General features: G+C 43.7%; 4 protein-coding genes across 11 annotated transcripts; all 4 read left to right on the top strand.

Annotated features, from left to right (window-relative positions):
* The first annotated feature begins 2634 nt into the window (after nt 1–2634).
* C10H2orf78 (chromosome 10 C2orf78 homolog) lies at nt 2635–9944 on the top strand. The gene is made up of 3 exons (XM_021699037.1): nt 2635–2734; nt 6399–7160; nt 8035–9944. Exons 1-3 carry the CDS (start codon nt 2635–2637, stop codon nt 9942–9944), a joined length of 2772 nt encoding a protein of 923 aa, XP_021554712.1.
* A 12567-nt stretch (nt 9945–22511) lies between these two features.
* LOC110588791 (STAM binding protein) lies at nt 22512–48189 on the top strand. Of its 4 annotated transcripts, none has more exons than XM_021699178.2 (10): nt 22512–22541; nt 24433–24650; nt 34537–34612; nt 34900–34995; nt 36309–36675; nt 38869–38993; nt 39869–40006; nt 45125–45237; nt 46078–46177; nt 47531–48189. In XM_021699178.2, exons 2-10 carry the CDS (start codon nt 24448–24450, stop codon nt 47585–47587), a joined length of 1275 nt encoding a protein of 424 aa, XP_021554853.1. In that variant the 5' UTR covers nt 22512–22541; nt 24433–24447; the 3' UTR covers nt 47588–48189. The 4 variants fall into 4 exon arrangements, with proteins under 4 accessions (XP_021554853.1, XP_021554854.1, XP_044774671.1 ...); XM_021699179.2 differs by lacking the exon at nt 22512–22541 and adding an exon at nt 22584–22615; XM_044918736.1 differs by lacking the exon at nt 22512–22541 and adding an exon at nt 22751–22785.
* Nucleotides 48190–75373: 27184 nt separating this feature from the next.
* On the top strand, nt 75374–99720 carry ACTG2 (actin gamma 2, smooth muscle). Of its 2 annotated transcripts, none has more exons than XM_021699106.1 (9): nt 75374–75470; nt 84669–84830; nt 85870–85998; nt 91598–91708; nt 91958–92042; nt 93503–93664; nt 94432–94623; nt 96742–96923; nt 99501–99720. In XM_021699106.1, exons 2-9 carry the CDS (start codon nt 84705–84707, stop codon nt 99642–99644), a joined length of 1131 nt encoding a protein of 376 aa, XP_021554781.1. In that variant the 5' UTR covers nt 75374–75470; nt 84669–84704; the 3' UTR covers nt 99645–99720. The 2 variants fall into 2 exon arrangements, with proteins under 2 accessions (XP_021554781.1, XP_021554783.1); XM_021699108.1 differs by lacking the exon at nt 75374–75470 and adding an exon at nt 77710–77822.
* A 5096-nt stretch (nt 99721–104816) lies between these two features.
* DGUOK (deoxyguanosine kinase) lies at nt 104817–134742 on the top strand. 4 transcript variants are annotated; one of them, XM_021699166.1, is made up of 7 exons: nt 104817–105040; nt 116158–116270; nt 125277–125464; nt 128677–128824; nt 133278–133393; nt 133977–134076; nt 134508–134742. In XM_021699166.1, exons 1-7 carry the CDS (start codon nt 104857–104859, stop codon nt 134532–134534), a joined length of 876 nt encoding a protein of 291 aa, XP_021554841.1. In that variant the 5' UTR covers nt 104817–104856; the 3' UTR covers nt 134535–134742. The 4 variants fall into 4 exon arrangements, with proteins under 4 accessions (XP_021554841.1, XP_044774665.1, XP_044774664.1 ...); XM_044918730.1 differs by lacking the exons at nt 128677–128824; nt 133278–133393 and having other exon boundaries at nt 125277–125446; XM_044918729.1 differs by lacking the exons at nt 128677–128824; nt 133278–133393.
* The last annotated feature ends 7797 nt before the right edge of the window (nt 134743–142539 follow it).

Here is a 142539-nt window from a genome sequence, read left to right as displayed (position 1 = left end):
TTTATATACACAGTTCGTCTTCACAACCACTTGAGATCTGGACAAACTGAGGGTCAGGAAGATCAGAGTTATTGAGTAAATGATGAAATGAATGGGTAAAAAGATCACTAGCTTTAACATTTCTGGGACAGTCATATTCTAGCCAAGTTTAAGTCCATAAGCATTTACAATTCTGAAAACTTACACATAATGTAAAACAGGTAAGTATTATCAAATTGCTATTTGGAAAAAGAAAAGATTTAAGATAGCACAGCACGTTTGCAAACTTACAATTAGGTACATTCAAATTTGGTGCTCAATCATAAAATATTCTTTTGGAATTTATGAAAAAAATATTCAATAGGCATAGAGTGGCCAAAAAGTATGAATGGTACATATATCTACAGATATGATAATATATAAAAGGTGACTTAAATCTATCAGAAACTACAAAAGGTATATTGGTCTTGCACTTCCAATGTGCTAAAAACCACAACAAACTCAGTTATAATTGATACAAGAAAATCCAGACCTAGGCAGGGAGCCGGCTTCTCCCTCTCTGCGGCTCCCCCTGCTTGTGCTCTCTCTCTCTCTCTCTGACAAATAAATAAGACCTTTTAAAAAAAACCCTAGGGCGCCTGGGTGGCTCAGTTGGTTGGGCGACTGCCTTTGGCTCAGGTCATGATCCTGGAGTCCCTGGATCGAGTCCCGCATCGGGCTCCCTGCTCGGCAGGGAGTCTGCTTCTCCCTCTGACCCTCCCCCCTCTCATGTGCTCTCTCTCATTCTCTCTCTCTCAAATAAATAAAAAAATAAAATAAAATAAAATAAAAAATAAAATAAAAAAAATAAAAAAAACCCCTATGTTCTACAAACATACCAATCAATGATACAAATGAGGTAATATGACAAAAAAGTGAAAAAATATATTTAAGATCATCCTCTTTAGTGTAGAGAGTTCATGGCAGTTGCTGCACTATCTAGTTGCATAAATAATTTAATGACTATAAGATATTAAATACTAAAATATGTTATTATATAAGTTACATTATAATCAATATGTTGTATATGAATTAATATTATAATTGTTATGTCAGTGTTATACTAATATGTATATATAAATTTACATTTATATGTATATGAACATGTATATAATTGCATGTTCTGTTAATACAAAATGAGGCCAAAATGTGTCAACTTACTTTTTTTTTAAGAGTTTATTTACTTGTCAGAGAGAGAAAGCGAGCGCACAAGCAGGGGGAGTGGCAGGCAGAGGGAGAGCAGGCTCCCAGGGAGCCTGATGCGGGGCTTGATCCCAGGACCCCGGGATCGTGACCTGAGCCAAAGGCAGATGCTTAACGACTGAGCCACCCAGGCGTCCCAGTGTCAATTTATTTCTCACAGAAAGCAAAAATCCACATGAATCTCTTTTTTCCTGTACTCTTCCCACGCATGTTCCCTATCCTCAAAGAATGTCCTCTTCTTTCTCTAACTATTCTCCTCCTCATTTTGCCTGATCTTGCACCCAAGCATGGCAGGCAGAGAATCCTAGAGGCCCAAGATTCTACAGTGGCTGTTTGCAAGGGGGGGCGGAGGCTACAGTAACTGCCACACTGGATACACTTAACTGAGAAGGAAAAAGGGAAAGTATCCCAAATGCCACCAATGCCTTTTACCTATAAAAGAACGGGATGGCAGGATGCCCATGTGGCCCAAAGAGCCAGAGGTAGCGAATTGTGGGCAAAAGAATTGCAACCAAATGCTGGAAAAGGAAAGGTCTGCCATCAGCTGTGTCCTCCAGCTCTCTGGTATTTGCTTCTAATGGGCAGAATTCATTTTGGGAAGCATCAGGCACTGAAAAGAAGACTCCTGCTGCTGGAAGTTGACCAGAAGTAACATCCAGGAGTGTAAGAATGCAAGATCAAGGCTTGTCCCAGAAACAATGCCCATGAGGAAAGAGAGAAGAGAGATCTAAGTCCAACCTGGCCCAGCCCAGCGCAGTCCAAGAAAGTTAGGATTCAAGGAGAAGAATGAAAGAGAAGAGCCTGCACCACATCGTTCCCCACAAGGTGCATTCAACGAACTTCACCCTATTCTTTAACCAAATTACCAGAAGAGCTCTTTAATCCCTTCCTTTGCTCCTTAAAAGCTGCAGTAAGTTCACTAATCAGATTGACTATTATTTCAGAACACCCGTAATTGTTCAACCTAGATGTGCCTTTCCTTTGCTTCTAAGGATGTTAATGAACTGTATATATAATTATAAATGTAGAATACACAAGATAAAATATGATATATAGAATATAAATAACTATCAGGTAATTATATTAATGAACATCTCTAAGAAACGTTGAGATGATTCCCCTAACATAAGATCCTGGGGAAAGTGAGACTATCACAACTGTCTTGTAAGATTAGGTACCACTGAGGTGTTGTCTTAGCTCTCCTACCACTCCTTCCACCCAATCCCGTCTTCTTGTTGGGAATCTGACCTCCCCATTGGCTCCCTCATACCTTTAAACTGCCTGCTTTGTGACATCATTCTCCCACCAAACCTACCACCACCTGGTAGAATCTTGGGGTTTCCATGGAGTTGTCTGTAAATAAATTTGGATCATCGCAAGTGACCAGTGACCGGTGACCTTCGTACTGGACACATGTATTCCTTGGCTTCAGCCGCTCTGACACCCTCTAGTATCGGCTCCTCATCCCTTTTTTCTGCAGTGGATGTTTCCTCTTCTTCTCTAAGCATGTCTGGTAAGGAAAGAGACTTTTAAAAGTTTTTCATTGGATTTTTTTTTTACCCTAAATTTAGTTGTACATTCAAAATAGAACAGACTAATGGGGGAAAGTACTGAACTAAAAATCTGAGACCTCATTTCAGTTTTGACGTTGGCATTTACTAGCTGTGTGACTTTGGATGAGTCATTGACTCACAAAATCTGTTTTTTCCTTGTCTGTTATGTTAGGATGTTAGATTGGTTGTTCTCTCTGGTCCCTTTATTTTCTAATATTGAGCCTTAAAGGGCAGCCATGGAGAAAATGAAATCAGAGATTTCTTGAGAGTGTTTCAACAGAAAGAGAGAAAACCTCAGTTATGTAGAAAACTAGCAATATTTACCAAGATGTTTCATCTGAAATGGTCCCTCCACTAATATTTCAACTGTAGTATTTTAAATTTAGTGCTGTTCAGAAAGTCAGAGTCACATGATTTGAAGTTTTCTACCCGGTGTGGGTGAAAAAGGAAATCAGGGAAAGAGGATGGAGAAGAGTGGGCTCTGGGGAGGCAAGTCTTAAAAGGTAAGGAAGTTCAGGATTGCTTCCCTCAACACAGGCCAACAAGAACCAAGGGGGAGGAGAAAATAATAAGAATGAAGGGGAGGCGGGGCGCCTGGATGGCTCAGTCAGTTGAGGGGCTAAATATCTGCCTTCGGCTCAGGTCATGATCTCCTGAGATGGAGCCCTGCATCAGGCTCCCTACGTGTTCAGCGGAAAGTCTGCTTCTCTCTCTCCCTCTCTCTTTCCAAAATAAATAAATAAATCTTAAAAAAAAAAAAGAAGGAATGAAGGGGAAGAGTAGAGGAGCTCTCGAGAAAAAAAAGAGGTGGTTTAGGATGGAATGTTGAAGGGAACCAAAGATTTTAAATTAAAACAGAAAGAGCATAAAGTGAAACCTGCTTAGAGCAGGGCAAAACAAAGTTGATTTTAGCAAACACTTCCATTAATAGACAAGGCAGGAAAGGAAGGGCAGAATAGGGCCTCACCAGGAAAAGCAGCTTACAGAAAAGTCATACTCAGCTGTTTGGGTTTTGTTATTGCCCCCCTGAACGCAGATGGCACTTAAAAGTTTAAAATGTAAACATTTTAGAAATACAATTTAGAAAAGATGCTTCCTATCAACAAGCAACTAATAAAAGTAGCTATCTAAGGGGGGGATGGAAGAAACAGAATTTTCAGTTTTATTTCTTTTTTTTTTAAAGATTTTATTTATTTATATGACAGAGAGAGACACAACAAGAGAGGGAACACAAGCAGGGGGAGTGGGAGAGGGAGAAGCAGGCTTCCCGCCGAGCAGGGACCCCGACGTGGGGCTCGATCCCAGGACCCTGAGATCATGACCTGAGCAGAAGGCAGATGTTTAATGACTGAGCCACCCAGGTGCCCCTCGGTTTTATTTCATTTTGATTTTTAAGCTATGTAGATGTTTTGCCTATTAAAAATCAGACTAAGTTTGTTTAAAAATTGGCATCTCCTAGATTGAATCATAAGGCTGCTTCTCATCTCTACAGTTATTTTCTTCCCAACACAGAGGGCACACATCTGTTTTTAGATCTTAGTTAGCAACCTAACAAGAAAAGAAAAAAATCAAGCCCCACATCTCTAATTCCACATTTATCTAAAACAGTTTTGTGGAGTCCTTTGGGTTTTCCTACATTAAAAATTTTTTAATTTGATTTTAGTGATCATGGCTTTTTTAGGCTTTGAGGGTGACATTTTCCTGGATGTTGAAGATGATTAAAATAAATTTTTGGTTGAATATAAAAACCTTCATGATGTTTTTTAAGTGTTCGCTTTTGTTATATGATTATATTGAAATATATGTCTTTCTTATTGTTTTCTTCTGATTTTATTTATTTTTTAACTTAAACTCAGTTAATTAACATATAGTATATTATTAGTTTCAGAGGTAAAGTTCAGTTGAAACATATATTTCTACTAGACCTAGTACATGTTACTTGCTGGGTAATATTCAGAAAAAATGTGAATGAACCCATAACGGAATTCCTTTAAACTTACTATTTCCCTCTCTGCTTTGTACCAGATTTTATTGAATTATTTGTCTACAAAAATTGTGGCTACCTCTACATTCACATTTATGGCATTTGCTGCTTGTTTGGCAATTTTTACTGATATATCTTCTCTGTCTGTATGCACTGGCTAGGAACTCATTCTATTGTGGGCTGTGTTTTGGTTAGTAGTATTCAGCAAAATAGGGTAGGCAATACTCCCATCATATTGCATATATGATACAGAATTTCATTTATTAGTGAACTTATTATGCCCTGATGCTTGCTACATATCCCAGTTTTCGCTAATATCTATATATTTCTTCTTAGTTCTGTAATATATGTTTTTCATGATTTTTCAGTCTTTCCAGAACATAATATATCTTCCTTCATATAAATATAAAAAGTGTAATGTACCACTTTCATTCATGTAAGAATTATTTCCATTATTAGCATTGTTATTATTATTATAACCACTTTATAGATGAGTAACCTGAAGCTCAGAGAGTTTAAATAACTTTTTTCTTTCAAAAAGCACTTCTTGAGAAACTTACTCTCAGGTAGTCATTATGAGGTAGGATCAGAAACGAGATTTAAAAGAATAAGAATGACCCTGGGCGCCTGGGTGGCTCAGTTGGTTAAGCGACTGCCTTCGGCTCAGGTCATGATCCTGGAGTCCCGGGATCGAGTCTCGCATTGGGCTCCCTGCTCTGCAGGGAGTCTGCTTCTCCCTCTGACCCTCCCCCTCTCATGTGCTCTCTCTCTCATTCTCTCTGTTTCAAATAAATAAATAAAATCTTTAAAAAAAAAGAAGAAGAAGAAGAATGACCCTTTTTTCTTTTAAAAAAGATTTTATTTTCAAGTAGTCTCTATACCCACCGTGGGGTTTGAACTCACAACCCTGAGATCAAGAGTCACACACCCCTCTGACTGAGCCAGCCGGGCGCCCCAAGAGGGACCCTTTACATTTACCAGGGACTGAGCTGTATGTGAACTCTAGGAAATAACATGTGAACTGCACAAGCAAAATGAGACACTGAAGTTACAATATGGTCATAGCTGTACTGTCCTCTAATGGGGGGAGGAAAGGTCTGTATTAGTTGCATTTCTCCTGGCTTCTGACAGTGTCATGCTCAGAGCAGGGTCCTGGCAAGAAGTCATGATACTTAGGCTCTGTAACATGGTAATGAGACCTAACATCAGGGGAGAACTTGAACAAGTCCATGTGACCTCCCTGAGCCTCAGTTTTGTCCCTTGGAGGACGTGAGAACAGATGCTCTCTGAGGCCCTCCGAGTGCTGAAATGCTTCATTCTAGAACGAAGTGTTATGCGAGTGGCTGCTGGGGCAGACTCCAGGCAAAGCGAGGGCAGGGAGAAGGCTGCTTCTCGCCTACAGAACGATGCATGAAGCACACCACCTGGGTCTTATGCACAGCCGGGCCCAAGCTGGAGCTCGGGCGGTGACTATAGAAGAGTACCGACCACCATCCTACACGGTTTGGGTTTTGGTATCTCAGCAAGCGTTGGTATCAGAGGCTTCCTGGTAGCAACAACTTTAAGATAATGCTGTTCCTCAAACATAGTGAGAATTGATCCATCCCCCTGATTTTTCATCACCCTCTTGTTCCCTACAGAAAATTTCCAAAATCCATCTTTACTTGGAACTCCAAACTCTCTGCCGCTCTCTCTCCCCGTGGTGAGCAATGCGGCTTCCCTGACAGGAAGCATCTGCAACTTCTCCCGAGTCTCCGCTCCAGCGGTCAGTTCGGCATGGCTACTGCCATCAGCTTCTGGCACCTCCTTCCAGCCACTCATGGGGAGTGCCTACCTTTACCAACATTCCAGTACAACCATGTTGTCTGGAGTTACTGGCCAGAGCCAGATCTCCACATCAGCTGCTTCCTATCCCGGGATTTTTGAGTGGGATGTCACAGGAAGTACTGAAAAGAAGTCCTCTTCGCTCGGAGACTTCACTGTGACTGTCATTGACCAGGACACAGCTGTGTCTTCCATGTCTATGGCAGCCCCGTATGATAAAACTTCAGAGGCCAAAAACATGGTCCCTCTGTATCCATTGCTTTCCGCCAGCCTTGTTCAGGGAACACCATCTCAGATGCCAAATCAAGGACATAGCCTAGCACTTCCCTACCAGGAAGGAAGCCAGGTATATTACTATAATCAAGGCACGCTGGGGCCTCTACTGTCTGGAGAACTTGGCCCCTGCCTGCAACCCTACGGCTCAGTGTCATACACCGAAAGTAGGGCCTCCGCCCCTCAGCCAGAAATGGTGATGGTACTGAAGGAGGTTCAGCCCGCAAACGTCCTGCCACCAGCCTCCACCTCTGGAATCTACTACTCTGTGTCTGCCCAACCCCTCACAGAAACAAGTTTTCAAGGTGAGTAGAGATAGCAAGAGGGAGAGAAATAAGGTCAGCCTTCAAAAATAGGGTCAAATCTGCAGCTGAGAGGTAGTGAGTCCCCAGATGGGCAGAACGTAAGTCCTGAGAGGTTAATAATCACGATCCTTGCTCGGTGCTCTCCACTTTCAGACTCTGTTCAAGAACACTACACAGAGGTGGGAAGGTGGCACCCTGTAATGGCCAGCTATGCTACAAGTGCAGGATCCCCAAGAGCATAGCAAGGGCTCCCACACTTTTCACTGCCCTAGCCGATCACCCTCCCTGTACTACCACACGGTAATGAACTCCCTTCCCCGAGCTATTGCTTCAGTCTCTTTGGAAAGCGTTTCGGACCTCTTGTTGTGATGGAGCCTGTTTAACTGCCTCACTTCCTTAATTTACCCCAGGAGTTAAGACCTCACATTCCGAGATCCTGTCCAAAGCAAGCAGGCTAAGAATTTACCCTTGCTTACATATTTTATCAGGAAGAGCTCCATTCCCTCTCCCAGTCCACGGTGTGAAGTATTCTTATTCTTTAAGGAAAGGGGAGAGACTTGAAGTGACTCTATATGAGAATGCTAGGCTTTGTTAAACATTTCATAATATAAAAACCACTTTTACTTCTTATTTGATTTAAAACAACGCTATAAAATACAAAGAAACCCAAGAACCAATGACATCAAATGATCACCTGTAAGAACTAGAAGTCACCTCCTGTATCTCCTAGCGCTGCACGGTGCTGTCCTTGATCCTTAAGAAAAGCTGGTAGAGCTGCCCTGCCCATTGCTGGGAGGTGCATGATTTCTGTGTTAGTGTCTAGTGGGAGCATCTCACTTACCAGGGAATGACTTTTTCCTTGATTCCTTTGTAGTGATGGAGACTTCCCTGGGGATGGAGACTTCCCTGGGATTGCAACCTCCAAGTCAGACATTTTGTCTGCCACAAACTCCTGAATTCCCCAAGTCCTGCAGTAGCAGAAATATCCAGATGCTTGAAAGTAACCCACCACCTGAGCTTGGAGACATCTCAATGATAGCTCCAGTCCAGAGTTCTAGTAATGTCCTGTCACTGCCTCCAGCTCCAAGCCAGGAACAAACAGAGAACAAGAATTTGGATGATATTAAAACCGAGTTTTCAAAGCCTCTGGATGCCTACCAGATCCCAATAGAAAACCAAGATCCTCCACTACTTCCTTTAGAAATTCCTGATATTCACCAGCTCCTGGCCTGCATTGATCCCCTGGGCCAGGAGGAGCAGCCTGGTTCTGAAAACACCAATCTGGGAAAAAATACCCTGAGTCTTGAAGACCAAGTGAGCCTTGAAAATGGGATTGAATCTAGTGGTGGTTTTGCAGACATCGCCACACTGGTGGAGGACATTCATCTTCCCCAGCTCTCGAGTTCCTTGAAAGACCTTGATCAAGCCAAAGGTCCCAAGGTGATCAAAGCCAAAGATACCAGAGTCATCAAGTTGAATCAGGTGCAAGAAAAGTCAAGTGTCATAAAGGCTCCTTCTAATCAGGTCAGGAAGAACAAGCATAAAGCCACTGAGCCTATCAACGGCACTCCCAAGACCAAAATCCAGGTGAAGAACTCAGAGTGCCTCTTAGGGGGAGAAGTGGTTATTTGCGATGCTGTAGACAGTAACAGGGCTCCTGTGAACACGGCCAAGCATTCCAACAGCAAATCTCAGAAAGCTGCATCCCGCAGGTCCAGCAAAACTAAGAGCCATGGGCAGGAAAAGACCAAAAGGACCAGAGAAAACAACCCCAAAAAAGCTGAAGAGAGTAAGCAGTCAGGGAATAAAGTCAAGGCAGAGGAGAAGCCAACCATTCCCAAGATGAAGCGGAAGAAAAGTCAACCCGAGCTTAGCCAAGAGACCTTTAAGAAGCCTCGAAGCTGCCTAGGCATGCACATGTTGGAGTCCGTGCAGGTTTTTCATGCACTGGGGAAGAAGAGTGATAAGAAAACTGGACTGTCTTCCTCCCGGGCCCTGGTAAGCTCCAGCAACCCGAAAGATGCCCAGCCATCCTCAGCCATCAAACCATGGCTTGATACCCCACGTGAGGGTAAAGGTCCTGAGAAAAATCAAGTCAAAGCCCAGAAAGCAGACAGAGGTGCTGACAAAGAGTGTCCCTCTCCATCCCAGTATGAGCTGCCGCCTCCCGGGAAGGTCAAGTTGGTGCCTTTGCCTTTTCCAACCTTGGAGAAGCCTCAGGCTCGACCTGTTCCTAGGAGGCCACAGTCTCTGGCCTCACATCGGTCTTACCCTGCCCGGCCTGGTTCTGCTAGCTCAGCTAAACCTGTTGCAGTCAATTCATCCTGGCTGACTCCTGCCTCCTTGACAGGTCCTGCCAGACCAGCTCGGCCAATTTCAACCAATCCGACGCGACCAGGTTTGACCAACCCTACCCGGCCTAGTGTCCCACAGTCTGCTGCCTCTAGGCCCGCACCCTACAAAACATCATCTTGCACTTCTCTCCAGTGGGAGCCTGCTCGCACTGCTGTGACCAAGCTCCAGTCCCCACCCAAACCTCAAAGTCAATTTCTACTCCAAGACTTCGGCTTTCAACCAATTCCATGGAGGAAACCCAACGTCCCTGGGCCAGTAATGTCAAAGCCCATCACAAAAGAGCAGAGGCCAGAGCGGGAGGCCATGAAGAGGCAGGCTCAGCAAGAGCGCGAGAATGCTGCCAAATACACCTCTTTGGGGAAAGTGCAGTTTTTCACTGAGAGGGAAAAAGATATGGAAATTGCTCGATATTATGGCTATGCAATATAAGAAGTGCTAGGATTGTTGGTACCAATTCATATATAGATAGATAGATATAAATTTCTCTATTTGCATATATTTTAAGACTTAATAAAACGTAATAAATATAATTAGTCGATTAGAAATAAAGAAGCCTTTTTGAGTTCTGAGGTGCTGTTAACTGTGGTTTTTCTTTGGTGCGGGTGGGGATCAAAGGCTGCATGAGAGAGAAAGAACTGGAAGTTGGATGGGAGCATGAGAGAAAAAGATAAGAAAAGAGAAAGGAACTTGGTCCAGGCCTAGAAAGGCCAAAAGAGGAGAGAGATTTTATGGGTTTATAAAAAGCAGGAGTGGGGGAAATGGCAGAATCAGGGTCTGAGGTTAGGCTTAAAAGAATACATTTTTTAAAAAATTTTATTTATTTATTTGACAGAGACAGAGACAGCGAGAGCAGGAACACAAGCAGGGGGAGTGGGAGAGGGAGAAGCAGGCTTCCCGCTGAGCCGGGAGCCCGATGTGGGACTCGATCCCAGGACCCTGGGATCATGACCTGAGCCGAAGGCAGTCGCTTAACCAACTGAGCCACCCAGGCGCCCAAAAGAATACATTTTGTATAGACTTGAAGATGACAGAAGATGAGTCTTGGTTGACTAGGAAAAATGTAAAGCCTTTCATGGAGACTGGCCCTATGTCCCATGTCCACCAGGTAGGGATTTTTGAAAACAAGAGACTCAGGACACACCTCCAGAAGGTTTGGGTTGCCTTATCCATGTCTGACTATGGTTGGGTAAGGGAAGTATAAATCATAGGGGAATCTCCCAGAAGGATTGCAAGGACTCACATTTATCCTGGGGGCAGCTGATAACAGGAGCCTAGCCAAGGGAACTGCCGCAGCAGGGGGGCCACGCAGAACCGGGCCTGGGATATAAATCACCGCTTCCTAAACACCTATGCCCCAGGCCCGCGAATGCACTGCTCCAGTGAACGTGCCCAATAACATGCAAGGCTAGTCCCGCTCTGCCACTTGACTAGCAAGATTCGGCAATGGGCTTAGGTCACGCTGCAGGCGGAGCGCAAGGCTTCCATTTGAGGCCTCTATGGCTCCAAAGCCTTCAGTATTTGCAAGCGCAGCTAGGCGGCCAACCTGGCTTTCAGAGCACAGCGTCCGGAGGTTACCGGTGGTCGAGATCAAACTTCTGGAGGGACCTAAATGTTAACTTGAGGGGCCTGTCAGGTCTTCCTCCATCGACCCTGGCGCATGCCGGCTTCTCTAAACGTGACCAACCCAAGCGCACGAGAAAAATCCGCCGGTCCCTCCCCGCAGGGTAAGAGCAGCGGGCGCCGGGCGCCGGAGCGCACCGGGTAGCGCGCGCACAGCGGCAGCACGCGGGCGCCACGGGTCTAACTGTGCTCCTCGGGACCTCGTGAGGCGGTTGGAGGGAGGGAGGGAGGCAGGGTGGGGGGAGGGGAGGGGAGGGGCCTGAAAGGGAATGGAGTGGGGGAGGGGAGAGATGGGGACAGCGAAAGTCACCACGGGAAAACTGGTAATTTGCATTTTAAAAATTATTTTGTTTGAGATATAATTATCATTCCATAAAAGTCAGCTTTTGAGATGGTAAATTCAGTGTCATTTAGTACATTCACAAGCTTGTGCAACCATCACGATTATCTAACCCCTAACATTTTCATCACCCCAAAAAGAGACTCTTAACCATTAGCAGTCACTTCTCATTCCCTCCTCCCTCCAGCCCCTGGCAACCGAGGATCTGCTTTCTATCTGTCTGGATTTGCCTTCTCTGGACATTTCATATGTATGAAATAATACAATACATGACCTTTGTGTCTGACCTCTTAGCATAATGTTTTCAAAGTTTATCCATGTTGTAGTGTGTCTACATCATTGCTTTTTAGGACTGTGATATTCTATTGCATGGCTCTACCACATTTGTTTAATCATTCATCACTTGGTGGACATTTGGGTTGTTTCCAGTAGTATTTTACATTTTTCAAGAGTTTATTCACTCCATTTCACAGATAATGAGATAGGCTCGGAGACTGTCAAGAATTTGCCCAAGATTAAGAGCTAGCAGTTGGGGGAGCTGGGGTTTGAACTCAGGCAGTCAGACTTCAGAGGTAATAAATTCACATGATGGGACAAGGTACAAAAGGTATTCAACAGAAATACCCAGCTGCCCACTTCCCTGCCCCCTAAGAGATATCTACTCTTGCCACACTGTGACTCCTTCCAGAGAAATTATTTATGTCTCAACATGTATATATCACAGTGTTTTGACTAATTTGTCCCACTGATTGGTAATGTCACTTTTATAGCATCCTAAATTCTTGTATGTATTTGTATTACTCTTTTCAGAGTTGTCCTGGCTTTTTTGCCAATCTTTTCTGTTTGCCATTTCTCTAGAATTCTTTTTATCTTCTTTTTGATTTTTAAAAATTTCCTACTTTTCTTGTTTGTTTCTCTTAAGGCCTATCCATTATGTTCATTAACTCTTATGTTATTTTTAAGTCTTCATTTCCGAAATTTTTAATTTTAGTTTTAATTCTGTCCGGAGCTCTTTCCTCTCGCCACATTCTGATTTATGTTGTTCTTTCAAGGTATTTTGTTTTGTTTTGTTATGGTGAAATATACATAACACGAAATTGACCTTTTAACCATCTTTTTTTTTTTTAAGATTTTATTTATTTATTTGACAGGGACAGCAAGAGAGGGAACACAAGCAGGGGGAGTGGGAGAGGGAGAAGCAGGCTTCCCGCTGAGCAGGGAGCCCGATGCGGGGCTCGATCCCAGGACCCTGGGACCATGACCTGAGCAGACGCTTAACGACTGAGCCACCCAGGCACCCAACCGTTTCACCATTTTAAGTCTAGAATTCAGCGGCATTAAGTACATCCCTGATGTGGTGCAACCATCAGCACCGTCCACATTTAAAATAATTATGTCCAAAAACTGAGCAGGACTCCAGAAAGACGGAGCCAGCAGTCTAGTTTTTGAATCTCCCCAACCTTCTCACGGAAATAGATCAACAAAACCCAAAATGCCATTTCCCATTTCCAGAGCTTTTTCATCACCCCAAAGAGAAACTGTGGAGCCGTTAGATATTAACCTCCCCTTCCCTCCCTCACCCCCTCTTCTTTCATCTCTTGCACGGCGTCTTCAAATGTCTTTTAGCTTGTTTTGAAATAGCGTGTTCCGATTTTTTTTTTTAAAGATTTTATTTATTTATTTGAGAGAGAGAGAATGAGAGAGAGCACATGAGAGGGGGGAGGGTCAGAGGGAGAAGCAGACTCCCTGCCGAGCAGAGAGCCCGATGCGGGACTCGATCCCGGCACTCCAGGATCATGACCTGAGCCCAAGGCAGTCGCTTAACCAACTGAGCCACCCAGGCGCCCGCGTGTTCCGATTTTGATCTGCTTTGTGGGCCTGTCTTTTCGGACTTGCTTTCCTTGCCTGAGGGGATGCCATTCTGCTCCTTATTCGCCTTTCCTGATGCTACCTGTCGAGGCTGCTTTAGGCCGACAGGCTGGAGCGGGAGAAGGCGGAAAGGGCCACAGCGACGACGTGGCTGGATACAGCCGTGCCCGGCGGGCGCCCACCTCAAAATATCCATAGGCCCTTACTAGCCAACGGGCTACTTACAACCCAGGCACGGTTAGCATAAAAGGGAAAATTCCGTGCGTCCCCTCCCCCCTCCCCTTCCCGTTAAGTACAGCGCCACCCACTGTCTCCTCCCGACAGCTTCCGTCTTCTGTCCTGCTCCACGCTCCCTTGCGGTGGATTCAATAAACTTCTCTCTCCTTTGTTCGGCCTCCCGCGCCACCAGCTTCCACCGGATCCTCGCCCCACATTTGGGGGCCCACCATCCGATCCCATGGAGACAGACCCCACACTACCTTTGTGTGGGACTAGATCTCAATCCTTTGTTGTCCATGTTTTAAGTGAAATCAGCGTTCGTGCATTTTGAAAAGGAGTTGCGGTTGAGGACCACGTTTCTAACTGCACAGAATTTGTTTTTTTGTTCGTCGTTGTTGTTCGTCAAATGTAGTATTCAAAAACGCGGCAGCTTGCTCTCTGAGGTTTCCTGGCTCTGTTGCCTTCCCCAGACTTTTATCAAGACATTTCCCTTTGTGTCTGACGTTCTGTGAGAAGCTTCTCCTCTGGGCCGTATCCTGGAACAGCGCTCTGGCTGCTCAGTGTCAGGACAGAGGGGGCAAGAGCACCCCAGTCCTTTAGACACTCTCCGGGGCACCTTGTGTGTAGCCACTAGGTGAGTGGACAACACCCCTCCGGGTCTCAGTTGCTGTTCTCACCTTGACCCACCTGCTGAGTGAATACCTGGGGGCAGTTTGAAGTCCTCCTGCCCTCCAGGCCATCAGATGGGTCCTCCTGACTACCCCGGCCTCTCGGCCTCTCAGTGCAGACACCCGAACCAGGCAGGTCTGGGCCTGTGGCTGGTGCTCTGCCCCACTGTTTTGTGCAGGGCTCAGCCCATCAATAACCAATGTGGTTGGAGCAGCCCTCGGGTTCTTACTATAATTTCAAGTCCTTTAGCAACAACCATCAGGGAAGTTTGAAAAAATAGAGGTTTATTACTTACAAGACTTGGAAATTACACGGCATACCTGGGGCCCCACAGCGAGGTCACAGGTAGAGAGAGCGCTGGGACCAGGGGTTCTGCTTTTATTGTGGTCAAGGGTGGGGCCTAAGGTTTCAAGGACTTACTCCTTAGTGGTGAATTTAAAACATAGGAGTGGGGCGCCTGGGTGGCTCAGTTGGTTAAGCGGCTGCCTTCGGCTCAGGTATGACCCTGGAGTCCCAGGATCGAGTCCCGCATCGGGCTCCCTGCTCGGCAAGGAGTCTGCTTCTCCCTCTGACCCTCCCCCATCTCATGCTCTCTCTCTCTATCTCATTCTCTCTCTCAAATAAATAAATAAAATCTTTAAAAACAAAACAAAAACAAAAACATAGGAGTGGGAATTTAAGGGAAAAGAAAAGACAAGTGGCCCAAAAGGTCAGTTATTGAAATTGACCAAGATTTCTAAATCAAAGGAGCCTCAGTTGGGGGAAGCCTCCTCAGTTGGCTATTTCTCCCTGGTGTGGCTAGCACTGTGTTTATTGGAGATAGCTGTCTTTGAAGGGGATGCTGAAATGGATAATTCAGCAATCAAAGCTTATGTCAGGCACTTGCATTACAAAAATACAAAACAAAACAAAACAACTGTTAGGGCTTACATTACACCCACCCCTTTGTTTGGCGGTGGGGGGCGGTGCGGGGGCGGTAAATGCTACCCGTGGGCATTTGGTTTTGGTTGCTCTATTTCTGTGAGAGGATTTGGGGAGATTCAAAAACGATGCTGCTGCCTCCATCCGTCTGAAATTCCACTCCAGGGACGCCTGGGTGGCTCACTTGTTAAGTGTCTGCCTTCAGCTCAGGTCATGATCCCAGCGTCCTGGGATTGAGTCCTGCATGGGGCTCCTTCCTCAGCGGGGAGCCTGCTTTTCCCTCTGCCTGCTGCTCCCCCTGCTTGTGCTTTCTCTCTCTCTCTGACAAATAAATAAAATATTAAAATTTTTTTCATTAAAAAAATGAAATTCCACTCCACCATTTGACATAATTATTTTAAATTTGGGGGTTCTGTAATTTTCAGTTCCTGAAAGCAGGGCCCCATTTGCCCTATCCTCTTTGGGACTCTGGCTCAGATGAAGTTTTCTGAGTCTCCCCTGTCTGTATTCGCTCAGTCCATGTTTGGAATAAGAAGTCAAAACATAATAACTTCTAAGAGGCTCCTGGGTGGAGGGACATTTGACCACCATGAGAGGTGGAGGGTCCGGAGGCAGGCCCTGGTCAGGAATGTGCATCTTTTCCTTCCCTTTTTTTCTTCTCTTTGTATCTACTTCTCTAAACATGGCAACATGAAACCGCCAGTCTGCCCTCCTCTTAGCAAAATATCTGGTCCATGCAGCGCTTTCTTCATCTCAGGTCATAGTAACACTTTTTCCAGAAAAAGTGTAAGGAGGCTTTGCAGTCTTTTGACTCTTCTCTTTCCCAACCAGCCACATATCTCAACCACACATCTGGAACATCAGCAAATTCCATCTGCCTTACCTTCAAATTGTACCTAGAACTTGTCACTTCTGACCACTTTTCTCCCTTTCTACTCAAGTCCGAGCTCCTATCATCTCCTGCCTGGGTATTGGCAGAGCCTCCTAACTCAGTGGTTCCCAAACTTTCTCTTGGTGTCTCACCTATAGGCTCAAAGAAATGCCTCACAATCCCCATTTATTAAGTAGTTAGGTGCCAAAAATGTAGTAAGTATTTATGCCTGTAGTAGGCTGGATAATGGCCATCCAAAGAGATCAGGTCCTAATCCCTGAAACCTGTATATCTTACTACCTTATTTAGAAAAAAAGATCCTTGGGTATGTGATTAACTAAGGATCTTGATATGGAGAAGTTACCCCAGCTTAGCAATCACATATGTCCTTTTACTTATTTATTAAGTACTCTCTATGCCCAGCGTGGGGCTCAAACAACCCCCAGATCAAGAGTCCCATGGTCCACCGACTGAGCCAGCCAGGGGCCCTTCACATGTAAGACTGAGGCAGAAGGAGATTTGATACAGACAGCAGAGGAGGAAGCAAGGCGACCATGGAAGGAAAGATCAGAGTGTGGCAGGCAGAAGCCACCAGATCTGTAAGAGGAAAGGAACGAAATCTTCCCCCAGAGCCTCTGGAGGGACTATAGCCCTCCTTACACCTTAATTTTGTCCCAGTGACACTGATTTCAGACTCTGGCCTCCAGAACCGTGAAAAAAGGAATTTCTGCTTTTTTTTTTAAGCCACCAGATTGTGGCATTTCATTAGAGAAGCTGCAGGAGAAAAATCCTCCAGTCACAGAATACATTGTACAATAATACAATGCTCCAACAACTAAGTAGACATTTGAAAAAGAATACCTATAAATGAAAAGAAAGAATATTTTTATTTCACTCTTAAATAACCACAATTACTTGCTAAGGGAGAGTGCGTGAGTTGGGCACTGCACAACATCTCAAGCCTCGGAGTGAAATTGGACACTGCCAGCCTCATTTCCTGCCCCACAGTGATTTTCAAAGAGTACTGGCTTTTAGTACAGAAGCTGCCAAGAACCCAGCTTCACAAAGATATGGCAGCACTGAAAGGAGAGTAGCATGACCTAATGTTGAAACTGTGAACCACCTACTAGCTGGAAGCTCACACGGTATCTGACAGATGTCAGTATTGCTGTGGATCCTTCAAAACTTTAAAATATCCTGCTATACCCTGATGAATTTGCCATGGTAAGCTGGGGGCACCCCGGTGTAACACAATCCAAAGTGACTTCTCAGCTCCCACCCTTGCCTCTCTCAAATTTGTCAACATGATCACTATAATGATCCTTTCAAAACACAAGTCAGATCCTATCTTCCTTCTGTTAAAACCCTCTCATGGCTCCTCATTTTTCTCCAAGTCAAACCCAATGTCCCTACAATGGCTTCTCTGGTCCTACCTACATCAAGGGTTAGGAACATTTTCTGCAAAGAGCCAGACAGTAAATATGTTTGTCTTTGTGAGCCAGATGGTCTCTGTCTCAACTACTCAACTCTGCAGTTGTGGCATGAAAGCAGCCACAGAAATTACGTGAGCAAATGGGCATGTCTGTGTCTCAATAAAACTTTATTACAAAGACAGGTCACACTGTAGTTTGCTGACCCCTACCCTACATGACCTACTGCTATAGTCCCTTTTGCTCATCTCTATTCCAGTCACGCTGAGTCCTCATTGTTCCTTAAGTACACGAGCAAGCTCCTGGCTCAGGGCCTTTGCACTTGCTGTTTCTTGCGTGGAATGCTCTTCTTACCACCAAGTCTGCACTCAAATTTTTTCAATGAGGGTTTACCTGATCACACTATTTGAAATTGCAACTGCCTCCTATACTTCTCCTCTCCTTCAATCTGTTCCCTTTTCTCCCATAGCGCTTAGAATCTTCTAATACGCTAGGTAACTTACTTGTTTAATGTGATAATTGTTTATAATCCATCACTCCTTCACCCATCACTAACATGTAAGATCTTTGAGGGCACGGTTTTTTGGTTTTTGTCTGCTTTGTTCACTGATACATGCCCAAGGCCTTGAGCAATGTTTGGCACATGGTAAGTACACAATAAATATTAGCTGATTGACTGAATGAATATTTTTCAAAGAGTATAATTATAGTGGCATGCAATTTTTTTAATCTCCCATTCAAAGGTATAGTGCCTAGTCATACGGCAGTGTTTTCGCAAAGAAATATGGAAAGCAAATGTAAAATTATAAAATCCCTCAACCTAAAGTGTCCAATTCAAATAACCCTAAAGTTTCTTATCTCATTTAACCCTTGTTGAAATTTACAATCTTCAGAATGTCAATCTTACCTAAAACAAAAGGCTTTAACTCACAGCTAACTAGCAAGTAACAAAGGAATAAAATATGTCTAAAATTAAATTGACCCCTTGTGTATACATTTAAGCATTAATTGTAACAATACACACATTAAAAACCTTTCCAAGCATGCATAAGAATTTTCCCAACTAGAAATTTTTCTTGGCATTGGAGTTACCAGTCTTCAAACAAACTGTAGGTGGAGCTCCAAACCTCAGATTCATCTTGATGTTACCAATTTTACTGTAGCTGTCTTCTCAAGGAACAACTTCATCAGGTAATTCCAACTTCAACTGAAAAGGAACATAATTTGCATGCATGTGCAATGTTGCATATGTTGCAATATGTCATCATTAAAGATCCCAGTACACTTGCTGCATCCCCCCCTCCGTTTTTTTGAACAGCTCATTCCACATCTTTTTAAAAGTATTTATTTTCAAAATTCTATTTGTCATTTTATATTCCCAATGGGTTCACAGCAAGAATTTTAACAATGTGAACAATTTGTCTTTAGTACACATTCCATTTCTGCTTTCAGAGCATTCCCATTCCATAGCAATGTTCAAAATAGGCTGTTTCAGTGTTTCGGGGCATGGAGCTCACCTAGCATCTACTTGAGAAACTTAATCATCTTTTAAAGACCTTTTCCCCTTCTGATGGTCCCAAGCTCTCATCCGTGAGGGCCTTATAACAACAGAAACTAAGTTTTCCTTTGTTATTATTGTAGACCCATTGCCTGACATAGAGTCCTGAACATGATACATACTCAATAAATATTTGCTCAATTAATGAAGGTGTCTAGCCTTGGAGGTTTCCTGCTCCTAACTCTAACTGCCTTGTAGAGAGGACTTGGTCCCAAAAGTATAATGAACACTGTTTTTCATTGTTCATTTCAGTTATCACCATAATTGGCTAGCTATCCTTATAATTAATTTTGGGGACTGTGAGACAACATTTATTTTAACAACATTTGAACATTCAACAATATTGAGTGTTTTCTGGGGTCCCAAGCTATCCCAGGTACTGTAGATACACCTGTAAGCAAGTCAAACAAAGTTCCTATCTTCCTAACTTAAGGGGAAATGAAAGACAATAATCAATCCAGACCATAAAAGACCAAAGCAGACAGTGGTAAAGACTATGAAAAGAATTCAAATAAGGTCGAGTGATAGAGGGTGACTGGGTGGCTACTTAGAGTGTGTGGTCAGAGGAGGTGACATGTAAACTGATATGTGAATGACAACAGGGAGCCAGCCAAGTGAAGACCAGGGTAAGAGCATCTCAGGAAGAAACATCTGTGCAAAGGTCTAGAATGAAATAGTAGATGTTCAGACAGCGTGGTGGAGACTAGTAAGCAAGAGGGAGAGTAGGAGATGAAGTCAGAGAGACAGCTGGGACCAAGTCACTCTATAAGCCACGGTGAGGAATTTGGATTTTTTAATTCCAAGTGCCATGGGAAGTAATTGGAGGGTTTTAAACCCAGGAGCAATAGGACCTGATTTTTGTTTTAAAAAGAATATTAGGGGCGCCTGGGTGGCTCAGTTGGTTAAGCGTCTGCCTTCGGCTCAGGTCACGATCCCAGGGTCCTGGGTTCGAGCCCTGTGTCAGGCTCCCTGCTCATCGGGGAATCTGCTTCTTCCTTTTCTTCTGCCCTTCCTCCTCATTTGTGCACTTGCTCTCTCAAATAAATAAATACAATCTTAAAAAAAAATAAAAAGAATATTAGCTGCTGTTGTAAGATCGCACTGAAGTAGGTAAGAATGGATGTCATCCCTGTACTAATGAGATTGCCTTGTCCCTGTAGGTATGTCTCTCACCACAGGAGTAACAAGCAGGCAAGTGATATGTGCCTGGAGTCTTCCTTGTTTTTAGCTTCTCCACAAAGCCCATTTGGGCATTTTTCTCTCTACCCTGATGCTATATATTGAGGTAAGAATTTTGCCTTTTAGGAGTCCTTTGCTGTTGCCCAGGAATGAGCAGGTAGAAATAAGCCTACAGGAGTGCAGGAGTCTGTGACACTGAACTTTGCAAGAGGTCATTTGGAGACTGTTATATTCAGGGAAAATGTACTGACTAGGTGTGGGCACCAGAAAGAAAGAGCACCTCAATTCCTAGCTTAGCTTTGACCCACCAGGTGAGCTGCTGAAGCCTATCTGCTGACAGAATACCTTGATGCTTAGCTTCCAACCTTGGAGGTGGGGGTAAGTAGAATACTCTCTTCAGTTATGCTAAGAGCCAACAGAATTCTTAATTTCCTGGTTGCACGTAAAGAAGTGTCCAGTTTTCAACTTTCCCAATTAATTAGGAAATGAAGAATGTCAGATGTTCACCTTGGCCAGTGTTTTTTTGCTTGTTGTTTCTGGTCCCCGTAAAGCCAAGAGTGCTGATCACTTGCCCCAGAGGCCGAAAACTCTTCAATATTTACAAATTCCCTCCCTGACTGAACCAGAGCCTGCTTACTATATCCTCTTAGCCATTATCTTAAGAACTGCCATCACCTGGGCATACCTCCTTTCTAATATCCAGGACAGCTTGTGTGTGATGGTTGCTGTGTTTGTGATTATTCACACCCCTCTTTTATGTGTTTCCCACTCATAGCTTCTTAAAGGCTTCTCATCATAGTCTTAACTTCTAGCATGTTTGTAAATTCTGTTAACTTGTTATATTAAACATTACAAAGAAGAGCTACTTTTTGGAAACTGTGCTTAATGGGAGCAGGTGTCTCTGTTCCCCCCACCAGCTCTGTTTCTGTCTGTACTTGCAGAGTAACAATATCTACCTGCTGGATTTGTTCACGGCTCTATCCCTAACACCTAGAACAGAAACTGGCACATAGTAGATGCTCAACAAGTATTTACTGAGAGGTTGGATGGGTTGGATTTTGTTCTGTGTTGACTTCTGCCAGGACTTTGACTGCATTGTATGCCTTCCCTATGACCAGCACCCCCAGTGCCTCAATTCTTCAGGCGCTACCCACTATTTTTACATTCTGAAGGGAAAGAGTCAGTAGAGAAATATTGTGAAGACCCAGTAGGGTGCCCTTCCCTACACAGTGCCCCCAAACACTGGCCCTTTACAACTGTCTTGCCAGGGTTCTCTGCATGGGGTCCAGGAGAATTGATAGTGGATCCTTGCACTGACATGCATATTTATGCTTGTAGGGGAGAAAGAATCTGGTAAGTGCTTTCAGCGTAAGTCTGAAAAGCCAATGACCACATAGGATCACTTTGGGAAAATCCCAAAGACAGATACACAACAGAGAGTCAGAGAAATTAGAGATCTGGACCCTGATCTAGTGGAAGGGGTAACACCAGTGCAGGGGCTTTAAGCAAGACCTTGAAGGATAGGTCATGTCATCACGTTAAGGAACTTACAGGGAGGGTCGCCAAGTTTGGTGGGTAAAGTATCCCGGAGAGCAGAAAGTTTCAGAGTGGTGATACACAAAATCTTCTGAGATAGAATTAATAGCAGGCTTGAAGAACCTTTTTGGAAAGGGTCTGTGCATATATTCATACACACACCCATACACAGAATATGCCACTGTTTGTACTTGGTATAAATAACCGCCTGTCCTGGCTGCAGGGACAGGAACTGCATCATACAGATTTTTGTGTCTCCATTGCTTTGCACAGTGACCCTTAGAAATTAAACACTCATTTTTAAAAGTTAGTCTTAAGTTCTTTTCTAGGCAATAGAAGCGATTACCGAATACCTCAGGCTATCAATTTTGGGTAGGAATAAACAAGCTGAAATTTTCAGGTTTTTTTTTCACCGATTTAGAAACCCTGGTTAGTTCAGTCAGGTACTTGCATCACCAATCGCTTCTTGAATGTTGATTTGTGGATTTGTGTGAGTGTGGTATAGGGGCTATGTGGCAGGAAACTCGACCCCAAATCAAATTAATTCTAAAAATGTAAGTTAGCTTGACCATCGGTTCCTTTAACTACTTGCTTCCCCTTCTTCCTTGTTGCTTTTCCTTTACCAAGATGGCCGCCGTGGAGCTCTCTCCTCATTGGTCGGTTTTTTCGCAGGTCGAGGTTCTAACCCCGCCCACCAGCTTGCCACCCCGGGTCCTGTGTTCTTGAGAGAGAAAGGGGTAGACCAGCTGGAGTGGGCGGGGCGCGCGCCGGATGTGACATTTCCGGAAGCTCCGAGGGTCGTCCGCGGGGACAGGTGGGGAAGGGTCCCGGGAATGTGGTGGGCCTGGGGCCCTGAGCGTGGTCGGACTCTGAAGGGGAGCGGCCGCCGTGAGTGTGGGGCCTGCGGCCTTGTCCTCCCCCGCGGCCTTGTCCTCCCCCGCGCCCTTGCCCGGCCCGCCGCGGGCGAGGCCATTGACGGCTCCGGTCCCAGCCAGGCCCAGCGCGTCCCCGCCTGCTGCTCTCTAAAGACCCGAAAACCTTGGATAATTTTGCCCTGGGTTGGCAACTTGGGCTTGAGGGCCTTTAAGAAGGGGGCCTGAAGCAGGTGTCAGGAGGTCCCTCGCCACTGAATACATCCCCTCCGCTCATTCTGCAACTTCCTTTGACCTCCTCCTCATCGTTCCTCCTCAGTCTTTTATGCCACCTTCTCCCTTTTTTGCGGATGCCACATCTCCTCGGGAGTCTTGCTCAGCCCTCTAGTACCAGGCACCGCTCGCTGGCCTTGGGAGGGGGTTCCATTCTCGACCCTACAGATCCTCTCCCCAGAGGTATAGAGGCGCAACAAGCTTCTGTTAGCTTTAATGGGCTCTAGATCGAGTTTACTAATTAGGCAACCTGGGGAAGTTTTAGATTTGCTGAGCGGCTTTCTGAGCCTCTAAAACGGCTTCGGGGGAGATGGAATGCTTCTGCATCCCTCGTAGTCCGCACAGCTTTTGTACTATTCCTGAGGGTGTTTAGAGAGGAAGCTTGGGAGAAGTGTGACCTAGAGATAGAATTGACCAAGAGAAGCCTCTCTGAGGGAGGGCTTGGAGTGGAAAACAGAAAAACAGTGGATAGACAAATGAAACACATGTGAGGATTTCTGGGCAGATCAGAATCCTGACTGAAGCAAAAGATCTCTGTTGGGAAGGAGTAAGGTTTAAGACTGAAAAGACAAAATGGGACCGGTTGACATGGGGCTTGAATTCCAAAATGGATTCTACTCTAGTTTGTATATTTTAGAGCATGCTGGCTAGGGTGTGCTGTAATTCGATGTGTAACAGATACCCAGATTCTTTTTAAAAATGATGTAGAGTGATATCTGATTGGGAGTTGGAATCTGATTCTAACAGCAACAGTACCTAGAAAGATTGTAGAATTACTGCAGTTTGAAACACAGGGAGGGAAAACTCTCAGGTTTTTTGTTGGTCTGTTTTTTTGCGTTTCAATTTACCTTTGTGCCCTTTTGTTATTTGAAGAGTGCTTAGTCTTTGAAGATAGATTTGAGTAAGTTTTTTTTTAGATCTAAATTCCTTACCCTGACATGATGAATGATGTGGATTGACTGGAAGAGTGGTTTAGTGAGCAGAACTGGGACTGTGAACATTCATTCCCAGACCAGTTCCCCTCACATTGTGATCAGAGATGAAAAAGTACACCACAGAAAAATGTCATTTACTCTCATTATTAAATAAAAATGACCAAACTTGAAACCAGCTTACAATCATCAAGAAAGTTCATTGCGTATACTATGCCAAGTACTGGGATAGATGGAAGTGGGTAGCTGGTAGGAGAAATAATGCAAAAAATATAAGATACCTTCCATCCTTTTATGGTGCTGAGGGCAGGGCCACCTAATGATAGGGAATGATTAATATGAAGGGTAGAACTGAACCCCCATTATAGTTTTACTCCCTGTACCACCTAATTATGGCACAGGTATTGTGGGCTTTTGAGTCAGCCAGTGTTTTTATCTTTGTGATATGGGCTTCCTCGAGGGTCTCAGCCTTCTTGTGAGAAAGAGACCTCACTTGATACAAGCCACAGCCTATGGTCTCTTAATTTCCTTGTAAGGTAGAAGTTCGGGGATGAACCATACTGTGTGCTAGGCTGTGCTAGGGTGATGGGGACCATGGTGCTCATGCCACCTGTTTTTTCTGTCTCAGAACTTCTTGGTCCTGATGTCTGACCATGGAGATGTGAGCCTTCCACCCGAAGACCGGGTGAGGGCCCTCTCCCAGATGGGTAGCGCAGTGGAGATAAATGAAGACATTCCACCTCGACGGTACTTCCGCTCTGGAGTCGAGATTATACGAATGGCATCCATTTACTCTGAGGAAGGCAACATTGAACATGCCTTCATCCTCTATAACAAGTATATCACGTAAGACACCTCCAGTTTCCTTTTTCTTTTCCGATGACTGATGGCTCACTCATTCTGCACTTGTGCTCATTTATGCTGCTCAGAATTGCTAAAACTAGAGAACTTTACGACATCATTAGCATTAATCATTTTTGCAGGCAGCTCCTACATACTGACTGTCCTTGACATTCAAAGTCATGAGTACTGAAAGTGTTATTTTCATGACTCAGTGATTTCATGAGTAAGAGACCTAGCTTTTTGGCCTGTGCCCACGTGGCCCAGCTGTTAGGCAAGAGAGGGGATGGTTAAACTACACATGTTTTGTATTGATGAATGTTTTTCCTGTCATCTCTTTATTAAGGAAGCTAATCATAGGATTATTGTTGAGGTTTAGCAGAGCCAAAATTCCTCACCTCTACTTCTTTTGTCACAAATTGAGTGATTCAGGAAAAAGGTTTTCTTCTTAACCTTTATCATAATCATACAAATCATCAAATAAGTATTGACCACCTACAGTTTGTGTGGCTCACCATAAGACCTTTTTTCCCTTGAGTTACTTAGCATCTTAGGGTAGGCAGCATAAATAGAAGATGGCCATGCATCTAACAGGGAACAACTTCTAAAGCCCCAATGATAATGAAATGATGTGTAATTTAGGAAGGGAATAATGTTAAAGGGTCTCATTTATAATCTCTAGCCTTGTTCTTTCATAATACCAGGACCGTTAGAAAAATAATGACTATAATGTGTTTGTATGACTTAATAGTTCAGAGTATTTCACCTGCATTGTTTCATTTGATCTTCATGTACATGAAGTAGGGCATATTGTCTTTCCATTCTACATGTGAGGAAGCAGGCTTTGGGTTTAGTGATATGCTTTGTTCCACACTTTAGAGTGAGAAAACTTAGATCTAACTTTTTTTTTTTTTTTAAGTAGGCTCCACACAGGGCTTGAACTCAGGACCCTGAGCTGAGATCAAGAGTCGGATGCTCAACCAACTGAGCCACCCAGGCACCCCTAGATTTTCTGACTCTTAATTCAGGATTAATCTACAACATAGGTCTTGTTTTTTGTTTGTTTTCTTTTTGGTAATGTTCTGTGAGTTGAAGCTAGAGTTGAGACCATAGTTTTGAGCCACACTGACTATTTTTTGGTTATTTTTTATTATTTTTTGAATAAGTAACATGTACATATGGTAGAGAATTCAGAAGGTACGAAAAGGTATATATATTTAAAACCTAAGTCTCCTTCTCCCTCCCTTTTCCCCACACTCTCAGTGCACTTCCCCAGAGGCAGTCCCTCTTATTAGTTTCCTACGTGTTCTCCCAGAAATGATAAATGCATTTCACTTGTATCACATTCAGTTTTTTTTTTTTTTAAGATTTTTTTTTTTATTTCTTTATTTGAGAGAGAGAGAATGAGAGACAGAGAGCATGAGAGGGAAGAAGGCAGAGGGAGAAGCAGACCCCCTGCTGAGCAGGGAGCCCGATGCGGGACTCGATCCCGGGACTCCAGGATCATGACCTGAGCCGAAGGCAGTCGCTTAACCAACTGAGCCACCCAGGCGCCCCAATCACATTCAGTTTTTGATCACATGCTCTGCAGCAGGGTTTGTCAACCTTGGTATTGTTGACATTTGGGGCAGAATAGTTCTTTGTTGTGGGTGCTGTCCTGTGCATTGTAGAGTGTTTAGTAGCATCCCTGGTCTCTATCCACTAGATGCTAGTAGCACCCTTTACCCCCTCCCTGAGTTGTGACAACCAGAAATGTCTCCAGACATTACCTGATGGCCTCTAAGTGGCAGAATTGCCCGAGTTGAAAACCAGTGTTCTAAAGAAAAGTAGCCTAGAAGTGGACTTCCTGGGATTCGTACTGTGATTTTAGAGTCCCTTTGGTAGAAAAGGGACTGCTGTTGTCTCTTTATTTTTTAAGTTTAAAAGTAGTGCCTGTTTCCTCAGATCGTGCAGTTCATCCATGCCATCATGCCTTGTTATGTGACCTCAGTGTTGATAAAGTTACATAGAATTATAGTTACATTTTTGCTTCTCTTAGCTATTATGAGTTTTTCATTCCTTGGCACAGTGGGCACAAAACTTACTTTCCTGAGAGGTTTCTTTGACTACTGTCCCTTTCTTCTGCTGCTGGTAGAAATAATATTCTTGTATATTTCCAGTAATCTTGTAGAGAGTTCTCCCAGAATGAGCCCCTAGGGCACAATTCTTCAAAGAATCATGGTTGAGAAAGTTAAATAGAATCATGGAATCACTCTATCAAGTATTTTCTGGAGGACCTTCTGGGTTCTGTTGCCCCTCATAGAAAGTGCTTTGAGGGCAAGGACCATATTCATTCAACAAATATATATTGCGTACATCTGCTCTCTATTTGGCACTGCTCTAGGTCCTGGATGTATAGGAAGTAAAATGGCCCCTGCCCTTCTTAGTGTACCTTTCTAGTTATGGGAGAAGACAATAAACAGGTAAGGAAATAAATGTCACAGAGTAAGGCAAATGCTAGGAAAGCAACAAAGAGAGTGCTGTGACAGAGAATAACCAAGGGTATCAAATAGAGTAAGGTCTGTCTGAGCAGGTAAAATTTAAACTGAAACTTGAAGGATGCCACCGAGTTGGTCATTCCAAGAGCCTGGAGCAAACAAAGTGTTTAAAACAGGTATTACTGTGTGTTCAGAAGCTCTTAAGTAGGAAATACCTTAGTGTGTTCTGAGGATTGAAAGAACATCATTGTGTTTGGAGTGTAGCAAGTGAGGAGGGAGAAGGAGATGAGGCTGGAGAGGCAAGTGGGGCCAAATCATGCAGGCCACAATTAGGAGTTTGCATTTTATCTTGACAGCATTAGAAAGCCATTGCAGAGTTTTAGGTGAGGTAATGACTTAATTTTACTTATATTCTAAAAATATAAATTTGGGCTACTATGTGGTAAATGGAGGGTGTGTTAAGAGAAGGCAGGGTGATTAGTTAGGAAACTCTTATGGCAATTCAAGGGAGAGACCAATGGCAATGGCGTGAAGGAGTGTGGCAGCATGGAAAGAAGCAGGTGCATTGGCATTCTGGAGGTAGAGTCCATGGGACTGACTGATAGTTTGGGAAGGATGATGGTGTCAATGTTGACCTCAGGTTTCTGCCCTGAGTAACTTCAGGATGTGCTGGCCCATTTACTGAGATGGGGAGAATGGTATAGAAAAGGGGTTGAGTAGGGAGGAGATTCAAGAATTCAGGCCTGGCTTCTTTGACATGTTAAGGTGTTAAGTTTAAGATGCCTGTGAGATATCCAGTAGGAAGTTGGACGTACCAGTCTGAATTGAGGAGAGGTCTGGGTCAGAGATAAACCCAGAAGTCCTCGGCATTTGGGTGGTTCTGAAGCCATGAGAGCTGCTGAGATCTTCTGGCAGATAGGTCTTAACTGGGGGTCCAGGAGCCCCACAGGGATTCACTAATGGAATGTAGGCTCCATGAACTCAGTTGGGAAAAACTTTTCTTGTTTACTAACCTCTAACTGAAATTTAGCATTTTCTTCCATTTTGCACAGTAGTATTAATAATATTTGTAATGTCACCAATAGGAATTGATATTTTTATTATGCATTATGATTGATGCTGATATCCCAAAATAGCATTTACACTTACCTCTACTTCTGAATTACAGTACAGTTATTAAAGCCACAATTAGATCCTATTGTGTAATGTATTAACAATGTATCAGTAAAGAAGCACATAGTACTGTTTTTATATTTTGAAAACTGTATTTTAGGAGTATTAGTTTTTTTTGTAATCCTTCATATTTTATATTATATCTTTAAAAAATTATTCTGAGGAGTCCATAGGCTTCATCAGGTGCTAGGAGGATTCATGACACATTCAAAGATCAAGAAACCTTGATAATAAGACTGTAGAATGAGAAGAGCCTCGAGGTTGGTTAAGTAGGGAGGGCCAGCAGACGAGACTTGAAGGGAGATTTGAGAGTCAGGAGGAAATCCAGGCGAGAATGTTGTCATGGGAGCCAAAGGAGGCCAGTATTTGCAGGAGAGTGGCCAGCTGCGTTAGAATGGGTCAGATGGGGTGGGTGAGGTTTTGAGGTTGGTGTCGTGATGTCACTGGTGAGCTTGGTAAACAGTTTCACTAGAAGGACTAAGAAGACATTAGATTGGAGTGGGCTGAAAGGTGAATGGACAATAAGAAAGCAGAGACCATGAGTATAGTCCGGGGGTCAGCAAATTTTTTCTATAAAGGGCCAGATAATAAACATTTCTGGCATTGAAGGCCATTTGATCTCTGTTAGTGTGATAACACACAAATGAATGGGTGTGGCTGTGTTCCAACAAAACTTCATTTACAGATACAGATGGCAAGCCAGACTTGACCTACTAGTTGTACTTTGCCAAGCCCTGGCATAGATAACTCTTTGGAGGAGTTTGGGCAGAGAAATAAAGTAGAAAAATGAGGGAGTAATTGAAGGGGGACAAGGAGTGCATGAATGTGTGGTGTGTGTTTTGAGATGGGAGATTCTAGAGCATATTTTTTGCTGATGGAACGGAAGCTATGGAGAAGGAGAAGCTGATGGTACAGCACAAAAAGAGAGAGCTTAACTGTAGCAATAAACTCTTGAATAGGCAAGAGGAGGTAGGATTAAGAGTACACAGATACTTAAATCGATTTTGTTCTGTGATTTGGGGTTACTTTGAGTGACACGAATATCCATGTTCACAGGGAGATCAGTATGGGAATCTGTCCCTGTATATGGGGGCCCACTGATGGGACCATTTAATACGATGAAGTGGGCCTGCAGAAGAGCTCAGTGAGAAGGGGGTGGGATGTAGCAGCTCATTTATTTACTTTGTTAGATTTGGAGTTTAATTTGGGACTTTGTTGGATTGGCTTGACCTGAAGCAATAAATGTAGTTACTTCCATTTTTTCTCGCCGGTATCTTTAAGACCCTAATTCTGGTTTTGTGAACTGACAAGCCGTAGGAGTTGCGAAAAAGTTCTGGCTTAATATTCTTAGTCTGTTTTTCCACCGCATTTTCCTTGGTATATTCTTGTCAGTAACAGTGGCTCACTTAGGCAATTATTACAACTGAGGAGAGAGGAGGGAGGGGAGCAGGCATCTACCTCACCACTCCTCTGCCTCCCCCACTATTGCAAGTCATTGTTCCTGACCTTTTGTGGATACTTTAATTCCGGATTTTAAAAGGCATGTTTGTTCTTTTCCTGGGGCAGTTCAGGCATCTTAATGATCTGAAGCACATTTCCCTCTCAGAGGTTTTCCCTCCTGTAGGAATGCTTTGCCTTTTGCAGACCCCAGTATAGCAGGATCTTCAGCATATTAAATCAGTACATATTTTCATGATGAGCACAGACAATAATTCAGGCCGTGAATTCTTTCACAGCTTTTTATGGTCATTGACTAGGCTACATAGAAGGGAGTTACAGAGGACTTAGGCAGTTCTTGTCTGCTGTGTGAGCCTCCTGTAACACAGACCTGCTTTCTGAAAATGGTCTGTCACCTGTATCAGAAATGTTTTCCTTGGGGCGCCTGGGTGGCTCAGTCTTTAAGCATCTGCCTTTGGCTCAGGTCATGATCCCAGGGTCCTGGGATTGAGCCCCGCATTAGGCTCCCTGCTCCGCGGGAAGCCTGCTTCTCCCCTTCCCACTCCCCCCTGCTTGTGTTCCCTCTCTTTCTGTGTCTCTCTCTGTCAAATAAATAAATAAAATCTTAAAAAAAAAAAAAATGTTTTCCTCTGGGATTGGGGCTTATAGACTAGGATCTGTGATCATGCTCACTTTGCTGATAATTTCCAAGACTGGAAGAAATGAGAGGAGAGTCCTTCATCCATCCATGTTAGAGAATTTCTGCTTGACTCTTTGAATTAGTTATTTGTATAGAAAATTAATATTCATGATTAAAACAATTTTTTTTCCAAACCATCCAGCAAGGAAATACTAAAGTGAAAAGAAGAGTCACATCCACCAGAGATAACCACTGATTATCTCTTATATTATACAAGATATTATACAAGATAATTTCTTGTGTGTACAGGAAAATGTTTATGTCCGTGCAAGCACATAGGCTCATGTGTGTTTATTCTTTTTTTTCTTAAAGCCTGAATGAGATCATACAGTATATTCTGTTCTACAACTTGCTTTCTTAACAGTCATATCCTTCCATATCAGGACATACTGATCCATCTCATTCTCCTCAGGGCCATTTCTTCTGCCTGGAACAGTTTTGTTCCAGATCTCTTCATGATTTCCTCTCTTCCCGTCCTCAATTAAATGCTATCTTCTCGGCGATGCTTTCCTTAGCTGCGCGATCTAAAATCTCACTCCCTCCCCTGTCACTTCCTGTTCCCCTTCCCTATTAATGTCTTTCTTCTAGCACTGATTATATTTTTTTCTTTTATTGTCTTTCCCCCCGCCACTGTAACGCATATCCTATGGGGTGGGATTTATGACTGTTGTTCACTGCCCAATCCTCAGCCTTTACAAGAATGCCTGATCCCATAGTAGATGCTCAATAAATATCTGTTGAATGAATGAGTGAACGCTTATGTTGTTTTTCGCATTTGGGTGCAACATAATTTTTTAAGTAATCCCCTATTGATGGACATTTAAGTTTTTAGTTTTCTCTATTTTTATGACTAATGCTATATTGAATAGTCTTATACACATGTCTTTGTATTACTGTGTAGGATAAATTCCTTGAGGTGGACTTGTGAGTTTAAAGGATATACAGATTTTAAAATTTGAATAGTTGTCTCTCCTCCCCACCCCCAGCAAAATTGCAGTCCTGTGATAGTACAGTGTATTATCAAATTACAGTCCTGTTAAAAGTGTATAAGGACACCCATTTCCTTACACCCCTGTGTACATTGGTTATAATTAACCTTTAAGCCTTTGCCAATCTGATAATATGGAAATGGTACCTCATCTTAATTTGCATTTCTTTTATTGTAAGTAAAGTTGAATACCATTTCGTATATTTACCTTTTGTATTTCCTTTTCTGTGTATCTCTTTTTATTTAAGTTGAATACCATTTCGTATATTTACCTTTTGTATTTACTTTTCTGTGTATCTCTTTTTATCCCCATTGTCCTAAATATTGTTTTGCTTTTGTTTTTCCCTTTGCTTTGATACGTTTACCCTAAGTTGCAACGAGATCTAACCCCAGAGAACAGTATACCTCTGGGCCATGGGTATTCTATGCCTACAACGCTTCTAGCCCTGGTGTTACCATCTTTATCTGTTCTTGCTCACACTTTTTTATTTATTAGTAAAAACAATCATATAGCATACAAAGCAGTCGTAGCAGATGGCTATGTGCTAGGCACTGTGCTCAGCACTTTTTTTTCTTTTTCTTATTTATTTATTTATTTGTTAGTTAGTTAACCTATAATGTATTATTAGTTTCAGAGGTAGAGGTCAGTAATTCATCAGTCTTACATAACACCCAGTGCTCATTAAGCACTTTTTAAAAAATCTCTTTAAGTGTCCCAGCAACCTTATTAGGTAGTACTAGTTTGTCTCCATATATATAATATATGTATGGAAACTGAAGGGTAATGAGACCGAGTAACTTGCTGGAGTTCATACAGCTAGTCATGGCCAAGCCAGGATTTGAGTCCAGGCAGCGTGGCTCCAGAGCCTGCCTCCTCACCGCTGAGTACTTGCCTCCAGTACGGACAGTGGGTTGTGTTGTCTGTTCTGGTTTCAAGAGACCCTTCTGCCCATATGTTCCCCATTCAGAAAATTGACTACAGCTGCTGAAACAAGAGAAAGGTATTCATGTACACATCTAGAAGTTTTCCCTGTACTTAAAAACTAGATTCCATTCCATGGCTCGAAATCAAAATAATAGAAGTGTATGATGAGAGGTTTCCCTCCCACTCTTGTCCCATCTACTCTTATTTCCCCTGCCCTCTACTTCCCTTGGTTTCCTGTATTACTGTGTACTTAAAAGTAAACGTGTATGGGGTTCCTGGGTGGCTCAGTCGTTAAGCATCTGCCTTCGGCTCAGGTCATGATCCCAGAGTCCTGGGATCAAGCCCCGCGTCGGGCTCCCTGCTCCGCGGGAAGCCTGCTTCTCCCTCTCCCACTCCCCCTGCTTGTGTTCCTGCTCTTGCTATCTCTGTCTCTGTCAAATAAATAAATAAAATCTTTTTTAAAAAAGGTAAAAGTGTATGTACATACACACATAGAATTGTCCCCCTTTCTTACATATCAGGTGGCATACTATATGCACTTTTGTGTACTTTGGGGTTTTTTTTTACTCAGCTCATCTGAAGGTTTTAAGACCATTTTATTCCTCAAATATTTATTGAGTGCCTCTTCATACAGGCACTATGGTGGCTTTAGAGGGACTTGCAAAGAAGCACAAGACACAGGAATCTCTGGCCTCGGGGACTTCACAGTTCTTCAGGTTGAGAGCACAAGTGAATATAAAGTGTGGTAGTCATGTGACATGGTACTGTCTTGGCTGATTCAGGCTTCCATACAAAGCACATTCAGCCTGCTAAAGTTACGAACAGGTACCTTGGTCTTATAGAGCCAAGAGAGAGTTACTGAATTATGGGTCTCTTGAACATTAAGAACTAGTCTTACTTATCTTAATATCTTCTTCAGGGCTTGATGGGTGGACAAATGAATCTGAATTTTAAATATAGACTTCAAGGAGACTGTTTTCTTTTTCCATGAACCCAAAGGGAAGAGGTTTAAAATCATTTTGATTTAAGAATTCATCCCTGCCTGAAGGGTCTTGTCAAATTGGATTGAAATGAAAATTTCATGTGCCTAATATAGAACCAAGGGAGGAGGCTCATTTAAAAAGAGTTTGCTTTGGTGGGGGTCGAATTCTTTCCCCTTACTGAGGCTTCCTCCTCCATTTACTCCTACCCATGGGCAGGAAGTGGAAAAGAGTCAGTTAGTCCCAACTATGGTATGGTATTTTAGAGCTGTGGGTAAGCTCCCCTCAATTGATTTGTTTTGGGTCTCAGCTTGTATTTATTACAGTTTAGTTCTGTTGAAAGACATCTTTGTTCGGTACCCTTCCAACAGTCTGGGGGCATTCCAAGAGCCATATAGAGGCAGAATGATATAGTGGTGAGAAGAGTAGACTCTGGAACTGGCCTGCTGAATCTGCCACTTTGGGCTGTGACAAGTTACTGAACTTCTATTTGTTTTCACTGTTCCCAAGTAGACATCATAAACGTTAGAGATCTGTGAATTGATTCAGTTTATTTTTCCCACTGAGCTTTACAGCCATGGATGAAACTGAAAGAGAAAATCTAGCACTTAGTTTCTCTAAGAACTTTTCATCAGGACCATAATGCACATCGCACATGGAACACGCACATACTACACACATACAACACATGTACTGTCTAAGCATCTCAGTGTTTAGTATGATGCAAGGAATATTCTGTTTTGAAGGCACATGAATCCCAAAGAAAAAGAAGCCAAAGTTAAGGTCACAGGGCTAGAGTAGTCCTGGAACATGGGTTTTCTCAGCCTCCTGCCCTTGGTTGCCAAACCGTTATTTGAAGAAGAATTTGTGACCGAGGCCCTTTCCTTTGGAAGCCTGTCACGGTCATAACAAGAAAAGAATCTCTTTGGAGGAATATTTTTGGGCACGGGGTAGGTTTGCTTTTCTTCCCCCCTCATCTTTTTAGTTGTGGGAGTCTCGTGCTTCCTGCACAGCAGATTTGGGCGAGGAGGGAAACATACACGGTTAGAGGTGGGTGGGGAACATGGTCACTGGGTGTGTGTGACCCCTCCCCTGCATGTCTGGAAACCCATCTCGTGGTGGCCGCAGGACAAGGAAGTTGCTTTTCTTCAGAGTCTGTTGGACATTTGGACATTGTCTTTGCATGATAATGACTCTGATCCGTTCTTTTAGGCTCTTTATTGAGAAACTCCCAAAGCATCGAGATTACAAATCGGCTGTCATTCCTGAAAAGAAAGACACAGTAAAGGTGGGTCTTCATTTTCACTGTTGCCCATCTAAAAGCTTCAAAGCAACACAGACTAACTTCAAGGTAAAATTAGTGGTGTCCGCACCTGAGCTTCAAATCCTGCACTGGGAGATAAGGCCATTTCACCAGATCAGTTATGAAGTAGCAGTTATGGTACAGTAGGGGGTATTTAACATTGTTTTTAGAAACATTGTTGCCATTGCCAAGTTGACTTAAGTCTTTTTTACTTCTCTGCTTAATTAGCTGGGAATTATTCTAATTCTCAGTTTTCTACTTTTGTGTCTCAGAAGTTAAAGGAGATTGCATTTCCCAAAGCAGAAGAGCTGAAGGAAGAGCTATTAAAACGATATACCAAAGAATATATAGAATATAATGAAGAAAAGGTAAGTATATAAGAGCAAAAAAGAAAAAAAAGAAAGAAATTATTTTGGTTTCTTAGGCTGTGCCCTGGCATTGCAATACAATATTTTAGCAGATCCTGTGATTTTAGTGTCATATTTTACTTTTTTCAGCAAAGGCCAGAAACTCAAAAGAGTAGAACACAAGTGTTTAGGCTGAGGATTCTTTTTTTTTTAAGATTATATTTATTTATTTGACAGAGAGAGACACACCGAGAGAGGGAACACAAGCAGGGGGAGTGGGAGAGGGAGAAGCAGGCTTCCCGCGAAGCAGGGAGTCCAATGCGGGGCTCGATCCTGGGACCCTGGGACCATGACCTGAGCTGAAGGCAGACGCCCAACGACCGAGCCACCCAGGCGCCCCTAGGCTGAGGATTCTAACACAGATTTAGCCTACTTGTCTTACAAGGTGACTTGAGGGATAGAAAATCTTGTTTGCTATCTCTAGAGTGAGAACCTAAGAACAGTGAAAATTGTCACTAAAACATAAGTTTTTAGGTCAGCTAATTTTGGGGTGTTGATTCACATTTGGTTATACCTGTTTATAATAACTGATTGCTCTTCAATCTGTTTTCAAATGATTCTTGTTAGGGAGAGTTAGTTTAAGCACGTGGAGAAACTCCCAAGGCACGTCTGTGGTCTGTGTCAGATGTGAATACTCACTGCAGGTTGCAGGCCCTTCCACGTTATTTTGTAGTGCTCTGCTGAGCCCTGTTCTGAACTCTGATGCTGAAAATCAGCAGAGAGGTAAACAGCTATGAGGTGTCTATTTCTAAGGGACTGAGTGAGTGAAAACCTTATTGAAGGAGATTATTGCTTGATATTTCTTGTTAGTTTAAAATGTAAACTCTGTATTGAACTAATCACCAGGACAATTTTGGAGGCTTCCTTTTGGGTTAAAATTCAGTAAAGACCCCCAATACAGCAGGGTCAAGTTTAGATTTGGTTCTATCTTGCAGCCTTACTTGGGATAAAGAATGTATACACAGCACAGTTAGAGTATAAAACTGTAGGATACAGATTATGAGGTGCAGAGGGTAAGTTGCATCAAGATTTCAGTAAAGACGAAAATGCATTAGTAAGAGCCATCGGGGAAGGGTGGTGAGGGGATTGGGACCTTCGCTGTCCCTGCAGAGTCGGGCTGCTGTGGCCGGCTAGACACAGGCAGTGAGGGAAACATGAGGGCCATGTCGGGAAATGGGGCCTGAGCAGTCACTCAGCTGCAGAGCCTTGTCCTCCGGAGGTGGGAAGTCGCCCGAGTGTCACGTGTAAGCCTGACTCCTCTTCTTTCTTTGTAGAAGAGGGAAGCAGAAGAGCTGGCCCGGAGCGTGGCCATCCAGCAGGAGCTGGAGAAGGAGCGGCAGAGGGTGGCCCAGCAGAAGCAGCAGCAGCTGGAGCAGGAGCAGTTCCATGCCTTTGAGGAGATGATCCGGAACCAGGAGCTGGAAAAGGAGCGACGGAAAATCGTGCAGGAGTTTGGGAAGGTGGACCCTGGCCTCGGCGGCCCCCTGGTGCCGGACTTGGAGAGGCCCTCCCCAGACGTGTTTCCCCCGGCCCCCGTGGCGTCCGCGCAATCTCTGGACTATAATACGGCCGTGAGGCCTGCCAAGCCACCCGTGGTGGACAGGTCCTTGAAACCTGGAGCATTGAGCAACTCAGAAAGTAGTGAGTCTGCTTGCTGCTGTCCTCTTCTGTCTCAGTGCCAGCCAGGCAGAGTGTCATTCTGGGGGCTTCAGCCCAAGATCACCTCCATGATCCCACTCATTAGACCCTGGTCACAGAAGCCCCTTTGGTCAGTATTGTCATGCTGGGTCCTGTCACACTGGCTGTCATGTGAAAGTGGCCGTTGCTTCAGCCATATAATTTACCTGGCGCAGGTTGCTTTTCTGAAGAGCTCATAATATCCTTGAAGGTCAGACCGTCAACTTTTAAGGATTATACAGAGATTCGAAATGTTCAGTGAACTAGAGTCCGCTGTTGGCCCTGAAATTTATAGTACCAATTTATAATTCAACAGTTGACTTTTATTTTTTTTTATTTATTTTTTTTTATTTTTATTTTGTTTTTTTTTAAAGATTTTATTTATTTATTTGAGAGAGAGAGAGAGTGAGAGAGAGAGCGCAAGAGAGGGTAGGGTTAGAGGGAGAAGCAGACTCCCCGCCGAGCAGGGAGCCCGCTGTGGGACTCGATCCCGGGACTCCGGGATCATGACCTGAGCCGAAGGCAGTCGCTTAACCAACTGAGCCACCCAGGCACCCCTCAACAGTTGACTTTTAAAAACTGAAGACGGGCTACTGAGTCGCGCTTGCCTTGAAAATGTTCCCAATCCTTAAGGAGCTTGGTCAAGGGAAATACTATATGCAGTCGGTGATGATTCAGTCTAGCCATAAAAACTATTGGCAGTCTTTCCTCCTCTCACCACTGATAGGCCATCTGAGACAGTAACAGTAGCAGCAAAATGATGCATATACCTCGATTAGTAGAATAGATCATTTGGGGAAGGAACTGGCCTTCTGGTAGCATTTAAGGAAGTGAGCTTTGCAGAAGATCCACTTACAAGGACAACGTAAGAGTGGGCAGGGGGTGCCAGACTCTGAAGCCTGGCCTTTAGGATTTCTTCCCATGGACTTGGCAGGCTTGTCTCCCACTGCTCTTCCTTCATCCATATTCTGTGCTCCGGTCAGATTGGGCTGTCACGTTCCCAGAGCAGCCCCTGGATTATCCTATCCAAGGAGGTTTGTTAACATTTGCCCTGAACCTAAAACCTCTTTTCTCTATCTCGGCCTTCCCCTGCTTTTCTTAAAGTTTTGCCAGATCCCTTTCCTTTCGTTCAGATTGATGCTGTTCTCCCTAAGACTCCCAGAGCTCTTAGTATCTGTAATGCAGTTGAGATCATTTCCCTGATAGTGTAGTCATTTGCCAATAACTAGATTTTAACTTTTTCCTGTTTGGGGCTTGAGTCTTACTCATATTTGTGTTTCCTGTGATCTGAGCACGGTGTGCACACTGGTGTGCACTCGGGGAGTGGTTGTGGAATTGCAAAGAAAGGACTATGCCGAGCCTTCCTTCAGAATCCTCAGATACCGCCATTAGACTGCCACGTGACTGCCTGCTCCCCGGTCTGTTACCTCCCCAGCAATTCAGAGCTTGCTGTTAAATGTGCAGAAACAGAACATCCTTTTCCTTTTTTTTTGAAAATGTGACCACGAAAAACACCCCCTAACTTGAGCCTGTGGTCTCTCTTGCAGGGCTTCTCCCTGGTGTCCAGCAACTGGGCCCATTCTTGGCATTCTGAACCAGGCTTATTAGCTGTTCTGTGCATTCATGCCTCTTTTGAGGACCAGAATGTGGGGGGTTTTTTGTTGTTTTGTTTTGGCATTTTAACGTTCTTCTAAATGAATAAATTCAGAATTAGTTACCCAAAGTATTTTCTGTTACCCAGAATGTATCTGGTGTATTTCTTTGAAAGTCCTACTCTCCAATATTCTTATCCGAGATAAAAGAGAGATTTAAAATAAAAATAAAACTCAGTTGAATGAGGAGGCTATTTTTTTTTTTTATCCTTTGTATGAGATTGTGATAGAGAATTCCTGAATAGCTCAGGAACTTGTTTTAAGTAGTAGTTTACTCTTGTCTTAACTTGAATGGTTAAAGCCTCTTTTCTTAAAGTAATGTACTTGCAGTGGCTCTGGCCACAGCCCTCCTCCTTCTCATCCATTAGGATGAGATTCCCCACTCATTGTCCATAGTTCGGGAACCCCAGTGACTTGGCATTGCTCTCCCAGGGCTGCCAGCTCTGGGGTCTGCTTGGGAAGGCTCTCCCCGTGGTCTCAGACTGCTCTCCTTTCTCCACGACAGCTCCTACGATCGATGGACTGCGCCATGTGGCGGTGCCCGAGAGGCTCTGCCCGCAGTTTCTCCAGCTAGCCAGCGCCAACACAGCCCGAGGAGTAGAGACATGTGGAATTCTCTGTGGAAAACTGGTAAAAAACAAGCACTTTCCTTAGCTGGGACTGTTCCTTTCCCCTTGGCTTCCTGTGACTCTCAGAGAAGATATCCAGGGTCAGTTACTGTTGGCGACGATCCCTCTGGAGAAGGAACCGGGGATAGCATAATGCAAAGTTACTTTGAGTTTGGTGACCTTGCATTTCGTTGATTTTCACAGTCCCTTGAATTGAACGGATTATTTTCATGCTAGTAGTAAGAAATAAGTAATTCTAAACTTGGTAGGAAGAGCCAGCATTACCTGTATGTCAGTTTTTGAGTACCTCCTTTATGGTAGGCCTGGGAATATACAATATGTAAGGCACGTAGCGTGTGTCCACAAAACGTACCGGAGCATTTTGGAGAGATGGGAGATATACCCCAAAGATAAATAACACGCTGAATGGTATATGCGGTAGAACGCTAGGAATTCAGAGGAAGGAAAGGTCATTGAATAGAGGCACTTGAAGAACTCATTGCTAACTGCTGAAGGCAGAAATGAGTGAAATGTAAAAGACTGGAACTGAGCCTTAGAGAATGAGAAGGGCTAAGAGAAGCAGTAAGAGGGAAACTACCTTAGATTCGAGCAAAGGAAGAGAAATGGTACTATCCCAGAGCTTCTTGGTTTGGCTGCAGCTGGAAATGAAATTCCCATAGGGCTGTGGGTGCCGGTGGCTTTGCAGAGCACCCCCTGAGTGCGCATGAGCAGCCGAGGTTGGGAAGCACTGAGTGAGGGACTCGGGGCACGAGTCCTCGTGCTGGCAAGGGAAGGGCCTTCGTTGTATAGATGTTTACCTTGCCACCGCTGTGACAGAGTGGGGTTGCACAAGTGCCAGGGAGTGGTGACAAGATGTTCTGTTTTCTCCTTTGACAGATGAGGAATGAGTTTACCATTACCCATGTTCTCATCCCCAAGCAAAGTGCCGGGTCTGATTATTGCCACACCGAGAACGAAGAAGAGCTCTTCCTCATACAGGATCAGCAGAGTCTCATCACACTGGGCTGGATCCATGTAAGCAATCCCGAGCGCCCCGAGGGCCAGGCTCCTCCTCTCTCCCCATGTTATAAACACACTGCTTATTTCTTTCTTCGAGCAAAGTGAACTATATCCAGATTATTTAGGTGATTGTTTTTCCCTCTGTCGGATACACACTCGACTTCCCTAGCATACTCGACTGCTTCTACTCCGGTATTGATTTCTGGGAACTACTTAGGGCTTTTTAATTTTTTTAATTTTAAAAACCATTTTAATCAAAATGAACTTGTTTCCCTAAAGTCCCAGTTCCCCTGTGAGTGTGAATGGTGATAGGACGCTGGCCTAGAGTATATGTGGGTATTGACTGTACAGGCTCTTCCTACTTCATACAAAGGATATTCCTGAAAGGTATATAAATCAAAATATTTTAATGAGCCAAGGAAGTTAATTCAGATGCTTGCATTCGGTCTTTGTCAAAGGAGCATACACCTTTATGTAAACCAGTTGGGTCACCAATATGGCGAATTTTCAAGTGTTTATTTATTGTGCGTAACCTTCTGGTGATATTTAGGTAAAATGTAATTCCATCCCTAAAGATCATTCTACATTTTTCTTTCTATTCCTTTCCAAACCCTCACTCCACAGACCAAGCTACTTTTCGTGCTGTGTGAGAGGCTTACATACAAACAAGTCCGCTCATTTCTGGATTTGGGGAGGTGTGTTAGACTCGGGAAATACTTACCCAGGAGGCAGTCCCATATGCCTCTCCTGTCTGCATTCCATGACCTAAATGTTTGCCTTCTATTGGGTACCCCCTATTATAGTATGTGGGAGGTAGAAAACTTGTTTCTTATCTGCCAGAGGATACAAATTTGAGTAAGATATGGTTTTAGTCTCATAAAGGAGATTAGACAAAGGGACAAGTAATCACTCTTCACATGAGGCAGAATGTGCCAAGTGCCTCCAGAGGTGTGAACAGCACTATGGAATTCAGAGGAGGGAAGGATTGCCCTTGGCTTGATTTACTAGAATTTTGACAAGATAGGCTAAGGGAGAATTCCATATGCAGGGGCAGCATTGGAATAAGCAGACTGTGTTCCTGAGACATTGAGAGGTCTGGTTTGTTGGGGTTTACGGTTCATATCAGGAAACCGTTGTCGATAAGCTTTAACGTGATACATTGGAGCAATGTTCTGGGGGGGTCTTGGTAGATAGGCAAAATAGTTCTGCTTTTTAGTAAGTGGAGAGCTTTTAAAGGTTTTTGAATAGAGCAGTGATATGATCAAAGCCATTCTTAGAATATCTAAAATAAAGGCAGTTTTAAAGTAGGTCGAGGCAGGGAGATCATATAAGAGGTTAGGGTGGTGATAGAATCTACTGATGAGAGCTAGGGTGATGACATTGCATTTGGGAAGGAGATGAACATAGCATTTCAGAGGATGTGGGGAATGAGTAAGAGGAAGATGAGTAAAAGCCACTGGTGACTTAGAGAGCAGGCCTGACTCATGGGGGTGGCAGTGATCATCCCATAAGCAGAAACAGGGGCTTCAGGAGGATAACTTCCTTTAGAAGTGGGGTAAATTGTGGGTTCAGTTTTGAGCATGTTGAATTTAAAGTATGTATGAGCATTCTGGTGGTGGAGGTAGTTATCAGGAAGTTGGAAATGTGGCTGGGACTAGGGAGCAAGGTCAAGGTGGGAAAGGGATTTGGAGACCTCTGCATAGAGCTGACCTGGGGGGCCTTGGGACTGGAGGAGAATGGAGAGCAAGAAAAGATTCACCAGTAGTTGGGGGCAGGCTGCCCAGGGGAGCATAGGGAATAGTTGGTCATGAAGCAAAGAGGTGGAAGAGCAGGGGGAGGGCAGTGTTACGGCACAGAAGCCAGAGGAGGCACGCTGTAGGAGTTGAAGAACTAAGGGGGATTGAGGTTATGCTGATGGTGAAATGTACACTATTTTTTTTTTTTTAAAGATTTTATTTATGTATTTGAGACAGAGAGAATGAGAGACAGAGAGCATGAGAGGGAGGAGGGTCAGAGGGAGAAGCAGGCTCCTCGCTGAGCAGGGAGCCTGATGCGGGACTCGATCCCGGGACTCCAGGATCATGACCTGAGCCGAAGGCAGTCGCTTAACCAACTGAGCCACCCAGGCACCCGAAATGTACACTATTTTTGGAAGAGTTTAGTTCACGGGGAAAGGGGGAAAAAAAATGGGACAGTGATTTAAGGAGTAGCCAGGTTGAGAGAGTATTTGCTTGATTTATGGCTTAGCATGAAAGGTTTGAACATGTGTTCTGTTTCGATTTTGGTTTTTCTGAAACCTTTATATTGGAAATATATCACATAAGAAAGGACATAAACATAAATGTACACTTCAGTGAATCATGAAGCAAACATTTGTGTGCATACATGACCCATTTGAAGAATGAGAACATTGTGAGAGGCATGCTCCCACCCCGATGGTCTTGCCCTGTCACACTTCCCCTCTGATACAGGTAATCTCTCTCTTTCCTGGCTTTTCTGGAAATCCTTTGCTGTCTTTACAGTTTTACTACCTACATGTATATCCCTGAGGTAGGAAAGTATTCAATCAAAAGTACAAAAAGGGGGCTCATCTTAATATGCAGTAGAAAACACTCATCCTTCTGAGACAGAATCGAAGGAAGAATTCAGAAAGATACAGAGAGATTTTGGAGGTTCTGTGTGGAGGGGTTGATGAAATTCATTTGATTCAACACGGTTGCCATCTCGATGCGCTGCCTGGCCAGAGGGGAGACAGGTGGTTTTAGGAACTGGGAGGAGATGGGGGAATGTTCAGGGAATTACTGTTTAGACTGCAGGTAGAACTCAGCCCCAAATGAATAAAAGGATTTCTAAAACTGTGAGGTCCAGCTAGGAACAAATTTAGAGCTGAAGTTGATGGTATTTCAGCTTTTTTCCCCCTGTGATATTGCTGTACCATTCCTTCCTAACTGGGGATTAAAAACAGAAAAAAGCAGAGGTTTGCTCAGATCCTAAACTTGGCAAGAGGATTATGCAGATCAGTTCTTCCTTCTGTACTTTGCCAGCTATAAATCAGGTTCCCTGGTCCAAAAGTTTATATGGTCATGTATTGCTCACCAGCTACCGGGTACCGGGTGACCCTCCAGCCCAGTATTCGAGGCCGTCCTTGAACTTTGCCTCAGCCCTGCCTTAGCCCGCATTGCTGTCCCGTGGCTGGTCCGCTCCCATCCAGGCGCCGAGGCTGCCCCCAGCATTCAGTCTCCTTGTTCACTTCTGCTCCTTTGGTTTATTGTTTTTCTCTTCATAAAAAGGCCTTCCTCTGTCTCCAGCATGACAGACACAACTGTTTTTTCAAGAAATTCAATTGTGAAGGGAAGGAGAAAGAGAAAGCACAATAGAAGGGAATAGAGGCTCAAGACAAGGTTTTTTGATTTAGTTTAACAATTATTTATTGAGCTTCTGCTGTGTGTCTCTATATTGTCTTTCTAGCTAAGCCAACTTTAGAAATCAGAGGACTAGATCGGCTTGTGTAGGCCTCGTTTGTTCCCAGTTAAAATTCCTTGTTTTAACCGTGAGATGAAAGGTGTTGGCACAGGCCGTTTGTCCTGTAGGGTCCTATAATTAGGTAGACACCATTTTTCCCTTGTGGTCACCAAAGTTCGTACTTGCCCCGCGAGGACCTGTGTGTGGATTTGCTGTCAGCACTCAGCTAACATGTTCCTGGCCTGCAGACCTCTTCCACAGTGAGCTGGCCACGGCTTTCTGTGGAGGGGTGCTTCTCAGATGAGGCTGCATATAAGAATCATTGAATCAACTTTATTTCTATTATTATTGTTATTATTATCATAGGTGGGGAGAGGGGCAGAAGGAGAGAAAGAATCCCAAGCAGGTTCCACGCCCAGCATGGAGCCCAATGTGAGGCTTGATCTCACAACGCTGAGATCATGACCTGAGCCGAAATCAAGAGTCAGATGCTTAACTGATTGAGCCACCCAGGTTCCCCTATATGAGCTTTTCAAAAAAAAAGTGTTTCAGGATGGATATTTCTAGGGGTGGGGCCCAGGAGCCAATGCTTTCGACAGGCTCCTCGGGAGCTTCATTTTGTACACAGCAGGTTTGAGAACGCTGATCAAGTACACTTATTTATGTTCTGGTCTTTCTGTCAGTGAAGGTTGGTAGTCTTTTTGAGTCCTACTGGGGCTTTTTCCATTCTTGTTATCTGTATTTACAGCCCTCTAAGATGAACATAAGGCATTATGCGACTCTTCATTTGTGTACAAACAGTGGTGTGCTCAATAAAACATTAAATGATTGAAAACAAAAACATTAAATGATTGAAAACAAATGAGATAAATTGAATGCACATTTCAATGGTGCTGTAACGGATTACCCTCAAATTTCAGTATCTTGGTCCTTTCCCCAAACAAGATAGGCTTTTTTGTGTGATTTAACTACCGCTGTGCCCCCCTGCTTCTTACATCCTTGTATGGTATGCTTTAGCCATAGGACAACGTTTGCCATTTTTGCCTGTAGAGCTGCACACTCACGCTTGACCTTTTTTTTTTTCTTTAATATTTTATTTATTTATTTGACAGAGAGAGACACAGCGAGAGAGGGAACACAAGCAGGGGGAGTGGGAGGGAGAAGCAGGCTTCCCGCAGAGCAGGGAGCCCAATGTGGGGCTGGATCCCAGGACCCTGGGACCATGACCTGAGCCGAAGGCAGACGCTTAATGACAGAGCCACCCAGGCGCCCCTCATGCTTGACCTTTTAACACCTCTCAGGAAGAAGAATCATTCACCCAACTGTGGTTTAAGTCGTTGACTTCCACCATGTTGAAGTATTGGATGGCATCTACCATCTGTTCCAGAATGGATGACTCTCCATTGCGGAGAGAGAGCTTGTGAGGGGCCAAAAAAGTCTTGATGGTCAATTAGAAATGATCATTTCTTCACATACTCCTGTTAAGCTATACTTGTTTACAGTGCTCAAAAGTAATGAACTTCAGGCGTACCCCATCGTGACTGCCAATGGCTTTGTGCTGGAGAAGGGGATTGTGGCCAGCTGTTGAGAAGTCTTTGTCTCTGTTTCCTTCATGGGGTAGGCTTGGCTGTCTCCCTGAGGGGGATCTCAGACGTGTTTTCCTCTTCTCAGACTCATCCCACACAGACTGCCTTCCTCTCCAGCGTTGACCTACACACTCATTGCTCCTACCAGATGATGTTGCCGGAGTCAATAGCCATTGTTTGCTCCCCCAAGTTCCAGGAGTAAGTCCATAGATGCGGTTTGGGGCAGTACACGGGGCTAGTGGGGAAAAGCCTCTGAGGAAAAGGTCTCTGTTTGGAGGGCCTTGTTCTCGGTAAAATATGTAGATTGTGGTATTCATTGGCTGTTTTATTTTATTTTATTTTATTTTTTATTTATTTATTTATTTAAAGATTTTATTTATTTATTTGAGAGAGAGAGAATGAGAGAGAGCACATGAGAGGGAGGAGGGTCAGAGGGAGAAGCAGACTCCCCGCCGAGCAGGGAGCCCGATGCGGGACTCGATCCCGGGACTCCAGGATCATGACCTGAGCCGAAGGCAGTCGCTTAACCAACTGAGCCACCCAGGCGCCCCTCATTGGCTGTTTTAAAAGGTTACCTTTTAAGCACCATATCCTGATACACCTACTATGTTTGTTTAATAAAGATAATCGAACAACAATTTCGATGCTTTTCTAAGAAAAGGACATAAGAAATTTGAAGTGTTTGACTTGAAGCAATAGGAATTTTAAGACTGATGTCAGATTAAAGAATTTCAGAGTCAAACAGATTATCTCAGCTAACTTCTTTTTCATTCTAAATCCTGTTATTTACTATGAATTCTCCCAGCACAGCTAGTGTGGTGGCAGTGATGAGTCATTCTCTAACTCTGATTCATTCACCAGAGAAGAGACCTATGTGCCAGCATACTTTTGAAGCTGTCTCAAAATGAACTCCGTGTGTGTGTGTGTGTGTGTGTGTGTGTGTGTGTGTGTGTGTAAGCGCGCACGCATGCATCCATGTGTGTTTGGGACTAGGGAAACACCTTTGCTTGATTCTGGACCTGCTTTTTCTTATTGCAGAACTGGATTCTTTAAACTAACTGACCACGGACTAGAGGAGATTTCTTCCTGTCGCCAGAAAGGATTTCATCCACACAGCAAGGATCCACCTCTCTTCTGTGTATGTATCTATATAGAAGAAATTGGGGCTCTGCTTCAAGCAGGGAAGACAGTCTGAGCTGATGAGGTGCATTGTCCTTTCTGACCCACATAGAGGATCAGCCTTGTCACTTATCTTTGCAAATCTTCCTAAAAACGACATAAGTGGGAAGCAGTGTGGGATAGGAATGGATTTGAGTCGTAGCTCTGCCATTTAAGGACTATCTTGGATTAGACTTAATCTTCCTGGGCCTCAGCCTACTCATCTGGAAAGGGGGATGATGATGATAATACCTACTTTATAGGGTTAATGAGAGGCTTAATTGAAGGAATATACAGAAAGTACCTGGCTTATTAAATGTTAGTATTTTTCCTTCATCAACACCAGTTGCTAAGCCTGTACTTCAATAAGAGATTTGAATTCAAAGGAAAGAAGCCACTTAAGATTGATAAGGTATATTTGATTCTGAAATTCTGCTTAAATAATAAGGATTTATTTTTATGACCTTCTTAGGAAGTTTTTTTTTTCCTAAGTTATATGCCATGAATAAAAAGTTTCAGTTGCTGAAACTTTTTCAATTTGCCCCTCAAATCTAGTAGATTGCTTCACTCCATGCAGGCCATGGAGTGTTATTTCTTTTGGGTTCACCAAAAAGTGACCAGTATAGAAAAGGGACTCAGAACCTTGTCACATGAAAGGAACTGGGGATGTTTAGAGGAGAAACCTCAGGGAGGATCTGAAAACCGACTTTAGGTGTTAGAGGAATTATTGTATGAAAAGGTATCGAGTGCATTTCATAGGACTCCCAGAACTAAAACTAAGTCCTGATGGAATGACAGTTTTCAGCTGAGTTTTGAGAAAGAACTTCCTGACAGATCTGTTCAAAAATAGGTCAGTCTGCTTGGAATGTAATAAATGTCTAGGTACCAGGATGTTGAAATAGAGGCTGCAAAAGAAGTGCCTGCGTTTTCAGTTTTTCAGTTATAAAGGCCCCTTTTGCATGCCAAAACTGAGCATTCCCCAAGTGACAGTGGGTGCACTGTATTAGCTGGTTGACACAGTGACCCCCCCCCCAAAAAAACTAATGAATTCAGCAATTCTTTCAAATAAATGTAAATTTCGTGACCGACTCTAGGATATACATCCAACTGAAAAGTAAATGAAGCTATGTGGGCCCACATTGATTGAGGTTACAGGTAGGGATTGGGGAGTCACTGACTCCCAGGCCCCTCACTGTAACTGCCATGTAAGTAGCAGTCTGGCTTCCAAACTGGAAACCACTAGCCAGAATAAGCATGTTAAATAAGAAGGTTTAAAAAGTGACTTCTTAGAATTTTCCAGGACTTTCCCTTTCTTTCTTTTCCCCTGTTGTAGAGCTGCAGCCACGTGACCGTTGTGGACAGAGCAGTGACCATCATAGACCTTCGATGAGAATTTGACTCGAACACTTCCCAAGAACTATAAAACCATATCAGTGTACTGTAGCCCCTTAATTTAAATTTGCAGAAAGCTCTGGAAGCTTTTTTAGACAGAATTGAAAGTGAGTATCACCTGGGGGGGGAACTGATTTTATATTTCTGGTTTAAGAAAGAATAATTGGCTGTATTTTTTAGGCAAGTGTGGAAAATAGCATGATCATGCTAGACAACTTTTCAGTCTGTCTGCAATTATAACTTGAAAGAATGGTGTAATGAACACTTAATCTATACCCTTTGTTCTAGATTCACCAGTTGTTAACATTTTTTTTCCTCTAAACTATCTTTCTCATTTCTCCATCAATTTGTTTATTGCTTACCTCTGAAATTATTAAGGGCATCTATGCAGAAATTTGGAAGCCATTTAGAAAATCTTTGGGTTTTCCTGTGGTTTATGACAATATTAATGAAGCTTATTACAAGGGTGAAGGGTAGCTCACTATGTCTGACCAGATGGTGAGGCCCGAAAACCCTAAAGAATGATTTTGTTAGGAAGTATTGTTATTTAACAAGTATTTCAGGATATTTTTTTCCTCTACAATAAAATAACAATTAACATATTTTGTGTGTGTATGCTCTAGAGTGATCTGTTTGATCAAGTATTGTGGAAACAAGCTAACTAAAAGGTCTGGTTGTTTGGGGAAAGGTGAGGGAAAAATGGAATTTGAGCTGGGCTGACATTGAAGGTGTGTCCCAGTTCACTGTTAACTGCTCAGTGTCATTTGTCTGCCTGTTGCCATCTTCCAGAGCTGTGAAGTTCTCTGTTCTTTTGGTGTTGTCTCAGGTGGGTCATCCCGTTCACTTCCTTCTTATGCCCTGAAAGCTTTCAGCTAACGATAATAGAGCCTTTATTTGCAGTGCCAGGTTACGCTCCAGATGAGTGATCACGTTCCTTTGCCACCCCACCCTACCAATGTTATTATGTTGACTATGTTTTTCTGACTCAGGCAACATCTAGGAAGGTGATTGAAGCTGCAGTTGGTTCTGTATTTCTCTTTCTATGAGCTAAGCCTAGCGTTCTAAGGTGGCCTGGAAATAATGGGATTGTTAGTGACCTCTCAGGTGAGGGCAGGAGAGTAAATACCTTGTATAGGAGAAGAATGAGTTTTTATATTAAAATTCTATGGGAAAAAGTCTGCAAATGTATGAAGTTTTGCTTCATTTTGAAGTTTTGCTTCATTTAAATGTTTTGTGTCCTTGAATATATTATGTTCTTTATCACTTAGGTTAGTGTCCTGGAACTTTTCCCCTGGAAGAACCAAGTCTCTATTCTTCTCCTCGTGGGTTCTTAACCCCTAAAGTATCAGAAATTCTTTCTTCTGCAGTTCTGGTGGAGGGAATGTGGGGCCAAGGGAGTCTGGCGAGGAGTCTGGGCAAGAGTGCCTCTCCTCTCACTGCCTTCCTTTCCCTACTGTGGCCCCAGAGGCAGCCTGGACTGTCCCACCTTGCCTTAATAGTCCTATAACTGCCCCAGTCTGGGACGTTCCAGGAAATTCATCCTTCCTTTCCATGCTCAGGGCTACTGCTTAGTGTAGGGCCTTATTACCTCTTACTTGGACTAGTGCAATAATAGGCTTTTACCAAGTGTCTCTCTCTCTCTCTCTCTTTTTTCAGTATTTCTTGACTCCAGTCTGTTCTGCCTTGTACAGTCAGGAGAAGCTTCCCACATTACAGCCATGCTCATGTTTCCTGTCTTGCTCCAAAACCTGTAATAGCTTTGCATTGCCTAAAACCTAAATTTAGCCTTTATTCAGAACTTTCTGCATATGACCACATAACGCTCTTGCTCCTGACTACACATTCAAATGCCTGGGGAGCATTTAAAAAAAAAAAAGTACTGATGCTTGTGCTCTACCCCACACTGATGAATTCTGAATCTCTGGAGTAGGGCCCCAGACAGTGTCGTTGTTTTGTTTTCGTCTTTGTTTCCAAAGCTGCTAGGGTGCTGCCAGGGTTGAAAAGCACTGCACGGAGTCAGAGTTCAGGGACCACTATGCCTAAGAATTGTGAGCTCTCTCATCCATCTCTGCACTTCAGAGACATTTTGCAAATGTTTGTCAAACCAGAGTGAACTGAATATGCCATGTGTCACAACCACATCGGTCATTTACTTTTTACCAAACGGCCACACCTTTTCTGCCTCTGCACCTGTGTGCAAGGAATCCCAGAGGCTGCCAGGGGCGGGGAGCGGGGGCAGGAAACCAGTCTGCAAATGCTCTCTTTGCGCCTGCTGCAGAGGCCGCTCTGCACGGGGCAGTTTCAGTGTCTCTTTCCCCGCCTAGCTCTGGGGGGAAAGCTGTGGTAGTAAGCCAGCCCACAAGGAAGCAGGGAGACCCATGAAAGAGAAAAGGAGCCAGAGTTATAGGGAAAGGAGGGAAGCGTTCCATATTGTGAATAAAAGGGAATCAGACCATGAAACATGAAGCAGCTTATACTGAAAGAGTGGCAACTGCTCAGTAAAGAGACTGATTCCTGGGCTCCTGAAAGCCTTTCTGCCTTCCCAAGCCACAGGAGCACCATGCTTACTGGTCTGGGCTGAGTGGAGAGAGAGGCTTACTCGTCTGGCTGCATCCCAGTTGGCTTCAGAGGCACAGACCTTCCAAAGTGCCATGGGCCGGGTACAGAGAGACTCTGGGGCAGCTGCTAGGTTTCTTCAGATGATCACTTTCACATAGTCCAGTTAAATGCCACCAAAGAGGAAGAAGAAACCACGTAAGCCTTTATTTTGCTTTCTCGGGTAACAGACACTTTAAAAGGCAGCATGGGGAGAAGCACTCCCTAGTGGGGCTAGTGTGGTGGATATTTGTTGCTTGAGAGGCGAGGGTTTCAACTTTGATTCTGGCACCCCTGATTTTAAAATCATGGTGCCTATCCCCTTTGTCTGCTGATCACTTCTTCTGGGTTTCAGTTGCCCCAGGGGAAGGAAAAATTTTTCATGTGGGGGTTGGGAGGAACGGAAACCCGAGAGCAAAGCATGAATGACGTGAAAGCCCAGTGAATCCCACAACGTTGGGCTGTTTCAATAGCTTTTGAGAACAGTTTTTGGAACAGACCAGTTTCTCCCTAGAAAACAGTTTGTCAGTTGGTATTGTGCCTCCTGACCCCTCTCTCCCGACCCCCGTATCTCACTGTTTTAACCCCGCCTGGGTTTGGAGACCAGTTTGTGACCACGGGTGGAATTTCTGAGTCAAGGCTCACTTTGTTTTGTGAGGAGCTTTGCCTGGGGCACTGAGAAAGCCTGTTTGGATCAAGACCACAGGAACATTATCCTCTAGAGAGGAAGTGCCAGACTGAACATGTAAGACTTTGCTTTTAGGCCCAGCTGTTTATTCACCCACAAGTCACTTAACTTCCCAAACTTCTTTAACAATCTGTAAAATGGGATCTGTCTGATATGCCTACCTCAAATGAGGACAAAATGAAATCCATGTGCAACTGTGAGAGTTGTAAAATGCTATAAAGATTGAAGGCACCTGTTATTTGTATCTCTGGAAATGCTAGAGATGAGGTGCCATTGCTCCTACCTACTAGACTTTTACAGCACCCACCTTCCGGCTACAAGACTCTTGAGGCAGATCCACCTTCTTTATCAGTAGCTGGGCTTCAGCTCCAAATATCTTACCTGGTCTGTTCTGATATTCTGAGCTGGAAAACTGAGAATCTCAAGAACCAGAAGAAACAGTCCAAATTTCTATTCATTTCCCCTAAGACCGAGAGCAGAGCCAGGACCCAAGGAGATTGCACCATATCTTTTATCTCTTGATTCCATCCCACTCCTCTTTGAACCTCCCACTCTTGTTGTTCCAACTAGTTTTTGAGATGAAAGAAGAGGAAGAGAACTTTGACCCTCTTCACAAAGTCGCCACTCCTTAACCCAGGGTTGAGTTTTTTGTTAACCTTAGCCTACTTGGGGTTAGAAGCGGGCCATACGTATCATTCACTGTGCCTGTTAGATCCCGAATCCAGCCCGGTTGCAATGCACAACCACAGGCCCTTGTGTCCTTCTTTGGTGACCACACTTGCTTCCCTTAGGGTTTAGCTCAAGTTTCACCTCCTCTGGTGCTTTCTCTCACCTGTAAGTTCACTCTGGGGGCTTCCTTCTTTGAACTCCAGTGCCACTTTTAGGCAGTTTCCCACAGCTCGATGAGTTGTCTTTTGCCATTTTGCAGTGTTTTCTCATTGTCTTCTTACGTGGGTCGGGTCTGAACAATCATGTAAATTCTGTAAGGGTAGGACTCATGCTTGTTTTCCAGCACTATGTTGAGTGCCTTTCAGTCAGCATGGCACTTCCTTACTTTCTTCGGCTTAGCCCTTCTTGAAATCGAGTCCTTGGTGTTGAATTGTGTGTAAGGAAGCCAGCTGGACCTGTGTCCTGATTGAGAAGCTCTATCTCCACTTTGTGGGAAGCCATCTTAACGCCTTGCCTCCGATGTTGCTCTTTGGGCCTGTGCTGCCACCGCAGGGTCACCTTGTGCCAAAGGTCTGAATGTGAGCAAGCGCTCTCAGCAGAGGGAGCCAGCAGTTGGGCTCTCTTCCAACTGCCAGGACAGATGGTTATCCTGCCCAACAGGCTCATTCAGTGGATAGTCAAGAGAAGATGTGATGGAGGCTGAAAGGGGGGAGTTCCGAGAGGCAGGAGGAGACCAGGGGACAATGGCACCACTATCTTATCACAGAAGCCAAGGAAGGCAACAGTTTAAAACAAGGGGAGAGGAGTGGTGCCAAATGGCTCGGGAGAGGTTTTCTGGGCTAATGACCAAGATGAGTTCATGGGAGGTGGCTGCTGACAGTGCTCTTCCCTGACACCCCATCACTCTACCACACCTCCTTTTTACTCTCCGAATAACACTGTCATTAGCTAAAATCATACTGTTTATTCCTAGCTTCTGTATCCAAAGTATACTCCTTGAAAACAACAACTTGGTCTTGTTCACTCTTGTGTTCTCAGCTCCCAGAACAGTGCCTGACACTCAAAAAGATGGGAATAAAGGCACAGACTCGTCCAAAGTCATCCAGCTAATAAGTGGGAAATCTCTGGGGTTCTGGCAGTGGGGAATAGAATGGTAAATGTGCACACATTTTGAATAATGATTTTAAAGATTGTACAATTTAAAAATTAACAAGTTAGTCATAGACGATTACCTCTTAGAAGGTAAAAGAAGGAAAGCATATGAGAAGCTAAAAACTGCCTATTTACTTATTCAGAGATGAATAATACAATATCACAGACTAAACATCTGGAATTTCTACAAGCTGTACAAGGAAGGAAACTTAGAACTTTATTATTTTTTTTATTTATTTGACAGAGAGAGGGACAGCTAGAGAGGGAACACGAGCAGGGGCAGAGGGAGAGGGAGAAGCAGGCCCCCCACTGAGCAGGGAGCCCGACGCGGGGCTCAATCCCAGGACCCTGGGATCATGACCCGAGCCGAAGGCAGACGCTCAACGACTGAGCCACCCAGGTGCCCCGAAATTTAGAACTTTAAATGCTTTAACTATTTAATGAGAAAGACTAAAAAATGAATTAAGCATTTGACTCAAATTAGAAAAAAAGAACAAAATATATAGTAGGAAAGCCAGGAGGAAAGAAACATGTATTAAAGTAGAAATTATTGATTTTTAAAATAGAGTAGATAAATTCATAATATCATTTTTTGAAAAAGGAATAAAGTAGTCAAAGAGGAAAAAGAAAAACATATCCAAAATTAGAAATGAACAAGGGGATACAACAAATGTATAAGAAAGTACTACATGTAAGTAGGCTAATGAATTTGCTCCTTGGTGAAATAGGAGATTTTCTGGGAAAAAAAATTTTATGTGTGAATGAAACCAAAATTCTCTTAATTATCTTAAGCTAAGTGGAAGACCTGAAAGATCAATAATCAATGAAGAAATGGAAAAAAGCATATGAGTGTTATCTCCATATGCTTTTCTGAATGAGTTCTTTCAAACTTTCAAGGAACAGGTAATTCTCATACCATTTTCTTTATTATATCACCATTCTGATTGTATGTAAGTATGTATGTATTTATTTATATTGCATATAATTGACATATTATATTAATTTCAGGTGTACCACATAATTATTTGATATTTGTATATATTGCAGAATGATCACAATAAGTCTAGTTAACATCCAGCACTATATACATAGTTACAGTTTTTCCTTGTAGTGACAGTATGATTAATTATAGTTGCCAGATTGTACATTATATCCCCATGACTTATTTATTTTGGAAGTTTATACCTGTTGACCCCCTTTACCCATTTCACCCACCCCCATCCTCCTCTGGCAGCCATGAATCTGTTCTCTGTACCTATGAGCTTGTTCTGTTTATTAAGATTCTACATATACGTGAGATCATATGGTATTTGTCTCTCTCTGTCAGACTTATTCCCCTTAGCATAATGCCCTCAAGGTCCATCCATGTTGTTAAATGGCAAGATTTCATTCTTTTTAATGGCTGAAAAATAATCCATTGTGTACATGTGCATGCACATGCGTATCTCACAACATGTATGTGATTACATACATATATATAAACAATTTTAAAATTCTGTCTTATGGCTGAATAATATACCATTGCATGCATATATATATACATATATCACAATATATGTGTGATAGATATGTATCTATCACAATTTTTTAATCTATTCATCCATCAGTGGACATTTAGGTTGTTTCCATATGTTGGCTATCGTAAATAATGCTGCAGTGAACATGGTGGGTGCATATATCTTTTTGAGCTAGTGTTTTCATTTTCTTCAGAAGTGGCTGCACCAACTTATATTCCCTCCAACAGTGCACAAGGGTTCCATTTTCTTAACATCCCTGGAATAAATCCTACTTGACCATGGTGTATGATCCTTTTAATGTATTGTTGAATTCACTTTGATAATATTTTGTTTAGGATTTTTGCATCTATGTTTATCAGGAAATTGGCCTTTAATTTTCCTTTCTTGTGGTGTCCTTGTCTGGTTTTGATATCAGGTAATGCTGGCCTTTGTAAAATAAGTTTGAAAATGTTCCTTCCTATTCTGTTTTTTTGGAAGAATTTGAAAAGAATTGGTATTAATTCTTTGAAGGTTTGGTAGAACTTACCAGTGAAGCTATTTTATCCTGGAATTTTGTTTGTAGGTAGTGTTTAAATTACTGATTCAATCTCCTTCCTAGTAATTAGTCTGTTGAGATTTTCTATTCATGATTCAGTCTTTGAAGAGTGTATGTTTCTAGGAATTTATCCATTTCTTTTACGTTGTCCAATTTGTTGATAGGTAATTGTAGTAGTCTCTTGTGATCATTTATATTTCTGTGGTAGAAGTTGTAACATCTCCTCTTTCAATTCTGATTTTATTTGAGTCTTTTCTCTTTTTTTCTTGATGACTCTAGCTAGGGGTTTGTCAGTTTTGTTTACCTTTTTTAAAAAAAAGCTCTTGGTTTCATTGATTTTTTTTTCCTATATCTTTTTATTCTCTATTTCTGCTCTGACGTTTATTTTCTTTTTTCTAGTAACTTTGGACTTCATTTGTCTTCTTTTTCTAGTTCCTTGAGGTCTAAAGTTAGGTTGTGTGAGATTTTTCTTGTTTCTTAACATAGGCATTTTACCACTGTGAACTTCCCTCTAATAACTGCTTTTGCTGCATCCCGTAAGTTTTGATATGTTGTATTTCCATTTGTCTCAAGGTGTATTTTGATTTTGCTTTTGATTTCTTCATTGATCCATTGGTTTTTCAGCAGCATGTTGTTTAATCTCCACGTATTCGTGAATTTTCTAGTTGTCTTCTTGTAATTGGTTTCTAGTTTCATACCATTGTGGTTGGAAGATGCTTGGTATGATTTCAGTCTTTTTAAATTTGTGAAGACTTGTTTTGTGGCCTAATATATGATCTATCCTGGAGAGTATTCCATATACACTTGAGAAGAATGTGTATTCTGTTGCTTTGGGATGGAATGTTCTGCATATATCTGTTAAGTTCATCTGGTCTAAGTTTTGTTTAAAGCTGATGTTTCCTTATTGATATTCTGTCTGGATTTTATGTGAGTGTGTATTAAAGTCCTCTACTATTATTGTATTTACTACTATTTCTCTTTGTGAGGTGTGTTAATATTTGCTTTATATATTTAGATGCTCCCATGTTGCTGACATGAATATTTACATATGTTATGGTCTCTTGTTGGATTGACCCCTTTATCATTGTGTAATGCCCTTCTTTATCTCTTATTACAGTCTTTGTTTTTTTTTTTTTTTTTACAGTCTTTGTTTTAAAGTCATTTTGTCTGATATAAGTATCACTACACCAGCTTTCTTTTGGTTTCCATTGGCATGGCACATCTCTTTTTATCCCTTCATTTTCAATCTGTGTATGTCCTTACATCCGAAGTGAGTCTGTTGTAGGCAGCATATGAAAGGATCTTATCTTTTTATCCATTCAGCCACTCTATGTCTTTTGACTGGAGAATTTTGTCCATTTACATTTAAAGTAATTATTATTGTGGCAAAAAAAATCACATAACATAAAATTTGCCATCTTAACCATTTTTAAGTGTACAGTTGAGTAGTGTTATATAGTATATACTCATATTCTTGTGAAACAGATCTCCAGAACTTTTATATCTTCAAAACTAAAACTCTGTACCCATTGAACATCTCTCCTTTCCCCCACCCCCCCACCCCAGGGTCACTACCCTTCTATTTTCTGTCTTAATGCATTTGACTTCTTTTGATACCTCATATAGATGGAATCATACAATATTTGTCTTTTTTGTAACTGGTTTGTTTTGGTTACCATAACATCCTCAAGGTTCATCTGTGTTGTAGCATGTGTCAGAATTTCCTTCCTTTTTGAGGCTGAATAATATTCCATTGTATGTATATATCACATTTTGTTTATCTACTCATCCATTGATCGGCACTTAGGTTGGCTCCATTCTCAGTTCTTGTGAGTAGTGCTGCTGTGGACTTTGGTCTATAAATACCTCTTACTGTTTTAACTGTTGTAGAGCATAGGAAAATAAGAAAACCAACATAACTCATTTTTATGAACACAACCTAATAAATCATGTGGACACACACATACATACACTTCACACCAAGCTCAGTAATAGAGATGCATAAATCCTAAATAAAGCACTAACAAATTTATCAATATAGTAAAGGAACATTAACTACCAGCATTTGTTGTCCATGCCATGATGCATTAGAACTTAGAACATATTAGTACTTTCGGGGCCCCTGGGTGGCTTAGTTGTTAAGCATCTACCTTAGGCTCAGGACATGGTCATGGGGTCCTGGGATCAAGCCCTGCATCGGGCTTCCTGCTCAGTGGGAAGCCTGCTTCTCCCTCTCCCTCTTCCTCTGCTTGTGTTCCCTCTCTCACTGTGTCTCTCTCTGTCAAATAAATAAATAAAATCTTAAAAAAAAAAAACCCAACATATTAGTACTTGCTCATGATGCTCAGGTAGTAAGTGGTAGGCTAGGATGGCAACCCATGTCTGCCCAGCTCCAGAGCCCTGATGCATTTGGTGAGTTTGTTGAGAATGTAACAATGGCCCCATAAAAGAAATCCGCTAATATCATATTTTGCAGAAGTAGGTCAAAGGAAAAAAACAGACCTAAGAGTCTCTACCTAATAAAGAACATTTGTTCTTTATTTTTGAAACTCCCCTAATAAATTAGGGGGGAAAAGAAGCTTCATTAACATGATAAATCTGAAAGAACACCCAGCATCATTCTTTTTTTTTTATTCTATTGGAGTTAACTCATTGTTAAGTGTTACATTATTTTCAGGTGTACAATATTGTGTACAATAGTGATTCAACGCATTCAGTATGCATCATTCTTTTTAAGATTTTATTTATTTGAGAGCGAGTATGAGTAAGCAGGGAAGGGGAGGAGCAGAGGCAGAGGGAGAAGCAGGCTCCCCACTGAGCAGGGAGCCCGATGCGGGCTGATCCCAGGACCCCAGGATCACGACCTGAGCCAAAGGCAGATGCTTAACCAACTGAGCCACCCAAGCGCCCCCAACATGCATCATTCTTAACAAAGAAATAATGTCAGGGATAAGGCAGACCCTTTCTAACCACTATTATCTCACAGTGTCCTGAAAGAATAATCTAGCCAATGTAATGAAGTGGATAAAGAGTTTACTGTTGGAAAGGAGACACAGTTTTTGGTTGCAAACTAAGTATCTACCTAGAAATCTAGAGATAATCAATCCTGAAAAATGGGTAGACCTAATAAAGAGCAGCAGTTGTCCACTAAAAGACATATATAAAACTTCTGAAATAGCTTTCCTAGTTCAAGAAACAACCAGTTAGGGGTGCCTGGGTGGCACAGTTGGTCGAGTGTCTGCCTTCAGCTCAGGTCATGATCTCAGGGACCTGGGATCGCCCTGTGTCGGGCTCCCTGCTTAGCGGGGAGTCTGCTTCTCCCTCTCTCTCTCCCTCTTCCCCTTCCTTCCACTTGTGCCTCATGCTCGCTCGCTCTCTCTCTCTCAAATAAGTCTTAAAAAAAAAAAAAGAAAGAAAGAAACAACCAGTTGCAGTTGGGGGAAAAAAATCTCATTCATCCTAGCAACCAAAACTATAAAATACCTTGGAACAAAATGAACAGGAAATGTGCAAGACTTAACAGGAAGAAAACTGAGCTTTACAGAAGGACATGAAGAAAATAAACGGGTAGGCAGATATGCGATATTCCATGAGGGGAAGACTTAGTGCTTTAAAGATGTTAATTCTTTTTTACTTGATCCATAAATTTAAATGCAAGTCAACAAAAATCTCTTTTTTTTAAAGCAGGCTCCATGTCCAGCATGGAGCTCAATGCGGGGCTTGAACTCACCACCCTGAGGTCAAAACCTGAGCTGAGATCAAGAGTCAGATGCTTAACCAACTGGGCCATCCAGGCACCCCTCATTTTTTTTAACTTGGAAATATTATTCTAAAAATAATCTGGAATAAGTAAAATAACCATTTTTTAAAAATTGAAAGAAGATGAATGTTGGGGGAAATTTTATTACCAGATAGCTCTTATTATAAACTTGTAAGTTAAAATAATACCATACTGGTGCTACACTAATTTAAAAATTAGCAAACTTTATTGTTGAAGGAGTTAAGACTTGAAGAGATGAGTTGCCAAAGACCACAGAACTCTGAATGAGTGGTGTCAGACTTCCAAACCCACACTCTTACCACAATGCAACACTGCCTTCCTGAAATATATGTAGATACATGTATTCATAAAACTATGAGAAAGAAGCACACCTAAATATGAATATTAGTTATCTGCAGATGATGGAATTATGGTGTGATTATTCTATTTTTTCCCCTTCTATACTTTTTTAAAATTTTCCAAATATTCTACAGAGAACAATATTGCTTTTATAATTGGACAAAAAGGACAATGCCTGCTATTTTCAGAACCCAAAGCTCCACTGCCCCTTCAATGTGGGAATTCGGCCAAGATCTTATTCTTGGACAGCATCAGTGAAAGGGCCTTGGGAATGCTCTTGGGCGCAGCCACAGAGGCATGTCATATATGGAAACCTTCCATTAGGATGACCTCACCACTGGAACCCATTCAACATAAACCTTGCCTGCAAGAGCTAGCAGAGATCTTTGGACAAAACCTGGAGGGTGAAGAGCCGAGAAAGAACTGACCTAAAGAGAGAACTGGGCTCTTGGCCTGTAGAAGTCCTCTGTATCCATCTGGGCTTAGCAGGTCTCTGTGATCAGTTCCTAGGGAAGGATTACTTTCCCCATCTCACTCTCCTCCAAAAAAGAACTCCCACAATGGCCAGAAGGTTATTTCTGTCTTTTTCCTGGGGCCTGAGTGAGACCTAGGTTGTTACTTGTGTTGGAGAAATAGTAATGGGTTATTAGTGGGTGAAAGAAGTGGAAACATCACCTAGACTAAAGGAAGTAAGACTATTCTTAGATATTCCTCAGTCGGTCCCTGTAGTTAGTTTCCCGATTCCTGGCGGTCTCCTCTCTTTACCTCACTTTGTCTTAAAAACAGCACTGGCCCCTTTGCCACCTTGAACAGCTCTTAACAGCCCTGCTTGCCATGCTTAAACATCTGTGTCTAGAACTCCTCTCACTCAGCTTAGTGTTCTATACTTCCCCCTTGGCTTTGGAGTTTTAAATTATTCTTAATTGAACCATGGTAGACTTGGGATAAGTTTACACAAATATTTTAGCTCCCAGTCCTAGTGTTCTGTAAGCACAAAGCCTCTGATTATGACCCTTAGAACTTAAACGTGGCCTAGGAAGAGACCATATAATGAGAATAGAATGCTGTGTTAGTTTGAACTATTTTCATTGCACTGACAGAAAATTCAATTCAGATTGGTGTTCAGGCACAGCTGGATCCAGTGCCCACTGTCATCAAGACTCATTTTGTTTTTTATGTTTTGTTTTAAAGATTTAATTTTTGAGTAATCTCTACAACCCACGTGGGACTCGAACTCACAATCCTGAGATCAAGAGTTGCATGCTCCACTGACTGAGCCAGCCAGGCACCCCAAGACTCATTTTGTATTCCTCTCTTGGCTCCTATATACTCAGTGTTTGTTCATTTATATTTTGTGTGTGTGTGTGTGTGTTCATTTAAATAAGTTTTTCCAACAGAGTAGTTTCGATGGCTATAGGTTTATATCCTATTGTCTTGGTAAGTCCAACAAGAAAAAGAGAACTTCTGTGTCCAACAGTTCCAAAACAAATTCCTGGAATTGAGTTGTTCAGTAATGGCTTTGGTCATGACTTCATCCTAGGACCAGTCACTGTGGCCAGGGGGATAGACTATAGACTGCTCTGATTGGCCAGGCCTGGGCCTTGTGCCTATACACCAACTGAACCACATGCACTGAGAGTGGGGGAGAATTCATTCTCCAAAGAAAAATCATGATGGCATTAAGGGCAGAAGGAGGAGTGGATGCTGGGCAAGCAAAAGGAACAGATGTCTACAATAGGTACCGAGGAGGAAAAAGCGAGGTCTTACCATCGCCACTGTGGGCAGTATGACACCTAAGGTGAACAAGCTATTAAGATAGAAATGATACCCCAAGTACTATTGGCTCTAGATAATAACACCGCGTTATGGGGTAATGACCCCTTCACTCCCCAAAACATGGATCACACATCCAGGCCGGGGTCATTCATTCATTTAATTTGCATTTATTGAGCACCTATTGTGTGCAGAGCACTGTTCAAAGTACACAGAAGTAAATGCTGTGCTTTCTGTCTTCAAGGAGTGAATAGTGGAATTAGATAAAGGAGCCATGCTCTCATGAAAGAGCACAAGAGCAGGTTCTTCCTAAATGATGAGTATACACGGGATGAGCAACAACTTTACATATGAGTGTTGAGGGAACCCAAGTAAGGGAGAAATGAATGTTTTCACTTCAGTTATATTCCACGTTTATAATTTCACTTATACCCTTTATAGTTATAATTTATTTGTACTCCACTTTAAATTCTTTAAACAAATATTTGTGCCCACTAAGTGTCAAGACCCCAGACTCTGGATACCTAGTAGAAAGGTTTTCCAGGATATGTGAAATATTAGAAAGAGAAGATAAATTGATTGAATGTGAGGGCAGATGAATCTAGAATACATTCCCACTATGGATGAGCCACATGATGTGTGATGTCATAAATAATACAAACATGTATATAATGAACCCAAACAACACATAGAGGGCTCTATTTTGACATGTAAAAGTTGGCACAATATATAGTAAAATATGTATATATTATATATAACATATATAATACAGTGAAGTACAATATGTAGTAAAGCACAATATATAGTAATAGTAATTCTGCTGGAACTCAGGTGGGTGCAGGCGATGGGGCAGTATCTAGTTCAGCTCAGACAGCTAGCTGTCTGCTAATCCAGCTTAACCTAGATGCTGGACCGCATGGATTTTAAACAACTCCAAGTTCCTTTTCAGTGACAGTGAACTTGGAATTGTAATTTTTGGCAAGTGCTTGGGGTGCAGCTGCCAATCTTTATTGGTGGCTGAGTAAGGTCCGAGGCTCTCAACTTTCAAACTGTTTTTGTTTTAACACAGCTCACCAAAATTTAGTAAGAGAGCCCGTGGGCCACTTACTACATGGATTCCCACTTCACAGCAGAAAAGGAACTTGCAGTAACCACAAAGGGTTTCTGTACAAGCAAATTTGAAGAGTCAAATTTTGGACAATGTGGTTGTCTCCTTATTTATGAGCTTGGGAATAACATGGGAATACCTACCCAGGTAATCATTTCAGTGTTCAAGGTTTTGATCTTGTAGCCCTTCTTTCTATCCATAATTGGCTAGCAGAGTCTGTTGTATATACAAACCATTCTTTGTCCAGGAAAATAAAGCCCTATCATCAGAGTAAAAAAGAATATCTTCCTTCCTTCCTTTTTTTTTTTTTTTAATAGCAGGAGCTATGCAACCAGCCCATCCAAAAATAGTATCAGGGGCGCCTGGGTGGCTCAGTTGATTGAGCGACTGCCTTTGGCTCAGGTCATGATCCTGGAGTCCCAGGATCGAGCCCCGCATCAGGCTCCCTGCTCAGCGGGGAGTCTGCTTCTCCCTCTGACCCTCCCCCCTCTCATGTGCTCTCTCTCTCCTCATTCTCTCTTTCAAATAAATAAATAAATAATCTTAAAAAAAATAGTATCAGATTTTTTTTTTTTTAATGAGTGGAAAAGTACTGGTGTCAGAATTCAGCCTGGATCAGCCCTCAGGAAACCTGCACACCACCCCCCTGCCCCTCTCTGGCCCATGAAGTAGAATAGCAGCACCAAAATCAATTCGTCCATGGCCCAGACTGAGGAAAGGTCAATAAAAGTTACAGACAATTTGATATTATTCTTGCCACTGCAGGGCAGAAATTATGGCAGTGACCTGTGGTAGAATTGCTTTTGAAAGCCCATCTGTTCCTTATGTCAAATGTTCATCTGAGAACCCAGGGTTTTCACAACTTGTTAAAGAGCTGGCATAGAATCGGGGTAGAACGATCAATAAACAGACTTTTAATTTGAGTTAGAGGAGGCACAGGTTGTTCTTACTCAAGGAAGATAAACTGGATTCTGGGTCTAGCTGAACAGAGCTAAGTCCAAAGAATAAAAACACAAATAATAAGCACAATCAATAAACAAAACTGGGGATGGGAGCCCACCATTCAGGAGAAGCATTAACAACTCCAGAGGCAAAAAGTTGCCCCCGGGTGCTTTATTTAGATCAAGTTTTAAAATTGTCTGGGCAGTGAGTTGGGCTCTAGTCAGAGATCGGCTTCATATTTATAAAAATTGGGGCAGTTGACCTTGTTTTGTGAGAGCCAGAGGAAGAGAACTTCCTAGGGGTTTGGTCCCACACAAACTCACTTTCCAGGATAACAGCTCAAAAGCCTCTTCCCGGAGTCTGCTCTTGCTGCCAGATTCCATTCTCACCACAAGGTGTTATTGAAGTAAAGTATTTTTAAGACAGTGAAAAAATGTATTCTAAACTTTAACTTTTATGAGGTCTTGAGTGGCCTTTTTCTATTTTGGGCTTTCACAGTTTCTTCAGTTGATGTGTTCAAGGTTATTTTGGAGAGCCAAGACTTAAACCAAATGTAGGAAAAGAAGGACCTGCGTTTGCTGTAACATTTTGAAATTAAGACTCATTCTAAATTATTTGCCCTATGTTGTTATGGGAGAACCTCGCCTTCAGACACTGCAAGTGATACTTCTGGTAGTTCTCAGCTGATCCCAAGTTGCAAGTATATTTTTCCCCTCAGCACTAGGGGAGGGCATAATGCTGAGGTTACGAGTGGGCTCCAGAGCCAGACTGACCTGGGATGGATTCCTGGCTTCCTCACTTACCAGCTATGTCACTTAACTAAGTGCCTTTACCCTCTCCAGCTTCAAAGTCCTCAATTTCATAAAATGTGAAAACCAGGAGTAAATAAGTGAATGCATACACAGGGCTTAGTACAATTTGTGACACATAGATACAACTCAGTAAGTGGCAGTATTGATAATAGCAATCATAGTAATAACAATGAGGCCTAAGGCCGGTACTTTGCTGTGAATCACCCTTTGGGGACTCTAGCTCTGCAGGGGAAACATCCTTCTCTTGCCTAGAGAGATGGACAGAGGATCCTAACAGCCCACGGAGACCACAGCCCCTACTCACAAAATGAAGGTGGATGGTTCCCGCTTTCATTTAGAAGCCACCCTTCTGGGGACACATGGGTGTCTTAGTTGGTTAAGCATCTGCCTTTGGCTCAGGTCATGATCTCAGGGTCCTGGGGTCGATCCCCACGTCCAGCCCCACGTTGTAAGGCTCCCTGCTCAGCAGGGAGTCTGCTTCTCCCTCTCCTTCTTCCCCTCCCCCTCTACTTGTTTTCTCTCTCTCTCTCTCAAATAAATAAAATCTTTAAAAAAATGCCACCCTTCTGGGTGGGCAGGCCCAAGTGTCAGGTGGATCTTGACTTTTAAAATAACCGTCTAGCAGGGAGGCTATCAACCCTGCTTTTAAAGCCCTCTAGCCCCCCTTTCCCCTATTATTCTCCTCCAGCTTTTCCTGTCTGGGGATGAGGGTAGGGATTGATGGGAACGACATGATGACTGTGGGAGTCGAGGGACTCTGTCGAGGGCACTGCCTGAAAATAAGTAAGGGAAAGAATAGGGATCCTGGGATACCTCCCAGGCCAGCCCAAGGTTTGGGACACTTAGAAAGTGGAAAGGGGTGTCATCTGTTTCTATCTCCTCCAGGATCAGGGTCATCTCAGAGGGCTGGGGGGAAAAGGAAGGACATGTGTCTTTTTACTTAGATGTATGGTAGATTTCAAAGTTCTCCCCTTTGGCTGTTACTTCATTTAGCACTGACTGTCAAATGCTGACTTTCTTGTAGCAATCACGTGTGGAGTTTTCTGTGGGTCCCATGCAAACTGCACCTCCCTACCCAAGCTCGCACTTCCTTGATATGGGAAGTCTGGCCTGGTTCAAACACTTTCATCCTCCCTTGTCCCTACCCTTTCCAGTGGTACAACCACAGCCTTTCTCTTGGGTGGAGTGTTAGCAAGAAGGCTCCAGCCCAACCACATTCCCTGTGCCCATTGGTCTTATGAGGACACCCCAAAACTGAGGGTGTCCAGTCTGCTCCACAGACTTCCCCACTGCCTGCTGTATTACTGTCTTCCCCCAGCACCTTCAGGTGGGCTCAGGGCAGTCCAGCACAGCCACTGCACGGGCAGACAGCCAAATGGAGAGTGAAAACTATTCTGGGCACCTGGATCTTCCAAACTGTCCTCTTGGAATCCCCCCCTTCTTGGCGGGGATGCAGCCCTCTCCGCAGAGTAATAGGAAAATCCCCTCTCATTACAACACTGCTCTCCCCCAAGACTGAGGACTCGGCTGGGAAGACTCCGTCTCCCTCTCTTCTGGCTTTCCCACATAGACACCTGTGGGGAACGAAACCAGAAAGGTGGCTGAGCTGCCTCTCAGTAAGGCCTGGGGGAGGGGTTGCGCTCCAGTTTTGGCCATCTTCTAGAGCCTGTTGTTTGCAGTTGGGGCCATAGCGACGATTTCAGGGAAACAAAAATGTTCACTCAACAGTCTGTACCAGGTAAGATTTAATCCTGTTCAAATACTCTACATCTTTCTTGGTTTTTGTGCCCTCTTGTTCTATCAGTTACTGAGAAAATTGTGTTACTCCCAGTATGATTGCAAATATATTTCTCCTTTTTGTTTAGTTAATTTTTTCTCTCTCTGTCCATATATATATATATGTGTGTGCTATTGGGTGCATACAAATGTGGAATTGTTATATCCTCTGGTGGACCGACCCTTTTATATTATAAAATGTCTCTTTCCTTTATGACTGCTCTTTGCCTTAAAACATACGCTGTTTGATGTTGGTATAACTTTGTTTTGACTAGTGCTTCTTTCAGTTTTACTGAATCTTTGTATGTAAGGTGCATCTCTTATAAGTAGTGAATTGCCAATTTAATATCATCAAATATCCGGTTAAACAATCTTTATCTTTAAATAGGGATATTTACTCAGTTTAAATTTAATGTAATTACTGATATATTTGTGTATAAGCTCACCACCTTACAATTTGTTTTCTACTTTTCCCTCTTCTTCCAAGAAGATCAGTCTTTTCTGTCAAGGTCATTGCTGATTGGCTGGGACCCACCCCTATTGTGGAGGATAATCTGCATTACTTGAAGTCTACGGATTTAAACATTAGTTTCATCTTAAAAATTCCTCCAGAGAAACACCTACACTAATGTTTGGCCAAATATCTGGGTACTGTGTCTAGCCTAGTTGATACATAAAGGTGACCATCAGGTCCCAGTGGACCCAGAGTGTTTGACAGGCCGCTCCCCACAGGGGCTCTGATTTCCATTGGTTTTCTCCCTTGCCCCAAAATTCGCTAAAAGCACTGGTAAGCTTCTTAGTCTCTTAGTTACTGCTTCTTGCTCAACTTCTTCTTCTTCTTCTTCTTCTTTTTAAGATTTTATTTTTAAGTCATCTCTACACCCCACATGGGGCTCGAACTCACAGCCCCGAGATCAAGAGTTGCATGCTCCACCGACTGAGCCAGCCCGGGGCCCCACTGCTTGATCAACTTCTTGGTCTCTGCCCTGTGCTGCTATAGTATGGGAGGATGTCTCAAGAGGAAGATTGCATAGAATATCAGATTTACCCAAATGAGTTTCCTCTCTCTAGAAACCTGGCCTCTTATGTCCTACCTGCTTTGGTAGTTCTGGGTGCCTTCAAACAGGTACGCTTTCATATTTTATCCTTGTGGGAGGGTCATTGAGATGCTGAAATGGACATTTTAGGAAATCCAACTCCCAATGAATAACTCTTAAACTTAGAATGGAGCAATACTTCCTTAAGATGAAAAATAATGCAAATTATATTGAATAATACTAGAATAGGGTCCTCAGTGGTGTATTGGGAAAGAACATGCTTCAATATTACCTGTGTAGCTAACAAAGCACAGTCACCTGGATCCCCCTCAGATTTAATGAATGTGAGGTTAGCGGAGATGGGTTGAGAATACCAAACTAGATGCATTTTCATTAAACACAAGGATGCCTTTTGTAACAAGGGCAAAATGTTAAACATTGTTCTGGAAGTTCTAAATAGTGTAATAAAAATAAGAAAATAAATAACATGTAGAAATATTGGTTGAAATAAGTATTTTCAGATGATACATTATCTAGAAAAAAACTTCAAACTAATGAGTTTAGTAAGATGACTAGATATATGTGTATATGTGTATATAATAATATACACGTGTATATTATAAATGTATATATTTCCTATACATCAGTAATGAGTTAGAAAATATAACAAAAATGTCAATATAGCAGCAATAAAAATATAAAAAACCTCGTTAAGAAAACAGAACTCTGCAGAATCTATGTGATGAAATCTTCGTGATGTTATTGAGGAAGATAAAATTTTGAATAAGTGGAAAGACATAAATGAAGTCAAACAGCACAAAGATATAAACATTTTATCAGTTAGTATATAAATTCAATGTAACTCCAGTTAGGGGTCTCAATTTTTTCAGGGGATTTGGTGCAAGAATTTCACAAAATGATTTTAAAGTTTTTCTGGAAGAATAAATGAACAGTAACAACCAAGAAATGTTTGAAATAGAGTAACAATACAATATTTATTTCTGCAGATACTAAAACCTAGAGCTATAATTAAAATGGTGAGATACTGGTACAGAAATAAGTAGGCAGATAAAAGAAGAGGGCAGAGTATAGAAAGAGAGAACATTCAAATCATGGAGATGGTGTTGACTGGTTTATAAGTGATATTGTTTAATTAACAAATAGTGTTTGGGTCGTAGCTCTTGGGGGAACAAGGAAGACAGGGAACCTTGAACCTATCTCATAGTTTACATTAGAATAGATTTCTGCTGGATTCAATAAAGATTTCAATATAAGAAATGAAATAACAGAAGTGCCAGAATAAAATGTAGGTGAATATTTACATAATTATGAGTTGAGGAATGACTTCTTTAAACATGGCCCAAAAATACATACCATGAAGGGTAAGACAGATATTTTTATGTCAAAAGTTAAAACTTTATCGGGGTAGCATTTACCTTGGGAAGATTATTGACTAGGAGAAGTTACATGGAAAGTGGTTATGTGGGTATAAAGACTCAGTGCACACTTACAATTTGTTTACTTGTCTGTATGTGTGTTATTCTTCAATTAAAAAAAAAATTTCAATAGAACTTCCAGTTGGAAAAAGATACCAAGAAAATAATTTTTGAAAAAATAACAGACTAGGAATAAAAATTTCAACATTCACAACATATAAAAGGTTAATTAATATCTTTAATATAGCAACAGTTATCGTAAATCAGTAAGAAAAGATTAAACACCCTAATAACAGTGAAAAATGCACAAAATTAGTACATATTGACAATAAATAAGAAAAGATGTGTAATGCACTAATAACCAAATAAATGCAAATTTAAACCCAGGATGACAATATTTTTTACCTATTAGATTACAAAGATTTAAAAGTTTGATGCTCTCTAGCTAGGTTGTAAGGAAAGTAGCAATCTTGTACTTGAGTGGAAGAATAAATTGCAATTACGTTCTGGAGGTCTGGCTTAGCAAAATGATTTATAATTAAAATGTGCATTCTACTTGACCAAGAGATTTCTCTTTTTGGAATGATCTAAGTCTAAGGAGAGATAATCCCAGAGGTTCACAAGCATAAGTGAAAACATATTCATTACAGTATTGTTTGTAATAGTGACAAATTGGAAGCTAGTTAGACAGCCAATCAGTAAAGGACTGGTTCAATAAATACATTGACATATATGCAATCCCAGGCGCCTGGGTGGCTCAGTCAGTTAAGCATCTGCCTTTGGCGCAGGTCGTGATCCCAGGGTCCTAGGGTCCTAGGTCCTGGGTCTTGGGATTGAGCCCTGAGTGGGTCTGCCTGCTCAGCAGCGAGTCTGCTTCTCCCTCTCCCCTTCCCCCCGACCCTGCTCTCTCTCTTAAATAAATGAATAAAATCTTTTTTAAAAGTTTAAAACGAAAATAAAAATGAAATATATGCAACCAATAAAATAGATGTTGGTGAAAATATATACTTATGGACACAGAAAAAAGAAATTCCAAGACATTGTGTTAGGTGATAAAAATGGGGTTTCTTGATTTCTTCATGTAACTGATATTGAGTGCCCACATACATCAGGGCCTCCCCTAGTCACAAAGGGATACAGCAGTGAGGGGAAAAAAAAGTAAAAGCAACTCCTGCCTTCCTGGAGCTAACATTCTAGTGGCAAATGAAAGATAATAAAGTGAAATAAATTATGTAGTTATAAAGCTGTGTATGCAGGACAATACCATTTTTCTAAATATGTATTTGTATTGAAAATGTCTGCAAAGAGTTTAATCCATAGTGACTTTTTGCATGCTGGGGATTTTTATTTTCCACTTCATACTTTTTTTCCTGAAGTGTTTTGAGTGAGTATTCCTTTTAAATCAGAAGAAAATAACTGAATTTCTATTTTGACAAAAATAAAATGGCAAAAAGAGTGAATAAATGGTATTAGCTGTTGCCTTCCCTCAAAGAAATTAAAAGATCAACAACTGTCAAGTGGAAGAGATTTTTTGACATTAAAAAGAAGTGCTCGGGGGCCCTGGGTGGCTCAGTTGGTTAAGCCTCCGACTCTTGATTTCAGCTCAGGTCATGATCTCAGGGTCATGAGATCCAACCCCACCTCGGGCTCCGCGTGAGATGTGGAGCCTGCTTAAAATTCTCTCTCTCCCTCTCCCTCTGTCCCCCATCCTGCTCACATGTGCTCTCTCTCTCTCTCTATATATATATAAAATAAAAAAATAAAAATAAAAATAAACATGCAAATACAAATCAAAACCACAGTGATGTGGAGTAGCATTGCTGGTGGAAATGCAAGATGGTATACCAATTTTGGAAGCCAGTTTGGAAGTTTCTCGCAAAACGAAGCATATCCTCACGTATTACCCAGCAGTCACACTCTTTGGTATACATATGGGTTGAAAATTCACAGCTACACAAATACCTGCTCAAGGATGTTTGGAGAAGCTTTATTCATAATTGACAAAACTTGGAAGCAGTGGGTGAATGGATACATAAACTGGTACATCCAGGCAATGGACTATTTATTCAGCACTAAAAAGAAATGAGCTGTCAAACCATAAAAAGACACGAAAGGAGCCTTAAATGCATATGACTAAGTGAAAAAAGCCAATCTAAAAAGCCTACAAAAAATAAAAATAAAGAGGCTACATACCGTGCGATGCCAACTATGTGACATTCTGGAAAATCAACACTATGGAGACAATGACAAAATCAGTGATTGCCAGGAGTTGGAGTGCATGGAGAGAGATGAATGGATGGAGCGCAGAGGATTTTTAGGACAGCAAAATCAAAAGGCAAAATCCTGACACTGTAATGATGGATACATGTCATCATACATTTGTCAAAACCCATAGAATGTACATCAAAAGTGAACTCTAATGTAAACTGTGATCTTTGGGTTATAATGACATGTCAGCGTAGGTTCATTGATTGTAAAAAATGTACCTGTCTGGTTGGAGATGCTGATTGTGGGGGAGGATATTCGTTGGGGGGGCGGGTAAGGTGTGTATGGTAAATCTCTGTACTTTTGCTCAGTTTTCCTGTAAACCTAAATCTACTCCAGAAAATAAAGTCTATTTATTTATTTATTTATTTATTTTGGAACACACAGAGCTACCACCTCACACCCATTAGGATGGCTATTATCAAAAAATGTCAGTGAGGATGTAGAGAAACAAACACTTATACACTGAATGTGTAGCTGCTGTGGAAAACAGTGTGGTGGTTCCTAAAAAAACTTAAAATAGAAATACCACGTGATTCACGAAAGCCACTTCTGAATATATACCCAAAAGAATTGAAAGCAGTGCCTTGAAGAGGTATTTGTTCATATTCATTCGCAGCAGTATTCACAGCAGACAAGAAGTAGAAATAACTCAGGTGTCCTTCCGTGGATGAATGAATAAATGTGGCAAATGCCTGCAGTGCAATATTATTCAGACTTAAAAGGGAAGGAAAGTCTGACACATGCTACCACATGCATGAATCTCAAGGACATGATGCTAAATGAAATGAGCCAGACACACAAAGACAAATACTGTATGATCCCACTTACAGGAGGTGCCCAGGATTGTCAAAGTCACACCGACAGAAAATAGGTGGTTGCCAGAGGCTGGGGAAAGTTGTTGTTTAATGGGTACAGAGTTTTATTTTTGCAAGATGAAAACATTCTGGACATTGTTTGCACAGTAAAGTGAATATATTTAACATTAGTAAACTGTACACTTAAAAATGGTTAAGATGGTACATGTTATGTTATGTGTAGTTTACCACAATTAAATATAAGAGAATAAAAAAAATAAGTGCTCAGGATTCCTAAGAATGTTTTGAAACACAGACACCAAAAAAGAAAGACCTTTGATTAAACTTCAATAAGGCAGATGCTCCGAGACAAAATCAAAAGGCAAATGTTAAACTGGGAGGAAAATACATATTTGCAACCGTTGGGATAGGCAAAAGGCTAATAGTATCACTAATGAAATGTACCAAGAACTCTTATAATTCAAGAAGATTAAAATGAACCATCCAATGGAAAAATAGACATGAACCAGCCATTCTCAGAGAAAGACCAAAAAAAAAAAAAAAAAGTTAATGCCGAATGTGTTCATTCTCATTAGTTACCAAATAATTATACATTTTAATTAAATTTTATTTTTTTTCTAAGTAGGCGCCACGCCCAGCATGGAGCCCAACGTAGGGCTTGAACTCATGACCTTGAGATCAAGACCTGAGCTGAGATCAAGAGTCGGATGCTTAACTGACTGAGCCTCGCAGCTTCCCCTGAATTTTAATTTAAGGTACTGGGTACCTGGCTGGCTCAGTCAGTAGAGCATATGACTCTTGATCTCAGGGTCATGAGTTCAAGCCCCACATTGGGCATGGAACCTAATTAGAAAAAATAAAAAATAAAACGAGAAGGTGCTAAGTTTCTCCTTTTGAATTAGGAAAAAATTAAAAGATGGCTAATTGCCACATGGTTCTTTCGGGCACAAGGAGAGCCAGACGGCTCAGTTGAGCAACTGCCCACTGAAGCAAACAACTCAAGATGCAAACGCCTATTTCTAATTTTTCTTTTTTTTTTAACCATTGTGTGTATTACTTTTATAATCAGGGAAAAAATGAGTCATATGAAAATTAGCATGTTTCCAAATGTAATAAAGAAATGTAATGGACAAAAAAATCATTGAAAAAAATCATTGCTCTTCAGTGTCTGAAGTGTGTGAAGGAGGAGGTGGTCTCATACACTATTGACAGGAGCGTAAACTTGTACAACCTTTTCAGAAGACAATTTGGCAGTTTCCACCAATGTCTCAAATGTTCTTGCTTGATCAAACAATTCTGCTTTAAGAAAATTATCATATAGGGCGCCTGGGTGGCTCAGTTGGTTAAGCGACTGCCTTCGGCTCAGGTCATGATCCTGGAGTCCCTGGATCGAGTCCCGCATCGGGCTCCCTGCTCGGCAGGGAGTCTGCTTCTCCCTCTGACCCTCCTCCCTCTCATGCTCTCTGTATCTCATTCTCTCTGTCTCAAATAAATAAATAAAATCTTTAAAAAAAAAAGAAAAAAAAAAAAGAAAATTATCATATAGACACACTCACACATGCACACAAAAGCACATATATAAAGTTTTATTAATTACAACAATGTTTACATATGTAAAAAAATTGGAAATGACCCAAGAGTCCATCAATAGGATATAGTTTAAATAATTTATAATATATCCCAACTATGGAAAACTATGCAAGGGTTTAAAAAATGATATGAACTGGTTTGGAAAGACATCCAAGAATATTATTAAGAGGACATGGCAAGTTTCAGAACAGTTGTAAAAACATATGTTATAATTCCATCTTTATAAAGTAATATAAAAAATGGTAGAAAAATCTGGAAAAAATCGGAAAGAATACACATCATACTGTTAACAATGGCCATCTCTGATTCAGGTTTGTGTGAGACTGCAGGAGATGTTTGCTTTCTAAAATATGCATTTTTGTACTCGAGGTTTTTTTGCATTGATTTTTGAAATGGGGTGGAGGGGGAGACAAATCTTAAGGGTGGGTTTCCTCATAGTATAAAAAATTGAGTACCTCTGATACCTGGTTTTGCCACCTGCCTCCCCCACCCCTCCTTCTCTCTGTTATAGTCAAGGTAGACTGCATCTCCTAAGAATTTCCTAAGAGCTTCACTTTATTCAGATAGCTTTCCTTTCTGATTTCTGGGCTCCTTGGACCCTGACTCAGGACCAAACCCCTTTGATTACAGGCTCTTTATTGTTTATCAGCTGACTGTGCCAACAAGGTGTGAACCTCCTGGCCTCAGTGCTGAATGCTTGGAAGGAAACGGAGCCAACCCCACGCTGTGAAGGGAAAGAATGCCCCCTTTATTTTATTTTTTTAAAGATTTTATTTATTTGTCAGAGAGAGAGAGAGAGAGCACAAGCAGGGGGAGGGGCAGAGGGAGAGGGAGAAGCAGACTCCCCACTGAGCAGGGAGCCTGATGCAGGGCTCGATCCCAGGACCCTGGGATCATGACCTGAGCCGAAGGCAGACGCTTAACCGACTGAGCCACCCAGGCATCCCACGATGCCCCCTTTAGATTCCTGATCTGGGTGAGAGAGACTGGCGCCCTATCCCCACCCATGGAGGGAGACTCAGAGGAAGAACACATGACCCGGGCACTAGCTCTTCGTTGCCTTGGCCAGTGAGGACTGACAGCAGTCTGTCCCTGCTGGACAGCTCCCACCTCATCCGCTGCCTTGCATGCCCCACCAGCTAGTGAGGGCTTTTGCAGGGACCTAAAAGGCTCCGGGAAGCTTCCCATGAGGCCTGGAGTTTAGGCTTCACACTAAGCACGCAGGTCAGTTGTCAAAAGATAAGTGTACCTCACGATGGCTACAGTGTCCCTTCCCCACGGGGACAATCAGAAGTCCTCATCTAAAGCCTTCCCTAATCTATCCTCTGGTTTCTATCACTCCTTATCCGTACTCCTGTTAATCCTCAATTCATAAGGAAGACAGACCTGCACCAGGCCATTGCTCCAGGCCACCAAAACCATGTAGAACTCCCATGCAGAGTCCCCAGTGTGGGTGCAGTTGTGCCTGTCTGGACAGCTCAAAGCTAAAGGGAAATACCATTTATACCTGGAAAAGAAATCCCACATGCCCTGTTCACCTGCTGCCCCCCACACAAGCTCCTTAGTCTTGGGCTGAATCACGGGTGGAGGTGGGGGCTTCCCAGGACACCTTAAGCGGATATTCAGTGCATGCTTCTTCTGGTGAAGGTTAGGTATCCTGGGCACCCCCGGAGTTTCTGATTCCATCCATCTGGGTGAAGCATGAGAATGTGCATTTCTAAGAGGTTACCAGGTCATGCTGGTGCTGCCTTCCGCTCAGGCTGGGGACCACACTTGGGAATCGCTGGATGGGGCAGAGTCAGGAAGGTCAGTCAGGAAGCCGTGTCAGGACCAGAGTCTGAAGCAGAGTGGGGCTAATAGGGGTGGAAGGGAGGCTGCAGAGCTGAGGGGCACAAGAGTGGAAACCCTCGGAGGGGAGGGCCACCAGGAAGGGAGCCCAGCTGGTTGCGGAGCATGAGGGAGAGGGAGGGGTCTAGACTGACTTGGAGTTTCTAGCCTGAAGGGCCAAAGGGAAAGACTCTGAGGTAGGGAACCCAGGAGGCACAGTAGTGTTGAGGGGAGGGGACAAAGGTTCAGGTTTGGAGGGTCATCTGGGTGGGGATGTCCAAAAGGCACTTGGTAATTTCAGTCTGGATTAGGCATCAGGTGTGAGGACTGTGGGAATGTGGAGCTGAGAGTACTCGCCACAGAGCTGGTGGCTGATAGTGTGGGGAATGAAACAGTAGCCCAGGGAGAGTACACGAATTATGAAAAGAAGAGCAAGAACCACAGGACTGTGGAACATTCTACAAGCTGTGAGTCTTGTTAGGCATGTTAAGGCAGCTCCCTTGGTCTGTAGTTCCCCAAAATTAGGAACTGGCAGAGGGAATCCAGTAAGGAAAGGAAAATGGCAGGGGACAGTGAAGTTCCAGAGGTGGCTTAAGGTGTCCAGGTTGGACTCGGCCCAGCATTTAGAAGCTTGTGTGAGTGGGGCACATGGGATTTCTTTCCCAGCTATAGATGGCAATTTCCCTTCAGTTTTTAGCTGTCCTGGGCTGGTACCAGACCAGGCGCAATGGCACCCACTTTGGGGCACAGCGTGGTTGTCCCAGGCCGACCCCAGGGTGGGGGAGCTGCAGGCAGCAGGGCCTGAGGAGGGAGGTGTGGAGGGAGGAGGCCCACTGCCATTCTTGGTATGGTTCTCTCTCCAGGAGCAGAGCTGCATCTTGCCTCTCTCTGGGCAGCTTATAAGGCCTGGTGTGAGTTTTGTTGATGCAAGTGCAGCAAAAAAGGAACAAATCCGCCAGCACCAGGGCTGTTGCCACTGGAGTCCTTTTGCATACATTTTTCAAATGATAATTCACTCTACCCAGCCCCCTTCCCCACCCCCCACGGCCGATTTATTGAAAAAACCACCTTATATGGTAATATTGTTAACACACCGTCAGCTGGCCTTTTTAGGGACTCTGTTTAAAGAAGATCCGCCTCTGGGGTTTTATATTGCTCTGGTATTTGTGCCAAAGACACAGCAGCCCTCAGTCCCTGGGAGACGGACTTCTCGTACACTCGGTGAGTACTGCACCACTTCTGACAGCCCTTCCTTTCTGAGGCCGCCTGGCCCCCTGGGTGCGGGAGGCGCCTCCAGATTGGCCTGGCTTCTGTGACGCTGGCCCAGACCACGCGTGAAGGCATCGGTGGGCAGTGGTGCCTGCAAGCACGCTGCTGCCTTCCGGGAAAAGGCACTTCTGGCCACGGGGTATCCTGGCCAGCCCTTTGCTCGGGGGGGCGGGCGGGATAGAACACCTGTGGTCTCCCTCACCCAGCTCACCAGGGCCGGTGCAGATCTGTGCGCTCATGTCCTTTGTCATGACTCCGAATGTCTGGGAGGCTGTTTTAGGGGAGCAGATGCTTTGCGGGGAAAACAGCTTCTTCGCGGGGTTTTTGAATCAAAGCCAACAATGGTCCCAGTGTCTGTGAGATGTCTGTGTTGGGAGTAGGAGCGTCTTTTCTTCAGTCCCCTTGTGGGTCTCACCATCCTTGGCTCCGTGCTCGGCTGAGATGGAGAATTTTTTCAATCCCTGAAGGCTCCAGGGTCACTGGGGGATGCGGAAAGTCAGGGCTGGAGCAGGGGCAAGTGTCTTGTGGCATCCAGCAGTTTTAGCTCTGGCAGGAACGAATGAACGAATCTGAGAGCCATCCAATTCATTCTGAAGACACTGAAGCCTAGAGAAGTTAAGTGTTGCCCAAAAGGCTCACAGGCAACTGTGAGACCGCTAGCCAATGCCCTCGTCCACCCTTCCCATCCCCCAACACACACACACACACAATTAAGAGGGAAATGAGACCAAGGGGCTGTTTCCACTCTTGTGACCAGAGTCTGCTAACATCTGTTTATGGCTGAGGCAGCTTAGTGCAGTGGTGCAGGCCTTGGAGGCAGACTGCCCAGCTGCCAGAGTTGCTGAGTGACCTCAGTTTTCTCACTTGGGAGTACTCATAATAACATCTACTCGGCAGTGCTGTTGTGGGGATTAAATGAGATGATACATTTACAGGGTGCTCAGCTCAACACTGTCAGGGCCCCGGCCCTGAGTGCTCAAACTTTAAGAATCACCTGAAGGACTTGTTAAAACATAGATTGTCCTACCTTCCAACCCAGATTCTGATTCAGTAGGCTGGAGTGGGGCCAGATAATTTACATTCCCAATAAGTTCCCAGGTGATGCTGAGGCTGCAGGTCTGGGACCACACTTTGTACATGGAGGCTCTAAGCACTTGCTTTTACTATTTGAACAAGTTTAAACTTTGTGGCTAGCCCTTAGGGCCGAAAAGAGACGGAGCTTCCTCTGGCGGAGAGGGATGGGCACTGGAGAAATTGCAATGAGCAGTGGACAGGTCCGGGACAGGCCTGGGACACCAAATAGGCAGTATGACATCATGACTTGAGGCTAGAGTTCTTTGCTCCTTCCCTTTGTTCATTCCACCAACATTTATTTGTTTATTTATTTATTAAAGATTTTATTTATTTATTCATGAGAGACAGAGAGAGAGAGAGAGGCAGAGGGAGAAGCAGGCTCCCAAGGAGCAGGAAGCCCGATGCGGGACTCGATCCCAGGACCCTGAGATCATGACCTGAGCCGAAGGCAGACGCTTAACCATCTGAGCCACCCAGGCGCCCTCCACCAACATTTATTGAGTACTTACTATGTGCCAGGCACTGTTCCTACTCCTTAGGGACAGCGAAGGGGCTTCTGCCCTCACTGGGGAAGATGAACAAACACACAAAGCCCAGGAGGAGCCCTCACCTAGCCCAGGAGTTATCAGGGAAGGCTTCCTGGAGGAAGGGGTACCTGAGCTGGGTCCTGAAGTAGAACTAGTCTCGGTGTCAGGGAAGCATGGTCTTTGGACTGTTTCAGTGTCTCAATTCCATTGAATTTAGATTTCAAGGCAGAAAGCATGGAGAACTAAGATCAGAGGGGCAGGCAGGACGGGATTATGAGGGCTTCATACACTAAAGGATTAAGCAATGGGGGACCACAGGAGGGTGACCGCGAGAGACCTGCCCTTCGAAAGGACTACTCTCTGGCAGCTGTGAGGAGAGTGGACTGGAACCGGACGAGAGCGCTTCCGCGGTGCGCGGGGGGGCCTGAGCGGCGGGCCAGGGGTGGCACCGAGGTAGAAATAAGAGAGCCTGACGATTGGTTGGGAGGGAGGTGGGAGGAGTCGGGTGTTGGCCGTGGCCTCCGGGGTGGGCGGTGCGATTCCAGGTGGAGGCTTGTGATGAGGGAGAAGTGCCAGAGGTGGAGTGGAGGTGCCACGGGGTCTGCGGTGCAGATGCCCCGCAGGCAGTTGGTTCTGAGGGTCTGGAACTCAAGAGAGGGGGTCTGGACTGGAGCGGAGCCGGGAGAGCGAGTGAGAGGCCCAGGTAAAAGACAACAGGCCCAGATTCCTGAGGATTAGAAATACTACTAAACAGAAGTCATTTTTAATTTAATTAATTGTATATCAACCAAGTCAAGATAACATGACGTTGATTAGAGATGCTGCTAGAATTTTTCCACCGCAGGAGTGTTTTTCGTTAAATAATTTTCTCTATGCCAAGCTTTCTAATTGTGTGAATATCTGTGTGTATGCGGATTATTATAGGCGGCTGCTTAATGTCATTTGAAGCCCTCACTCCAAAATATTTCTCCAACTATTGCTTGAAGTCTCACCATCTGAGAGGCCTTCCTTTTAGGGCTTAAACTTTGCACTGAAATGAAAATGTCTTTGGAAGCTGGCATAAATTCAATCATCCCTTCAATAAGCATTGATTTGTGAAGTGGATGGGTCAGCGCCTTCCAATATGACAGACTTCATCCTGGGAACAAGTTCTGATGGAGAAGGGTAAGAGAGATCATAAGAACTATTATTTTTGCAGTCCTGTACAGCAGGGGTTGGCAAATTTTTTCTGAGGAGGGCCAGATAGTAAATATTTTAGGCTTTGTAAGTCTAAAGGTTTCTGTGGCAACTACTTGAGGCTGCCATCATAGAAATAGCAGCCATAGACAGTATGTACATGAACAGGTGTGGCTGTGTTCCAATAAAACTTTATTTATAGGCATTGAAATTTGAATTTCCTGTAGTTTTCTTCGGTCATAGAATATTATTCTTTGGCTTTTTTTGCAACCATTGAAAAATGTCAAGGGGCGCCTGGCTGGCTCAGTCAGTAGAGCACACGACTCTTGATCTCGGGATCCTGCGTTTGAGCCCCATATTGGGGATGGAGTTTACTTAAAAAATAATAAAAATTTAAGAAAAAAGAAAAATATCAAAATCATTCTTAGCTGGTGGGGCGTACAAAAACCAGCATTAGTTTGCCAGCCCCGATTTATAATTTATAGAGCATTTCCATTTCATTTCCATTACTTCATTTGCTCCATCATCCCAGGAGATAGATGTTACCCTTTCCATTTTCCCCTTGAGGAAACTGAAGTCCAGAGGGGCAGATGGGGGACTGGGCCATGGGAAGGGGGTACCCTGAGAGAGGAGAAGGGCAAAGAAAGGGGAGCTGGAGGGAACTCTGAAGTCAAAGCTTGTCTCCTTCAGAGTGACAGGTTGGGGAGCTAACATCTCTGCCCTCATATTTGCCTGAGGGTGGCCAGGGAGATGAGCAAGTGAACAAATTCCTTGCACTCATTATGTCTTTGGGTTTTGGCCACTTTGAGGGGCGGAGGTAGAGCTGTGTTTGTAACTCTGTGAAGTCTTCTGTGAAGACCAGATGTAGTACGTGCTGAAAGAGCCAGAACAATTTGATTGAATTTCTCAGAGCAGAAAGTGGTTGTGACCCCAGGAAACCACAGTGACTTTGGCTCTGGTTCAGCTGACACGCTCGAGCCTAGCCACAGATTACCAGCAAGCAGCTGAGGAAAGTCTAGAATTTCTCCTGGCGGAGACATTCCAGGAGAGCCTGGCTCCACAGTAGAAGTCTCCTTCCCAGCCAGCGTGGGGACCCATGGAGGCCCCACTCCGGGCCAGCAGCCCCACCCCTGCCTTCACCTCTGTCACTTCTCATTTAGTTCCGCCTCCAAAAAAGCAGATTTAAATCCACCTAAAGTGCTGCAGAACAGCATTGTTGACTTGACAGCTTCAAGTTGCTTTGTGGCTTGTCTCAGCCGCTGCTCTGCTTGGGAAACAAAGTCCGACCTTCTCTTTCTGTGTGGGGGGAGCTCAGGGGGAGACAAAAGGGTTCATTGAAAAGCCAGGCAGGCTTGAACTATAAATCACACCAGAGAGAGATGCTGAGGGGACCCTCGAGGGAGACAGTCCCAGAGGTGCAGCTTTGCCTCTTGGCTACCTTCGAGCTTTTGAGGTTGTTTTCCCCTCACTGCGGACCACCTGCTAGAACAGGGAAGCACAATAGTCTGCTGAGCAGCTTGTGAAGAGAAAGAAAACTGCCCCTGTGTGATTCTAAATCAGGTCTGTGTGAGCGAGCTGTCATGAGACTGGACTGTGGGGACACAGGGATCCCAGGGGCAGAGCAGACCAGGTCGGGAGGGGGCCACTCAAGTGGTGGGATTGTCACGCAGCATTTACTGAGCACCTACTATGTGCTAGACACCAAGTTAGGTTTGGGGGCTATAAACATAAATCACAGACTATCCACATAAAACACAGATTTAGTCCTGGCATAGGAGGGGTGCAGGGGCTCAGAGAGAGAAATGAACACAGACCCTTTTGTTTAGGGCTTTTGCTGCCAACAGCTCTAGAGAGACAGAGAGGCAGAGGCAAAAACACCAAACATGGAATAGTTAGGACAGATTCACTAAGGTGGTGAGGAAGGTGTAAGCTTCAGGCTTTGGAACCTGTCCTGGTTGATGCCGGCCCTGCCTCTTCCAAGTTCTTCCACTTCTCTGAGACTGGGTTTCCAAATCTGCAAAATAGAAGTAAATATATCTTCCCTTGGGTTTTTTTTTGTGTGTGTGTGTGTGTGAGAACTAAATAGATAATCTATGTGAAGAGCCCTACATTTTTCAAATTTAAAAATCATTTTTCCAAAAATGGAGACATGGGATATTCTGCTGTGTTTCACCTAGCAATGCACCTTGCACCTTTTCTGTTGCATTAAATATTCTGCTCTCTCCATTGTATGAGGGCCTCTGGCAGTTAGTTTACCAACCAATTTATTATGCAACAACTTCTTCTGTTTCTGATTTTGGTTATGTTAAGCTGTGATAAACTAGCTCTTAGCCAAATCTCTGTACTTGCCCGTGAGTATTCCCCAAGGATGAAGAGGGTCCTGAAAGTGCCTTTGTGGAGTCAAAAGACATGTACATTTTTAAGACTTTTGATAAGTTTTCTCGAGTTCCCCCTCTGAAAAGTAGTACAGTTTGACACTCATGAATGCAAACCCACCTCCCCACACCTTTGCCAGCAAGGGTGGCCCCAAGCACCGGACACAGTAGTCCAGCCAGAGGTGAGGTTGGCTTTTATGCTGGTCAGCAGAGTACTGCTAATCGTCCACAAGCCCGCAGGTCCTGCTCACAGAGGCTGAACAAGAGCTCTCACAGTTTGCTCATTTAGACTCACGTACAGAACCTTGTATTTACCCTGTTCAATTTAATATTATTTGATTTGATTCATTGTCTCTGTTTCTTGAGATCATCTTGGGTTTTGATTCTTCCATGCAACATATTTAATATTACATTCTCTTCCGGCTCTGGAAATTTGATGGGTATGTGCTCCATATTCTCATCCAACATATTTATAAAAATGTGTGACAAAGGACCAAAAGTGGAGCCCTGAGGCCTATCACTGCCTCCAGGTTGATGATGACCCATTAATTGACACCTTTCAGTGACAGTAACTCAGGCAGCTGTAAATGTGCCTAACTGATTGATTGTTCAGCGCACATGGCTTTGTCAACATGGATATCACAGGAGACCTTGTCCAATGCCATGATCAAGTTAAGCTCAATGCCTCCTACCATCTCCTGCATTCCCAGCCCACAGCGGGAAGGAAAGGGGAGGCTGTCACTCTGCCAACATTTGTTCTTGGTAAACCCTTACTGATTATAAGAAATCACTGCTTCTTTAATAATGCTTTCTTTAACAGTGCCTTCTGGAAACCTGCCTAACGCATATCAAGAGTATCTGAGGTTTTAGAAATCTGCTTTCTTTCCCTTTTTGAACATTGGAACAAATTTGCACATCTTCAGTCTTCTGATATCCCTTCATCTTCCACTCTTCTAACATGGTAGGAAGTTAGGGATCTTCTCTGCCATCCAGAAACTGCTCAGACCAGAAACAATATTGTTTTAAGCAGCTAGGTAAAGGTGTTTTCTTTCAGTCTCTACATGGTCACAGACCTTGATTTCCCCTTACCAATGTTTGCTCTGTTTTTGTTCTTCTGCAAGTCGTTCTCCTCGAGATCCATTGATTCACTCATTCATTTTGATGACAAAGGTGTGTTTTTTTTTTTAAGATTTTATTTATTTATTTGACAGAGAGAGACACAGCGAGAGAGGAAACACAAGCAGGGGGAACGGGAGAGGGAGAAGCAGGCTTTCCGCCGAGCAGGGAGCCCGATGCGGGGCTCGATCCCAGGACCCTGGGACCATGACCTGAGCCGAAGGCAGACGCTTAACGACTGAGCCATCCAGGTGCCCCATTGATGACAAAGGTTTAAGAGCCCACTCTGTGCCAGACATTGTGTTGGGCACACTGAGGAATCGCTGGGGAACAGGACAGACCCAGCTCCAGCCTTTGCAGAGCCGCAAACGAGCTGGGATATGCAAAGTTGATCATGGCTTGTGCAAATCCAAGGTGCTGGGGGCAAAGAAGAGGGGCCGCTGACAGATGTGGGCCAGAGGGGCCCCATGAAAATACAGTGTCCGTGCAGAGGCCGGGCAGGTGATAGGGGTTAGAGCAGCAAGCAGGTGGGGGGAGGGTGCTCCAGACCCTGCGTCTAAAAGTCCAGCAAGGAGAGAAGAGGACACAGTTCAGAGAATGGAAAGAAAAGTCCACATAGGCAGAGTAAGAAAGTAAAGAGGGGGCAAGGAGGAAGGTGAGCCTGGAGACTCAGGCTGGGCCACACCCTGGGGGGCCGTGTGGCCTGAGTCAGAGAGCTGGGACTTGGATCCACGGCCATGGGGAGTCCTGGGGGGAACAGGGACAGAGGCAGAGATGGATTCAGGAAGTCGCAGCAGCCTCTTCCTAGTGTACACTCTGCTTTGAACATAACAGGGAGAGCTCCCTTTGAGTCTTAAAGTTGTGTTACGAAGATTCGCTCAGCCTCGACTTGGCCTTTCTGACCTTGTATTCACAGGCCTGTGGCTGTCTCCTCTCCGCTCTGTCCACCTTCAGCGTGAGGCCACGGAGGGGCCAGGGTCACAGGTCTCTGTAGCACTTATCTCCTTCCCACCTGTGGTCAAATATTCTGAAGGAAGCTTCCACATGCCTTCCTCCTCGGCAGCCACCTTCCCCTTCCTCTGGACTGCTGAAAATTGGCCTCCCTGAGTCCTCGGCCAGTGCCTTTCCCATTTCCACCCTGTCCCCCCACCCCCACCCCCGGGCTCCCCAGGCTAGGAGGCTTCTGTTTTCTCCGTGGGGAGAGGATTCTTGCCTCCTTCCTCTCAGCCTGCCCTTCCTCCCCGAGGCGCTTCTGCCCTTAGGATTGAACATTTCACCTGTAACTACTGCATCATTTGTCCCTTAATGACATGTTATATTGTTTATTTTTATTATAAACTATACATGAATACAGTGTCTCTTGGAAAAAAATGAAAACATCACAGCTATAAAACCCAGCACCTCCTCTCCCATGCCCCTGCCTCCTCCAGAGGTAATCAAGGGTGATCAGTGGGAGACTTGGTTTTTCAGAACTTTTTGCTATGAGTTCATGTCCACAAAAAGAAAATGATGAAAAATACACAATATTGTTTTGTACTTTAAAAAGAATTCAACGTAGGGGCACCTGGGTGGCTCAGTCGGTTAAGCGTCTGCCTTCGGCTCAGGTCATGATCCCAGGGTCCTGGGATCCCACATTGGGCTCCTTGCTTGGCGGGGAACCTGCTTCTCCCTCTGCCTCTCCCCACTTTTTTTTGTGTACTCTCTCTGTCAAATAAATGAATACAATCTTTAAAAAAATAAAAAGAACTCACATAAATTGTTTTATGTTATGCATTCTACTCTGCAACTTGTTTTGTTCACTCAGTAGAATGGTTTAGAAACCTATCCACCTTAATCCCTGTAGATCTGCCTGGCTCTTCTCTTGACTTCAGTGCAGAATCCCATAATTTGGAATAGTTCCAAGGTTTAAGTTTGTGTGTTTCTTGAGTCAGAGTGCCAGTTTCCCCCACCTTTGCCAACACCTATTGAATCTTAACAGTATGATGGGTGAAAATGGACTTATTTCACTTGTACTTCCCTGATAACTAGTGAGGCTGAGCATCTTTACATAGAGTTGTGGGGTATTTCTATTTCCTTTTCTGTCAATTAGCTGTTCATACCCCTTGTTTTTCTTTGGGCTGTTTACTTCTTTCTTATTGATTTGTAAGTGTTCATTTATTTTGTACATAACCCTTTGCTATATATACTGCAAATTTTTCAACTCCTTTCCTAAATTTCATGTCTTTAGAGATTCTTTCCATTGGATTAAAGCTTCATAGTCATTTCAGGCCCCTAAGAGACGGGTGAATTCATTTGCTAAGGGCTGCCATAACAAAGTACCATAGAGTGGGTGGCTTAAACAACACACATTTGTATTTTCACAGTTCTGGGGGTTAGAAGTCCGAGTTCAAGGTGCTGGCAGGGTTGGATTCCTCTGAGGCCTCTCTCCTTGGCCTGCAGATGGCTGCCCTCTTGCTGTGTCTTCACATGGTCTCCCTCTGTGCATGTCTGTGTCCTTATTTCCTCATCCCATAAAGATAGCCATCCTATTAGATTAGTCGTATTGAACACCAGTCATGTTAGATTAATGACTTCATTTTACCTTAAGTACCTCTCTAAAGACCCTATCGCCAAATACAGTCACACTCTGACATACTGGGGGTTAAGACGTCATCATATGCATGTGGGGAACGGGGTGGGGAGGACACAATTCAGCTCATGACAACAGGGTAGAGGGAAGAAGTCCACCTGCCAGGGAGTGGGAGTCCAGGTCCATGCCTGTCCCTCGTGGAACTGGGCCCTGGCTGGAGGTAGACAGGACTCAAGCTCCCAAACCAAGAATCCTGTCTCCAACATGATTTTGACAAGTGGCTGACTACTTCTCTTCTCCCCCTGCTCCCAAGGTGCTCCAGCCCCTGGTTCACTTGGCCACACTCACCATGTGTGAAGAGGAGACCACTGCACTCGTGTGTGACAATGGCTCTGGCCTGTGCAAGGCTGGCTTCGCGGGAGATGATGCGCCCCGGGCCGTCTTCCCCTCTATCGTGGGCCGCCCTCGCCACCAGGTGTGTGCTCATCTGGACCCAAGGCTTTGAGCCACTAGGAGAAAGCACCACGTAGTGGACACTGGACTGAGCTCTGTGTGTGTGCACGTGTGTGTGTGTGTGTGTGAGTTGTATGAGTGTGTGTGTTGGGGGTGGGGACTCTCTTCTGATCAACTGACAGAGCAAGACCTTTCAAATAGCAATATCCAGGACCAAACCCAACACACTCCAGGCATGCAGGGATGGTTTAAGTCTGTGAGATTGCTTGGTTTGGAAGAAACTTTTTTTTTTTTTAAGATTTTATTTATTTATTTGAGATAGAGAGAGAGAGAAGCAAGAGCAGGGGAGCAGAGAAGGAGAAGCAGTCTCCTTGCTGAGCACGGAGCCTGATGTGGGGCTCGATCCCAGGACCCTGGGATCATGACCTGAGCTGAAGGCAGATGCTCAACCAACTGAGCCACCCAGGCATCCCTGGAAGAAACTTTTTAAAATACATGCAAGTAAACAAGACCCTTGCCTTTAAGAAACGTATACTCTGTGAACTAACTTGAGATCACAGTCTAGCATAGAGACAAAAGACTTCACGATGGGGAGTGCAAAGGAGGGAGAGATTAAGTCTGAGTGGAGGGACCTGGGAAGAAGAGGCTTTGTAGAAAAGGGATACCTGGGGGTGAGGATCTCCACATATGGGGGGGGGGAGAGCAAGAGCCAAGATTTGGAGACGTAAAAATGCGAGCAGAGGGTATTTGAGGAGGACAAGTACAAGTCCTGTGTGTGTGAAGTAAGGAAGAAGTGAATGGAAGGCCCCACTCTCTCAGAAAATGATGTCATCTTAGGAGAGAGAAGAGAGCTGAGCCCACAGGAAAGTTTCCACCTTCTCTCCCCGCTGCCTTCACAGTCATGGGTGTCTGCCTCACCCTTGTCTCTTTCTGTCCTGTCTCCAGGGAAGACGGATATCTGTCCTATCTGTATCCTTCTTCAGAGACCCTCTAATTCCTGGATCCCCCTAAGTGGAGCCCTCAGCCAACTCACTTCTCCTTCCTTGTCTTTTGCTTTGCAGGGTGTCATGGTGGGAATGGGCCAGAAAGACAGCTACGTCGGGGATGAGGCTCAGAGCAAACGAGGGATCCTAACTCTCAAGTACCCCATTGAGCACGGCATCATCACCAACTGGGACGACATGGAAAAGGTATTGGTGGACCCCCCTTTTAGTATAATAATGCATCATCATGACCCTCATCTTCCCCAGGCCTCTGCCCTGTCAACTGCCTCTAAAATGTGTCTCACGTCCTTCTCTCCTTCCTGTCCATCCGCATGGCTACTCTCCATGGGGCTGCCAACAGCTCTCATTGGATGGTTGCAATGGCGTCCTGATTTCCTTGTCTCCTGCCTCACCATCCAGTGAATTCTCTATGCTGCCGCAAAGCTTGTCTTTCTAGAAACAGATCGTGTCACTCACCCCCTTGGGAATCTTCCGTAGCTCCTCATTAGCTGACAGTAGGTCCCTAACTCCCTGTCTGGCATCGGAGGGCCTGTCCCACTCAATGCCCAGCTTCATCCTCACAAGCAGCTCCCGCGGGAGAAGGGCTTGAGGCCACGGCTGCCTCTACAGTACAAACAGCTTCTCTCCTTTCACTTCCCCTGCAGGACCTCAGGTAGGCAAATCGATGCCAGGTTGTTATGCTGATTCTCTAATGAAAATTCTAAGTAGGACTCTCTAGGGGTTTCTAGAAGCTTGTGTGTGTGTGTGTGTGTGTGCAAGAAAATGCAGGGGGGGGCAATTTTTAAATGGTAGCTGGTGATCAACAAAATGATGTGTGTGCTAATAAAGCCCTCCTGATAGTCTTTTGCTAAATTCTGCTGACATTTGTGTGAGAGTCCTTGTTTCTGCAAGGAGTGCCTTTTGAAGTATAATAGAGTGCTTATCGAACAGACCACAACCAGAAATAAAGAATGTTGCTGTGAAATCTGTAATGCACCCTGCTTTTCTCTAAATCCCAGACTCAGTCACTCTGGGTGTGAGATAGACAGAATACCGTAGCTTTCGCTTCGCATCATGGAGTGGCTAAGAGCACAGATCCCCGAGTCAGGGGCACGGAGATCTGCGAGTGAGTCCTTTCTTCTGAGCCATTTGTGCAGATAAAAATACTTTTTTCATTAGGTTGCTTTGGAAATTGAATTTGGTACTCAGTATCATCCCAAGGCATGCCACATACTTCATGCTCAATAAATAGCATATATTATTCATATAGATCTAACAGTATCTAATTCAAAAACAGACAAAATATTTTAGTATATATTTTAGCACAGTAGTAACAATGTATGAACTCTTTATTTTTAAAATATATTTTATTTATTTTAAAGATTTTATTTATTTATTTGAGAGAGAGAGAGAAAGCATGAACTGGGGGAGGGGGCAAAGGGAGAAACAGACCACCCCCTCCCCCCCGCAGCAGAGCGGGGAGCTGGACGTGGGACTTGATCCCAGGACCCTGAGATTATGACTAGAGCTGAAGGCAGACGCCTAATGGACTGAGCCACCCAGGTGCCCCATGTGTGGACTCTTTAAAGAAATTCCTAAAAATATATTATGTGCCTATGGCACCTGGGTGGCTCAGGTGGTTAAGCATCTGACTCTTCATCTCCACTCAGGTCAGGATCTCAGGTCATGATCTCAGGGTCATGAGATCGAGCCCCGCCTGGGGCTCCACGCTGGGTGTGGAGCCTGCTTAAGATTCTCTCTCTCCCTCTGCCCCTTCCCCCACCTCAAGTGCTCAAACGTGTGCGCATTCTCTCTCTCTCTCTAAATATATATATATATGTATCTGTATATATATATATATACACACACACATATATATATTTATGTATACTATGTGCTTTAAAGAAAAACACTATAGGGGAAAGCTGTCAAATCTTCTCAAATTAATTTTTAGGCTCATTGCCATTCCAGTAAAAAAACTCACAATTTTTAAAATTGTATATATTTAAGGTGTGACCTGATGACCTGATATACATTTATATGTGTAAGAGTCACCACATTCAAGTTCATTAATGTATCTATCACCTCACATAGTTACTTTTTTTCTTGTACTGAGAACACTTAAGATTTACCCTCTTAGCGAATTTCAAATACACCATGCTATACATTAAATCGTCAGAATATATTCATCCTGCATAGCTGAGACTTTGTATCCCTTGACCAATATCTCACTATCTCCCCTCCCCCCAGGTCTTGGTAAATACCATCCTATTTTCTGCTTCTCTGAATTCAAATTTTAAAAAAATCACAATTTTTAATTCTGCAAAATAATCATAAGGTATGTCTGGAGAAATAAGGCAAAATTTATGAGAACAAAATGAGTGAAAAAAACTATGAGAGGAGACTTGCCATACCCACATATTAAAATATAGTTATAAAAATTAAAACAGGTTGGGGGCGCCTGGATAGCTCAGTCGTTGGGCGTCTGCCTTCAGCTCAGGTCATGATCTCAGGGTCCTGGGATTGAGCCCCGCATTGGGCTCTCTGCTTGGTGGGAAGCCTGCTTCTCCTTCTCCCACTCCCCCTGCTTGTGTTCCCTCTCTCGCTGTGTCCCTCTGTGTCAAATAAATAAATAAAAATCTTAAAAAAAATTAAAACAGTTTGGTATCAGCACAAAAGTAAGGAGGAAATACATGATAAATGAAACTTGAACACCAACGGGAGAAAAGGATTATTCAGGGAATTATTCCAGGACAACTGATGAGTTATTTTAGGGATAGGGAGTCTTCATTGCCTTTACCTCATACCATTTCACCAAACACATATCAGTTGAATATAAAAGTTAAATATAAAAATTCAAATGGTAAAAAAAATACAATATAGTAAGCATGAGCATTCATCAAATTTCTGGTGAAAGAAGTCTTAAAGGAAAAGATGACAAATGTGATTTCTTAAAAATCATGACTTCTAGTATGTGAAAAAAATAACCAAATTCAAAAGACAAACAACAAATTGCAAAAAAATTCATGAGTGAAATGAAGGTTAACATAAACAGGTAGTGTAAATTGATCATTAAAAATACAAAGTCTTCACCAGACAAATAAACAAAGGATATGATCAGATAATTTGCCAAATGGAAATTATAAAAAGTTGCAAATCTGAAAAAACTTAAACTCATTTGAAAGAAATGTAAATTTTCAAAGGGAAACAATGTTTCCCTATCAAATTATTTCATATATTAAGAGCAAGAGCCCTGAATGCAGGTACGGGTAAAACAGGCTTTCTTATTCCGGAGTAAAGAGTAATTTAACCTCTTTGTCGGTGATAGAAATCAGAAAGTCTTCCAATCGCCATGCTCTTTAGCCTAGTAATTCCACTTTAAAAATTATTTTCTTTGGAAACGTCCTGAATAGAAAAAAGAAAATGTAATATGCACAAAGATAACTATGACAGGATTATTTATAAACAAAAATCGAAGATACTGTTGATAGTAATATGAGTAAATACATGATGGTATATGATGAAATGTGTAGCATTAAAAATAAATGTTCAATTTATTAAACATAAATATTTACTATGGAGAAGGAATTTTTTTTAAAGATTTTATTTGAGAGAGAGAGAGTGAGCGAGAGAGCACAAGTGGAGGGATGGGGAGAGGGAGAAGGAGACTCCCTGCTGAGCAGGGAGCCTGACCCAGTACTCGATCCCAGGACCCTGGGGTCATGCTCTGAGCTGAAGGCAGATGCTTAACCGACTGAGCCACCCAGGCTCCCTGGAAAAGGAAGTCATTTATGTTACACTAACTGAAAAGTGGCAGGAAACAAAATTGAATGTAAAAGTATAAAAATAGCATAATAAATAAATACAAGCATATGAAATAATAAATGGTGATAGAAATAAATTTGAAAATACTTAAAGGTGAAAGGTTAGTAAGAAGAAAAAGCCAAAATGTTAACTATTTATTACTAGGTGATGGAAATGTGGGAGATTTTTACTCCTCTTAAAAATATTTTTCGGGGCGCCTGGGTGGCTCAGTTGGTTAAGCGACTGCCTTCGGCTCAGGTCATGATCCTGGAGTCCCGGGATCGAGTCCCACATTGGGCTCCCGGCTCAGCAGGAAGCCTGCTTCTCCCTTTCCCACTCCCCCTGCTTGTGTTCCCTTTCTTGCTGTCTCTCTCTCTGTCAAATAAATAAATAAAATCTTTAAAATATATATATATATTTTTTTCTAATTTAAAATTATCAACACCTTTCACTTTTAAAGCTCTAAAAAGTGAAATGAAATGTAGTGCAGGTATTTGGGCCCAACGCCTAAGATTCTGGTTCACGGGTCCGGGATACAGCCTGGGGGCCTGCACCTATGACAGTCATCCCAGGTGATTCTGGTACAAAGCATCTGGGGCCCACATTTGAAGAAGTTCTGCCATCACTCAATTAGGATTAATTGCCATTCACATCTCCTGTGAAACTTTCACAGACAGGACCTCTGCTTGCGCCATTTTCTCTGCCTCCGATGCCCTTCTCAGCTGCTGGAGACCCTCCTTTGCCTGCAGAGCCCACTCCAACCCCCCAGATAATGAACTGCCTCTTCTTTTACTCAAAATGTGAATGTGTCTTTGTATGTTGTCTTCTTGGGTGTTTTTCTCCCCTCCGGACTTTGAAACCAAGAGCAAGGGGCCATATCTGATTCATACCTGCCCTCATCACAGCTGGCACCATCCTCGCCCAAAGCCAGGAGCCCAGAAATATATGGGTACAACGGACGCAGATGATCCTATGCCCCACCTCTGAGGAAATCAGAGCCCTATGTCCCTGCCACTTTGCTGAATCCCTCTGAAATACAGACTCCTGTTGGGTCATCTTGGATCACTGGACACAGTGGGAAGAAATTACTTCCTCTAAAGCAGTGATTCTCAACAGGAGCAATTTTGCCTCCTGAGGGGGGAAGAGTTGGTGATGTCTGGAGACATTTTTGCTTGTCATTGCTGGAGAGGTGCGACTGGTATCTAGTGGGTGGAGGCCCAGAACGCCAAGCATCCTAGAATGCACAGGGCAGCCCCCCACATCGCAGAATTATCCAACTTCAAAGTGTCAAAGTGCTGAGGTTGGGAAACCCTGCCCTAAAGCACTGGTCTGGCCAGTAATGAACAGCGACAGTTCAAGCATACCTGTCCGGTTCCCAACAGGAGACAGTATACCCTCAGCGGGTGTTTTTAAATTAAGAAAGGACTACTTAGGTGTGAGCAGAGTTATGGAACCAGAAAGGGAAGTTGAGGCACCCAAGTACTAGGGACAGCCTGAAGGATGGGGGTGAGGGAACGTCACTACAGCTGGAAGAGGGGCCATCCAATAGGAGCAGGGCTCACGGAGGGCCACACCATTGCTTGGAGAACTGCTCGACCTCTCTCCCTCTTCCCACCCTCCAGCCTCTTGCTGGTGACTTCCATCAGCCAAACATAGCCAGAAGCCAGGAAGCAAGGAAATACTGAGAGATACAATTGGCCTGGCCCCCCAGGGCAGCAAGTGGGGAGAGACAGAAGAAGGGAAAAGACGGGGAAGTTCAAATAGAAGTAGTCAATATGCTAAGTATATCGGCCCCAGGTCTGAGTCCTGTCTGGGGCCCTGTTGAAAAGGAACATAATCTCTAAAGGTCAAGCAGAAATTCCCAGCACTCCGCTCCGGAGGAGGTCTCTTCTCTAGAACCCAGCCTGCGCTGTGGACATTGTGTCATGCTCCCCCATCATGAGCATGCCAATTGGAATTTTCTAGGAATCTCCTTGGCTCATTTGACTTTTGTCTCAACCAGATCTGGCACCACTCATTCTACAATGAGCTGCGGGTAGCACCTGAGGAACACCCCACCCTGCTGACAGAGGCCCCCCTAAATCCCAAGGCCAACAGGGAGAAGATGACCCAGGTAAGAGACCAGGAGCTCTTAAACATGGGTACAAGAATGCAGCATGGATCCCTTCTCTCTTTCATGCATCAGTACAACAACAATTTTTGAGGACATGCTATGTATGTAGTCTATGCCAGGCCCTGTGGGAGGTGGGAGCAGGGTAAAAAGGCACAGCCCTTGCCCTTAATAAGGTCACAAACCATCCTGGGGGCCAAGAGGTGCTGTGATTTCTGCCAGATCATCCTTTATCCTGCATTGTCCTTTCAGATCATGTTTGAGACCTTCAATGTCCCTGCCATGTACGTCGCCATCCAAGCTGTGCTCTCTCTCTATGCTTCTGGCCGCACAACAGGTGAGCAGCCTGTAATCTGATCCCTTCCTGACTCTGGGGGGCAGAAGGGAAAGCTGGACTCCTGCAGAGGTTCCCGCTTAGGAGAATCAAAGGGACGGCCAAAGTCCACGGAAAACCCTGCATAGGGGTAACAGAAGGGAAGCCCATGTGGAATGCATTCAGGTCTACCCGGTAGAGCTGGCAAGAATTGATATGAGCAAAGCATGACTGCTACATCCAGCAGTATATATATATAAGCTCAGTCCCCAAGCTTACACACACTTTCCAACAATACTGGGATGTTTCTGCTCATGAACCTGTGATGGTGGCTATATATGTGCCCTTGGTATGGAAAGGTGCTCAGGGAAACAGAGGGAACTTCAAGATAAAGCAATTTCTAATGGGGACTTGACAGCTTCCATGAACATAGTTCAACATTCATTCATTCATTCAAATATTCATTATGCATTCATTCATCAGATATTTTTCCATTACTCCCTACCATGTGCCAAAGACTGCACAGGCCGTGGGCACACACTGACAAGCAAGACAACCCTACCATCAGAGAGCTAACAGTCTAGTGGGTGGGGGCAAACGCAAAAGGTAATTTCACTGCTGGTGACAAGGACAGTGATGGGGAATGTATGATGGTTCTATAATTTACTTATTTGTTTTACCATTTCTCTACTGCTGGACTTTATGGTTGTCTCCAGTTTTTTATTTTTTATTATAAAATATGCTGTGATCAGCATCCTTGTACAAGTATAAGCTACTGGTCCCTGGATATTTATTTTGCATCTGGCCTTTACTGAGCCATGTCTCAGTTGATTCTCTTGGGTCTTCTAGGTATTCGGCCTCATCATCTGCAAACAATGACAATTCTATTTCTTTTGATAATACCTCTTTTTCTATTTTCTGTCATATTGCATTGGCTAGAACATCTAGGACAATATTAAATAGTACAACAATAATATTATACTATTTCTCCATCAATTATGATGTGGCTATTGGATTGAGAGAGATTTATTATCATGTTGAAAAGCTCATTTCCCTCCATGGTTTAAGTTTCATCAGTAGAGAATGTTAATTTTTTTTCAAATTGGCTGGTTTTTATAGTCCCTTCCAGATCTAACATTCTCCATGCATGTGCATATGTGTTAGTTTAATGCCAGAAGGATATGTAAATTATCCAGCCTCCCTTAAAGAATGGGCAACTGAGATGCACATTGACAAATACGTGGTACTGTGAAAGTGTTTTAAGGAGTACAAGAAGGGAAGATGTTTTACTTGCCTTCCAGAAGGCTACAGTCTCATTTGGGAGAATAAATGATGTACACAAAAAATATTAGTGATGATCCTTAAGGTGTGTGAATTTTCTCAGCTGCTAGAGAAAAATATGGTAGTTGAAGACCATTTGGCAACTGGTCCCAGAAAGATGGAAGACAAGAAGTTTTCATAGGTCCTATCCCCTCTCTCCATAGGCATCGTGCTGGATTCAGGGGATGGCGTCACCCACAATGTCCCCATCTATGAGGGCTATGCACTGCCCCATGCCATCATGCGCCTTGACCTGGCTGGCCGTGACCTCACTGACTACCTCATGAAGATCCTCACAGAGAGAGGCTATTCCTTTGTGACCACAGGTATCCAGCCCCTTTCCTGATTCTGACTTGAGCTCAAACCAAATCTGCTAGGACCAGATGTTCTCTGATGAAAAGTCTGTGGCCCCCTGTCCTCAAACTCTCTTGAGATAGATGGGGAGGATTTTGGGCTGGGGCTGGGCCTTGGGACAAGACCAGGTAGTCAAGGCTGCCTTACTTATGGAGGAAGTTTCCCAACTGAGATGCTCTCGGGATGGGGACAAGGCCCCCTTAAGTGCCCTTTCACAGCATTCCCTCCTTCCCCAGGGACCTGCTATCTCTGTCCATGTCTGCACCAGGATCCAAGCTGGTTTTTACAGGGTTAAATGGTAGTAAAAATCTGATGATGCATTTTGTAACCGAAGGGCATTTATGGTTTGTCTGAGGACACATGGAATAAATAAGGTCTGAATTTCTAAGGAGAAGTTGTCATGCCTCAGTGCCCACCCCAGGCAAGAGATTTTAGGCAGGGGCTTTCCTAGATTCTGTAAGATCACAAGAAATCCTCCATCTATACCGGAAATGTGTCCTGTAAGGCCCTCAGGAAGGCCTGTAGCTTTGTCAGGGCAGAGTAAAAACAGCAAGGAGAAAAACCCATGCAAAGTTTTGCCTGGGAATCAAGATTTTGAACTTGCACTTTAGGGAGAGGAATGAAAAATTAACATTTGTCCTAAAAATGAACCCAGAGTAGAAGAGGTTTTCATGGAGATCAAAATAGGACAAACTAACAGAACAGAGTATCTACTTTCTGTCATTTCTACTCTTTCTAGCTGAGCGAGAAATCGTGCGAGACATCAAGGAGAAGCTGTGCTATGTGGCCCTGGACTTTGAGAATGAGATGGCCACGGCAGCCTCCTCTTCCTCCCTGGAGAAGAGTTATGAGCTGCCAGATGGGCAGGTCATCACCATTGGCAACGAGCGCTTCCGCTGCCCCGAGACCCTCTTCCAGCCTTCCTTCATTGGTGAGGTGCTGCCTACTGTCCCTGCTAATCGGGAGGGGAGGGGAGAGGCATGGAGGGAGAAACACCAGGAGTCACGCACACTTTGTTTCTAATTTGTACACAGCCCATATTTTTCCAGGAAGGGCCAAAAACACATCAACAATACAACCAGATAAAATCTATTTATTTTTAAGATTTCATTTTCTTAAGTAAGTTCTACACCCAGCATGGGGCTTGAACTCACAACCCCAAGATCAAGTGTCACATGGTCTACTGACTGAGCCAGACAGGCGCCCCCGCTAAAATCTAATTTAAAATAAAAGGATAGGGAAATCAAAAGAAAAGAAAAGCAGAATAGGGAACATAACATAAACTAAGAATAAGGTTAATACACAAAACACTTCTTGGATCACTCAACATTTAGGTCACTGGGGCCCAAGCCCACAGCGGTAAGCAGGATGGGTATGGGGTCAGACCTGGCCTCAGGTCCTGATTCTTCCCCTTTAAAGCCTGTCACTTTGGACGTGTTGTCTTCTTCAAACCTCAGTTTTCTCATCTATAAAGTGGAAATAATGATTGGTGCCCACTAGATAGGGTTGCAACAAAGATTAAATAAGAGAAGATTTAGTACAAGGACAACTGCTTTCTTGAGGAGTGTATAGGTATAGTTGGGCCTGCAAACAAATGTTAATAGACAGTGTAGTAGTTCATAGCAGCTGTGCAAAGTGATATAAGCCTAAGAAATCAGGAAAGGCTTCTTAGGGAAGGCCAACATTTGAACAGAATCTTGAAGAATGAGTATCATTTGAGGGTATCTGGGGACGGAAGGAATGCAGGATAGGGAATGGCATACGAGGCAGATGGAAGGGTCCATGTAAAGACATGGAGGTGTGAAAGGTCGTGGTCTACTCGGGACATGATGGCAGAAATGTGGTGTGTGTGTGTGTGTGTGTGTGTGTGTGTGTGTTTGCACACAGGGGAAACTGGAGAGAGTGGCTGGACCACACCAAGAGCATAGTGGTTAATCATATCAGCAATGAGATCCCTGAAAGTTTTTAGGCAGTAGTGCAGCAAGGTCAGGTTTGTATTTTAGGAAGGTTCCTCTAACCTCAGTGTGAAATTATGTCACATGGAGGAAAGACTAGAGGTGAGGGAGGCCAGGAAGGTGGGCATGAGCTGGTTTGGCATGCAGGCCTTTCACTGTGGAAGGCCCTGGGGCCAGGCTAAGGTAGCTAGATGTAACCTGTAGATAAGGGGGGGGGGGGCTGTCAAAGATGACGTGGTGGGTAGATCCATGCAATAGAATATTTTTTTACGGGCGCCTGGGTGGCTCAGTCGGTTAAGCGACTGCCTTCGGCTCAGGTCATGATCCTGGAGTCCCGGGATCGAGTCCCGCATCGGGATCCCTGCTCAGCGGGGAGTCTGCTTCTCCCTCTGACCCTCCTCCCTCTCGTGCTCTCTGTCTCTCATTCTCTCTCGCAAATAAACAAATAAAATCTTTAAAAAAAAAAAAAGAATTTTTTTTACAATAAAAGAGATTAACACACCAACACACGGTCTAACATTAATGGACCCTGAAAACATTAGGTGAAATGTGAACATTAACATACCATTAAGTGAAAGGCACCAGACACAAAAGGCTACATATTGTAGGATTCCATTTATATGAAATGTCCAGAACAGGCCAATCTATAGAGATAGAAAATAAATCAGTGATCACCTAGGGCTGGGGAAGGGGGGAAGGGGAAGTTCGCAGTGTCTGCTAATGGGGACAGAGTTTCTTTTTGGGGTGTTACAAATGTTCTAAAATTAGATTTTGGCAATGGTTGCACAATCCATGAAACTACTAAAAATTACTGGACTTTAAAAGGATGAATATTATGATATATGAATTATAACTCAATAAAGCTTGGAAAAAGATGACTCATTGAAAGTGTTCCCTTAGAAATATACCCTCGCTGATCAGTGTGAAAGATCAATCAGAACAGGAGGAACCAAAAGCCAGTTAGAGGTCTGATCCTATAATCCATTTGGGAGGTGATTAAGGGTCTGAACTAAGACAGAAGGATCACTTGAGGAGCTGGAGGTGTGGGTGTTTATGAGTTAACAGGTGTTGATTGATACTATGACCTGCACTAGGCATGGAGTCCGCCGGGATTCATGAAACCACCTACAATTCCATCATGAAGTGTGACATCGACATCCGCAAGGACTTATATGCCAACAATGTCCTCTCGGGGGGCACTACCATGTACCCTGGCATTGCTGACAGGATGCAGAAGGAGATCACAGCCCTGGCCCCCAGCACCATGAAGATCAAGGTGGGTTCTGCCCCAGTTCCCTCCATTCTGTTCTTTGGACAAACACCTGCCTACTTGGGAGATGCTCCAAGTCGGTCTGCCGGGCCCGTAGATTGGTGGTCTCCTGGTCTGGGACAGATTTCATCTCGGGGGATTATGTTCCTTGGGAACTGATGAGCTGGAGACATGTTTAGCATGAGATCTCAAATGTAATCATATGATGTCCTATGAGAAGGGGGTGAAAGAATTTGGGATGAAGAGAATATTGAGGGGGTTGAGGATGCAATCAGGAGGAGGGAAATAGAGGGGAAGAAAAGAAGGAAGCAACACTACAGCATCTTTAGACTTTAAAATGGATATGGGTGTTACCTCAGAGGAGGATGAAAGTTACAGAGAGAAAGTTTGGCATGGGGCAGGCTGCTGGTTCAAACTCACAGGGGTATCACTTGATTCCTGGACAGCCTGTGATCTGTTGTCTGCTCTTGGCTCACGTCCTCCCCACGCAGCTGCTCACCAAGGCAGCTCACCTCACAAGCCTCGTCAGAATGGAGGCCCACTTGTCTTCCGCCTCTCTCCAGCCTCTGGTCCCCAAGCAACCATACGGAGCTTTTATTTATTTATTTATTTTAAGATTTTATTCATTCATTTGACAGAGAGAGAGAGCACAAGCAGGGGAATGGCAGGCAAAGGGAGAAGCAGGCTCCCCACTGAGCAGGGAGCCCAATATGGGGCTTGATCCCAGGACCCTGGGACCATGACCCGAGCCAAAGGCACAAGCCCAACCGACTGAGCCACACAGGCACCCCATACAGAGCTTTTTAGGGCTTCTAGGAATTTTGCTGCTAGCAGGTTTAGAAAAGGAGTTGGGAATCGAATAGAGATAACAAATAGGTTGAAAGTTACAAAGTCTCACGATAAAGTTGGTCTCTGGGAGTTGGCTTCATCTGAGGGAGTGTATATTATAAGAAACTTTTTCACAAAGGAAGGCTGCCCCGGGCCTTCCCCCTGCCTAGCAGATGGTGCTCAGCAAAGGCAAGCAGAGCAGGTTACCAGAAAACAGGTGGGAGTCTGCGGGCCCTTCTCACCCAGATCCACTGGAGCAGCATGGCGGGGCATGGCGCCAGGCCCGAGGCAGGGGCTTTTTACCAGGACCATTGACCACATCTTGCCTCACCCCCAGATTCTGGCTCACCACATCAGGGGGACCCCCATCACCTATACTGATAAACAAACCCCAGCGTTTTGATGCATATCCCGATTTGTGAGCCACTGCCCTGAGTTTAACAACGTGTGCCCGCCTTTAAGGAGTTTAGAATCTAATCAGTGCCCGTGCTCACTGAGAGGGCAACGTAAATAAGACATGAGGAGGGGAAAGGGCACATGAGGCAGGGGAAGTAGAGCAAGCAAAGGTGCCCCAGTGGGTATGTGTGTGCATACGAACAGCCCAGCCAAACGGGACAGCCGGATTTGTGTAGAAGAACTGAGGAGATAAGACAGGTGTCGAAGATATGGAAGAAGAGCGGTGACGTGGGGTGGCATTGAGACGGGGGACCCCAGCCCAGGGAAGCCCAGACTCTTCTCACAACCAGAGCTGTACAGCAATAACGTGGCTGGGCTGGTCCTTGAGGTATCAGTCCAAAGAGTGACCGAGTGCCTTTGTCTGACTGAATAAAAAGTTAACTTCTCAAGACTCTTCTTCTTCTGCAAGTCCATGATCTCCACAATTTAGGAAAGATGTAGAGAGGGTCTAAGGAGACAAAAACAATCAGTTCAGTGTCCGGTTTATTCTGGCCCTGAATCCTTAGACCCTTTAGTAGCTGTCCCTCTGGATCCACTTGTAGGTGGAGTTCAAAGTTGTTTGACAGGACAACCGACTTCTAGAGGCTAAGCTCAGGACTCGTCAGCTACCAGTGGCTATTGACAGATGAAGCTCCACACAGGGTCTGAGTGCGCTGGCTGACTCGGGATTGGAAGAAGCCCAGCCTCAGCTGCGCGTGCATCCAAACTCCAGGCAAGAACAGAGTGGCACTTTCCCTATAGATGTTTGTATTGGTCATCTATTGCTGAGGAACAAGCAACTGTGAAATCTCAGGGACATAACAATAAGTATTTTGTGCGTGTGCGTCTGCAGGTCAGTGGGAGTCAGCTGATCTAAGTCAGGCCTGGCTCAGCAGCTCTGCGGGTCTAGCCAGCTCAGGTTGGGTCTGAGGCTTTCATGCTGGGGCCCAGGCTGAAGGGCCAGCAGCTTCTCTAGGGAAGCCCTTCTCATCAGGATGGCAGAGGCTTAGCTGCAGGCCTGAGGCACATGTCAAGCTCCTGTTTGTGTCACGTCTGCTAACGTCACATCGGTCAAAGCAAATACAGGGCCCAGCCCAAAGTCACAGGGCGAAACAGTGCATCCTTCCCATGGGGGGAGGATGAGGGCGAGAGTAAAGATTTGAGCAACAATCTAATCTAACACAAGGTTTACCCTGTTTGTTTCTGACCTGGAGGCTGTCCTTATCTGGGGCAGCCCGGCACTGTGATGAGATGATCTCCTGGACCACCTCCCTATTCCTTTGGGTGCTAATTATGATTCACCACATTTATTCTTTGCAGATTATTGCTCCCCCAGAGCGGAAGTACTCGGTCTGGATTGGAGGCTCCATCCTGGCTTCTCTCTCCACCTTTCAGCAGATGTGGATCAGCAAGCCTGAGTATGATGAGGCAGGGCCCTCCATTGTCCACAGGAAGTGCTTCTAAAGTCAGAACAGATTCTCTGGGGATCCCCTGGAGACTGCTCTTACCAATCATGAAACATTAAAACCTGCAAGCCTTACTTCTCTGCGTGGGGCTTTTTTTCCGCCCTGGGCTTTTACACAGTGCTAAGGGCTTTTCACACCTTATTTCTCATCCACACAATGATCCTGTGAGATGCATATATTCCCACATTACACAAGAGGAAATTGAGGCTCAGAGAAGTTAAGAGCGTGCTGAAGAGCACAGAACCAAGATTAAAAACCAAGTGTGTCTGACTCTAAAGTTAGTACTCCTACTGTACTACCCTGTTTCCCTTTCCTTGAACGTGAGTAAGAATGAGGGCTACATGGTGTTTGGCGGGGGTGGCAGGTTAAGAAACAAGGGCTTTAAGAGATCTAAGTCCTTGTACTCAAGGGCAATGCACAGAGAACATGACCGGAAAGAGAAACACAAGGTTTATAGGCTGTGACATATGAGTGGCTCAAACGCAATGTTTGAATTTGGGTGGTGGAAGGTCACAGTAGGCTCAAGATCTCTATGAGGGTTTTTGTTATTGAGGATTAGGCTGTATCTTTCCCCAAAACTAACCAAGAAAGGAGCAGCACCCTAGGAAGAATTTTTTTTTCTTTCCCTCCTCTCCTCCTCCTTCCTCTTCTTCTTCTTCTCCCTTCTCCCCCTTTTGTTCTTGCTCTTCCTCTTCCCCTTTCTCTTCTTCTTCTCCTCCTCCATCCTCTCCTCCTCCTCCTCCTCCTTCTTTTCCTTCTCTTCCTCCTGCTTCTTTTTTTAAAAAAGATTTTATTTATATATTTGACAGAGAGAGGCACAGTGAGAGAGGGAACACAAGTAGGGGGAGTGGGAGAGGGAGAAGCAGGCTTCCCGCCGAGCAGGGAGCCCAAAGCGGGGCTTGATCCCAGGACCCTGGGACCATGACCTGAGCCCAAGGCAGACTCTTAACGAGTGGGCCACCCAGGCGCCCCTCCTCCTCCTGCTTCTATCTCCCTCTCAGTCTCTCTCTTGTTATTTGCTCCCTACTCCCTGCCCTTGGTCAATTCTGTTAAATTTCACAAGTATTTGCTGAATTTTTGGCATCCATTATTACTGGGTAAGGCCACACGGGATTTACATATCCAGTAAAGATGATTCCTGCCCATCAAAGTCTCACTGCATAAAGCGGGGGGAGGACACATGCAAGACAATGATTTGAGGTGAAACAGAAGCACCCACAAAATATGATGAGAAAACAAAGGGTAATAATAATAGCTAGCATTGGTCGAGGGCTTACAATATGTGAAGCCTTAGGTTAAGAGTTTTCCATGGACTTCCTCACTTAATCCTCACCCTAACCCTATTAGCAGGTACTAGTATCATTCCCATTTTATAGCTAGTTTACAAGTTAACTTGTTCACCCAGCTAGTTAATAGCAGAAGATTCCTACTTTTGCCTGGCATACCCTTTACTCTCTCTACCTACTCAAGTCCCAACCCTGATGCTCCCGAGCAGAACCCACTTGGCTGTGAGCCTTCCCAGACACACCTATTTGGAGACAGTGGACCCCAGTGGAAGTGCACAGACCTTAACGTCAAACATACTTCCTCTGCCATCCCTGCACTTGCCCTTGGGGGTAGGGTGGAGAAGCATGTTTTACAAAAATCCCTAGTGGACTTATGTCTTAAGATGGGTTTCCCAGAAGCAGACCCTGAAGTGAGGATACACAGGCAAGTGATTTAAGGAAGTGCTTGCAGGGGAAACCAGAGAGCAGAGTAAGAGAAGCAGCACAAGAAAGGGGAGGAAGCCCAGCAGGGGACCTCTCAGATAGAGTCCCACAAGGGTGGCTTCACCCTGGTCCCCAGGCAGCTCTGGTGTAAAAGCCTGACTGGATGCAACTGGGCTTTCACGCTGACCTATCAGTGATTGGAGAAGGCACACTCTGGGGGGAGGTAAAGTCCCATGCTTTCCACAGGGGCTGGGAAAGGGCTCCGGTAGGCCGAGGGCAGTCTTGCAAAGAAGAGCTTCAGTCACAGGCTGTTGGGAGAGAAAGCATGGGGAGGAGGCCAGAGGACAGCCACACACACACACGCACACACACACACACACACACACACACAGGATGGGAGGAAATGTGGAGCACTGACAAATCCCTGCTGTAGAGGGGTGCATCAGAGTCTCCATGTGGGGGAAGATGGTGAGGCTGACCCATTGTTCCTTGCCCTGCCCCCACCCAGTCTTACCCCATTTCAAGAAGTGCGGTCCTTGAAGTCTTCAGGGGAAGTCAGGTCATACGCTGATAGTGGGGGGTTAGGGGGGAAACATGGGTAGGTTACAGCAGGTTGAGGAGAGAGGAAATACAACAGGCAGTCAACTAAAGATAAATAGCAAAAATGTCCCGGGCACTGAGGGTCGAGCTGAAGGCAGCCATTACTGATGATGGAAAGTGTACTGGGTGGTAGCTGTGTGGTAGGCGGTAAGTGCTACTTGTGGGTTATCTTTCTCAACCCTCACCCCCGGCTCCCAGGAGCCCACACTCTTAACTACTCCTTAAATGCTTCCCTTCGTGATTAGGTGTATCAGTCAGAGTGCATTCAGGGAACCTCTTTAAAACAGAGGTTACTGAAATAGCCAATAAACATATGAAAAAGTGTTTTGCTTCATTAATCATCAGGAAAATGCAGATTAAAACTATATATGGCAGCCTGGACAAAATGAAGAGCTGACAATACCAACTGTTGTTAAGAATGTGGGACAAGCACAGTGCCCACTCATGATGGTGGCAGTGTCGACTGGTACAAACACTGTAAAACTATCTACTGTTTGGGAATGTTTACTAAAGCTGAACATACAAATAACCAATCACATAATTCCACTCACAGGTATTACCCAAGAGAACTGCATGCATAACTTTACCAAAAGACATATTCAAGAATATTCATGGCCACCCTCTTCGTAATAGCCCCAATTTAGAAACTCTTAAATGTCCAGCAATAGCACAACAGATAAAATACATTGTGGTGTAGCAATGTATTGGAACACTATATGACAACGAGGATGAATTACAGCTATATATATAGCATGGATAAATTTCATAGATATAATATTGAATGAAAGAAGTACCTACTATACGATTCCATTTATATAAAGAACAGGCAAAACGGTTGCTGTTAGAAGTCAGGCTATTGAGGGGCGCCTGGGTGGCTCAGATGGTTAAGCCTCTGCCTTCGGCTCAGGTCACGATCCCGGGGTCCTGGGATCGGGTCCCGTGTCGGGCTCCCTGCTCAGCGGGGAGCCTGCTTCTCCCTCTGCTGCTGCCTCTCTCTATCTCTCTCTCTGACTCTCATGAATAAATAAAACATTAAAAAAAAAAAGAAGTCAGGCTATTGATTACTTCTGGTGGGTAGTAACTGGCAGGACAAATGGATGCTGGAGATGCTAGCAATGCTCTATATCTTTATCTGAATCCAAGTAACGTACAGTTTGTCAAAATTTCATTAACCTGCATACTTATGATGCAAGCTCTTTTCTTCACTACATACGACACTTTAAAGTGTAAAAAATATAATAACTTTTAGTAACTCTAACTTTAAGGAGAAGTTTAGTTACCTGTCTGCACCTAACTTTCCTAACAACTTCCTCATTTAAACTTCACAATGACCCTGATGGCAGCAAAGGCAGAGAGACCTTCTGGGTGCTGAGAGCCTCTCTCAAACTTTTTTTTTTTAAAGGTTTTATTTATTTATTTGACGAGAGAGACACAAGCAGGGGAAGTGGGAGAGGGAGAAGCAGGCTTCCTGCTGAGCAGGGAGCCCAATGCGGGACTCCATCCCAGGATCCTGGGACCATGACCTGAGCCGAAGGCAGACACTTAACAACTGAGCCACCCAGGCGCCCCATCTCTCAAACTTTTTTTGATGAATATTTTCCAAGTCTGAGTTCACATTGATAAAGGAATGTACGCAGTATTTTGACACGAAGGTGGCTGTGAGAATGGGAGCAGAGGATGGGACAGACTTTAGCTGTTCCAATATCCATTGGTGCTCCATCTAGGTTATCCTAAATAAATTTATAACCCATATTTTTAAAAAATGTGCTTAATATATGAACATCACTTCAGCCATCCCATATAAACATCAGTATAAGAAAAAGGTCTTGTGCTTTTTATGCAAGACAGGTGTCCCAGCCACCGACCCCTCCCCAACCCCTTGCAATCAGGTCCCTGTTTCCTAAAACCTCCCACCTCTGAGTGCTGCCTGAAGGCCGGTTTGACTGTTGGACTCCTGCGTTGACTCTTGTGGTTTCAACAGTGGAAGGTGGAAATACCCTCTAATAACATTTCATAAAGCGTTAGTTCTGAGGTCGTTATGACAACGGGGTGTGGCAGGACAAAGCCAGTCAGGGCCTCACCCGGGGGCAGCAGCTCAGAACTGTCCCTGCCCCTCGGCAGAGCAGAGCGCAGCTCTCCACCGACAGGGGTACTCCAGTTTTAAACACCAGCAAGTCTCTACCCGGGTTCTGCTCAGCCTTTGACAAATCCCATTCAGAATCTTCACCCCCGCCGTGTTCACGCCCACAGGACCCAATCTATCTGGTTTAAACGAGTTCCACTCATGTCCTGAGCCTCCACCCACTTTAGCCTAATAGGATTTTTGGCTACTACGCAAATCGAGTGAACGTTTATTTATTCATTCAAAAGACAAAATAAGAGGTGGAGTGTAATGAACTAATTTGATTTATTCAGTAATGTGCCAGCATTGTGCTGCGCGTCGCAGTGAATGGGAAAAAGTTAATTTGTGTACATCATCAGATTGTGTCATTTTCCTACTTAAAATAGTCCAGTTGCTACCCATATTAGAATAAAAAGCAAACACCTGGAAAAGCCTCGCTTACAATTACAGTTATTTTGATTTGTCTTTAGCTATGACTTAAAAGTTACACAAAAATACAAAGGTGATGAGATTGGTGAGTTTATGCCTCTTTTACGATGTTGCTGTTCGACAAAAACCGAGAGGCTTAACCCCCGTAACAACCGCAGGTACTAAGTCTCCCGCAGCCCCCACACCGTAAGTCTGTCCCATCTAGCTTCGCTCATCCACAAACATCGCGAGAACAGAGCCGTCCCTTTGGCCCCACCCCCAGCCGGCTCAACCCCACCCACTTCTTGCCTGGCGATCTCCTGACGTCATAGGCGCGCCGGAGCGCTGGAACGGCTGTACCGAGGGCGGAAATGCTCTCGGCGGAAGTGGTAGCTGCGCAAGTTGTGGGTGGAATGACCGCGGGCCGGCTCCTTCGAAGGCTGTTGCGAGCACCTTCCAGCTCCATGGCCCAGAGCCCGGTCGGTGGCGTGTGCCCCTTGAGGGGCTTGCACGCGGAGCGCGGGCCTCGAAGGCTCTCCATCGAAGGAAATATTGGTAAGGGCCGGAAAGTGGCTGCAAGCCTGAGAGGCTGAGAAAGGGAGCTGGGCCCAGACCCCCCCCCCCACTTCCCTGTGGTCTGATGCCGCGGGGCCTTTCCCCTCCCAAAGAGGCCTTTGCTTCTTTGATTTTTAGGATGTCAGGCCTCGGTACTCCTCCACGGCCACGAAGTCTGTAGCTAGGACAAGAGTTCTACCAGCTTGTTCTGATCGAAATGGATGCGAACAAGGAGCAGGGTGTAATTTCTTTGTTCTCCTAAGATAGGGTTGCCAGATTTAGGGGGGAAAAAGGTGCTCATTTAAAATAGGATTTCAGATAACGAATACTGTTTTAGTGTGTGTCCTATGCAATATTTGGGACATAAACTAGAAAAAAATTATTTACAGTTAAAATTTAACTGATGTCCTGTATTTTCTCTGGCAGCTCTACCTTAAGAGTTCCTAAAGTTCAGTCATTCAAATACCACTTAACACTAATTTTACCGTGTCTCTCTTCTAGTCCCATATAATTTCTTAACGTTTTTCTTATAAGAAACTCACTTTTTAAACTTAAAACATGTATTAAAAGTAACTTATAACAGTAGAGACCCAGTATCTTAAATAAAAAGTAATCATAAAACGAAATGAACGCAAAACACTTCAGTTTAATGTTACCAAATTCTGACTTGATGGTTTTACTAGCTAAGGTGCTGAGCCCTAAGGAGATTAGCAAGTGTTGAGTATTGAAGGCATTCTAGCAGCAAATTAAGAGTTTCTTATTTTATTCATTCAACAAATAACCCTTTGAGCAACTTCTGTTTGCCAGCACTGTTCTTGGCCCTGAGGATACAGCACTGAACAGAACAAATAAAAATCTCTCGTGGCACTCTAGTAGTGATAAACAATATAAATTAAGTAAACAATGTATTAGATAGTAATGAGTGTGATGGGGAAAATTCAGGGATGAGTGATTGAGGGAAATGGCAGTTTTAAATAGGGTAGTCAAGACAGGCCTCACCGAGAAGGTGACATTGGGACAAAAACCAGAAGACAATGAGGGAATGAAACAATGTAGGTAACTGGGAGAAGAATCTTCCAGGCAGAGGGAAGACCAAGTGCAAAGGCCCTGAGGTGGATAGTGTGTTCCGGGAACAGGAGGAAAGCTGTTGTGGCTGGAGCAGAGTGAGCAAGGGGGAGAATGGAAGGAGATGAGGTGTGAAGGTAAGGAATGGCTGGATTGTATAGGCCTTTAGCCCGTGGTGGATTTTTACTTACCATTGGAAAAGGTTTGAGCTGTCAAGGGACATGATTTGACTTAAATTATGAAAAGGTGATTCTGGCTGATACGTTGAAAGTAGAAGGTGTCAGGAGGCTATTGCAATGATGAGTTGCCGTGAGTTGGAGCAGAGTGTTAATGGTGATGGTAAGAGGCAGTTGGGTTCCAGTTACAGTTTAAGGCAGGCCGAACTGGATTTGGTAACAGATGGGTGAATGTGAGATAAAGAGATCAATCATTTTGGCCTGAGCAACTTGAAAAATGGGAGTTCCAAATTTTCTTAAATGGAGAAGCATGGGAAAAGATACACGGGGCAAGGGATGGTTTCAAGATTCTATCTTTAGCCATTTTAGGTTTTTAGGTGCTTATTAGATATCTAAGTGGAGATGGTGAAGAGGCAGTTGGATATATAAGTCTGGAGTTCAGAGTCTCCTTGGACTGGAGGTATAAATGTAGATGGTGTTTGAAGGCAGGAGACCTTGTGTGTTGATGGAAAGGAGATTGGGGAAGGAACCAGGCAAAAGAGACTGAAAGGGAATGACCACTGAGGTCGGAGCAAAACCAAAAGAGAATGGTAACTTGGAAGCCAAATGAAGAAAGGTGTTCAAGGGGTGGGAATGTTCAACTGTGTAATGCTGTTTAAGTAACAGAGCTTTTTGGTGAACTTGAGAAGAACAGTTTTTAGGGACAGTAGGGGTGAACGTCTGATCGGCATAGGTTCAAGGAAAATGGGAAGTGAGGAACTGGAGACAGTGGATTAAGACAACTGTTCGGAAGTTTTCCTAAAAAGGGAAGACATAGGGTGGTAACTGAAATGGGGAGGGTTTGAGGGAGTTGTTTCCAGTTTTTTCTTTTTGTAAGAGGAATTAGATCATGTTTGTAAGCTGGTGAAAATGGTCTAGTAGAGAGGGGAAAAAATTGGTGGAGCAGGAGACAGGGTATAATTACTGGAGTGATTTTAGTAAGCAAGAAGGAATGGAGTCTTGCCGAAGTGGAGAGAGGTTAGCCTAAGCTAGGAGCGCAGTCTATCACTCGTTAACAGTGTGAATGGCAACAGGAGTGAGTACTGACTCGAGTAGGCGTGGTGGGAACGTGGGGAAGGTCTTTTGGTTGTTTTCTCAGTGAAACAGGGAGAAGGCTCAGCTAAGCAGAATGAGCATGAAGAGAGAGGAAAGACATGAATTAGTCTAGCAAGTGAGCAAGAGAAATGTAGAGCTGCCAGTTAGCATTAAGGACCCACTTGGACTTAGTGGTCATGAATTTAAAGTGAGACCAGTCACCACATCTGTTTTTTGTGTTTCTCCAGCCAAATCAGAAACATCAAAAAGATTGAAAAGGGAGGGTCCTGCTCCCTGCCTCATGGTGTTAAAGATGTTCTTTGGGAAACATGCCTCTAAAGGAAGCTCTGTTCTCAGAGCCCAGAGAAGTACCAAAGTACTTCACACAATAAGTACTTGGACAGGCCATCAGGTGAAGTTTGAGCTCCCTCTCCCAATTTCCCTGACCTTTGCTTTTTAACCTTTCTAGATGGATATACTTCTTCCTTGCTTTTACTCGAATCAAGACTTACTGAGTACCTGCTATGAGGGTAGACTCCCCTGTGGTACAGTTCCTGTCCTTTAAAGAGCTCATAACCAGATGGGAGGAGCAGACTTCTAAATACAATTCCTATACCATGTGATGAGTGCCATAGTCGCTTGGGTATGGGAACTCAGAATCTCTGGGGTAGGAATTCTCGAGGGGGAGATGACGAAGGAATGTTCCAGGTACAGGAAGTCACATTTGCCAAGGCAAAAGCCTGAAGAAACATGCAGTCTTAAGAACAGGGTTGTGCCTGGATGGCAGAACAAGAGGCTGGAAGGGTAGACTTGCCAGATGTTGAACAGCCTGTGCAGCATGCTAGGAGTTTGTTGTGTAGGTGGTGAGAGGCTACTGAAGACTTGAGGCCGGCATGTGCCATGACCAGATTCATTTTTTTTTTTAAGATTTTATTTATTTGAGAGAGAGAGTGAGAGAGAACATGAGCAGGGTGAAGGGCGGAGGGAGAAGCAGACTCCCCGCTGAGCAGGGAGCCCGAAGTGGGGCTTGATCCCAGGACCCCGGGATCATGACCTGAGCCAAAAGGAGACGCTTAACGACTGGGCCACCCAGATTCATTTTAAAAAAGAAATTGGCCGGAAGGAACGAACAGAAAGCTTCAAAAGCAGGCACTTTCTTTGTATGTCTTGTTTGCGACAGTACCCACAGTACCATGCATCCGTTGTGTGGAGTGAATGAGCAGGAACAGAATTTGGAGTAGATAGTTTTGTGGCTGTCGTTGTAGTTGGAATGTGGGAAGATGTAGGGCTGGGCAGAGGGGCTGGAAGGACAGAGAAGAATGGAGGTTTGAGAGGGATTTCAGAAGTGGCATTGACAGGACTAGGTGGCCACTTGGAGGTGAGGGATAGAGGCATAGCGGATGACGGTGAGGTTATAGTTTGGACGCTGACTGAAAACTGAGGATGGGAATAAAGGAAGAAGTCTGGGGACGTTAGAGTGATAGATTTGGTTATCAGGTGCCTCTGAGACATACATAGATGTTCTGAGGTAGATTAGGACACGTGCCTGAAATCGAGAGAGATGGGACTGAGATTTCAGATACGGAAGTTGTTGATTGTGGGGGTAGTTGTTGAAGCCTTGGAAGTGAATGCACTTGCCCAAGGAAAATGTGACTAATGGCAAGTGGACTGGGGGCCCCTAATCTGGCTGTTTCTAGTTTTACCTCCTACTACTCTCCATCACCCCACACACCGTGATGACTGTCCTCAGGCAGAATTAGTCACTGCCTCCTCTGTGTGCTCTCCTAACATTCTGTACCCACAACTGCTGCAGCACTTGAGTTCTGTGAGGATTGTTTGCACATTCAACACTTCCCTGGGTTGGCCACTTAGTGTCTTGCTCATCTTTGTATCAGCAGCACCTAACCCCCTGCCTGACCCGTTGTGTTTTTTCAGTGTTTATCAGATACTTGACTCCTGCGCTGTGATACCATGTGGAAGTTAGTCATTGGTGCCCACGGAGGGAATATTTTAAGCTGCTTTAAAATCAAGGCAGGAGTGATCTTGTTCTTTAATCACAGGTGGCATCCCCAAACAAATCAGTACCCCTCCAGGACACCTAAATAAGGGAAGGTAAACCCCTGTCCTAACTGAAATTAGATATGTTTAGAGGGGCTTTTCTTGTAGTCATGCTGCTCTGAGTCCTGTTGATCTGATTCTGTAAGTGCAGACCATAACACTTAAGGAAAATGGGTCAGTGAGGTGGCACCTAATGGCGCCCAGTATGAGTTAAGAAGCCATATGCCATGTGTGATGGAAAATGAAAAGTTTGGTGCCTAGAATTCCTTAAGACCTAAGAAATGAAATACTTAGTCTATCTTCTAAGTGTATTCATGGCTACAGTGTATTATTGCCTTCCCAAACCAGCTATTTTATAATTACAGACCTCAATTGAAGAAAGGATTGCTGTATGAGATACTGGCAGTGAGTCATCTCAGAGCATTCTCACTTTGATTTTCAAAGACCCCACCAAAAAAGAAGAAACTTTGTCACTTTTACAGTCTAGAGACTTCTACATAAAGCAGAGAGAGCTTCCCTAATAGTATGTTCCATACAGTCTAACGTTACTAATGTGCATCTATTGCTTTTATTGCATATAAACAGTTGGGCAAAGAATCCTAGGGGAAAAAAGCCCTATTTATTCTAAACATTGTATATTGGAGTCTTTGTTTCTGTGATTCACCTCATTCCATCCATCTCCATTCCTGGTATCTGGCTGGATACTCAGGGTGCAAAGGGAACAAGGTCAGTTTGTGTCTTCAAAAAGCAAGTGGAGAGAGTGACGGGTCACAAATAATTATAATGTAATACCTTGGTAAGTCAGGGCAGGCAGTGGTTACCTCTGCCCCTCGGGGTGAAGTGGACCAGAGAGAGTTCAAGAAGGCTTCACTGAGAAGGCGATAATGAAAGGATGAATCGTATGCTGGGAGCTGAGAGCAACTTTTGTTGTTGTGAAGCATAGTTTCCCATGGGAAAAACAGTAAGAGGAATCAGAGCAAAAAGGTATTAAGTTTCTTTTAAGCCTGCTGAGTGATTTTTGTTAAGTTTGCCCAGAATGCTTTTGGGCTCAGAGCCTTTCTGATCCTGGGTACTTGGTTTCAGGGGTGGAGTATAAGCTCCTCGAGGGCAGGGTCTCCGCCTAGTTCATCGGTTTAATTACAGTACCTAGCACTTGGTAGCTCTTCCATAAACACCCAGTAAGTGAATGAGTAGATGGATACAGCATCAAATGTAAAGCCTAAAATACAGGCTTCACATGTTCTTTGGAAGACTTTTTTTTTTTAAAGATAGCTTTACATTTACTGCCTTAGTTTGCTTTTTGGTACAAGGTTTCAGAATTGGATTTTTGCCATGTTTTAAATTTTGTTCAGGCTAGGAAAATGCCTGGAGGTGATGGTATGTTTAAGAGGCTCACACAAAATACAACTGTATTACATTGAAAGTAATATATTATTCGGGGTGTTACATCAGATACTATCTAATTGCTAGGTTTTAGCAGAATGTAGCAATAGCAGGCATCATAGTTTATAGAAAAATTTGTGGAGAGAAAAAAATCATGACTTAGGAAAGGATGGAAATTAGCAACAGAACTCTTTGATGTAGCTTGTGGAATGACAGTCCTGGTGTTAATAAAAATCAACATGTTGTACTAATATACTCTAAGAAAGTACCTCCTACCCTTTTGCAAGTCATGGCACATATAATAAAGTTCAGTAAGAGCTAAGGTCTGAGAGGAAGGTTTGATTCTGAGATCTGATACCTCCCAAATCTCATGATATTAAAAAATATATTGAGAGATAACAGTGAACCTGAGATCTAACTAAATTGTGATAATGATACCATAAGAAGCTGGTGCTCTGCCGAGAGACCAAAGGAAGGACTTTGTCTTGTTTGCCCAGTGCTGCATGAAGAGGAGTGGCTTTTGGTGGACATGAGTGTTCTGCTCCCTAGGAGGAGGCCAGTGTAGCAGGAAAGAAGCAGGCAGGGATGCCTGGGTGGCTCAGTCGTTAAGCGTCTGCCTTTGTCCCAGGTCATGATTCCTGGGTCCTGGGATCGGGTTCCACATCAGGCTCCTTGCTCAGCGGGGAGCCTGCTTCTCCTTCTGCCTGCCGCTCCCTCTGCTTGTGCTCTCACGCTGTCTCTCTGGCAAATAAATAAAGTCTTAAAAAAAAGGAAAAAAGCAGACAACATCACTCTTAAGAAGACCCTGGGAACACTTTAAAACACATGTCTTAAGAAATTAAACAAAAAAACAGGGGCGCCTGGGTGGCTCGGATAGTTAAGTGTCTGACTCTTGATTTTGGCTCAGGTCAAGATCTCAGAGTTGTGAGACAGAGCCCTGCATTGGGCTCTGTTCTCAGTGGGGAGTCAGCTTGAGATTTTCTCTCCCCACTCCCCTTTGCTCCTCCCCCCTCAAATAAGTAAATCTTTTTTTTTTTTTTTTAAGATTTTATTTATTTATTTGACAGAGAGAGATAGCGAGAGCAGGAACACAGGAGGGGCAGTGGGAGAGGGAGAAGCAGGCTTCCCTCGGAGCAGGGAGCCCGATGCGGGGCTCGATCCCAGGACCCTGGGATCATGACCTGAGCCGAAGGCAGACTCCTAAGGACTGAGCCACCCAGGCGCCCCTCAGATAAGTAAATCTCAAACAACAACAACAATCAAAACCCAAGCAGGAAGAAAAAACTTATGCTTAGGTATTATAGCACTAAAAAGTGTTATGCTGTGTGTGGTTTTAATATGAATATATAACTTTGAATTATCTTTTAAAATTATTTCATATTTGTGGCTGGTGCCTGGCACAGCTGAGTTCCATTGGAATACAGCTTAAGAAATACTGTCATATGGCAAATGACCCAGGCTCTCCGAGCGCAAGAGCAACCTGGATGGCACAGCACTTAGGACCTGCCACCACCATTTACTGTCATTCTTTGCTGAAACTGGCTCCTGATTACTAAACTGGCTTTCCAGAAGCTTTTGAATGGGCAGTGGGGTGCAGGGCAGAAGTATTGTCCTGGTGTAATTGTTCCAGTAATTGGAACTGTATATTTCCCATTACATCAAAGTTGTTGGCATTCTGGGTTTTGTGTGTTTAAAAGGCATGAGTCGGTTCCTCAGAGTCCTGACTGCTTTTAGATGAACTAATAGTGTCTGATCTCAGAGGTGAAGCTGGCACTCCCTAACCCTCAGGGCCCTTCCTTTCCATCTGCAGTAGTTTCTTAGATTGTTTTTAACTTTTAAAAAATGTAATTCTAACGATCATTCAATCCCAGTGATCTCAATTGCCTTAATCTTTCCCTATTAATTAAAATAGCTTTTTGACTGGTAGGCAGGGACCACATTTTAGATTTAATCAACAACCTGCAGTCTAAATTATTTTAAAATAGGGGCTACTCAGAGCAGGCAGGCATATGATAATATATAAACTTAACCAATTTGTAATTCCTGTCAGTCTGTTAGGTACTTCATGGCAAGCCTCTAGGCTTTTATTCAGTAGTCTGGTATGTGGTTTTAGAGCCTATATATATATTTTTAAAAACTACCTCTGTTGATTTTGATCAGATTGTTCTGGATAGCAACCTCAAATAGAAGTATGCATTAGGGGGTGCCTGGGTGGCTCAGTTGTTAAGTGTCTGCCTTCAGCTCAGGTCATGATCCCAGGGTCCTGGGATCGAGCCCCGAATCGGGCTCCCTGCTCAGCCGGAAGCCTGCTTCTTCCTCTCCCACTCCCCCTGCTTGTGTTCCCTCTCTTCTCTCGCTGTCTCTCTCTCTCTGTCAAACAAATAAAATCTTAAAAAAAAAAAAAAGTATGCATTAGGATCACTTGGGGCATACTTACAAATGTGGATTCCTGGGTCCCAACCCCAGAGAGTCAGATCCTGTTAAGAAACCAAAATTAAGACCCATGAAGCAATCAAAACACTTAAATGCTAAACATGTCATAAGCAGTTAATAAATATTGTTTGATTCAATTGCCCAGTGTGGTAGGACTTCCATGTGAGCTAGAGACATTCTAAACTTCATGGAAGAGGTGGGGCCTTAGGCTTGGTAGAGGGAAGGGGTTTAGACGCAGGCCAGGAAGAGCAGGGGAAGGCATTTATTCACTGACGTATGGGAAGAGCAGAGGCTGGGCGGATGTGCAAAGGCACACATGGGCTGGGTAGAGATGGAACTGAGAGAGGAGCATGACTGTACAGAACACACAGACTCGTGTTGTTTGTTCTTAGCTTCTGTTGTTCAGACAGGGGCTGGAGTGCTGTGTAATCAGTGGCACACATTGGATATGTGGGCTCTTCTGAGACATCCCCTCATACCTGATCAGTAGCTGTAAGTGGCTGATAGAATTGACTTGAAAGGTGCCTCCCTTCCTTCTTTTGGTTCCATTTGGGTTCCTCCTCAGGGTAGAACTTGCTTGAGAAAGACCATCTCTCATAGAAGGGATTGAACTCCAAACATACTCTTAAGTCATTTTTTGATTTTTAACAAATGTCAGTTTCAGAGGGAACCAAAATTAGTAGTGTATTAAGTGTTTTATTCAGTCAGGTCATTGTGCTGGGCTCTGATTCCACCCTGTGTGCCCTAGAGGAGCCCCATCTTCTACCTGGAGAAACCGAATTACAATTGCAGTGATGAATTCTTACCCAGAAAGCCAGGCCAAATATAAAGGATGATTAGCTGATCCAGCTCAGAGGCATCAGGATCTGGGAAAGCTTTATACAGGGAGCACATCTGAGCAGAATCTTGAAGATTGAGTAGGAGTTGACCAGGTGAGGAGAGGAGGTGTTCCAGGAAATGGGAATGCATAGGCAAAATCACATTTGCAGGAAAGAACATGGCATGATAGGAGTTGCAAGGAGTTTGGTCAACAGGAGCTCAGGTGACTAAAAGAAGCTGAGGCTGGAGAGGTACACGCGGGGGCCAGATCTTGCTGTGTCTCCTAGACCATGCCAAAGGGTTGGATTTTTCGTGAAGGCAATAGGGTTTTTTTTTTTTTTTTTTTAAAGATTTTATTTATTTATTTGACAGAGAGAGAGAGAGAGCAGGAACACAAGCAGGGGGAACGGGAGAGGGAGAAGCAGGCTTCCAGCCGAGGAGGGAGCCCGATGTGGGACTCGATCCCAGGACCCTGGGATCATGACCTGAGCCGAAGGCAGACGCTTAACGACTGAGCCACCCAGGCGCCCGGCAATAGGGTTTTAAGCAGTGTTATTTTGTGTTCACTGTGGCTGCAGTATGAATGATGGATTAAAGAGGGCAAAGCCAGAGTCAGAGAGGCAAGAGATGAGAGCTTGATCTTGAGCTTGGAGGTGGGAATGGAGAGAAAAGGACAGATGGGGGAAATGTAGAAGGCAGGTGCAAAAGGACTTGGTGGCTACTTGAGGTTTGGCAGAGGAGGGAGAAGTTCTGACAGTGAGCGATGCTGCTACCGTCCCCTGAGGTCTGGGGTATGGGAGGACGTTCAGTTTGCTGGGGACGATGATGACTTCATTCATGTAGGGAGCAGATTGACTTTGAGGTGTTTGTGGGACATCCAAGTGGAGGTGTTTGGAGAGCTCTTAGATAGTGAGTCTGGAGCTCATGGAAGGTAATGGGCCAGACATTGGCGTAAATGGGAAGAGATCATTTGTTGTACTAGATTGGTTTCATCTCCAAAATATTCCTCAAAGCAACCACTACTTTCCACCTCCTCTGCCATCCCTTGGTTCAGGCTGCAATTATCTTCTAATTGCTTTGCCTGTTTCTGTGTCAGTCTATTCTTACACAGCTGGCAGAGTGATCTTTTAAAAATGAGATGGAATCTTATCATTCCCTGCTTAAAATCCATTGCCACTGACTTCCCATTGCTCTTAGAATAGATTCAAACTTCTTACCATGCTATGAGGTCGTGCCTGATCTGGCCTGGCCTGCCTACCTGCCTCTACACACATCTTGAGCCACTCTCGTCCCTCACTTGACCATGCCTCTTCTAGGCCCATGCTTCTCTTCTGTCTCGTCCTACACCAGGTTCTTTCTCTTTTCTGTGCCTTTGTTTATGCGGCTCTCTCTGCCTGGATTACCCTTCCCCTCGTCTGGCCTGGTTAACTCCTCACCTTTCAGATCTGAGCTCAGATAGCATTTTCTCCAGAGGAACCTTCCCCAGTCTCCTGAGCTGTATTAGAGCCATCCTGCATTTTTCTTTCCTAGCACTTAACACTTTGTTATTAGTTATTCCATGTTTGTTTAGTATCTCCCATACAAGCTCCGTGAGGGCAAAATCTGTCCTCTGTTTGGTTTACCATTGTACCCCAGTGCCGGACAGTCCTGAGCCCATAGTAAGCACTCCAATAAATATTGGTTAGGTTTGTTGAATGAATGAGGGTCATAATCTCAATTTTTCTTTCCTGAAAAACTTGCAGTTTTTACGCTGCCACAGAATAAATATGATTCAAGCCTTACAACTTATGTAGCTGATTTCCTCTACATTGGGTAGTCCTCTTACATTTTCAACTCTCATTAAATACTTGGCCTCTGGGAGGTTAGGGCATTAACATTGCAAGTTAGATCGTAAGGGTATTTTTCCTCCCTGTTGCCTGTGTTCATTACGGTGACTGGTTAGTATGGCCTGCCCCATCATCATTCGGACACTGTCTGGTGCTGAGTGTGGAAATTGGGAAAACTGGTACTTGTTGCCTTCAGTTGGGCCTCTGTGCCAGAGTTTAGTAGCAGCCTTCTCCTGCAGCCCTGATGTGGGAAGGGTCCCGATACATGCTGTTTGCATTGCAGCCGTGGGAAAGTCCACCTTTGTGAAGTTACTCACGAAAACTTACCCAGAGTGGCACATAGCTACAGAACCTGTAGCGACATGGCAGAGTGTCCAGGCTGTCGGCACCCAAAAAGTAAGTTTTCAGTTGTGGTGGGTAGTTGGCCAGCATGGGTGAATAAACTAATTGTAATAAATCTAATTTGCTCTGAGTAGGTGAAATAGCCCAGTTTGAGTCTCTCTTTTTTTAAATCTTTTCATTCCAGAAAGCAGACCACATATGCCAGAGAGGATATGACTTGTTTGAATATGTTTAGTTTTGATTTTTGTGGTTTTTACATGTCTACATAAGTGACTGCCTCTGTTCTTTGTGGTTTCCCAAAGTATGTCCAGCTGTCCTGGCTTTGTCATTCCTACCCTTGAGTATATTACTGAAGCTGACCTTCAGGATTAAGAGCTAATTATAGTGATTTTAACTTATTTATGAAGTGTTAGAAATTGGAAGGGACTTCGCGAACATCTTGTCACACTGAGTCAATGCAGAAATAATAGCTAACGTTTGTAAAGCACACACTTTGCCACATACTGTGCCAAGTGCTGCACATTTCACTTCTGCCTCATGGCATAGGACCTAGTGTCAGGTCTACTGCTTTGGGAAGGGCCATTGTGTTGGTTTCAAAACCAGCCATATCCATGTGAGTAGGGAAGGACCGGTTTGGACGTGAACCTTAGGGGTAGCTGAGGAAATGGCACCTAAGTTGCCTCAGTCTCCACACACTCCTCCCGCAGCCACCAAGAACATTTCACTAAGTGGCTTGTTCTGGTTTTTAACAAAACTCTAATTGTTAGAAAGTTCTTGTATGAGCCACTTTGCGTCCCTGTGACTTGGAGTCATTGGTTCAAGTTCTGCTTCTTAAGTTTTTAACTTCTCTGCATGACAGCCCTTCGTACAGTTGAAGGTAATTCATGATTTGTTTGCTCTTTCTCCTCCTTGTGTCTTCTTTCAAGCCAAACACCCATTTTCCCCCAGACTGTTCCTCATTCTGAAGTAACTTTGTCTAGGTGATAAGCTCCAGTTGGTTAGTTTTCCACTTAGACTAAGAGTGGTACTCTAAATAGTAAAGAGTATCATAGAACCTGTTCTAGGTGGCATTTTTCTGTTATTCCAGCTCAAAATTGTGTTACCTCTTTTGGCAGGCACATCATGCTTATTGTCATATGTTTTTTAAAATTGTCTCTGTGTGTGTATGTATGTGTTTCTGAAGTTAATTTTCCATTTAGAAAATAAATTACATATCTTTCTCTGAGTATGCCACAGGTCACCTGTTGTGGGATTTAAAAATATGTCCACAGATTGTTGAACTTTCCTTTAAGAGGTAGACCCTAATTCTCTCCTTGAGTGGCTAGACTTAGCGACTTGATTCTGATGAATAGAATGTAGCAGGAATAACAGTGGGACTTGCTAGGGTAGGCCAAAAAAGACATTGTATCTTCTACCTTGATCTGTCTTGATCACTTCTGGCTCTGGAGATGCCAGCTGCCATGTCATGCAGCATCCTTGTCTGTGAAGAGGCCCATGAAGCAAGAGATTGAGTCCTCCTGCCAACAGCAGTGTGAGTGAGTCTTCTCGGAAGTGGATCGTTTGGCCCCAGTCAAGTCTTCAGATGACTGGCCTCAGCCAATATCCTGACTGAAACTTCATGAGAAACCCGGAGGCAGAACGAGCCAGCTAAGCTGTGTCCCAATTCCTCGCCCATAGAAACTGAGATAATGAACATTTTTTGTTTAAGCCACTAAACTTTGGCACAATTTGTTATGCAGCAGTAGATAGCTAATACTCCCATAGTCCCATTATCCAGAGGTAAATAGTTAACATTTTTGTTCTTTTGGATTTCTTTCTACTTAGGAGAAAATGTATATATTTATATACACCTATATGAATGTATAAAACATATATACTTTTTTTTAAACAAAAAGAGCTAACGTTTATAAAGCACACACTTTGCCACAATTTTTTTAAACAAAAATTGTAATTGTTTCCTGCATGGTTTTTGATATACAAGGTCTTCCCTTCATAGTAATTTTAATGATTGCCGTATACTGCATAATATGATCCTTTAATTAATGTAATTGATATATTTAATTAATATATAATGTTACATGTACTATATGAATTTCTTCCTGTTATAAACAATGTTACAATGATGAATATCCTTGGAGCTACATCTTTTTTCTTAACAGCTAAATTTTGTGTACTTTTGTATTTTCTTAGGATTATCTACAGTTGGAGTTTTAATGTCCAAAAATTACACATCTTGTAGATTGCTGACACCTGTTATACTTCACAAACTTTTCCTTCAGAAAAGTTGTACCACTTTCCCCATACTTTTGGCAACACTGGGTACTGTTTTTCATTGTTGCTAATATGAGGGGCAAGAAAACAGTGTGTTATTTTGTTTTACATATCTTTGATTACCAATGAATTCAACATCTTTTTTATATTTATCAGCCATTTATTAGTATTCTTTAGTGAATTGCCTATTAAGACCTCTTGTATTTTTCTCCCCCCTACTGTGATCTTCAGATTTTTGTAATGGCTTTATAAGAACTCATTGTATGTTGAGTATCTTAAGTCTTTATCACATATTGCTGATCCTTTCCCCAGTTTGTCATTTTTCTTTTGTCTCTGTATATGATATATTTTGCAATATAATACATTTAAGTTTTTATGTAGTCAAATCTGTCTTTTTCTTCATAATTACTGCCTTTGGTATTAAAGTTTTAAAAAGACTCTCACAATCCAAAATTATAAAAACATGCGCCTACATTTCTTTCTCTTGCTTTTATGGTTTTATTTTGCTCTTTATGTGACTTTAAAAGTTACAGGAGGCTCATTTTCCCCAAGTCATTATTTACTTTTCATAGTAGTATGCTTGTTTAGTTTATTCCTGAATGGTTATTTGATTCTTATTATTGTGACTGGGATCTGTTTTCCCATCATCTTTTCCAAATTGATTGTTACTGTTTTAAAGGAAAGCAGTTAATTGTTATGTTTGTCTTGTAATATTATTGGTTTTTTTTTGTTTTATTTGCTTGAGGTTTCAGAAAATAATAGTTTTCCCTAAATACTTATCATTTGTAAGAGTTTTCCAATATCCATACTTCACTTCTATTTTCTTGTTTTATTGGGTAGAAGTTCTAGAGCAATACTAACTATAATAGCACTGATGGTAAGTCAGCCTTATCTTGTTCTGTTTTTAATGAAATACCTCTAATGTATCAATATAAGTTCTGTGATTGTTAATCGTTTCAATAGATCATGTGGAGGAAGTACCTTTCTAATTACTAGGATAGGAACTGTTTTCCTCAGGATCAGATGTTGAATTTTCATCAAAAGCCTTTTTAGTATCTAGTGAGATAACCATGGGGTTTTTCTGTTTTAATCTCTTAGTATTAGTCAGTAGATTTGATAATGGTGCCATCTGTACATTCTGGAATGAACCCTTTTGATCATGGTACACTATTCCATTAATTTGCTAATAGGTTGTTTGAAATTTTGCATGTATATTTATATATTTAATTGGTATTACTATTCGGTATTTCAGTTAAAATCTTATATGTCAAACTCTAAAAGACAAGGCCAAAGCTTATTCCATGAAGAAAACTTTCAGTTGCAAATGCTTTTATTATTAAGGAAAGAAAAAAAGAAAAATACACAAACTAATCATTCAACCTAAAGAGCTTTAAAAATACAGAGGTTCTTACCATCAGGGTTATAAAATGAATTGAGAAGTTTTAGACTTTTAGTGTAAGAATTATCTATTCTTTGAAGTTAGGATAGAAATCATTTTTTAAATAATACGGATTCAGTGCCGTTTGGGTGAAATAGTTGCTGGACAACTGTTCCTTCCTCAGCTATTATTCAGGGTTTGTGGTTTTTTGTTTGTTTGTTTTTACACCTTCTTGAATCAATTTCGATAACCTTGTTTTCTTAGAAAATTGCCCTTCTATTGAGATTTTCAAATTTAATTGTATAAAAGTAGTACCTGTATTTTTTTAATAGTTTAATCCAGAATTACTGTGTTTTTTGTCTGATGTTGCTTGTTTGTGTTAATATTTGGGGAGGGATAGATTTGATAGATGATTGTTCTTTTTTAAAGACCCAGTTAATGGATTTTATTAATTCTGTGGGGACTTGCATTCTAATTCATTAATTTTGGCCTTTAAATTTACTCCTTTCTTTCTAAGAACCTCTGTATTTTTAAAGCTCTTTAGGTTGAATGATTAGTTTGTGTATTTTTCTTTTTTTCTTTCCTTAATAATAAAAGCATTTGCAACTGAAAGTTTTCTTCATGGAATAAGCTTTGGCCTTGTCTTTTAGAGTTTGACATATAAGATTTTAACTGAAATACCGAATTTGTAATTGTAGTTTTTGATTTATTCTTTGCCCTAGAATTATTTTTAAGGTATTTTACATTTTCTTTTTTTTTTTTTTAAGATCTTATTTATTTATTTGACAGAGAGAGGGAACACAAGCAGGGGGAGTGGGAGAGGGAGAAGCAGGCTTCCCGCGGAGCAAGGAGCCCGATGCAGGGCTCGATCCCAGGACCCTGGGATCATGACCTGAGCCGAAGGCAGCCGCTTAACCCACTGAGCCACCCAGGCGCCCCAATTTTACATTTTCTGAGTAGATTTTGTGTGTGCATTATTTTTTTACTCTAATTTTATTTTGTTATGGTCAGACAACATGGCTTATACAATTTTAATTGGGGGAACTTACTGAGGTCTTCTTATGGCTTACATATGATCGATTTTTGTGTATGACCAATTTTGGTAAATGTGCCATGGACTTTTAAGAAGAATATATATTATCTCTAAGGTATGGAATTGGTGTGACATATATTACAAATTCTAAGATGCCATTGATCGTAAGACACATAATCAATTTAATAATAATACTTCTAAGGAATAATAAAAATGTCTATTAAAGTTTAACTTAAACATTGTAAGATGTACATCAATTTCAGATATGTGAAAAATAATAATGACTTAATAATAACAATTAAAAATGAGCTCTCATTATTGGGGTCTACTTTTTATATTAAATTATGAGAAAAGTGTGTTAAAGTTTGTGCTTTTTGTCCATTTCTCCTTGTATTTTTAATTGGCTCTGCTCTTATATTTCTAGATTTCAGGGCTTTATTACTGCACGTAAAAAGGTTCACGACTCCTTTGTGTAGTCTTTATTGGTTTATTAGTATAAAAAAACCCTCTTGTAGCATATAATGCCTTTTTTTTTTTTTTTAAGATTTTATTTATTTATTTGAGAGAGAGAGAATGAGAGAGAGCACATGAGAGTGGGGAGGGTCAGAGGGAGAAGCAGACTCCCCGCTGAGCAGGGAGCCCGATGCGGGACTCGATCCCGGGACTCCAGGATCATGACCTGAGCTGAAGGCAGTCGCTCAACCAACTGAGCCACCCAGGCACCCGCATATAATGCTTTTTTTAAAATACAATTTTGCCACATCTGCTTTCTTTTTATTTGCATCTATTTGGTGGATTTCACTGTCCCTTTGTCCTTAACTAATACATGTCATTTTGTTTTAGGTATTTTTCTTACAGGATTTTTAGTTTTTACCCAGTGTTAGGGTTTGCCTTTCCTGGGAATTTTTCTCTTATTATAATTGTGTTTAACTTATTTCTATCACCTTATTTTGTGCTTTCATCTCCCCTTTTTTCCCTTTTTTGCTATATTTAATATTTTCTTTCATTTTTTCCCCTTTCCTTATATGGTAAACTTACTATTTTTATCCTAACGGGAAACATGTAAATTAAAAATGTACATGTTTAAACCTATCTTTCAATGTTAACGGAGCCTCTGTGAAAGAGAAAAAGAAGCCAAAACAGAATTCTACTACTTTTTTATTACCTTCTTTGCCAGGTATATTGAAATTATCTGAAATTTTGTAGATCCAGAATGTTTTTATGTTGTGAAATTTCTTTTTTAACAATAGAAATGTGGCACTCAGTTTCATAGCCACATAAATAATAGTTCCTTAGTTACACCCTTAGTTATACTTAACTCTATTCTCCTGGTTGATCACTGACCACTGTTTTCTCATTTCCACATCTTCCCGTTTCTTAATTTTTCAGTTGGTTGAAATATATTTTAGAGATTTTTTTCAGAAAGGGCATGTGGGTGGTATAATTTGAGTGATTGCTTGTCTAAAAATGTCTTCCTTTTGCTCTGTAATATAAAAGGTAGTTTCTGTTGTAGAGAAGTATTATATGGTTCTGATCTTTTTTTTTTTTTTAATAAGTAATTCATGTGATTTCCCTGCTGTTAGATTTTTGTTTTGTTTTTTTGAATTGTTGGTATTTTGGTAGGATAGGTCCAGTTTTGGGTTCTTGTGTGTGCATGTGTGTGTGTATATGTGTTTATGAAAGCTGTATATATAAATATATATGAAATCTTTTCTGGTACTCTGAATTTTTCTGGTTGAAAGTCTCACATCTCAGAAATTTTCTTTAATTTTTTTCTTTTGTTTTAGCTTTTCTATCAGATCAATTCCTTCCTACTATAGCTTCTAGTTTTAAACTTTGTTCTTAAATACTTAGAGCTACTACATGGTTCTATTAGTGATTCTCAGTGATGATGAAATTTGATGAGAAGGAGACACACGCCTTAATGAGTAATGGTCTTCCTCTGCTCATCTCTTTGCTGGGGGTGGCATTTCCCGTCTCTGTATTGGACTTTTGTCTCATGAGAAGGAACATCATTTCCTTAGGTAGCTTTGTCTGAGCTACAGGTACTGTGGAGTTGTGGATCATTTTAGCTCTTGTTTGGAAAGTTGTTTGTGATACAAAATTACATTAATTACTGTGAGGTGGAACACAAGTGACATTACACTTGATATATCTTTCCAGAGGAAAGAAAGGAAAGGCAAAAAACACTCTAGCATGATACTACAGTGTACATTGGATCTCCTCCTTCTATCCTGTATGTCTTCATTTCTGTCCTAATTTTCTGGGTTGTTTTTTTTTTTCCTCTTAGTTTAAGGAAAATTTCTTGAGCTGATGTTCTGTATGACATTCACTAATTAGGTTTACTGCAGTGTACAATCTGCTAGTTACTGTCTTCATAGGGTGCTTTGTTTTGGCAATTGCATTTTTTTCTCCTTTAAGAATGTTCTTTTCAGGGCGCCTGGGTGGCTCAGTTGGTTAAGCGACTGCCTTCGGCTCAGGTCATGATCCTGGAGTCCCGGGATTGAGTCCCGCATCTGGCTCCCTGCTCGGTGGGGAGTCTGCTTCTCCCTCTGACCCTCCCCCCTCTCATGCTCTCTGTCTCTCATTCTCTCTCTCTCAAATAAATAAATAAAATCTTTAAAAAAAAAAAAAAAGAATGTTCTTTTCATATTATTCCTGTTTTTATGACAGCCTGTTCTTATCAATGTGGCAGTCTCTTGAATCTCATTGAGATTTTTCTGTTTTCTTTTGTTTCTGGCAACAGCTCTGTCTCTTAAGGGGCTGCTTGTCCTGAGCAGATGCATTGGTTTTCTCCCTTTGAATTGCTGAATATTACTATATCCAGTCATTGTTCCTCTCTTTGCTTATATGTTTGAAGGGATGTTTGCATTTGTTCTGTAGCTGAGATGGGTTCTTGCAGAAATTGTGTAGGCCCTGAACAGAGTTTTGTTCCAGAACAGTTTCCCTTTGGTAGCCCAAAGGCCGCTGATGGAATAGCTCCCACCCAGTCAACCTAGTACATCTGTACACAGCACCTCACTCCCTTCATGGGGCTTCCATACAGTCTCGTAACTGTGCTGCACCCCAAGGGCTCTCTACTCTCTCTGGTGACACCATCAGAGACTCAAGTGGATTTAGATTTGTCCCCCTGCCTCTACTTCCAACTCTTAACCGGGGGTCATTTGTGAGACTGCTGTGTGTTTGCGGGTTGGAGAATTGGAAGGAGGGAAAACATCTTGTGATCCATTCTGCTCTACCTGCATTGCTCCCCGTGAAGTCTTTCAAAGGGCTGGGATCCTTCTTTGGAATCTGTGGTTGATACTTAGCCAAACTGGACCACTTGTGGTTGTCTAACCTAGTTCCCCCTCCGTCTTTCTCTCCACCCCATATGTGCTCTTAGTCCCCATTTCTATCTGTGGAAATTCTATGTATCATTTACTTCCCAGCTTGTCTTTATATGGAGAAGCATTAGAATGAAGTTACAGGAAGCCAGGTTTGAGTCCCTGTTCTGCATTTACGCATCTTGAAACCTTGGACAAGTAAGTTACTTAACCTTTGTGAGTGAATTTGCCCCTCAGGAAAATGAGCATGCAATAGTGCCCTCTTCATGAAGCTGTTTTGAAGATTAAATGACATAACAGCACAGTGAACACTGAAAATAAAACCCCTTAAACAGCGTCGAGCCTATGTAGCGCCTCATCCGTGTAGGCCTTCAGTTAATGGAGAGTGAATGGATTCACTTTTGTGCTGAGTCAGTGGCAGAGCCCAGGAAAGAGTCCAGGGCTTCTGAGTATCTCACACATGTTCCCACCTGCACATGCTGAGTAAGTGGGTCTTCAAATACATTTCATAAAGTCTCCAGAATGGAGGAGGAAGGTTTTGTTTGTTTGTTTTCATCCCTTCTTTGAGAGAGAGAATTCTATTTGGTTGGTTAGTTGGATTTTCAAATAATCCGTTGCTTTCTTGTCTGGGTTGAAGTTTTGTAAAGAAATAGCCACAGATGAAAGTTCAAAAGAGAGGCAACATAGTGTTAAAATGGGAAGATTTGATTCCAAGTAGTCTTAGATGGTTGTTGGTTAACACCTCATCAGACAGACTCCACAAACCAGTCAGTGAATGTGCTGATTGTATGTGTGGTTCTTCCTCTGCTCTTCTCTGGTGTGTTGAAGGTGGCGTGTCCTCTCCCTCTCAAATTCTCATTTTATCAGGTAGGAAAATCTCTTCCTTGATTATATAGCTTTGACTAAACTGGGGGATATGATTATATATCTCTTTAGTAGAAGGAAACTTTTGTAATTGCTTCCCTCATTGATTATTAAACCATGGTGTTGGGGAGTAAACACCATGGGGTAAATATACCTTCTTGGAAATGCTCCTCTTTGTAATTTCCTTGTAGGCCTTCACTGCCCAAAGTCTTGGAAACTTGCTGGATATGATGTACCAGGAACCAGCACGATGGTCCTACACATTCCAGACATTATCTTTTATGAGCCGCCTGAAAGTACAGCTGGAGCCCTTCCCTGAGAAACTGTTACAGGCCGAGAACGCAGTACAGATCTTTGAGAGGTCCGTGTACAGTGACAGGTAAGACCCTGAGCCCTTCACTGGCCACAAGCCCCATGCTCAGTGCTGCATGTTTTCCCTTCTTGCTCCGCTGTGGTTATTTTTTTTTTTTTTTTTAAGATTTTTATTTGAGAGAGAGCGTGAGAGTGGGGGAGGGTCAGAGGGAGAAGCAGACTTCCCGCTGAGCAGGGAGCCGGAAGCGGGACTCGATCCCGGGACTCCAGGATCATGACCTGAGCCGAAGGCAGTTGCTTAACCAACTGAGCCACCCAGGTTCCCTCAGCTGTGGTTATTGATAATTGTACTTTTTCATCATCCATTTACTTCTGAAGATGCTAAGCTGGTTACCCATTTACTTTCAAATTAGACAACCTAGTTCTACTTCTTAGTGTTCCCATAAAACCTCCTGGAGGGAAAAAAGAAGGGTACACTTGTAAGTGTCATGTGATTTTTTTTAACATTATCTCAAAACCATGCAAGATACATAGAACAAATCCTATAGGCTACATATTCCTTCTCTACCCCAAGAGACAGTTTACTCTTTATAAAAGCTAAATATGTGAATTACAAGTGGTTGAGCTGTAGATTTTGGTTCTTTTACAGTTGTTGGGTATACTACTGCATATTTTTCTCTCCGCTTTCCCTGGGCATGCCTCCTGGACTAGGAAGATGAATTACATATACATTACTGTCCTGGTTACTTGGAAAAATAATCACCATGGGTTTTTTGATTTCCAGCCCTTTAGTGAATTAGGCATGTGAGAGACCCCTCAGAAAAAGAAACACTTTGTTTAGAAGCTACAAGATCTTAACATTTTCTTGTAAAGGAAGATATGAGAATTGATTTTGCTATAGGCAGCTACACATTCTAGATGTTTTCTTCAGAGGGGGCATTTTAGAGATAGAAAGGATAATTCATTATACATTCTAATCGTGATGGTAATTTAGACCCTTTCCCTTCTTTAAAACATTCATTCATTCATTCCTTTGTTCAGCACAGATTTGTTAAATCCCCATATGTTCAGGTACCGGGCTAGACCCTGGGGCTGCAGCAGTGAGGAAGGCAGACCCAGTTCCTGCTTTCAGGTCAACCCTAGTGTAACGGGGACTATGAGACCGCACACGTGCTCATATGTGTGTGATGTGTTTCCCAAAGGAGGAACACAAGTTGTTTGGGAGAGTGGATGACTAGGAGGAAGAAATCTAAATCTTTTCTGGTGGAGTTAAAAGCAACAATAGTATGTGGTTTTAGAACAGGAGCCCTGATGCCTGGGTCCGTAAGCTCATTCTCCGCGGCACCAGCACGCAGTCTGTGGTTGTTCCTCCCCATAGTCCTCTGCACCCCAGCTTTCTCCCACCCCGTCACCACCAGCTGTGGGGAAGTAAGTGCTCATCCTCAAGAAAGGGGAGGGCCCCTCTTAAAGGGCTTCTTAACAGATCCGTCTTTTTCTTTATAAGATTTTAATTTCTTTTTTTTTTTTTAAGATTTTATTTATTTATTTGACAGAGAGAGACACAGCGAGAGAGGGAACACAGCAGGGGGAGAGGGAGAGGGAGAAGCAGGCTTTCCGCTGAGCAGAGAGCCCGATGCGGGGCTCGATCCCAGGACCCTGGGATCATGACCTGAGCTGAAGGCAGACGCTTAACAACTGAGCCACCCAGGCGCCCCAACATTTTAATTTCTAAGTTGCCTGTGAAGAAGCTGAAAATATTTTTCAGAAATTGAGTTACAAAAGTCATCTTTCCATGTTGCCTTCAGCTAGACGATAGCTAACCCATTCCAGACTGAGAAAGTTGACTTCGGGAGCTCCTAGATTAATTTCTTCACAGCCTAGCAAAGAAGTAGGTATAGTAACAAAGATGTCTTGAATACTTTGCACCAGTCACTCTTCCAAGCACCTTGTGAGTACTACATACAGTCCTCACAACAATGCTATGAGTCCAGTTCTACTGTTACCTCTTTGTACAGAGGAGGAAATGGGCTGAGGGAGTTTGATGACTTGCCCATGGCAACACAGTTTGTGAATTTGGGGGCCAGGCTCACACTCAGGAATGTGACGCTGCCACCATTCTCTTAATCGCAACACTTGCAGCCTTGTGGTGTATACTTCCCTGGGCCATTTGTACACAAGGATTCTGAATTTCATTTTCCCAGAAGTGGCCAGTTGCTAAGCGTTGCCTTAGAAACTGGAGTTCATTGTTTAGGATGTAAATTGTGTTTTGTATCAAGATGCCTTAGGTTTGAAAGCAGAATTGACCCTTCTGAAGCAATGGGTTCTTGTTAGCTCCGATTTCCTATTTACCAGATGCTCCTTTAGTTGTGGAAGTAAGCAAGGGGCGAGCTTGTTTGATTTTTAGATTGAGCTTTCTTGCACCTGGATTAGAAGCTCAGCAGCAGAGGAAGCAAGTGAGTAAGGGCTCCTGTGCGCTTTGGGGGAGGGTCTGCTTTCTTGGTAACGCTGCATTAAATAAGAAAGGCATCCCCTGCTCTGTAGGTGACACCACTTCAGTACATTTCCTTCTCCACTTATTGACCACACGAGAGGATGGATCAGCAGCCTGGAGACTGGGAAGCCCTCATAAGCCCGAGATGGTTTTTTTGGCTTAGGGGCTGGCTGCCATAATAAATAAAACTCAGAATTGTGAGTTTGCATACCCTGAATGCTATCTGTTCTCACTGGCCTCCAGCAGGGAGAATCGCTGGCGACCGAAGATCGTCTTTTCCACTGCCCCTGTTCTTCCAGTAGATTAATCCAGTTGGAGAGCTGTGATTTTGGCTTCTAGAGTCGACATGCTATTTCCCATCTTACTGTTGAACAAGGAAGGAGATACAGGTTAAGAATTCAGATTTCTTGGGGCGCCTGGGTGGCTCAGTTGGTTGGGCGACTGCCTTCGGCTCAGGTCATGATCCTGGAGTCCCGGGATCGAGTCCCACATTGGGCTCCCTGCTCGGCAGGGAGCCTGCTTCTCCCTCTGACCCTCCCCCCTCTCATGTGCTCTCTGTCTCTCTCATTCTGTCTGTCTCAAATAAATAAATAAAATCTTTAAAAAAATAATAAAATAAAAAAAAGAATTCAGATTTCTTAAAGATTGATGAGGAGCTAGAAAGGTTAAGCGGCTTGAACAGACATGGAACAAGTTAGTTATTGATTTTTCTGCTTCTTTCCCTTTTGCTTTTCATTCCATTTCCCATTCTGATCCCCTCCCCCAATCCCACCTATATTTCCAACCAGGTATATCTTTGCGAAGAATCTTTTTGAAAATGGTTCCCTCAATAACATCGAATGGCATATCTATCAAGACTGGCATTCTTTTCTCCTGCAGGAGTTTGCCAGCCAGCTCAGATTACATGGCTTCATCTACCTCCAGGCTACTCCCCAGGTAATGAGGAACATCAAGCCTTAATCTTCAGGGCTTTCTGAAACCTAAGAGGTGATGTTCTCCAACACCCGATTTTCTGGTTGGAGAAAGGAGATGGCGGGTATTATGTGGAACATGGAGAGCAGTGTGGGTCACACCCTCCCCTTCTGGCATCGAGCACCCTGTTTCCCACAGGCTTTCTGTGGCAGAGGGCTAAAGCGGATGACTGATAGAAAGGGTCCCTCTCGATGGAACAACAACATAGAGAAAATCGGGCATTGTCTTTTTCAGCCAGGGTTTGCAAATTGGCTCCTCTGGCCAGGTTACCTGTAGCCAACTGCTTCGGCTTTCCCTTTCCTCCAGCTGGGTCCTCAGAGTCTGATGGTCTTGGTGGTTTCCTGAATAGGATGCCGGGAGGAAGTGGAGAGTTTCCTTACCTCACCCTGATACTAGCATAATTTACAGCTAGCTGTCTTTTGAGCCTTAAGGGTACCACTGGTAAGTCAGGATGGACTACAGAAGTTACATTCCTTGACTTTCTGACTTGGACCCTGGAGCCAGCCTCATACAGAATAGGGTGATGTCACGGAAGAAGTCTCTGACTGGCAGTGACCGTGGACAGCCCCTAGCAGCCTTTCCCATGGAAGGGTCCTTGCTGTCAAATCCAGTGGCTCAGGCTGGTAGTCTCTAAGGGCTCTTCTGGAGTGGGATTCTGAGTCAAGGCTGGAGGTATTTTTTGAGAGGTGTGTTGCTCCTGGCTTTTGATTCCTATGTAATGGGTGGTCACGTGTCAGGTATACTGCATAATCTTAGGAGGAAAGCTCCCTCCTGATGGGAAGCCACACTTTTTTTTTTTTTTTTAAAGATTTTATTTATTTATTTGAGAGAGAGAATGAGAGAGAGCACATGGGGGGGGGAGGGTCAGAGGGAGAAGCAGACTCCCTGCCGAGCAGGGAGCCCGATGCGGGACTCGATCCAGGGACTCCAGGATCATGACCTGAGCCGAAGGCAGTAGCTCAACCAACTGAGCCACCCAGGCGCCCGGGAGGCCACACTTTTTAGAGACAGGCTTGAGCCTTGTGGATGGAGCAGGCCTGAGAGCAGCCCAAGCAGGGCCAAAAGATAGTGGGGAGCCCAACACATGGGCTTGTAGTAGCTGGAGAGAAGAAGGCCAGCAAGAAAGTCTTCCTCACTTTTTTGTGCACTTGGAATGACTGTGAGAAGGGGACAGTGATGATGACAACAGTGGTGGCGATTATGATGACGATGAGGATGTGACTGATGTGTCTTCACGGAGAGACTAGCCGAGGTCTTTCAGCTGGGGTAGAATGAGGGGGTTTGAAGGGCTCTTGCAACTTAATGGTAGAAAAAGCAAAAAAGCCTTAAGACTGGATGGGGATTTTGATGCTCTTTCGACGGTTTTAGAGTCAGAGACCCAGGAATGCTGATATCCTTCCCCAGAGTCACCCCTGACCCCTTCTGGGAGATTCAGAGGTAACGATATCCAAGGGAAGAGCAGAACAGAAGTGAACCACATCTCTGTGTGAAAAGCCATGCACTTGCCCCCATATTCTAATACAGAGCCCTGGGAAATACTGAGTTTAGAGCTTGTGAGATGGACCTAAGGAGAGCATTTTGCTCCTTTCTACCTGCTCTTCCCTAAGTTCTAAAAAGCAAGCAAACCAACATAAAAAAAATCAGTCAAAAGAGAGATGTCTGGGCCTCAGTGTCCCCACCCAGCCCCATGGAATCAGGAAGACTGCACAGCCAGCCAGGCCTTGCTGGGGACTGTTGGCGGCATGGGGTTTGGGCTTGGGAAGCACAGTGGCCAGACCCACCAGCAGAGTCGCAGTCCAGTTGCCGTCCCAGCAGCCACTCCTCCTGGGCTGGTTGGTGAAGGGGGCAGGTCAGCAGGAGGGTCCCCCCTTATCATTCATAGCCCCACTGTCTTTCTTAGTCACACTAAGGTGTGTCCTCATCATGACGACTGATCACAGCACACACAGGACTAGAGCACTGCTTGCACAGGACTTGTTAAAGAATTTGTTGTAACCCTACCAGTAAAACAAGAATTTTGTCAAATGCTCAAAATGGGAGCCTACCTATTAATCCTGCTCCTTGGAATTTACTCCATAGATATGCTCCCACACGGGCAAAGTGGCTCCTATGCAAGCCAGCACTGTTTGTAATAGCAGCTCATTGGAAACGCCCCAGGCGGTCACCATTGGGCCAGTTGAGTGTATTATGCTCTGTCCATACACTGGAAAACTCTGACGCCGTAAAAATGGGAAAGCACTATACTAACGGAACAGTCTCTAAGGCATTATTAAGTGAAGAAAAGCTGGCACAGTGTGTGTGGTGGGACACCTTTTACAAGTGTGGTGTTTTTTTAAAAGGTGGGGTGAGGTGTATATGCATGAAATACTTCTGAAGGCACGCAAAGAGTTCCCATCGGTGGCGGGTGGCACGGAGGACTGCACTGCCAGAAGCCGGGGCTGGAGGGCCGTGTGCTGGGGGTGGCAAACAACGGGAAATGTTTTGAAGCCCTCAGCAGTGAAGGTGGGGTGTGGGGGCAGAAAGAGAGGGAAGAGAAAGCAGGTTCATGGTGAGGGAAAGTAGAAAAGGAAAAGATGAAAGCAGGAGGCAAAGGTGAATGGAGCTGGGGGACGAGGTCAGAACTGCAAGCCACGAATGAAGGCGGGCAACAGACACTTACTGACCACGGGCTCTGCCGGCCTAGTGCTCAGCCCCGAACAAGACAAGACTATGGCCCCCAGCCGCCGTGCCCCCTGTGCACACCTCCCTCTGTCCCCTGCTACAGTGGAAATGCCACCCGTGGCCTGTGTTTCCCCAGGGCCTACCGAGGTGCTGGGGAGCTGGTACCAGAGATAAAGGGGGAGCTCCTGCCTCCTCCAGGGAATGCCTCTGTGACCGCTGGGGCCCAGTGGCTCCCTCCCTTATCTGGACTGCTGCCCTAAGGGTCCAGACCTCACAGTTTAGCACTTGATGCACTGTTTCGCATATTGTTTTATTTATTATCTAACTAAATTGTAAAGTCCCAAGGATAAGGACTTGATCTAAGTTTGGGATGATAAATGATTAGGGGAGAAGATTAGTGAGGAGTTAAGTGCTAAAAGTATTAACCTGTTAGATCTTTCTCTGTTAATCAATCTGAAAAGTTGGACATAAGCTCATAAATGAAATTTGTTTACATGATTTTGTCTCCTTAGAGGAAAGGTGGGATGCACAGCGCGGACTCTGCATCTTCGGGAATATTGTGTGCTTCATTTGGGCCTAAAGTTTACATTGGGAATAAAGTTAAGTGTTTGAAAGAGGGTAGTCCTAGATCAGTGGATTAATCTACCTGTTCTTCCCAGGACAGATGATATTGAATGATGAAATGTTTGCCAGTTGGAGAGAGGAAGGGAAGCAGTCAGGCAAAACGAACATTGGGAGCAGAAGTCTCAAGGCAGGAAAGAGGTCGGCCTGTCCCACGGGTCCAATCTGGCTGCCGCCCTGAGTCCAGGCAGGTGCTAAGGAAGTTGAGGGTGGAGGGGTAGGAGAGGTGGCCAGAATCCGGGACAGCCTTGTGTGGCAGGTAAAGGAGAAGATGACATTCTCTGAGCCAGCGTGCTTCAGACTTGTACTAGGTGAAGGCAGAATGGAATGATGCCCTCTTTGGAAAGGGGGAGGGAAGGAGAGTTAGTCTTAAGCCTCGCCTTTTTTTACTTCTTGGTTTTATCTTTGATCTATGTAGGGTTTGCCTTCTGCTCCAGAGTCAGTGAGTGACAGACTATGAAAGACATGTTTCAGATTACTTACCATTTTGTAAATGTGATGCTTACCATTTTGTAAATGTGATAATTCCTTGAACCTGGGGCTTTATGGCTACAGGCAGTAGGGAGCTTGGGAGGTGTTTGCAGCGAGGAGAGTGCGGAGAGTGCGGAGAGTGCTGCGGTTCTCTTGGATCGCTGTGGAGGGGTGGGTGGAGGCGGCTCACTGGGAGGGGAGAGCTGCTGTGGCCGGGAACTTGACACACCTTAACCTTGGTGAGTCCTCTCAGCTTCCCGCGGGGTGAGTGGAGGGGAGGAATGGGAAGCCCATTAAAGATTGCACCACTAGTACATGGTGAAGACAGGAAGTGAATCGTGGGTTTTTTTAAGGCCTGTGCTAATCCCATGCACTCACCGCCTCCAGAAAGAGAGCCAGAGGTTCTTGCCATGGTTTAGGTGAGAGGTGATAAGGACTTGAGGAAGGCAGAGGTGAGAGAGATTAAAAGCAGGGTAATTACAGCTTCCCAGGGTGGATGAAGTTTGCAGTTAACCTGTGATTGAATAAGGAAACAAGACCGGAGAAGTAAGGTCGTGGCTTATCATTCCCAGATGTCACGAGTGGGTCCCCGGGCCCCCGAGGACCACATCGTCACAGCCAGGATAACACATGAGCTCAGTGTGGCCTGGGGATTGTCTTTTAGGTTTGTTTGAAGAGACTCCACCAGAGGGCCAGGGAAGAGGAGAAAAGAGTTGAGCTGGAGTATCTCAAACAGCTTCACGGTCAGCACGAAGCCTGGCTTGTTCACAAGACAACCGAGTAAGTGGAGAAGACAGTACCACACAGACACCTGCCTCCCTACAGCCAGGTGCTCAGACACCAGCTCAACAGGCAGCCCCATAAGAAGGTTCAGATGTACAAAGTGGTTAGAAATCCAACTGAGAAACTCAATATGAGATACAATGTGTATATTCTAAGAGGCATTTTATTAGGTTCTGTTTCTCCAGCTTTTTTGTTTCCCTAGATTGAACATTGTGATTGATGATGGTGATAGAGTTGACCCAGGGTGAAGGGCTGAAAATTTTTAGAGAAATTGTCCATTTTACTAAGTTGACAGTCCTGATTTTGGCCTTTCCTCCCTTTGGGCTTGGTATGTAGTCCACTTAAAATGTTTGGGGCTCTGACCTTCAGTATCCATCTCAAGGCTAAAGAGAAATTTCAGCCTTCCTCTTTGCAGCCAACTTTATTAAGTTTTTTTTTTTTAAACTGTAATTTACATGCAATTTCATTGAGAAGCCATGTGACTTTAGATCTGCTCTATGGATTATTAAGATGTCCTGAGTATGTGAAGGTTGATTCAGCTTTCTTTTTTCTGTCCCCTAAACTTTCATGCTTCTTACAGGCTCCATTTTGAGGCTCTGCTGAACATTCCAGTACTGGTATTGGATGTCAATGAAGATTTTTCTGAGGAAGTAACTAAACAAGAAGAACTCATGAAAAAGGTGGAGGAGGAGGACCTTAACTCCTGCTTCTAGTGATTTTCCTTTATTGCACTTTTATCTTTGCTTCAGACTTCAATGTAATGGGTCTTGTGCTTTGTGCTTCAAATTGCATTTCACACTCCAAAGCCTGCGGGACCTTGTACAAGTTACAAATATCCCTATTCTCTAAAGCATTTTGGGCTAATAATTGTTAAATAATTGACTTCCCAGCCAACTTCTCCTCAAAGGTATTTTTGAACTGGGGAAATGCAATTTCTGGATTCTCTTCCCAGCTCAGCCACTTCCATAATATGACCCTGCGCAGGTCCCATTTCCTCCCGATTTTTCCTAACTCGTAACACCTGGGCGTGGTTGCATACCAGTGTGGGTGCACTGTTAGAGAGTCTGCCGAAAATGTGAAATTTAACTTCTGGTTTTTCTCTTTCCCACAGGTGAACACCTTTGTAAAGAATCTGTAGCCAGTACCGGCTGTTCTTGCCGTGATCTGGGCTCTCTGACTTTCCGAAGCTGGAAAAATCCTGAGTCATGCACCTTGCCATCTTCTTTTACCCCTGGAGTCCTCTCTGACACTCAGGTCCATGGTTTGTGTTAGCCTTCGACTTTGCAGTTATTGTCTTTTATATCTCAAGGACTTCTAAAATAAAGTGGAAGTTTTGCTTCCTTTGCTAATCCAGTTGTCGATTTATCTCTTGGTCCTTGCTCTGAATTCCGCTCTAGACGAGCCATTTTCACTTGAGGACAGCCATAGCTTTTCTTCTTGACTCCTTCGCCCCCCAGACTTCCTGTGTGCTCACTTGTTCCCTCTGACATGCCCGGGCAGGAATTGTCCCCAGGATTCCCAACCAAGCCCTGCCCTGGGCACGAAAGGGAAGTACAGTGGCTCAGGAGAGGGTGGACACTCGGTGCGAGCCCCCAGGGCTACGGAATGGAACCCGAACTCTAGGATGTTCTTTCTCTCTTCCCATCCAGCACTCTTGCTAGGGGGCATGGGGTGCTCAGACCTTTGTGCTAGAGCTGAAGAACCTGGACCAAAGGGAGAAACCGAATCAGGAGCCCCATGGTCCAGCATCTCGTGTTTAGGGTTCGGTCATCCTGGCACTCTGGCCTGCCCCAAATACTGTACCCAGTGAGTGTCAGGTGATCTCAATGGAGTGACTGCTGGAAAGACAATTTTTCGTGCTGCACTTCAGGCTCCGAGGACAATTCATTGTTACGAGAGAAAAATGCATGGCTCTGTAGAATTGAAGTGCTCCATTGCAAGAAGCCTGCAGGTCCATGATTCCCCAGGAGCGGGATTCCTGCACTGAGCCCTTGACAGTTGTTCAAGCACACAGGAAAATGAATCAGCTTGGGTGTCAGTGTCCCCGAAGATAGGAACCTGTGTCTTTCTTTATGTTTGGGAAAACAAGTGTGAGATTAGCTTCTGACAAATGCATGCCGTTGTGAAATAGAAGCACGGCATTTCTTTACTACTTAAATTTTTAACAGCTTTATTGAGATATAATTCATGTACCATACAATTCACCTAAGTAAAGCGTAAGTTCAGTAGTTTTTAGTATAGTCCATAGAGTTGTGCAACCATGACCACAATCAGTTCCAGGATGTCTTCAGCACCCCAAGAAAAATTGCCACCCAACTAGCAGTCGCTCCCCGTCCCCTGTCACCCGCCTTCTCCCACCCCCAGTCCAGCTCGAGGCAGCCACCAATCGATTTTCTGTCTCTAGATTTGCTTCTTCTGGATATTTTATATAAATGGAATCACATAAGATGTGGCCTCTTATGAATGATTTCTTTCACTTTCAAGGGTTTCAAGGTTCAGCCATGTTGTACCATGCATCAGTACATCATTCTTTCTTATGACTAAGTATTTCATTGTATGGATATACATACCACATTTTGTTCATCCATTCACCTACTGATAGACATGCGGATTCTACTTTTTGGCTGTTATGAATAATGTTATGAAAATTCATATATAAGTTTTTAGATTTTAATTTTTCTTGGGTATATACCAAGGAATGGAATTACTGGGTCAAATGGTAACTCCATGTTTAACTTTTGGAGGAACTGCTAAAGTTTTCCAAAGTGACTGCACCATTTTACATTCTCTGGAGCAATATATGAGGGCTCCAGTCTCCCCAGGTCTTTGCCAACACTTGCTCTCATTTTGATTATAGCCATCCTAGTATCCTGTCATGTTTTGATTTACATTCCCTGATGGCTAATGATGTTGAGCATCTTTTCATGTTCTTACTGGTCATTTGTATTTCTTCTTTGGAAAAAACCTCTTCAAATCCTTTGTCCTTTTTTTCAGTTAGGTTCTTTGGCTTTTTACTGTTGAGTTGTAAGAGACTTTAGATATTCTGGATACAAGTTTTTAGCAGAGACATGATTTATAAATATTTTCTCCCATCCCGTGGGGTGTATTTTGATAATGTGCTTTGAAGCACAAAAGTTTGTAATTTTGACAAGGTCTAGTTTAGTCACTTGTGCTTTTGGTGTCATGTCTAGGAAAGTTTTGAACAACCCAAGGTGACAAACATTTGTTCCTGTGTTTTCTTCTAAGAGTTGTATAGTTTTGGCTCTTAACATTAGGTCTGTGATTGATTTTGAGTTAATTTTGGTGTGTGGTGTAAGGAAGGGTTCAGTTTCATTCTTTTGCATGTGCATATCCAGTTGTCCCACCATTAGTTGGAAAGAATATTCTCTTCTCCCACTGAATTATCTTGTTACTCTTGTCGAAAATCTGACCCACTTGTTCTTGCGTCTGTTGGCTGCTTCAGGCTTCGGACAAGACCACGGATGAACATAAGATGTTAGGTACGTTTTAGAAACTCAGTGGTTTTGGTTCTTTAGCTTTGAGGGGCCCAAATGTTTAATTCCCATTTTCCAGGAACCACTAATGTAGAAATCACCTGTAGTCCCAGGATAAGAGCACGAGGCCCCCACGCTTCACTCAGTTAATCAGTCGTCAAACACTTGTATCTGCTGTCTGCTGGAGACCGAGGAGATAACAGTGAGCACGACAGAAGGCAGACCTTGTCCTTACCCTACAGAATTCATCATCTAATGGCGAACGTGAAAGACACTGAACAAGTAATTTCAGGTGTGGTGGGTGGTCCAAAAGGAGAAGTACAGGTGTTGGGGGGTGCCTAGGACAGAAGGAACTAACATAACCTGGGACAGCCCCCCTAAGAAAGTGACAGTTGATCTGAATTCTGAGGAATGAATGGGGCAGGGCATTCAGGCGGAGGGAAAAAGTCACATGCCAAGGCCTTCGTGTGAGAATGAGGCATTAGGCCCAGGTTGTCAAAACCAGATGAGTCGGGCGGTTTATAACTTAGGAATACACTGCTATCCTTCACACTCTCCACTTAGCCTGAAAACCCGGAAATCCAGCGTTTCTTTCCCTGTGTACACGTAGCCCTTTAGAAAGTGAATGTTCTGTAAGATAGTGCCATCAACAGTCTCACCTGGGTGAAATAATTTGCCATTTTCCAGATTGGTGGCTGAGAAAGTGGTTTAGTGATGAGCTGTAGTTCTGGACCTTAAGCATCCGAGGAGGGGTGGGTCTGGGAGGGGTGTTTAAACACAGAGACCAGGGCGCCTGGGTGGCTCAGTCGTTAAGCGTCTGCCTTCGGCTCAGGTCATGATCCCGGGGTCCTAGGATCGAGCCCCGCATCGGGCTCCCTGCTCAGCGGGAAGCCTGCTTCTCCCTCTCCCGCTCCCCCTGCTGTGTTCCCTCTCTTGCTGTCTCTCTCTGTTAAATAAATAAAAAATAAACACGGAGACCAGCTCTGCACGGTCAGGCCAGTCTGGTGGCTGTCCCCCTCCTCTTTTAGGCTGTCCTCCAATGTCGCAGAACTTGGATTAATGCATAAAAATAGCTAAATTTCATTCTCGTTTATGATGTGGTAAAACCAACTCTTCTGGAACCAGAGTATTACCTTGATGGGTTTATAATGTGAATTGAGATTGTGAAAGTTCTCAAACTCTCAGGCTTTCAACACGAAGGGAGAAGGTGATAGTTCAGATAGAAAAGGCTCTTTGTTAGGGGCGCCTGGGTGGCTCAGTCGGTTAAGCGACTGCCTTCAGCTCAGGTCATGATCCCAGAGTCCTGGGATCGAGCCCCACATTGGGTTCCCTGCTCGGCGGGAAGCCTGCTTCTCCCTCTCCCACTCCCCCTGCTGTGTTCCCTCTCTGGCTGTCTCTCTCTCTGTGTCAAATAAATGAATAAAACCTTTTTTTTTTTTTTTTTAAGATTTTATTTATTTATTTGACAGAGAGAGACACAGCCAGAGAGGGAACACAAGCAGGGGGAATGGGAGAGGGAGAAGCAGGCTTCCCGCGGAGCACGGAGCCCGATGTGGGGCTCGATCCCAGGACCCCGGGATCATGACCCGAGCCGAAGGCAGACGCTTAACGACTGAGCCACCCAGGCGCCCCATGAATAAAATCTTTAAAAAAAAAAAAAAAAGGCTCTTTGTTGAATGCAGACACTGAAGCAAGGGAAGAACAGGCACTTCAAACTGCAAAACTACTCAACCTTCAGCTGTCACTTTAAGGAGTGGGCAGCTTACATCTGGACCACTTTCTCCTTTGTTGGTCTCTTCTGGCTGTTCCATTATGTGGTGTCTCCCTTGGTTCATTTCTGTCTTTACCCACTGTTCTGAGTGATCTCTTACTCATTTTTTTTTTTTTTTTTGCTGCCATATCAAGTTGCCACAATGTGGCTTAAAGTAGCACAAATTTAACTTCTAGTTCTATAGGTCAGAACGCTGCATGAATCTCATGAGCTAGAATCATTATCAGCAGGGCTGCATTCCTTTCTGGAGGTTCTGGAGGAGAACCTGTTTCCTTGCCTTTCTTCTCGAGGCTGCCCACGTTCCTTGGCTTGTGGCCCCTTTCTTCCATCTTCAAGATCAGCAAAGTCTCTGACCCTTCTTCTGTGGTCACAGTTTTCTCTGACCATAGCCAGGAAAGGTTCTCTGCTTTTAAGGACATGTGATTATACTGGGGCAGAATACTCTCCCCATCTCAGGATCTTTAGCCTTAATACATCTGCCAAGATAAGATATTTACAGGTGTTGGGGATCAGGATGTGGATGTCTTTGGAGGGCTGTTATTCACACTTGCAGAGATCTCAATGGCATGGCTCCTACTATTATCATGGGGTGAAGACTTCTGAAGCACTTGCAAACATGGGAAATGTGAGTCATTTGTAATAGCGGAGGGAATAGTACAAGGAACCCCTGTAACCCTATTACCCATACGCTGGCCCAATCAGCCTAAGATCACCAGGAACAAACCTGTAGTTTGACAAAATCCGATTCACTAATTCATTACGATGAAGGAGACCACACCAGAGGAACTAGGGGTGTCTGACCAAACAGGAAAAGCGAGAATTACAGGAGTTGGGGGAAGGATAGAGTTTAGGTCAAAATGTAAATGAAGCAGTGCTTTGATAGGCTCAAAGCAAAGCAGGTCTGTGTATACAGGAGTCAACACCGGTCTGAACTGCACAGTAGACCCAGGTTCATTTCCGGCAGAAATACAAAGTTAAGGTAAATGTGGACTGTTGTGTTCAGAAGCCCCTTATCTGAAGCTCTGAACCGGAATTGCAAATCAAGACCGCTTCTCTGTGTCAAAGTGACTTAGATCCTCCTGGCAACAGAGGGGGTTGGTTTCATTTTTACTGATAAAACTTCAAACAGCGAAGTTTCTGATGGTCCATCATTTTAGAGAACAGGGTTTCTCAGTGAGTCAGAAAGCAGTAGTTTCGCAAAGAAGGGGATGGTTATGACACTAGCCCTTGGGAGGAGTATTGTTCCGTGGTAACTTTGTAGCTGGCCTTACCTAGGGTCTGCCCTCCCAGCTTTGGTTTTCCTAGTCTGAGCTAAATTTTACTTTCTCACCCACTTCAGTTATCTATTCAGAGCCAATTTTGTGTCACCTAGGGCCACCTCACCCCTCTCAGATTGTTTTGAAGCAAATCCCAGACAGGAGGATGACTTTGAAAGCCAGCTCCGTCTGGACCTCTGGGCATCATTACCTGGCTATTCCTTCTGCTCAGCATGTGCAAAACAGTTCCCGCTTCCACCCCCCCTCCCCCCCCCCCCCACCCCCTCAACAAAGCCTGTTTCTCTGGCTTCTCCATTCACATGAGGAGTCCTCTTCACCCTCCAGCTCTCTTCCTACACTCTTTCTCGCCAAATTCTGCTTGTTCCTCTCTGAAAGCTCCCGAATCTTCCCTGCACCTCAGCGTCTGCTTCTCTAGCTGCAGGTGTGTAGTGGACGTTGCAGTCCAGTCCCCCGAATTCCTCGACTCCACGTCCTCTTCCATAGCAGTCGTAGGGCTCCCTTCCTAGCACGGGCCCGCCCCGTACTACCACCGGCAAGCCGCCTCAACTCAGCCATGTGCAGTCATCCCCCCTTATCCGCGGTTTCACTTCCCCGCAGTCTCGGTTACCAGCCGTCAGCCGTTTTCTGGAAGCACACAATCTTCCTGACAAGCTCTGGGAAAGTCCACAGTAGCCTAACGCTGCATCACAGCGCCTACGTCAGTGCCCTCACTTCACCTCATCGCATGGGCATTTTCGCATCTCAGTGTCACCACGAGAAGGGTGAGCACAGCACAATAAGGTATTGTGAGCGAGAGTGCATTCACAAAACTCACATGGTTATAATTGTTCGATGTTGTTACTCACGATGAATTTGTTAATCTCTTACTGTGCCTAATTTATAAATTAAACTTTATCAGAGGTATGTACGTGTAGGAGTAAAAATAGTGTATGTAGGGTTTGGTACCACCTGTGGTTTCAGGTTTCCACCGGGGGTCTTGGAACGTATCCCCGTCAGACAAGGGGGAGACTACTGTACAAAGAAAACTGTTGTTTCTCTATAAAAGCGCAGCTTCCAGTCAGGTCTTCGGCCGGCCCCTGCCACCCAATGACCGCCCCTCAGCCCTTTCTGTGGAGAGGTGTTGGAGCTGCCCTGTTTATATAACCTCACCTGCCACCCCTCCTCCCATAAACCCCACAAGACTACCTATGCTTCCAGAAGACATCTTGTGTTCCCCACATAATGAAATGCTTCTCTCTCATCTTCTCCCACTCTTTTTTACTGAAAGAACTACTGATTGTGTCAGCCCCCAGTCTACTCCTCTCTCTCTGAGGCTCTACCCTGGCCCCACACAGAAGGAGCCAGTGTTTGTGCTCTTGGACACACTGCTTATTCAGCTATGTCCGACTCTGTATCGGACCTGAATGAAAGTTGTCTGGAGACCTCTCTTCCCTCCTGGGCTTTGCCATTTTTGACACAGACCCTGTCTTGGTGGCTTTAGCACAGTGCCTGGCATTTATCTATTTACTGCTATTTGGCGAGTGCCTAATATAGACTTGCTAAATAAATGAGTGAGGTAACTGGAGACATGACCTGCCCTTTCTGGGGTCATTGGGTTTGTGAACTCCATGTTATAATCACCAAGTTACGAAGTGCCTTCTGCGTGCTAAGCACTACACGGATGTGCCAAAAAACTACGAGGCCAGACCCCATCCTCAAGTTGTCAAGGGAGCCAGTGATGACTGAATGCCTACTGTGTGCCAGATACCCTGCCGAACACTTTCTAAATGTGATTTCATCTGCTCAGTAATCTTAGGAAGGAGGTTTAAGATCCCAGTTTTTACCAGTGAGGAGATAGAAGCTCAGGGAAGTTAGAGAACTCACCTGGGGCTCCTGCACTAAGTGGTGGAGCTGGAGCTCAAACCCAGGTCCACCCTGATTCCAGAGTCTGTTCTCTTCCCACAACAAACTGCTTGTTAAGGGAGACAAAGCTAGACTTTCAGAAAAGAAGGCCAGCATGCATTTCTTTGGTCCCCTATTTAGATTTATCAGTCCACTTGGGTTGCTCAGGCAGGCAGAACTTCCAGCTTGCTAGCACTGCTAGGTGGGGGCCCCCAGGTGCATCCTAAATAAGCCTTTGGCCCCACGGGTCCTCTGAGCAGGCAGACATGCTTCCAGTGGCCCAGATCTCCTCTTCCTGGCAACCGCACCTTCAAGGTGCTGAGTCCCTTCAGGCGGCAGGCATTGAGGTGCATTTGGAAACTCAGTGAAGATTGTGGGATGCCTTTACAAATGCCATTCTACCCAACTTCCTGGTCCAACCTGGATGTTGCTATCAGACAATTCTAAACAGCTTTAATCATGTTCAGTCTTCTCCTTTAAAAAGATTGGCATCTAAATGCAAAGTGGTATCCTGGATTGGAATCTGGAATAGAAAAAGGACATTAGTAGAAAAACTAGCAGAATCCAAATCAAACCTGGAGTTTAGTAAATAGTAATACCCCAGTGTCAGCTTCTTAGTTTTGACAAATGTAGCATACAATGCAAGATGTTAGCATCAGGGGAAACTGGGTGAGGGGTATGTGGAAACTCTCTGTACTATCTTTGCAACTTTTCTCTCAA

This window comes from Neomonachus schauinslandi, chromosome 10 (genome assembly GCF_002201575.2).
Source record: "Neomonachus schauinslandi chromosome 10, ASM220157v2, whole genome shotgun sequence".
Lineage (NCBI taxonomy): Eukaryota > Metazoa > Chordata > Mammalia > Carnivora > Phocidae > Neomonachus > Neomonachus schauinslandi.
Note: the sequence above shows the minus strand (reverse complement) of the source record. Positions and strands in the feature narration are given on the sequence as shown.

Bases quoted from the DNA above. Each gene is read 5' to 3' on its own strand.
- DGUOK (XM_021699166.1), top strand. From the start codon at position 104,857: ATGCTCTCGGCGGAAGTGGTAGCTGCGCAAGTTGTGGGTGGAATGACC. The intron at 125,465-128,676 runs GTAAGACCCTGA...ATTTCCAACCAG, and splicing joins AGGTCCGTGTACAGTGACAG to GTATATCTTTGCGAAGAATC. The intron at 133,394-133,976 runs GTAAGTGGAGAA...TGCTTCTTACAG, and splicing joins CTTGTTCACAAGACAACCGA to GCTCCATTTTGAGGCTCTGC.
- LOC110588791 (XM_021699178.2), top strand. From the start codon at position 24,448: ATGTCTGACCATGGAGATGTGAGCCTTCCACCCGAAGACCGGGTGAGG. The intron at 40,007-45,124 runs GTAAGCAATCCC...TCCTCTTCTCAG, and splicing joins TCACACTGGGCTGGATCCAT to ACTCATCCCACACAGACTGC. The intron at 45,238-46,077 runs GTAAGTCCATAG...TTCTTATTGCAG, and splicing joins TGCTCCCCCAAGTTCCAGGA to AACTGGATTCTTTAAACTAA.
- C10H2orf78 (XM_021699037.1), top strand. From the start codon at position 2,635: ATGTATTCCTTGGCTTCAGCCGCTCTGACACCCTCTAGTATCGGCTCC. The intron at 2,735-6,398 runs GTAAGGAAAGAG...TGTTCCCTACAG, and splicing joins TTCTTCTCTAAGCATGTCTG to AAAATTTCCAAAATCCATCT. The intron at 7,161-8,034 runs GTGAGTAGAGAT...ATTCCTTTGTAG, and splicing joins CACAGAAACAAGTTTTCAAG to TGATGGAGACTTCCCTGGGG.
- ACTG2 (XM_021699106.1), top strand. From the start codon at position 84,705: ATGTGTGAAGAGGAGACCACTGCACTCGTGTGTGACAATGGCTCTGGC. The intron at 84,831-85,869 runs GTGTGTGCTCAT...TTTGCTTTGCAG, and splicing joins TGGGCCGCCCTCGCCACCAG to GGTGTCATGGTGGGAATGGG. The intron at 85,999-91,597 runs GTATTGGTGGAC...TGTCTCAACCAG, and splicing joins ACTGGGACGACATGGAAAAG to ATCTGGCACCACTCATTCTA.